Source organism: Dendrobates tinctorius, unplaced genomic scaffold, assembly GCF_039654945.1.
Source record: "Dendrobates tinctorius isolate UK_male_01 unplaced genomic scaffold, ASM3965494v1 ptg000028l, whole genome shotgun sequence".
Lineage (NCBI taxonomy): Eukaryota > Metazoa > Chordata > Amphibia > Anura > Dendrobatidae > Dendrobates > Dendrobates tinctorius.
The window spans coordinates 78,175,810-78,319,988 of NW_027361696.1; the positions used below are offsets into that span (position 1 = coordinate 78,175,810).

Sequence of the window (144,179 nt, forward strand, 5' to 3'; positions counted from 1 at the left end):
TGATCTATTCTCCAGAGTTAAAGATGCTTGCTGGTTTACCAAGCTTGACCTCAGGGGGGCGTATAATCTTATTCGCATTAAGCATGGGGATGAATGGAAGACGGCGTTTAATACTCCGGAGGGACATTTTGAGTACCTGTAGATGCCTTTTGGGCTCACTAATGCCCCTTCTGTCTTCCAGTGCTTCATGAACAATATTTTCCGAGATTTTGTCGATAAATTTTTGATTATCTATCTGGATGATATTTTGATCTTCTCCAAGGATTGGGATTCTCATGTGGAACATATTCGAACTGTGTTCCGGATCTTGAGGGAGAATTCCCTGTATGTCAAAGGATCTAAATGCCTTTTTGGAGTACAGAGGATTTCTTTTTTGGGATTTATTTTGTCCCCGTCAACTATTGAAATGGACCCGGCCAAGGTACAGGCCATTTACGATTGGGTTCAGCCCACTTCTTTGAAGGCCCTCCAGAAGTTTTTGGGTTTTGCTAATTTTTATCGGAAATTTATAGCAAAATTTTCTAGTATTGCCAAGCCATTGACTGATTTGACTAAGAAGGGTGCTGATGTGTTAAATTGGTCTCCAGAGGCTGTTTCTTCCTTTCAGGAGCTGAAGCGAAGATTCACCTCCGCCCCGGTTTTGCGGCAACCTGATGTCTCACTTCCGTTCCAGGTAGAGGTGGATGCTTCTGAAATTGGTGCAGGAGCTGTTTTGTCCCAAAAGGATCCTGTAACATCTAAAATGAATCCCTATGCTTTCTTTTCCCGAAAGTTCTCTCCATCTGAACGTAACTATGATGTGGGGAATCGGGAACTGTTGGCCATGAAATGGGCATTTGAGGAGTGGAGACATTGGTTGGAGGGAGCTAAGCATCAAGTCGTGGTCCTCACTGACCACAAGAATTTGATTTACCTAGAGTCGGCTAAGCGCTTGAACCCTAGACAGGCTAGGTGGGCCTTGTTTTTTACACGTTTTGATTTTGTGGTTTCTTTTCTTCCTGGAACTAAGAATGTCAAGGCAGACGCCCTCTCTAGGAGCTTCTTTGCTGATTCTCCTGTGGTGACCAAGCCTGCTACCATCTTAGGCGAAGGGGTAGTTGTTTCTGCCATCTCGCCCAATTTGAGACGTGCTCTGGAAGAGTTCCAGGAGGACAAACCTGAGCATTGTCCCAGTGGAAAGTTGTATGTTCCTGACCAGTGGAAGAAGAGTGTGATGTCTGAAGTTCATTGCTCTGCTTTGGCTGGTCATCCAGGTATTTTTGGTACTAGAGATCTGGTGAGTCGGTCTTTTTGGTGGCCCTCCTTGTCTCGTGATGTCAGGAATTTTGTGCAGTCCTGTGGGACGTGCTCCCGGTCTAAATCGTGTTCTCACTCTAGTGGGTTGTTGATGCCTTTGCCTGTTCCCAAGAGGCCATGGACCCATATTTCAATGGATTTCATCTCTGATATGCCTGTCTCTCAAAGGATGACTGTTATTTGGGTGATTTGTGTTAGGTTCTCTAAGATGGTTCATCTTGTACCACTCCCTAAGTTGCCGTCTTCCTCTGAGTTGGTGCCCCTGTTTTTACAACAGGTGGTTCGCTTGCACGGGATTCCTGAGAACATTGTATCTGACAGAGGAGTCCAGTTTGTGTCTAGATTTTGGAGAACTTTCTGTTCCAAGCTGGGAATTCAGTTGTCCTTCTCCTCTGCTTTTCACCCTCAGACCAATGGGCAGACAGAGAGAACAAACCAGACCTTGGAGTCATATTTGAGATGTTTTATTTCTGCTGATCAGGATGATTGGGTTTCATTTTTGCCCTTGGCCGAATTTGCTTTAAATAATAGAGCTAGTTCTGCCACTTTGATGTCACCTTTTTTTTGTAACTTTGGGTTTCATCCTCGATTTTCTTCAGGGCAAGTGGAGCCCTCTGCCTGCCCAGGTGTTGACACTGTGGTGGAGAGAATGCACCAGATCTGGGACCAAGTGGTGGATAAGTTATCTCTCTCCCAGGAAAAGGCCCAGCGGTTTTCCAACCGACATAGGAACATTGGTCCCCAATTTAAGGTTGGTGATATGGTGTGGTTATCATCAAAAAATATTGCTATGAAGGTGGCTTCTCCTAAGTTTAAGCCTAGATTTATTGGACCTTACAAGATTTTGGAGATTATTAATCCGGTCTCTTTTCGTTTGGCTCTTCCTGTCACATTTAAAATCCATAATGTGTTCCATAAATCTTTGTTGAAGAGGTTTCTTGAACCTGTTGTTCCGGGGGTGGCACCTCCAGACCCTGTATTGGTTGAAGGTAACATGGAATATGAGGTAGAGAAAGTACTGGATTCCCGTCTGGCTAGACGGAGACTCCAGTATTTGGTTAAGTGGAAGGGTTATGGTCAGGAGGATAATTCCTGGGTCTCTGCCTCTGATATTCATGCCAAAAGATTGGTGCGTGCCATTCATCGGGCTCACCCTGATCGCCCTGGTGGCGTGGTTGAGGGTTCGGTGACCCCTCCTCAAGGGGGAGGTACTGTTGTGAGTTCATTTTCCCCTTCACTACTGAGGCCCGAGGAACTCCCTCTTCTGGTAAAGAAAGGTAGTGAGCCTGATTATCAAACACCTGAGTCTGATGATGATGACTGGCTGAGTGGAGTCACTGACTGGATATAAGGCTGCCGACGCCCTTCTGCCCTGTGGGTGATTTCTCTGTGGGATCCTTGGAGACCAGTCTGAATTCCTGCTCCTCTAAAGCTAAGTTTTCTGCTCGGCTTTTTGCATTTGAGCTTAGACTTTGTTTTGCTTTGTTTTTCTGGATTTCTGCCATTCCCTGCTGGGGTGTGCTGAATTCCTTTAGCTCTGTCTTCTGAAAATACCTGAGTGCTGATTTAGTTTTTGAAGCCTAGCTGCTTCAGGGTCTTTTTCTTATCAGCTTGTTGGCTTATGTCTTTGATAGGGTTTTGGCAGATTGCAGACAGCAACCTTCCTTTCCTGTTTTGTTTAGCTAGCTTGGGCCCCATCGTTTGCTCAGCCTATCTTTCTATCTGTGTGAGTGTTTCTTCATCTTGCTTCACCGTCATTATATGTTGGGGGCTGTCTTTTACTTTGGGGTCTGCTCTGGGGCAGTTTAGATTTCCTTTTCTGTCTTTAGGCTATTTAGCACTCCGGCTGTGATCGAGGGGTCTAGGGCATCGTAGGAACCCTCCACGGCTACTGGTAGTTGTGTTTATAGCTTTCCCAGTTCCCTGTATCCCCGCTCCCCATAACCAACGGTTTCTTAGCCCTAAGCTGATGTCAAGTCCTATGCTCACACTCCTCCCTGCCCTCTAATGGTCAGCTCAAGGTACTGCACGTCACCTACACTTTCCTAGCTGTTTTCCCTTCTGAAATCTAACCAGTCAGCCCATCCATCAGGTCACCTTCCCTACACTCCCCCTTCCTTTGTCTATTGTCTTCCTCGACAATTGTCGGGGCTTAGTGTGCTTATTCCTGAACAGCAGCTAACAGGTATAAGAAACACTAATTTTATTAAGTGTGTGGACTACACCTTAATATGAACTAATGTGGCCTACACAACTGTCAAGTGGAGTGTTTGGTGAACTTTATTTACGTGTTTTTTTTTAAAAAAAACAAAAAGGATGTGACCAAAGATGTGAAAGCGATAGTATCACAAACTTTTTGGAGCTATTACAATGCAGGAAGGTAACCGACAATGCAATGGATGAGGCTCCAAAAAATAGGCTAATACTAATCTGGCTGCGGCTGAAGGGCACAAGCCAGCAAAAAGGCTCCTCTCTCTACTCCTATATAGTGTTTGCAACCAACCAATGTAGATGGATACGGATGGAAGCACACTAATAGGAGAAAAAAATCTGGAAAAATGAGCTGCAATAAAACAAAAAAAGGACTATGTATGAGGCAGTGACGAACGCTGAGCGGACTACATCCAGAGGTGGCTGCAGAACACACTACAACGTGAGCTGCACTCACACACAGAGACCTCTCAGACAGCTGTGAACAGTGCAAAGAACTGTGCACTAGCACTGAAAGGATGCCGAAAGGCTCCGCTGTCTACTCCTATAGTGTTTGCAACCAATGTATATGGATACGGATGGATGCACACTAATAGGAGAATTAATGAAAAATGAGCAGCAATAAAAGAAAAATATGTATGAGGTAGTGACGCACGCTGAGCGGCCTACAACCAGAGGTGGCTGCAGGACACACTACACAGCGTGAGCTGCACTCACACAGACCTTGCAGACAGCTGTGAACAGCGCTGCAAGGCAAAAGAAAGCTACAGTGATTGATAATGTAGCCTGGGTAAAGCACAATATTATTTTGAAAATCGCTATCTCTAACTGTCCCTCAGAGTCTTGAACAGCAGCCTGTCCCTAACTGAATTCACAGCAGAGTGAACCCTAAATGGCGGCGGCGGCTTTTATAGTTCATCATGACATCATTTCAGCAGCCAATCACAGCCATGCCATTAGTTAGCATGCCTACATGCCTAACAGGATGTGCCCACACTTCTGAGGATTCCTCATTGGCTGAATCAAATCAAACTGGCTCATAGCATTATGGGAACTTCCGATTCCGGTATTCGATATGCTAAAAGTATCGGAACGCAGTATCGATATTCCAATACCGCGAATATCGGCCGATACCCGATATTTGCGGTATCGGAATGCTCAACACTAGTTTCTAGGCATTATATTAATGCAGATTGTAAGGTTGCTGAATTTTTCTAGATTCATGTATCTTCCTGGCCATGTAACACCTTTGGAGTTCATGGGCTTGGGATCCTCAATCTGGACAAACTATCCAAAGGTATCCTTCAATGTCAACTAACGCTATCCCCCGAGAATCTGGGAACATTTCTGTATTTGTTGTATTTTCATATGCTAGAACAGGGGTCTCAAACTTGGCAGAGTAAATGGGCCGCACATAAAAAAAATTTAAGCTGGTGGGCCGCATTCCTTTCAAACTTAATACAGTACAAAATTATTGTTAAACAATTGTTGATTTGAACTACTATAACAATTCTATATTACTGTACTATAATACAGCTAGGTTTAAACTTAACGGAAATTTGCAGGCTTACTCCACATGCTTATTTCAACAATCCATTCTGCCCCCTCCTGTGTCTTACTGTCACATTCTGCCCCCTCCTGTGTCTTACTGTCACATTCTGCCCCATGTCCATTCTGCAACCTCCTGTCTTACGGTCACATTCTGCCCCCTCCTGTGTCTTACTGTCACATTCTGCCCCATGTCCATTCGGCCCCGTGTCTCACATTCTGCCCCATGTCTCTCACATTCTGCCCCCATATCTTGCATTCTGCCCCCATGTCTCTCATTCTGCCCCCATGTCTCGCATTCTGCCCCCATCTTGTCTCGCAGTCTGCCCCCATCATGTCTCGCATTCTGCCCCCATCATGTCTCGCAGTCTGCCCCCATCATGTCTCGCAGTCTGCCCCCATCATGTCTCGCAGTCTGCCCCCATCATGTCTCGCAGTCTGCCCCCATCATGTCTCGCAGTCTGCCCCCATCATGTCTCGCAGTCTGCCCCCATCATGTCTCGCAGTCTGCCCCCATCATGTCTCGCAGTCTGCCCCCATCATGTCTCGCAGTCTGCCCCCATCATGTCTCGCAGTCTGCCCCCATCATGTCTCGCAGTCTGCCCCCATCATGTCTCGCAGTCTGCCCCCATCATGTCTCGCAGTCTACCCCATCATGTCTCACAGTCTTCCCAGGCCTCAGCGATGCTACCGGCAAGTACCGTTCCCAGGGATGCCTTCGACAATTACCTGTGATGACTTAGCGGTCTCGCGTGATGCTACATCATCTGGGGTCATTGTCGCAAGGCATCGCTGGGAACGGGACTTGCCGGGAGCATCGCGAGGATCGGGAAGGCTCCGGCGGCCGCCGGAAGGCGAGAATGTCATGATTTTTTTTTTTATTATTTTTAACATTATATCTATTTACTATTGATGCCGCATAGGCAGCATCAGTAGTAAAAAGTTGGTCACACTTGTCAAACACTATGTTTGACAAGTGTGTACAACCTGTCAATCAGTTTGCCAAGCGATGCTACAGATCGCTTGGAAAACGGTAGCATTCTGCAAGCTAAGCTAATTCCGCATGTGTGCACATAGCCTAAATAACTTTCATAATATTTGGACATAGTACTTGAAATAAACCTATATCAGAAAAAAAATGTACGAATGCATTATGAATAACCCTGCCACGCCATTGTTGATTGTTTTAATGCACTTGATTACTTTCTCTGTTAATCACTCTAACTGGGTCAAAATCATCGGGGAAAACATCTTGCTTGATTACTTCACCCTTAGGGGTACTTCACACTAAGCGAGATCGCTAGCGAGATCACTGATGAATCACCGATTTTGTGACGCATCAGCGATCTCGCCAGCGATCTCGCTGTGTGTGGCACGCATCAGTGACCCACCCCCCTGCTGGGTATCGCTGATCATGCAGGAATGTCCTGGGCCATTGCTTGATCGTTGGTCTCCCGCTGGCCAGCATCGCTGCGTGTGGCAGCGGGAGACCAACGATCAGCGATCTCCCAGCGCTGTAAGCAGACGCTAGGAGCTGGTATCCAAGGTAAACAGCGGGTAACTAAGCGCCGCGCTTAGTTACCTGCTGTGTACCTTGGATACCAGCGTGCTTGTGCTGGAAGCTGGTATCCAAGGTAAACAGTGGGTAACTAAGCACCGCGCGCGCTTAGTTACCCACTGTTTACCCTGGATACCAGCTCCCAGCACGAGCACGCTGGTATCCAAGGTACACAGCGGGTAACTAAGCACGTGCGGCGCTTAGTTACCCGCTGTTTACCTTGGATACCAGCATTCTCGCTTGTCCTGATCGCTGGTGAGATCTGCCTGTTTGACGGCTCACCAGCGATAATGTAACGACGCACCAGCGATCCTGACCAGGTCGTATCGTTTTCGGGATCGCTAGTGCGTCATTTAGTGTAACGAGACCCTTAGTCACTCCCCACTGACTCAAGGGCACACAGATTAAGTATACTGTTCTTCAGTTTAATGCACTGCTTTTGTCCAGAAGACAACCAACGAAACAAACAAGAGTTGGTCAATATAAACAGTCAAAATTCGTGCCTCAGCATTCTCAAGTCACATGAACAAAAGAGAGGGTCCTTGAAGCGACAGATTGTATTGAATGGTATGCTTTTTTTTTTCCTCCTCCCCTCCAGTCACTGTTCCTAGCTTGGAGGAGCCATTTGCAATTTATTAGCCAATTGCAATTTATGTATTTATTTATTTTTTAAGCATGCAAAATATGATTGCCATGACCCCAGGGACTTTACCCTAACTGGGTCTTATAGGCCATAAATGCTTCTGGAGGCCAGAGGGCCATACCGTAATGGTCACTCTGGATAAATAGGCCACAGAAGCCCTGTTTTTTAACATATTTACATTACAAAATGAACATATCAGTATAACATTGACAAAAAGGAACGGGGTCTATGGAAGCCGTGCACCAGGTTTTTTGCTTCAACAGCCGCACCTTAGGCCCTCAACCGCACCACACCAGATTGAGGACCCTACTGAATGGCGCTACCAATTAAATTGTCCTGCTGAGACCTCAGCCCAGTAGAGACCCCTTTTATTTAAATTATACTTTGATGACCAAATGAAGCAAAAAGAGGGGAGAGGTAGGTAACCGCCCCACCAAATAGGCCCCCTACTCCCCCCTTCTGCTACCAGCACCTGGCTCTCCACAGATCCATTCCCCACCCAAGATGGTTGCCCCTTCACAGAACAACATTAAACAACATTAGCAGTCCTGTTTATTAACATATTTACATTACAAAATGAACATATCAATATAACATTGACAAATAAGGAAGCGGGTCTATGGAAGCCGTGCACCAGCTTTTTTTGTGCCAACAGCCGCTCCTTAGGCCCTCAACCGCACCACACTGGTTCGAGGACCCACCTGTTTATGACCACAACCGTAACACACCAGATCGAGGACCCTACTGAATGGCGCTACCAACTAAATAGTCCCGCTGAGACCTCAGCCCAGTAGGGACCCCTTTTATTTAAGTTATACTCTGACCACTAAATGAAGCAAAAAGAGGGGATGGGTAGGTAACTGCCCCACCAAATGGGCCCCCTACTCCTCCCTTCTGCTACCATCACCTGGCTCTCCACAGACCCGAACCCCACCCAAGATGATTGCCCCTCCACAGAACAATATTAAACAACATTAACTTGACTCTGAAAAAGGAGGCGGAGAATTGAAGGTTCAACCATTTTGAAACTGCAACAAAGAGCTCCACCATGCCACCCCTAGCCGCACCACAAAAGGCCCAGGGGGACCCAGCAGACTGTTGCACATACCAACAATTGTCACGTTGAGACCTCTCTCAGTACTGACAGGTTTTCAATTTTAAGAACTAACAGCTCCACCATGCCACCCCCAGTTGCCAAAAACAAATAACTGCTTTTGATTCAGTTCCTGAAATGTATATAAGTGAGAATGAAACACCATGTATGCACATATAAGTTATAGTTTACAACCAAGGTATACAACAGGTTGATACTGGAAAATCTTCTATCATAGGTCAGACATAATCACTGATGGGCAATATTATGTTATATGCTGCAGCAATAAATGAGGAGAAGCCACCTGCTCCTCTACTAAATCACCAACTGCACAAAAATAATAAGAAATATAATATGTAAGTGTAGTATAAGCTGCCTGCAGCCATATGTGTATGTGTAGCAGACTGCAAGTCCTGTATCCCAATCAGTCATGCAACGTACATACAGTACAATAGACGAAAGACACGGCTGAAAACTGGGACTATGATATGTCCTCCAGAGCAAGGTGCAGCATCACACTAGGAGTGCCCACTCAATGCTCTGCCATGTGCCGAGTTATTATTTCCCACTCAATGCCCCGTCATGTGCTGAGATATTAGTGCCCACTCTCCGCCCCGCTATGTGCTGCGTTATTAGTGCCCTACTCACTACCCTGCCCTGTGATGAGTTACTCCCCAAATATTTATTTTATATATGATAAAACATATATATTAAAGGGAATCTGTCACCTATTTTGTGGTTTATAAAATGTGGCCACCACCATCAGGGGCTTATCTACAGCATTACAGAATTCTGTAGATAAGCCCCCGATGTAACCTGAAAGAGAAGAAAAGCAAGTTATATTATACTCACCCAGGGGCGGTCTGTGTCCGGTTCGGGTCTGCAGGGTGTCACGGTCCGGTCCGGCCCTTCCATCTTCTAGCGATGATGTCCTCTCCTTTGCCTCCCGTCGTGGCTCCGGCGCAGGCGCTCTGCTCTGTTGAGGGCAGAGCAGAGTACTGCAGTGTGCAGGCACTGGACCTCTTCCGGCACCTGCGCACTGCAGTACTCTGCTCTGCCCTCAACAGGGCAGAGCAGTGCGCCTGCGCCATGACGGGAAGCAAAGAAGAGGACATCATCGCTAGAAAATAGGAGACGCCAGACTACACCGCGACACCCTCCGGACCGACCTGGACTCGGACTGCCCCTGGGTGAGTATAATATAACTCCTTTTTCTTCTCTTTCAGATTACATTGAGGGCTTATCTACAGCATTCTGTAATGCTGTAGATAAGCCCCTGATGGCGGTGGCCACATCTTATATACCAAAAAATAGGTGACAGATTCCCTTTAAAGCTCCAGGTAATCCACTCAGGCATGTGCTATCCACCAACTTAGGTAATGTAAAATAAAAACTTGGTGGGTATACACTGATCCTGTTTAATATGAGCGGGACAATATACAGAAACAGGAGGCATATATCAGGCAGGACAGCGTGCCACATAAGAGGGCTAAAAGCTGCCATAACTACAGAAAGAACTAAGCTGGAAGTCAGGTCTAGATTATATGTACAGCAAGGAAAACCTGTATACACAGTATCTTTATACAGCATGATCCATATATAGCAGAGAGAGAAGTAAAAACATGTACCTCAGGTATGTATCCATGATAAGTATACAGCACATTTGTACGGAGCCTTTACTCAGATACCACATACAGTATATAGTGAAAGCAACCTGGTTGCACTGAATCTGTACAGACAAGATGATCAGCGTATGGCAAAGATGAGGTCACATACAGGTCACAAGACTCCATAAATGGGAAGGGGAAAGAAAAAAAATCAGCACAGCAAGGCCAGTATCCTCATCAAACACACACCATCCGCCAACTCTCCTCTCTCACCCTTATCTCAAGCACATGTGCCCACAGAACTAATGGCAGACAATGTATGTGTCCATGCTCTGTACTCTCATACATATACCATGCTCCAACTGCTCTCCTCTCACCAAGGTCCAGTAAACCCAGCTCCACCATGTTAATGGCAGACCCTGTAAACCTGTAGCAGCCACCCGAGTGAACATGGTGGCCACATGAATCTCTGAGGTAATATTAATCCCATATATGATGTAGGAGCTAATACTACACCAATACATGATGTCTGAGATGAATGTGCTCCTAAAATCATCTGTAATGTGAAGTGATGACCCCAGTATTACTCTCCCTAACACTGCAGACATGAGGGAACTCTGAGGTAATATTGATCCCATATGTAGGAGGGTGGACTGATATATGGACCTGTCTGATGAAGGAAAATGTAAAATATGCAGTGTACAATGCTAGAGTTGAGCGACTTTTGGCTTTTTAGGGTCGAGTTTCGTTTTGTGAAACCCGACTTTTCCAAGTCGGGTCGAGCAAGATCGGCCGATTATGGGGAAAAGTCGGGGTCGTCCCGAAACACGAAACCCAATGTAAGTCAATGGGGAATAAAAGTCGGCAGTGAGAGGAGGACAGGAAACACACCTACAGTGCCCATTTGAATGCCAAAAGCATCAATTCTTCTTACTTAAGCTTGTCAACCTTAATTAACTTCATAACACAAGTTACGCACTGAAAAATGGGGGTTATTTAGCTAAAGTTGTGGGGGGGTAGGGCTGGCTCCAGGTTTTCATGTGCCCTGGGCGAAAGAGCGCCCCTTTAACACATACCACAACTCATCATGCTCCGATATGGCAGAGAAATAGCGGTATAGTACAATGAAAAATACTTCACTTTTTACATCTCATGACGAGGCCCATCTATTTCTCCATACAGAATCATTGGTCCCATATAATGTTTGAAACAGTATATGATGAGCTTCACATAATGCTACAGTATATGTTGGGCCCCATGGATGAAGCTCCACTGTCTTATGGGCCCAAATAATGCTCCAAACATAATGGGCCCCATTTCTAATGCTCTAGTGTATAATGGGCCCTGTAAATGCTGCTCCAGTGTCTGATGTCCACCTTTGGAATGTTCCAGTGTATGGTGGGCCCCATCTATCATTCTCCAGAGTATAGTGCTCCCCAAAAATTGCTGTCCCAACATTGAAAACAATCAAATAAGTCTTCTCGCTAGGGAATCCCTGTACTAGTCTGGACTCCTCATCATCCCCATCTTCCATCTCACTGCACAGTATTTCAACCTTGCAAGTGCTGTGATCCTGAGCAAGCAGGGGGGGCCCACTCATTGGCGACGGCCCTGGCACAGGGCCCCTGATAGTACGGTGGTGTGTCTGATGGCGGGTGGGCCGAACCTGCACTTTCATCTGCAGCTTCCTCTTTGTCACCGTGTAAGATGGAACTGTATATGGGAAGGGTAACCTGAGTTTCATCAGGGTCAGATTCAGGCCGTGTAGCGTGCGAGGGGAATGTAGTGGTCTGGGTCAATGTACCAGCAGATTCATCGAGCAGTGGCTGGGCATCAGTGCACTTGTGTCGCCCCCAGGAGTACGGTCGCCACAGTGGCATTACCTTCCTCCTAGGGAGTGTGATGTCATGCTTGGGAGCAACGAAGGATCTCTCTAGCAGGTTAACTGATTGGGCGGCGTTATTCCCACGAGTCATGACCCTCCAAACAGCGTTCATGAAGGCAAAGTGTTTGTTTTACGTGGGCAGTATGGTTGCAAAGCGGAACCTTAAAGGAATGTCCAGAAGGGCACCACCAGGAGTGGAGCCTACGGTTAAATTCGACTCCACCTGGGAAACCTCAACCATGCCAGCTACAGAAAAGATGCACACATTGCAAGCTTAATTCCGTTAACGAACGAGACTCCGTCATGCCCCGCGGTCCGAGTCTGGCTTACTAGAGGGACACGTGAGGCTCTGGCACATGAGATTGGCCAATAACTGGTGTGTCATGCCCTTACATGTCTGTGGCTGCATGTGCGCTACACTGAAAAGGCCAGCGTTTGTCGCTTACAGGTGCCGTTCTCACGCCCAGTATGGATTACACGTGATTGCACAAAGGTGAGAAAGGGTACCGTATCCCCGGATAACATGTATGGATAGCGTACACATTCAAAATATATGTCTATACATCAGGAGGCAGGCTCAGACGGTGTTAGGCCCAGTATGGATTGCACGTGATTGCACAAAGGTGAGAAAGGGTACCGTATCCCCGGATAACATGTATGGATAGCGTACACATTCAAAATATATGTCTATACATCAGGAGGCAGGCTCAGACGGTGTCAGGCACAGTATGGATTTGACGGCCCAGACTACACAGCGGAGGAGCAGGGAGAGGTAAAGATTACAAATGCTGGGGCCCTGCCCAAGCAAGGGGGGCCCACTCGTGGGCGTCGGTACTGGCACTGGGCCCCTCATAGTATGGCGGTGTGTCTGACGGCGGGTGTGCACCACCACCGTCAGAGACACTTGATTGCACTATGAGGGACCCTTTTTTCTGTCAGGATTGATCCAGCTGCACTGAAGACTCTTTCCGATAGCACACTTGCAGCTGGGCAAGCGAGCTCCTGTAAGGCATATTGTGCCAATTCAGGCCAGGTGTCCAGTTTAGCGGCCCAATAGTCAAAGGGGAATGACCTGTGTGGGAGAACATCGATATGGGAGGAAAAGTAGTTTGTAACCATAGTTGACAACTGCTGTCTCCTGTCACGTTCCATCGATGCAGTTACCAGTTGTGTGAGCGGTACTTGAAAAATCAGTCCACAACATTGTCATGAAACCCCTGTCTCCAACGCCACTTCTGCTGTGTGCACCATGAACACCTCTGCCAAGCTGCCCCCGGCCCGTACGGCTCGTGTGAGAACCATCACCGCTGCTGTGTGCTGGGAATGCCTCAAGCAACCGATTTACCAGAGTTGCTTGTTTATTAGCCAATATTAGGTCAAGGTTCTCCTGTGGCATGTTTTGTAATTTGCCTTTATAGCGTGGATCCAGGATGCTGGCCAACCAGTAGTCGTCATCGTTCATCATTTTGGCAATGCGGGGGTCCCTTTTTAGGATCTGCAAGGCATAATCTGACATGTGGGCCAATGTTCCCGGTGTCAATGATGCACTGCGAGTGCTGGTTGGAGGAGCACTTTCTGGCAAATCCACATCCCTCCAGTCACGCACAAACCCTGTACCAGACCTTGCCACGCCAACATTTTCACTTGCCCCATGAGATGCATCCTCCTCCCCTAAGTAATCATCCCCATCATCATCCTCCTCCTCCTCCTCTTCTTCCTCCACCTTGTCCAGGAGAGGTCCCTGAGCAGACAATGGCTGAATGTCATCAAGGATTCCCTCCTCGTCAACATTGGCTGCAGACGCCTGCTCCTTAAGGTGCGTCAAAGTTTGCATGAGCAGACGCATAAGTGGGATGCTCATGCTTAGGATGGCGTCATCTGCGCTTACCAGCTGTGTGCATTCCTCAAAACACTGAAGGACTTTACAGAGGTCTTTCAGCTTCGACCACTGCACACCTGTCAACTCATGTCTGCTCTCAAAGTGCCTGGCCGTGTATCCTCCCACAAATGCATTATGGCCTGCCTCTGCTCGCACAGCCGCTCCACCATGTGCAGGGTGGAGTTCCACCTTGTTGCAATGTCGATAATGAGGCGGTGGTTGGGAAGGTGGAGCAATCGCTGCAGCTTCTGCATACGAACGGAGTGTACAGGCGACCGGCGGATGTGCGCGCACAGTGTTCGCACCTTATGGAGCAGGGCTGTTAACTCCGGATAATTTTTGAGGAAGCACTGCACCACCAGGTTCAAGGTGTGAGCCAAGCAAGGTATGTGGCTGAGTTTTGAAAGGGCTATGGCTGCCACAAAATTACGGCCGTTATCACTAACTACCTTGACTGCCTCAAGATGTACACTGCCCAGCCATGACTCAGTTTGTCGCTTCAAGTACTCGGCCAGCACCTCGGCGGTGTGTCTGTCGCCCAAACACATCATCTGCAACACAGCCTGCTGACGCTTTCCACTAGCTGCTCGATAGGGGGACACCTCGTGTGCAACAGTGGCAGCTGCAGATGGAGTGCTCGTATGACTGCGCTCTGTGGACGAGCTTTCGCTTCTGGAGGAGGAGGATCGAACGCCTACAGCCAACTGTTTCCTATACCGTGGGCTAGGCAGCACTGTCCCACCACCGCTGTCCCCTGTGGACCCTGCATCCACCACATTAACCCAGTGCGCAGTGATGGACACGTAACGGCCCTGGCCATGCCGACTGGACCATGCATCAGTTGTGAGGTGCACCTTTCCACTCACTGACTGCTTGAGTGCATGGACAATGCTGTCTTTTACATGATGGTGGAGGGCTGGGATGGCTTTGCGAGAGAAGTGGCGACTGGGTAGGTCATAGCATGGTACTGCATAGGCCATGAGTTCGCGGAAAGCTGCGCTTTCCACCAACCGATAGGGCATCATCTCAAACGAGATTAGTTTGGCAATGTGGGCGTTCAAACCCAGTGTACGCGGATGAGAGACTGAGTACTTTCTTGACCTACTCATAGTGTCTGGGAGGGTGAGCTGGACTTGAGAGCTGCATATGGTGGAAGTAGCGGTGGACAGGGCGGACTGAGAGAGGGTTGATGATGGTGATGGAGTTGGTGTTTGCTGCTGTGCTAACCGGTGGGCTTACAGTGGGGGAAACAATGTAGCGTTGCTGACTACCTTCTTTGTGATCAGTTGCACATGTGGCACTTGAGGTTTGGTGTTGTGTCCACGCTTGCAAGTGCATGCTGGTTAAATGTCTAAGCATGCAACTGGTATTCAAATTTTTCAGATTTTTCCCTCGGCTAAAGGTCTTTGCGCACTTCTTACAGATAACCTTGGCCTGATCATGAGGATTTTGTTCAAAAAAGTGCCACACTGCACTCTTCCTACTTTGGCAGACATTTTGCGGCCTAGCACGCTGTGATCTTTTGACCCTCTGGACAAGCTGTCCAGCAACTCTTTTGATTTTTGGAACCTGTCTTTGGAGTGCTCCGGGCCTGCCAGATAACAGCTGTTGCGATGTCGATGTCTGCTGTGGATGCTCCTCATCTGAGCTATTGGAAGCAGCACCCTCTTCCCCCAATGGATGCCAATCTGGGTCAACAACTAGGTCATCCATCACCTCCTCTTCAATGTCATGTGCACCTTACTCTGTGTCACCGTGTATGGTGGTATAGTGTGCGGGAAGGGGCACCTGAGTCTCATCAGGGTCAGAATCTGGCTCTGTACACTGCGAGGACAATGTAGTGCTCTGAGTGAATGTACCAGCAGAATCATCTATCAGCGGCTGTGCATCAGTGCACTCCATGTCAGATTCATCTTGGCCTGGGTAATTCACCATTTCACTTGATAATCCAGGCATGGTATGTGAAAACAGGTCCATGGAGTAATCAGTAGTATGGCCTGCGTCATCCTTCAATCTTGGTTGGGGTGAAGGACACAAGGAAAGGTGTGGTTCATGAACATGAGCCTCCAATGACGACTCAGTGCTTTTACTTTTTACAACTTCAGAAGAGGAGGCGATAGAGCTGGAGGCTGAGTCAGCAATGTAAGACAAAACTTTTTCCTGATGCTCTGGCTTTAAAAGCGGTTTGCCAACTCCTAGAAAACTAAGCCTTCGAAGCCTTATGGAGCCAGACGATGACTCAGGCTCAACACCTCCTGCATTCGGTCCTATTTTGCTCTTGCCACTACCATCAGATCCACCACCAACACCATCATTACCAGCTGCCAACCCCCGCCCAATTCCACGGCCTCTTCCACCAGCCTTCCTCATTTTTTGTAGAAATGTAGACAAAATCCAACAAACTATATAGTAATGTAAAACAAGGTACAAGGTGTCTATAGGACAGGGGAGATTTTGAATTTCTGCACACACTTGTGGACACTGGACACTTATGGATTGTGTGAGACCCACTGAATATCACAGCGCTATGTCACAGGCTCGATGGCACAGGTGTGAAAAAAGTGACTACAGGATCACAGAGATTTTGAATTTCTGCACACACTTGTGGACACTGGACACTTATGGATTGTGTGAGGCCCACTGAATATCAGAGCGCTATGTCACAGGCTCGATGGCACAGGTGTGAAAAAAGTGACTACAGGATCACAGAGATTTTGAATTTCTGCACACACTTGTGGACACTGGACACTTATGGATTGTGTGAGGCCCACTGAATATCACAGCGCTATGTCACAGGCTCGATGGCACAGGTGTGAAAAAAGTGACTACAGGATAAGGGAGATTTTGAATTTCTGCACACACTGGTGGACACTGGACACTTTTGGATTGTGTGAGGCCCACTGTATATCAGAGCGCTATGTCACAGGCTCGATGGCACAGGTGTGAAAAAAGTGACTTCAGGATCACAGAGATTTTGAATTTTTGCACACACTTGTGGACACTGGACACTTTTGGATTGTGTGAGGCCCACTGAATATCACAGCGCTATGTCACAGGCTCGATGGCACAGGTGTGAAAAAAGTGACTACAGGATAAGGGAGATTTTGAATTTCTGCACACACTAGTGGACACTGGACACTTTTGGATTGTGTGAGGCCCACTGAATATCAGAGCGCTATGTCACAGGCAGAAATTGGCTAGTGTATCACAAACTACAAGGTGTATGTAGAATTGGGCAGAATAGGAATCTCCCTAGAGTGTAGGTCTGTAAGAACGGAACAAGTCCTCCACTTATCCTTCCACAGTGACACACAGATAGCTTCACTGTGGCCGTGATAACAGCCGTTACACGGTACTGAGAGGAGCTTGCACGTACACGGCTGTCCGGTGTACGTAAAATTGTCAAGCTCCGTGTTTTTTAAGTATACGGACTGACACACGCTGTCTCTCTATAGTTTTGAATGTGATCAAACAGCAAATATATTTAACTGTTTGAAAGCTAGACAAAACTATTAGGTGCAGGTCTGTAAGAAGTGGGCTGTGGAGTCGGAGTCGGAGTCGTGGAGTCGGAGTTAGTTTTGGTTGGAGTCGGAGTCGGAGTCGGTAGAAATGTACCGACTCCAGCTTTAAAAAAAATTTATTAATATTTCATAATTGAACTTTCATATGAATTTTGTAAATGTTACTCAAATATATATGTTCTATCAAACTATGAACAACAGTGATAAGCAGTTCTGCTGGAGATAGAGACATTTCTTACTTCTTGTGTGTCACTGTTCTCCACTGCCCTTATCTAATCTTATACTTGGTTAACCTCATGCTGCCCCAACCCCCCTACTTACAATGTATGAAACTGAAAGTGAAAATGTGTTGCAAATTCTTAGTAGTAAAGCTCCTCCTCTAGACTAGATCATACTAGGTGTGCGTCTTCCAAGCATCTCACAGCTGCCTGCTACTCAGAAGAGGAAGACTGTAAGAAGTATTATCCTTTCAACAAACTTTGCATCAGTTAACTGTGAGTACATGAGGAATAATAACAGTATTACTGACCACTATATCAGTTGTACGACCTGGCAATAATTTTGTACAATTGTTTTTAGGAAAAACAATTGTCATTTGGATTGTGAATGCAGAATTAAAAACCTGAGAATGTCAAAGAAGCATCACATTAAATCAGCTGTATTTGAACATTTCACCATCACTCAAGATAGAAAACATTATGTCTGTCAGTGTATGACAAATGATCCAGACGAAAACAAATGCTGTGAAGCCAAGATGAGTGCATATTCAGGCAAAGATAAAAATGCTCCTACCAGAGCTTCTAATCTAAAGAGACATTTACAGCGCTTTCATCCAGAAGTACTGAAAGCAGTGGATGAGAAAGACTGCATCCAAACCAATGAACCAGTGCCCAGCTCTTCCAGCCAAACAAAGGAGCAGAGAACATTGCAGCCATTAGTTGCAAGATATTTTGTCAGTGACAAAGTTACTGTGACAATGACAGTAGATACATTTAAAAAACAGATCATAGAGCTTGTTGTAAAGGATAGTGTGCCTATTTCATTATTTTCACGACCAGCTTTTATGTGTCTGAATGGGGAAATGGCCCGCAAGCTTGGTGTTTCTCTGGAGAGAGAGAGTATTAGAAAATTAGTAATCGAAGAAGCTTTTAAACAAAAGGAAGAACTTAAAAAAACTCTCAAGGGACGCTTTCTGTTTCTTAAAATGGATGCCTGCACACGTCACAGAGTGAACTATTTTGCCATCAATGTCCGATTTGTTTGTGACAAAAATGAAATAGTTACCAAGACATTGGCAGTAAAAGACACCAAAGCTCATCACACCAGTGAGTTTCTCCAGGTCTTGGTGGAAAAGGTTCTGCAAGACTATGAACTTAAAAAAGAGCAAGTTCTTTCTGTCGTAACTGACAATGCTTCAAATATGATAAGTACTATTAAGCTAATGAATGAGAGTAATGATGGTGACCAGCAGCTAGAAGAACATTCTGGGTCCACAGACACAGAAATGTTTGAAATAGAGGAACACAGTATTGTAACTGAGGAGCAAACTGAAGTTGCTTCAGATGAACAGCAACATGATAGTTTAGATGATCTTGTTGAAACTGTGTCAATATGTTCTTTCATTCATCACATGCGCTGTGTTGTGCATACGCTACAGCTGGCTATAAGAGACAGTCTGCAAGAAGGACATGCTGCTGCACTGATTGGCAAGGTGAGAAAATTGGCTACTGTTGCCAGAACCCCTAAAGTTGACTCAATTTTGAAGAGACGTGCTGGAAAAGGGGCAATTATTGATCAAGCCACACGATGGGGCAGTACTTACTTAATGATTCAGCGCTTGGTTGAACTGAAAACCTTTCTTGTAGACATGGCTAACCCTCAACTGATGCTAAATGAAAGTCAGTGGAATCAGGTGACTGAGCTGGAAAAATTGCTAGAGCACCCATTTACAGTGACTAAAAAATTACAAGCAGAGGACTTAACTCCAGGTATTTTCTTAAAGGAGTGGAAGAACCTGATGTTTCGCCTGTCCCAAAGAGGAGGGTTAATTGCAAGTGGCATTGCTACATCAATGAAACGGAGAGAGGAGCTACTATTACAAAATAACATTCTTTTGGCAGCTGTTTATGTAGACCCAATGCATCGGATTCTTCTAGATGATCAACAGCTAAGTAAAGGAAAAGAAGCTCTGTTTGAAATAGCAGTAAGGATGAAAGGGTTGCAGAACAGTCAGGAGGAACAAGAAGAATTTGGTCGTCCTGCCACATCTTCACCCTCATCATCAACTGATGAAGAATTTAATTTCGAAAAATATTTGGATCACAAGGACCATGCAAAGCGTTCCCGCATAGAAGAAGAGTCATCCCCATCAAGGAACACAGCCAGTACATTTCAGCAGAATTTTTCATGTGCACTAAAAGAAATTGAGAAATTTGACCGTTCATCAAAAATAACAGTGCAACAAGTGATTCCTCTGTATCCTGACATTGTCAGAGATGTTGCCCGAGTGGTTACTGCTTTGCCACCAACACAAGTTAGTGTAGAGAGGTTGTTCTCTGCTCTCAAAATAATTAGATCAGATTTGAGGGCATCCATGAAGGAGGATCTGACAGAGGCAATACTTTTTCTGAGGACAAATTTATAGATTTCTTCTTATTAACTGCATAAAAGTGTTTATTGCATATTTACTTACAGTTTAGAAAAGTTTATAAAAGTTATTTGCTATATTCTAATTATATTCTAATAAATGTAGTTTTTGCTCTAAGTGGTCTGATTACTTATATGATGGTGAGAAACTGAATAAGCACGATGTTTAATATTTTACAACAGTAAATTTGTTGTTATGAATTGGCCATTTATGAAGGAGTCGGAGTCGGAGCCGGAGTCGGAGTCGGAGCCTGATAAAATCCAGGAGTCGGAGTCGGAGTCGCAACTGTGGCTTACCGACTCCACAGCACTAAGAACGGAACATGTCCTCGACTTATTCTCACAGAGTGACACACAGATAGCTTCACTGTGGCCGTAATAACAGCCGTTACACGGTACTGAGAGGAGCGTGCACATACACGGCTGTCCGGTGTACGTAAAATTGTCAAGCTCCGTGTTTTTTAAGTATACGGACTGACACGCTGTCTCTCTATAGTTTTGAATGTGATCAAACAGCAAATATATTTAACTGTTTGAAAGCTAGACAAAACTAGTAGGTGCAGGTCTGTAAGAACGGAACATGTCCTCGACTTATTCTCACAGAGTGACACACAGATAGCTTCACTGTGGCTGTGATAACAGCCGTTACACGGTACTGTGTGAGGAGCGTACACCGCTGTATGGTGTGAAAAAAATGCACGCTCAGTACCTCAGCAGGACAGAAAAAAAAATTGGGATTGCTTTTAAAAAAGCAGTTTGCAGAGCAGTGGGTAAACAGCAATGCAGCTGTCAGGAAGCCTTAGAAGGCAGCCTAACAACCAACACCGCTGATCCACCACAATATAGCCTCCCCTTGCACTGCACACACAGTGACTGGTGTGTTGTACAGGCAAAATCGCTAGCAGCAGAAGCAGTTTTTTTTTCTTCTTCCCTGCCTAACGCTCTCCCTACAGAATCAGCAGCAGCAACCTCTCCCTATGCTAAGATCGGCAGAAGTAAGATGGCGGTCGGCGTGCACGCCCTTTTATAACCCCTGTGACGCCCACCAAAGCAAGCCAATCACTTGCATGCCGTTCTGAAAGATGGTGGTGACCCCTGCCTATGTCATCACGTTGCCCACAGTGTCCGTGGATCCTGATTGGCTGAAAAAGAGCGCAAAACAAACTTTTGAAACGCGACTTTGGCGCGTAAGTCGCCGACCTCGTGGCCGACCTCATCCTAGGGTCGGGTTTCGTTTCATGAAACCCGACTTTGCCAAAAGTCAGCGACTTTTGAAATTTTTCGACCCGTTTCGCTCAACTCTATACAATGCTTTATTGTAATTTGTATGAAGATGTGGGGAAAACAGCAGGAATTAGTTAGAGACGGTGTGGTACTGAGTTTTGGCCACTAGATGTAGATATAGGATAGTGAGTGAAGCACATAACAGCAACTGAAACTAGGAAACACAGAGTCATGGTGGGTGGAGTTACAGGACTGAGAAGGAGAATTCCCATTAAAGGAGATAAAAGGAAACAGAGTCCCAGGGTTAGAGAGATCTCAGGAGGTGACAGAGAAGAGCTCAGGAGAAGACAGAAGAAAGCAGAGCTCAGGAAAAGACAGAGGAGAGAGACGGATAGTCGGGGAGTGGCCCTGACAGGACAGCTGCAGAACACAGGACAAAGGATGCCTAGGGTTCCGGACGGCTGGACACTGAGAGGGTAGTAAGTGTTGCAGAGGACGGACTCGATCGGGGGAAGCGCTGTGGCCATGGGCCTAACGGCAGCCACAGTGAAAGAACCCAGAGGGCTGTTGGAAACAGGAGAAGGAGGAGGTGATAGGTCACATTGCTGTGGATGTCAAAGAAGACACCCAATAAAGTAGACCTGATTGAACGTTTACCTGCGTCTGTCTCCTGTCTGTCTCGCAGTCGAAAGTGACCACCCCCCAGTTGGCACACGTACTACACATACATAATGTAGGAGCTGAAACTACACGATGTCTGAGGTGAATGTGCTCCTATCATCTGTTATGTGAAGTGATGACCCCAGTATTACTCTCCTTGGCAAGTGCAGCCGTGCGAAAACATGGTGGCTACTTTAATTTCTGAGGTAATATTAATCCCATACATGATGTAGGAGCCAGCTATAATATGAAGTGATAAACCCCCAGTATTATCCCCTTAATGACCGGAGCTTTTTTCGGTTTTGCATTTTCGCTTTTCACTCACATTCTTCCCAGAGCCATAACTTTTTTATTTTTCCGTCCATATGGCCATGTGAGGGCTTATTTTTTGCGGGACCAGTTTTTGAACTACATCATTGTATTTAGTATGTCGTGTACTTGAAAACAGGAAAAAAAAATTCCAAGTGCGGTGAAATTGCAAAAAAAAGTCCAATCCATTATGATTCTCCAGATCATTATGAGTTCATAGACACCAAAGTTCTTTTTATCTAAGTGGTGAAAAAAAATTCCAAACTTTGCTTAAAAAAAGGAAAAAAATTGCGCCATTTTCCGATACCTGTAGCGTCTCCATTTTTAGTGATCTGGAGTTGGTTGAGGGCTTACTTTTTGTGCGCCACTGACGTTTTTAAGGATACCATTTATGTGCAGATACGATCTTTTGATCGCCCGTTATTGCATTTTAATGCAATGTCGCGGCGACCAAAAAAACATAATTCTGGCATTTCAATTTTTATTCCTGCTTCGCCGTTTAGCAATCGGGTTAATCCTTTTTTTATTGATAGAACGCGGCAATACCTAATATGTGTATGTGTGATTTTTTTTTTTATTGTTTTATTTTGAATGGGGCGAAAGGGGGGTGATTTAAACTTTTATATTTTTTTTAATTTTTTCATATTTTTTAAAACTTTTTTTTTTTTTTTAATTTTGGCATGCTTCAATAGCCTCCATGGGAGGCTAGAAGCATCCACAACTTGATCGGTTCTGCTACATATAGGCGATGAGCAGATCGCCTATATGTAGCAGAATTACAGCATTCCTATGAGCACCGACCACCGGGTGGCGCTCATAGCAATGCCACATCAACAACCATAGTAGTCTCTAGGAGACCTCAGGTTGTTATGGCAAGGTATTGCTGACCCCCGATCATGTGACGGGGGTCAGCGATGCGCGTATTTCCAACTGTTCGCCAGAAGCTCTAATTAAATGCCCACTGTCAGCATTTGAAACTTAATAATAGAGTTAAAAAAAAGAAGCGGTCTCTTTTTTGCAGTACAAGATTCATAAAAATGACATCTTTATACTAAATATTGACAAATGCAGGTGACAAAAAATAATTTATAAATCATAGATTATACATCTGATTATAAGCCCTGATGGTCAGGGCTGTACAAAATAATTAAAGAGACTGCCCACTACTTTTACATTGATGTCCTATCTTTCGTATAGGTCATCAATGTCTGATTGGCCAGGGTCCAGTACTGGGCACCCCCGACAATCAATTATCATCGGCGGTGGCAGCCGCCGACCGGAGGTACTTCTTGCGGAGCTCAACTTGTAGCGGCTGCTGCAGAGTACCACACATCTACCTCCCATTCAAATCAACAGTAGTTTTTCTCCACATATTGGTAATCTCAATGTGAAGCGAAAAAAGAATAAATATGCAGCACTCACCAATATAGCTGAAAAACTGTGCGTCTTTATTTCACATGAATTCCATCAAAAGATATGTGGACATGCAGGACGTTAGAGGAATGCTAGGGGAGGGAGGTGCCAGACAACTGCCGTTTTGCGATTACTCGCTTCTACGGGTCCAGGTGAGTAGAAGCGAGTAATCGCGAAATGGCCATTGTCCAGCACCTCCCTCCCCTTGCATTCCTCTAACGTCCTGCATGTCCACATATCTATTGATGGAATTCATGTGAAATAAAGACGCACAGTTTTTCAGCTATATTGGTGAGTGCTGCATATTTATTCTTTTTTCGCTTCACATTGAAATATTCATGTTTTTTCATGCAAGCACCTCCGTTTTTTGACTGAAATATATACTGCAATACTTCAGATAAATAGCTCCGTCTGTTAATGTGGTGATTTGTGTGCCCTAGTTTGCCGTTCACCTGTTTGTTCTTTGCTGGGAACATATTGGTAATCTGCCTACTCAAGAGAAATTGCACAACAAATTGTATGGTGCAATTTTTCCTGTTAGCCTTGTGAAAATGCAAAATTTGGTGCTAAAAAACATTTTGGTGTGAAAAATGTGATTTTTTTTACTTTCACGTCACAAAGTCATAAACTTCTGTGAAGCACCCAGGGGTTCATGGTGCTCACCACACATCTAGATAAGTTCCCTGAGGGGTCTAGTTTCTAAAATAGTGTCACATGTGAGGGTTTCCACTGTTTAGGCACATCAGGGATCCCCAAATGCGACAGAGCATCCACTAATAATTAAAGCAAATTTTACATTCAAAAAGTCTAATAACGGTCCTTCCCTTCCAAGCTCTGCTGTGCACCAAAACAGTTGTTTTCCCCCACGTATGGGGTACCATACTCAGGAGAAATTGCAGAACAAAATTTGGAGTCCATTTTCTCCTGTTAGGGATTGTTTCAGGAAATACTGCGGGATTGACGCTGCATACATCCGCAGCGTCAAACCTGCAGCGCCCATATGTTACAGCATAGTGGAGGGGATTTCATGAAATCCCATCTCCACTATGCGTTCAAAGACATGCTGCGTGTCTTTCCAGAATGCAGCATGTCTATTTACGATGCGGGAACGCTCCGTCCCCGCAGCGTAAATTTCCCATAGACAATCATTAGATGCGGTAAAAGTGCATCAAATGATTAGTCACATGTGTAATAACTGCGTAAATGCAGCTTACTACGTATATGTACTAATTTAGATAAGGTCTTACCTCTTCCCACCGCCGAAAGTCCCCATCCACTGCATTTCTCGCGATAACAGCTTACCGCGAGAACTGCCGTGTTACCACGAGAACTGCCAGGCACTTGACCGGGGGTTATCTCCGGTCACACTAGGCTAGTTCTCACGGTCAGCTGACCGTGAGAACTGCAGTGTAGGTGACCGCCGGAGATCTCCGGTGGTCATCTACAAGCTCTGCTATGTCTGGATGTCATGCATCCAGATGTAGCAGAGCTGGACTCGTTGTGGAACACTCGTTATTAAGGGCTACATCGGAACAGGAAGTATTTGTGTTTGTTTTATTTTTTTTCAGATCTATGGCTTCGGGGAATTAGGCATATAATAAAATAGCAAAACTGTGTGGTGTTTTATTTCATTATTTTATTTCTGGCTGTGTCTTTTTTGAACCCTTTACATACTATAGGATTAGTAATGGATAGGCGTCTTATTGATGCCTCTCCATTACTAACTGGGCTTGATGTCACCTTACAATGAAAGGTGACATTAACCCCTTATTACCCCATATGTCACCACTACAAGGCAGTTGGAAGAGAGAGGCTAAGTGCCGGAATTTGTGCATCTTACAGATGTGCCATTTCTAGGGCGACTGTGTGCTGGTGTTTGTAGCCGGGGGGGGGTCGATATCCATGGCCCCTTCCTAGGCTATGAATATCAGCCCGAGGTGCGAGACTCGGACGAGTTTCCCCCAAGTGTAACCCCAGTCTAAGGCAGGTCATGAATGGGATAAGAGCACATCAAAATTCAAAGTTTGAAATTTGCAAAATTTTCCACATTTTCGCCAAATTTTCAATATTTTCACAAATAAATGCAAGTCATATCAGTCAATTTTTTTCACTATCATGAAGTACAATATGTCTTGAGAAAACTCTCAGAATTGATATGATCCATTGAAACCTTCCATAGTTATTACCACATAAAGTGATACTGGTCAGAATTGTAAAATTTGACTGGTTAGGAAGGTGAAAACAGGCTTCAGGGTGAAGGGGTTAAAAAGAAGCTATAATCAGAAAATGATTGATTTATATAAGGTTTTGATGTTTCATGTTTTTTTTTTTTTTTAAGACTCAGAACCTTTATTAAAAAAAAATAGTAATCCTGGGATTTTCATATGGGCCACTGGAGCGTTTTTAGATGCAGCAGGCTTTTTATATTCTGGGAAGGATTAAAAAAGCAGGGAAAACCTCTATGCACATCTAGTAACAGAGAAAACACTAATCACATTTAGTGATGTCACAGCTGACCCTGCTCCTCCTTTCCCCTTAACCTTTGCATACGTTCATTAGATGCTTGAAAACAAAATATCGGGTCTGACAATTGTGGCTATGTACATGGGTTGTTAACTAAAATAACGGGATTTAAGGCCTAAAAATGCCCTAGTGGTATAAAAATTTAATTCCGACTGTGATATGTAAAAACAAATTTGAAAAATATTGGAAAAATACATCTAACACAATAACATGATTTAAACAATAGCTTATTTTCTGACGTTAGCTTCCTTTTAAAGTGAATCTGACAAATGATACATGCTGCCCAATCAAGAGGCACTGTATCAGGTACTGGCTGTATGATCTCAGCCAGGTATGTTTGAATCTGAAACGCTGCGGCATTTCATAGAAAATCATAGTTTAATACTATAATAGCCATTGCGGACTGAGATGCACGGGACACTAGTCAGGTAGGCGGATCCAAGGAGGCGTCTCCTCTCCCACGCCCCTCGATTGACAGTTCTATGCCTAAGTTAATGTATGCTGCAATGTTTCAGTCAAACATACATACAGCCAGTGTCTGATACATGCTGCCCGTGGATTGGCAGCATAGAACAGCTGTCAGGTTCTCTTTATATCACACAACACAAATACCATTACATTATCGCTCACATTAGCACATAAGTTCTATGGTTGCATCATGATAGTTGAGTACAGATTCAGTTTCCTTTTTAGTGTGTTAGTTCCTCTAAAACAAATTCGGCTACGGACTTATTCTAATATCAAACTTATTAAGAGTCGAGCAAGAAACTGGATGATGAATTCGGTGGTCTTCATTTTCACAACTACATGTAAGTAATGGAAGTTTTGCAATGTGACAACTGGCAAAATGCATCAACTAAGTTGTAAATCTAGGTGTCGATTTGCTTTTAATTTACCAGTTTGATAACAAGATTTTTAGAAATCAAGTCTTTATAACATGCATAAAACTTAACCCTTAGGGTTTGTCCTTTTCGGGTTTTGATGTGGTTGATTGCACTTTATCTAATATTTTTCTAGATACCAATGATAACACTCACTGGGTGAATTTTAGGAAGCATCATTCAGCAGACTTCTGTTACATCTTGAAACAAAACATTAAAACCTTGACGATTAGCCCCTTTACCCCCCCGAAGGTGGTTTGCATATTAATGACCTGGCCAATTTTTACAATTCTGACCACTTGTCCCTTTATGAGGTAATAACTCTGGAATGCTTCAACAGAGCTTGGTGCTAGTGGTAAAATTTCTTCAACATAACTTGCATTTATTTGTGTAAAAATGGAAATTTGGCAAAAATTTGGAAAATTTTGCAATTTTCAAAATTTTAATTTTTATGCCCTTAAAACAGAGAAATATGCCACACAAAATAGTTAATGAATAACATTTCCCACATGTCTACTTTACATCAGCACAATTTTGGAAACTTTTTTTTTGTTAGCAAGTTATAAGGGTTAAAAATTGACCAGCAATTTCTCATTTTTACAACAAAATTTACAAAACCATTTTTTTGGGACCACCTCACATTTGAAGTCACTTTAAGGGGTCTATATGGCAGAAGAAAAACAAAAGTGACACCATTCTAAAAATTGCACCCCTCAAACAGATCAAAACCATGTTCAAGAAGTTTATTAATCCTTCAGGTGCTTCACAGGAATTAATGGAATGTGAAAAGTTAAAAAATTAAAATTTAACTTTTTTTCACTAAAATGTAAGTTTAGACTAACTTTTTTTTAATTTCACAAGGGTAACAATTAACCGCAAATATAATGCAATTTCTCCTGAACATGCCAATACCCAATATATGGGGAAAAACCACTGTTTAGGCGCATGGCAGAGCTCAGAAGAGAAGGCGCGCCGTTTGACTTTTTTAATGCAAAATTGGCTGGAATTGAGATTGGACGCCATGTCGTGTTTGGAGAGTCCCTCATGTACCTTAACAGTGAAAGCCCCCCACAAGTGACCCCATTTTGGAAATTAGACCCCAAGGAACTTATCTAGATGTGTGGTGAGCATTTTGAGCCCCTAAAAAATCCACAAAAATGATCTTTTAGTCCCCAATTTTTTATTTTCCCAAGGGTAGCAGGAGAAATTGGACCCAAAAAGTTGTTTTGCAATTTGTCCTGCGTACGCTGATACCCCATAAGTGGGAGGAGCCACTGTTTGGGTGAATGGCAGAGCTTGGAAGGGAAGCAGTGCCATTTGACGTTTTCAAACCAAAATTGGTTGGAATTGAGATTGGACGCCATGTCGCGTTTGGAGAGCATCTGATGTGCCTAAACAGTGGAGACTCCCCACAAGTGACCCCATTTTGGAAAGTAGACCCCCCCAGGGAACTTATCTAGATATGTGGTGGGCACTTTGAACCCCCAAGTGCTTCACTAAAGTTTATAACGCACGTGTCACGTCGCCATCAGACACTGGGACTGCTTTTCCTGCCTCGGCCACTGGGAGGCGCCGGACTGTCACGTCGCCGTCAGATACAGGGACTGCTGTTCCTGCCTCGGCCACTGGGAGGTGCCGGACTGTCACGTCGCTGTCAGATACAGGGACGGCTGTTCTGGTCTCAAACACTGGGAGATGCCGGGCGATCACGTCACCGTCAGACTCAGGGACGGCTGTTCCTGCCTCGGCCACTAGGAGGCGCCATGGTTTCCCTGTGGGTGGTGGTGACAGAGAAGGGGCTCCTGCGCAGGCATCTGGCGGGCGCAGGCTCCGCTCCTCTGTCAGTCATGAAAGGGTTGGTGCATCACCATCTGGCCTGGTCCTGGGGGCGGTCCAAATGACATCATCAGACTGTGAACCTGTGAGGGATAGCCTGATCCTTCAAATACCTTGGGCCTGTCTTGCAGGCCGCCAGATATAGTCTTGGTTTCCCCAGTGTGCTAGTTTGTTATTTGCTATCTTTGATTCTGACCTTTGCCTGGATTTCTGACTCTGCTCCTGCCTGATGATTTTGTACCTCTGCCGCCCTCCTGGTTTACGACACTGACCTTGGCCTGGTTTTTGACGCTGCGACTGCCTAACTATTTTGTACCTCTGCCTCCCTCCCGGTTTATGACTCTGACCTTGGCCTGGATTTGACTCTGCTACTGTCTGCCATTTTTGTACCTCTGCTGCCCGCCTGGTTTAAACTTGGATTACTGACTACGCTTTTGGTCCCGTTTTTTAACCACTTTCTGGCGACCGTCCTGCTCTGGTCCGCTGCTCTTATTCAGACAGCTACCTCCTGGGCTCTGCTGTAAATCAAGATCCCTGTATAGGGGTAAAGGGTATCGGGCTTGCTCGGGGTGCTGTCTTACTGCAGCCCAGACTCGCAGACGGACGTCACAGCATGGCTGTGAAAGTAAAAAATTATATTTTTTCCACAAAAATAATCTTTTAGTCCCAAATTTTTTATTTTCTCAATGGTAACAGGAGAAATTGGACCCCAAAAGTTTTTGTCCAATTTGTCCTGAGTACGCTGATATCCCATATGTGGGAGAAAACTATTGTTTGGGCACACGTCGGAGATCGGAAGGGAAGTAGTGACGTTTTGGAATGCAGACTTTTTTGAAATTCATTATTTAAGTACTCGTATATCAGGGAAAATAGTACAAACAGGAAATAGTTAACTATTACAATTCAGCATTAAGTTGAACCAACGATAGGGGAAGGGGGGTTGGTAAGCAAGGTGAGGGGGTCATGGGGAAATGAAGAAAATAGGGGAGGGGTGAGGGGAGATCAAACAGTGGTTAGGTTGGGTTATCTCTATCAAACAAGGTATCATAGGGGGGAATTACCAACTATAAACAACAAAAAGGGGGTAGTACACAGAACTGAATACTACAGCATATAGCCAAACTAACAAATTCGCCAGTGGGTAAGCATATGAGGGCCAGAGACATATGGTCAATTGTGGTGAGCAGAAGTAGTGATAGTGCAAAGGTGACAATAAGGAGGCTTATTCTCACAGAGAATACGGACATACAGTAAATAAGCTATGTCTTTACATTTGAATTATAACTATGTAATTGCTTTCAAGGAACCCAAGTTTTGCAATATATTTCGTGGGTGCGTGTTTCCCTGCTGGTGAGTTCTTCCAGGTGGGAAACTTGATTCACCTTAGAGATCTATTCCTGGAAAGTGGGAGTGGACTTGCCCCCTCAGTGCAGAGCGTTATGTGTTTTGCTGCACTGATTAGTAAAGGGAGAAGGCCATGTTTCAATGGTTTAAAGCTTTTGGATGGGCACAACAAAAGAGCTTCTGCAGCTTGTATGTCAGAAGTAATTTTTTAAGTTCACAGTTAATATCTGACCAAAAGTCACTGAGCACCTAACAGTCCCAAAAGATGTGGGTGTGGTGACCCATATGTGTATGACATCTCCAGCAAGCGCTAGTTTCTGATAGGCCCATATGGTAAAGTTTGGCTGGTGTCTTATGCCATGTAGTTTGGATTTTATGCGTTCTCCTGGAGAAACTGATATTGAGTTCCAACTCCCAGGAGTAAATAAAGGAAGGTTTAAGTGTGGAGGAAGGGGTGATAAGACAGGAATATAGATGGAGATAATTTTTAGTCTTGGAGATGGCAATTTAGTCAGCATATCCAACCAGGACCAGCTAGTTTTAGAAGGATATTGTTGTCTAAACTGACAAAGTGTTCGTCTAATGTGTAGTTGCTGGAGAAAGTTTTGGGGTTGAGCAAGGGCATTTCGAGGCCAATTGTTATCCTTCAGAATCTTATTATCTATAAATGATTTAAGTTTTCCTTAGGTATTGTAGACCAAAGAATATAGGGTTGTAATGCAGACTGTGATGGAATGGCCAGCGGGCATCATGTCGCATTTGCAGAGCCCCTGATGTGCCTAAACAGTGGAAATGCCCCACAAGTGTCCCCATTTTGCAAACTAGACACCCCAAGGAACTTATCTACAGTAGATGTGCCTAAACAGTGGCAATGCCCAAGAAGTGCCCCCTTTTTGGAGCTAATCTTCTGTTTCCTGGTATGTGAATTTTATAATGTAGTGGCATACATAAGTTGTGTAGTGTTTGTCAAGTTATCATACATCAGTTGTGTACTGTTCGTCAGGTTTTCATACATCAGATTTGCAAGTTAGAAATTTAGTAATGCATGGAGGTGTGGTACAGCCAGTGTCGGACTGGAGCACCTTGGGCCCACCAGAGAAAATCATTCTTGGGGCCCACTATCTAGCTACATAGAAATAAATACAAGACCACCAATTGTGTGGTAAAACGCGCTAATATCAGGGTATAATATAAGGTAGTACACGTCTTAATTATGTAGCAGGGGTTGGGGTAGAATCATAGAGGGGTAGCCCCCTCATAGAATATAATGTAGCCCCCTCACAGAATATAATGTAGCCTCCCTCGTAGAATATAATGTAGCACCCCTCATAAAATAATGTAGCCCCCTCTCATAGAATATAATGCAGCACCCCACAAAATATAATGCAACGCCCTCATAAGGTATAATGCAGTCCCCACCATAGACTATAATGTAGCACCCTAATATAGTATAATGCAGTCCCACCACAGAATATAATGCAGCCCCCCCAAAGAGTATACTGTAGCCCCCTCATAGGGTATAATGCTGCCCCCCATATAGTATGATGTAGCCCCCAGAATATAATGTAGTCCCCTGAGAGAATAATGCAGCGCCATCACAGAATATAATGCACCCCCACCATAGAGTATACTGTAGTCCCCTCATGTAGTAAAATGTAGCCCCCCAGAATATATTGTAGTCCCCTGAGAGAATAATGCAGCCCCACCACAGAATATAATGCAGCCCCCCATAGAGTATACTACAGCCCCCTCATATAGTAAGTTGCAATCCCCCAGAATATGTGGTCCCCTGAGAATAATTCAGTCCCCCCACAGAATATAATGTAGCCCCCTCATAAAGTATAATGCAGCCCCTCTCCACCCCCATCATTGTCCTCATCACCACCTCCATCATTTCCTTCTCCCCCACCACCCCCATCGCTGCCCATTTCACCACCTCAATCATTGCCTCCTCCCCCATCACCATCATTGCCCATCACCTCCATCATTGCCTCCCCCACTGTCATAATTGCCCATCACCTCCATTATTGCCTTCCCCACCACCATCAATGCCCATCACCTCCATCATTGCCTCCCCCACCATCATTGCCTCTCACCTCCATCATTGCCTCCCCCCACCATCACATAACCTCCATTGCTCATCATCTCCATCATTACCTCCCCCACCATCGTTGCCCATCACCTCCATCATTGCCTCCCCCCACCAATATCATTGTCCTTCCCCACCACCCCTCTCTCACACACACACATCACCGAATCACTCCCTCATACTCACACACAAAGCACCGCACCACATACAAACACGCAGGCACACAGACAGACACACAGCACAGCTCACCTCCCCGCAGCAGCAGCACATCCCAGGAAGCCTCTTCCTCACTGGCAGCTTTCTGACTGAGTCAGCGCTCTGGGCTGTCTTAGACAGGAAGCGCCGGGCAGGAAGCAGGATGCCAGGATGCGCTGCGCTGTGTCTGTGTGCCTGTGTGTGTGTATGTGGTGCGGTGCTTTGTGTGTGTGTGTGGGGGGGTGCAGTGGTGGGGCTTTACATGCAGGCAGTGTTAGCTGCAGCCTATGGCTAATGCTGTTCGCTATTAAAGAGAAATAGTATTCATTTTGCTTTAGCAGCGGGGACAGGATCCTGTCTCCAGCTGCTGCTACGCTGGCATAGGGCGGGCCCCCTTGACTTAGGGGCCCCATAGCCACTGGCTTGGGGTCTCTGGAGCAGTGGTGGCCCTAGGCAGCTGCTGGCCAGTATGCCAGCAGGTGTCAGTGCCTGAGCCCACCGGAGAATCCTTGGGTTCTCCGGTGGGCCAGTCCAAGCCTGGGTACAGGTTAAAGCAATATCTCATACACAGGCCAGGTTTGTTGGGGCAGGTGTCACATTGATAAAGGGAGTCCTTGCATATTCCCCTTTTTGTAACACACTCGGCACCTCTTTTGCGACTTTCATTTATTTCCACTTGGAGGGACTTCCACTGGGAAATGCTGACCAGGTACTATACAAGCACCTTCAGTTCTGGAAGTACAGGGGCACACTCCTTTCTGATTTTCAAAGATTAAGGCCTTGATCACTACCTCCTGGAACTGAAGGTATGACATAGCAGTCTGGCCTACACATTGTGACAGCAGGAAAGCGTTGAGCATGGTCATTTGTACGATGTGCACTGCCAGCTTTTTGTATCACACCTTGGCCTTTCTCAAAGCACTGTACGGCTGGAGGATTTGATCAGTGAGATCAACGTCCCCCATGTTTTCGTTGTACCCCAGTACACAGTCCGGTTTGCAAATCTGTGCAGAGATACCACGTACAGTGCTGAGGGTTCTGCCATTGCCATGTATGGTAGTCAAGAAAAAGACATACCTCTTGTCCTTGTACTTGACCACCAGCATGTTGTCGCTACATTGGGCTCTGCTGTCACCCTTTCTGAGGATCTGTCCAATTAGCGTTTTTGGAGGCCTCTCTGATTTTTGCGGACAGTACCGCATGCTGTGGCACCTCACGCAGAGAGGGACTTGAAGAGTGGGATGCTGGTATAAAAGTTATCCACATAGAGGTGATAACCTTTATCCAGCAGTAGGTGCACCAAATCACACAATTTTCCCACTCACTCCCAGGACAGGGGGCATTCAGAGGGTTCAATCCGGGTGTCCTTCCTTTTATAAACTCTAAACCTGTGGGTGTACCCTAAGGTACTCTCACACAACTTAGTTTAATTCCATACCTGGCCCTCTTACTGGGCAGGTACTGATGGAATTTGAGCCTGTCCTTGATTTCAAATTGGGTTATATCCAACCAAGGACAACATCTGCAAGGAGTTTGTATGTTCTCCTCGTGTTTGCGTGAGTTTCCTCTGGGTACTCCAATTTCCTCCCTCACATGAAATACATACTGATAAAGAATTTAGATTCTGAGCCCCTATGGGGACAGTGATGATAATGTCTGTAAAATGCTGAGGAATTAATGGCGCCATATAAGTGAATAAAATAAATGAAAATGGAAAAACCCAGTCTGGATCATGACAGGTGGTCTTAGCTCTATGCAGGTCATTCACTAGGTCCCCCTGTGTGGTTCTAGGATTTTTGCTCACCGTTCTTGAGATCATTTTGACCCCACGGGGTGAGATCTTGCGTAGAGCCCCAGATCAAGGGAGATTATCAGTGGTCTTGTATGTCTTCCATTTTGCTATTACTGCTCCCACAGTTGATTTAAACACACCAAGCTGCTTGCCATTTGCAGATTCAGTATTCCCAGCCTGGTGCAGGGCTGCAATTTTGTTTCAGGTGTAAGTCGACAGCTCTTTGGTCTTCACCATAGTGGAGTTTGGAGTGTGACTGGTTGAGGTTGTGGACAGGTGTCTTTTATACTGATAACAAGTTCAAACAGGTGCCATTACTACAGGTAATGAGTGGAGGACAGAAAAGCCTCTTAAAGAAGAAGTTACAGGTCTGAGAGAGCCAGAAATCTTGTATGTTTTTAGGTGACCAAATACTTTGTTTACTCATTTTGACTCTCATAGTTGTGGTCTACCTATGACGTCAAATACAGGCCTCTCTCATTTTTTTAAGTGGGAGAACTTGCACAGTTGGTGGCTGACAAAAAACTTTTTTCCCTACTGTAGAAGATTATGTTATTTTGACTGTCTTGTGGTTTCAATGACAATTACATTATGACCAATTTCAGGCACAATTTCACACTTACATTTCACATTAACCACTTCAAGAACCAGTTTATAAGAAATATATAGTTTTTCTGTTAACTATAGCTACATGTGGTATGAGTGACAAGGGAGGTGATGAGGATGGTCGGAACAGTATCACATATCTGACATGCACAGTCCAAGCATAAACCACAGTTGCCATGCTTTTTTATGTTGTTTGTTTGTTTTTTTAAATTACATCATGCTGTTAACCCCTTCATGATATTGCTATATTCCGTTTTTGCGCTTTAATTTTTTTCATCCCTCCTTCCCAGAGCTATAACTTTTGAACGTTTCCATCAATACAGCCATATTAAGGATTGTTTTTTGTGGGACGAGTTGTACTTTTGAATGTCACCATTGATTGTACCATATCATGTACTGGAAAACGGGAAATTTGATGTAAGGTGAAATTGCAAAGAAAGTGCAAATCCACAATCCACAATTATCTTTTAGGTTTTATATTTGCCAATGCTAAAACTGGCCTGCAGTATGATTCCCCATTACGAGTAGGCAGATACCAAACCTGTATAGGTTCATTTTTTATTTAAGTGGTAAAAAAAAAAATCTGAAGTTTGTAATAAACATTTTTTGCTTTTTTGCGATTTTCCGAGACCCATAGATTCTATATTTTTTGGGATCTGAGGCTGCAAAATGGCTTATTTTTTGCGCCCTGAGCTGATGTTTTTATTAGGGATGGGCAAATGTACTTGGTGATACTCGGATATCACTCAAGTATCTGGGTGCTCGAATGTGCTTGTTACTCAGCGAGCATTAGCCAGTGCTCGTTTTTAAACTCGAATCCGAGCCCCGAGTGTTTGGTGCCTGTTACACAGCCAATAATCTTTTGGGGATTGCCTGTGTATCACTGTAATGCCGTAGCCATCTTTGTAGTGTCATAATGTGATTGGCTGGCCTTGTGACATCATCAGGGGTTTTAAAAGGCCAGATGCCACCAGACTTGGCACACTGACATCATTGCACAGCTCTGTGACAGTTGTTATTGGAGGGAGAGAGTGCTTGTCCATTCTTGTGTGCACAATATAACAAAATAGAGTCCTGTAGTGTTGATACTTGTGCTGAAGCTGAACCACCATACTAACAGCCCTTCTAAGGGCTAATTTTGTGCTTTGCTGTTTGTATCAGATGCAATCTGCATTTAGTCTAGGGAGGGAGAGAGAGTTGCAGGAGCAGTGAGAGTGGCTGAATACAGTCATACAGTCTCTAGTCAGGCATTAGGGCTTTGCAGTCTGTTGCTAAATATATAGCTGCAGCAGATACCACATTTTTATATTTTGGGTGAAAAAATAGACCATAATGTCATCTATAGCAGGGTTCCCCAACTCCAGTCCTCAAGGCCCACCAACAGATCATGTTTTCAGGATTTCCTTAGTATTACTCAAGTGATAATTGCTTCACCTGTGCAATACAAAGAAAATCCTGAAAACATGACCTGTTGGTGGGCCTTGAGGACTGGAGTTGGGGAACCCTGATCTATAGAATATTATGTGCTTTATGGTCCATTTCTGTGTTATTTAACACTCCAAAAAAGCATTGAAACATTTTTCTGTATTCAACTACTCATCCAAACACTATTACATGGTCTGTGCTACATTTTGGTGTTAGATAACAGCCCAAAACAGAGTTGATACATTATTACGTTCTGTTACATTTCGTTGGTATATAACACGCCAAAAAAGTGTTTAAAATTTTTTCTGTATTCACTTACTCATCCATTTAATATTCCATACTCTGGAGTACATTTCTTTGGCAATAACACTCCAAAAAAGCATCAAAATTTTTTTCTGAATTCAATTACTCATCCATAGAGTATTACATGCTTTCTGTTACACTTCGTTGGTATGTAACCCTCAAAAAAAGTATTCAAAAATGTTTCTGTATTCAATTACTCAATTATAGATTATTCGGTGCTCTGAGGTACATTTTTGTGGCATATAACATGCCAAAATAGCATTTAAAAATGTTTACATATTCAATTATTTGTCCATATACTACAAGCTCTGGGGTACATTATGGTGATATGTAAAACTGGAATGAATTAGCAATCCACACAGTGCAACATGCTTACTGGTTGATAAGGCAACAAAGATGGCAGAACCCCCGAGACTCCAGAGGGAGTGAGTGGAGGAATATCGGAGCCAGGCCAAGCCGGCACAACAGAGGAGGAAGCAGTAGCCAATGGTCCAGAACCAGCCGCTTTACCAAAACCACCAAGGCCCGAACCCAGGCCACAGCCTTCACCTCTAGAGTTTTTGCGGACAGCAGATAGGAGAGCCAGGATACAGCTACTAGTGAGCGGATTGCGGGGCCTAGGCTGGTCGCTAGAGAGAAGGAAGCGAACCAGGACCAGTGATAAAGAAATGCTAGCGGGCCTGCTAGCCGCAAGGTACCAAAAGTTGGAATCCTGTGGAGAGGCAGTGGAGATGGGGGTCATAGAAGAGTTTGGGACTGGTCATCACATCCAGTTCAACCAGCGGGCAGTAGAGATGGAACACTTGCTTTAAAAGCTGCAAGAGCTGACGGCTGGAACCAAGGTCACATTCTTCAAATTGAAGGTCAACATTGCTGGTGTGCAGTGGGTGAAACAAAGGAGACTGTCTCACATTTCTACATGTCAGGGGCTCCAGCACTACTCGGGTCACTTACAGCCCAGGCACCTGCGTATCGGGCTCTAGGGAAGCAGGTGGAGGTAGTCCCCCAGCCCCCTGAAGACGTAGAAGATTAAGTGGATATCTGAAGAGGATTATTGTCTTACCCTCCTTATAATTATTTCCTGGCTTTGTACTTTCTACAAAGCGTTTATAAATGTAGGAGTACAATAACTACACTTTCAAAATATTTACATTCAACATTTTCTTCTGGATTTAATTAGTTGGTCATACAGTTTAACCCCTTTCTGACATCAGATGTACTATCCCATCCACGGTACCCGGGCCCGTATGACCGGGGACGGGATAGTACGTCTAAGCGATCAGCAGTGCCCCCGGGGGGGAGCGCCGCTGATCACCGGCTGGGTGTCAGCTGATTATCACAGCTGACACCCGGCACTATGTATCAGGGGCAGTCACGGACCGCCCCCGCTAGCACATTAACCCCTGGCGCACTGCGATCAAACATGATCGCAGTTTACCGGCGGATTATAGAAGCAACGGGCAGGGAGGGGGCTCTCTGTGTGCTTCCCTGGACCCTTGGAACAACGCGATGTGATCGCGCTGTTCCGAGGGATTCCCTCCCTGTAGGCTCCCGGATCAAATATGGCCGCGGGGGCCTGCAGGGAGGTGGCTTCCTCAGTGCCTGCTGCGAGCAGGCACTGAGAAAGCCTGCTGCAGTGCCTGTGTCAGATCGCTGATCTGACACTGCACTGCAAAGTGTCAGATCAGCGATCTGCCACTTCACAATGATGTCCCCACCTGGGACAAAATAATAAAGTAAAAAAAAAACACATGTAAAAATAATTTAAAAAAAATTCCTAAACAAATGTTAAAAAAAATTCCCTAATAAATTCTTTTTTTGTAAATAAAAAAAGCAATAAAGATACATATATTTATTATCGCCGTGTCCGTAACGACCCGCCCTATAAAACTGTCCCACTAGTTAACCTCTGTAGTGCACCCTTTAAAAAAAAAAAACTAGGTAAAAAACAATGCTTTATTATCTTCCCGCCGAACAAAAAGCGCAATAACGCGCGATCACAAAGACACATATGAATAAACATGGTAATGCTGAAAACGTTATCTTGTCCCGCAAACAACGAGCCACCACACAGCGTCATCAGCAAAAAAGTTATAGCTCGCAGAATAAAGCGATGCAAAAAGAATTATTTTTTATATAAAATTGTTTTTATTGTATAAAAGCGACAAAACATAAAAAAACGATATAAATGAGGTATCGCTGTAATCGTACTAACCCGAAGAATAAAACCACTTGATCAATTTTACCACACGCAGAATGGTGTAAACGCCCCCCCCCCCCAAAAAAGAAATTCATGAAATGCTGGTCTTTGTTCATTCTGCATCCCAAAAATCGGAATAAAAAGCAATCAAAAAATGTCACGTGCCCTAAAATGGTACCAATAAAAACGTCAACTCGTCATGCAAAAAATAAGACCTCACATGACTCTGTGGGTCAAAATATGGAAAGATTGTAGCTCTCAAAATGTGGTGATGCAAAAATTATTTTTGCAATAAAAAGCATCTGTTAGCGTATTGCAGCTGCCAAACATAAAAACCCGCCATAAATGGTAAATAAAATCCCCCTTTATCACCCCCTTAGTTAGGGAAAAATAATATAATAAAAAAAATGTATTGATTTCCATTTTCCCATTAGAGTTAGGGTTAGGGCTAGGGCTAGGGCTAGGGGTGCGTTGGGGTTAGGATTGGAGTTAGAATTGGGGGGTTTCCACTGTTTGGCACATCAGAGGCTCTCCAAACACAACATGGCGACTGATCTCAATTTCAGCAAATTCTGCATTGAAAAAGTCAAACGGTACTCCTTCCCTTCCAAGCTCTGCCATGCGCCCAAACAGTGGTTTACCCCCACATTTTGGGTATCAGCCTACTCAGGACAAATTGCATAATAACTTTTGAGGTCCAATATCTCCTCTTACCCTTGGAAAAATAAAATATTAGGGGTAAAATTATCATTTTTGTGGAAAAAAATATAATTATTTTTATTTTTATGGCTCTACGTTATAAACTTCTGTGAAGCACTTGGGGGTTCAAAGTGTTCACCACACAGATAAGTTTCTTGGGGGGGTCTAGTTTCCAAAATGGGGTCACTTGTGGGGGGGTTTCCACAATTTAGGCACATCAGGGGCTCTACAAATGCGACATGACACCCACAGACCATTCAATCAAAGTCTGCATTCCAAAACGTCACTACTTCCCTTACGAGCCCCAACGTGTGCCCATACAGTAGTTTTCTCCCACATATGGGGTATCAGCATACTCAGGACAAATTGTACAACAACTTTTGGAGTCCAATTTCTCCTTTTACCCTTGGGAAACTAAAAGAAATGAGGAAAAAAAGGTCATGTTTGTGGAAAAAATATATTTTTATTTTCACGCCCGGGCGTTATAAACTTCTGTGAAGCATTTGGGGGTTCAAAGTGCTCACCACACATCTAGATAAGTTCCCTGGGGGGTCTAGTTTCCAAAATGGGGTGACTTGTGGGGGTTTCCACAGTTTATGCACATCTGAGGCTCTCCAAATGCGACATGACACCCGCAGACCATTCCATCAAAGTCTGCATTCCAAAACGTCACTACTTCCCTTATGAGCCCTGATGTGTGCCCATACAGTAGTTTTCTCCCACATATGGGGTATCCGCGTACTCAAGACAAATTATACAACAACTTTTGGAGTCCAATTTCTCTTTTTACCCTTGGGAAAATTAAAAAATGGGGACTAAAAGATCATGTTTGTGGAAAAAATATGATTTTTTTTATTTTCACGCCCAGGCGTTATAAACTTCTGTGAAGCCCTTGGGGGTTCAAAGTGCTCACTACACTTCTAGATAAGTTCCTTGAGGGGTCTAGTTTCCAAAATAGGGTCACTTGTGGGGGTTTCCACTGCTTAGGCACATCAGGGGCTTTCCAAGCGTGACATGGCGCCCGATCTCAATTCCAGCCAATTTTTCGTTGAAAAAGTCAAACGGCGATCGTTCCCTTCCGAGCTCTGCCACTTTTGCAGTCCAATTTCTCCTGTTACCCTTGGTAAAATAAAAAAAATTGGACCTAAAGTAATTTTTTGTGAAAAAAGTTAAATGTTCATTTTTTTAAACATTCAAAAAATTCCTATGACGCACCTGAAGGGTTAATAAACTTCTTGAATGTGGTTTTGAGCACCTTGAGGGGTGTAGTTTTAAGAATGGTGCCCCTTTTGGGTATTTTATATCATATAGACCCCTCAAAGTGACTTCAAATGTGATGTGGTCCCTAAAAATAAAATGGTGTTGTGAAAATGAGAAATCATTGGTCAACTTTTAACCCTTATAACTTCCAAACAAAAAAAAATTTTGGTTCCAAAATTGTGCTGTTGTAAAGTAAACATGTGGGAAATGTTATGTCATTTTTTTTTTGTGTGCCATATCTCTGTGATTTAAGGGCTGTGAGAATCATGTGGGAATAGTGGATGAGGGCAGGTATATCTCGCCCAGATTCCTTTCCTATGTAGCCTAGTCTGGTCAGTATCGCACCTGCTTGCTAATGATTAATGGGAGGTGGATATAAAAGCATGCCAGGTGGTTGTGTGAGTGTCTCAGCCTGGGAACACAGAGAGCCTGTCTGTGTGAGAGACACATGTGAGTGGAAGCAGTGCCCACTGCAACTGTGGTTTGGCTGGACGGTAGAAGCCCGCCAGTTGGTAGTTAGGTTGTCCATTGTTTAGTTAATGCCGGACAGGCAAGGATTTGTTTTATGTTTTATTTCCTTTTGCATTGCTTTCACCGTTAATAAACCTGACCCAGGGTCAGTTACACCCGAACCCCAGCTCTGCGTCTGAGTTTCATGCTGAATGCACGTGACCTTTGACCCCAGCAAAGGCGATCCCGGAGTGTTTTATCACATTGTGGTGGAAAACGCGGGCAACACGTTGCAAGCATGAGCATGGAGGATGTGGTGAAAGCGCTGGTACAGTCCACCGCCGTCCAGCAAGAAGCTAATCCGGTGATGATGGCCCAGCTGAAGGAGTTGGTGGACATGACAGCTACCGATCGTTCGCTTCTCCAGCAGGTGGCGAAGCGCCTGGCAAGCCTACATGAGGTTAACCTGGAAGCCGAGTCGAGAGTGATTCACGTGAGTCGGTACTGGCAGAAGATGACGACCGAAGATGACGTCGAGGCATACCTGACCACGTTTGAACGGACGGCGGTACGAGAAAAATGGCCGAAGGCACGATGGGCCGGCCTGATTGCCCCGTTTCTTTCCGGTGAGGCCCAAAAGGCTTATTATGACTTAGAGCCTGAAGCTGCGCAGGACTTTGACAAACTGAAAGCCGAGATCTTGGCCCGGCTGGGAGTGACGACCGCTGTCCGTGCACAGAGAGTGCATCAATGGACTTATCAGCCGGATAAACCACCCCGGTCACAGATGTTCGACCTGATCCATGTGACAAAGAAGTGGCTACAACCCGACGTGCTGACAGCGCCAGAGATAATCCAGAGAGTCGTCATGGACAAGTACCTGAGAGCTCTACCGCCAGCCCTGAGGAAGTGGGTAAGCCATGGAAATCCTACGACGGCAGATCAACTGGTGGATCTGGTTGAACGTTACTCCGTGGCGGAAGGACTCCGAGACGACGCTACCCCACCTCGTTCTTCATCATCTCCACATGGAACCGGTAAGACTGTTCCAGGGAGTAGGGGAGATGGAAAAATCCCTAAGACAGTGGGGGAGGAAAACGGGACTGCCCGCACTGCGAGGCCGAGAGTAACGAACTATGGTCTAAGCAAGGGGCCCGTTAGGTGTTTCCGCTGCCAAGAGATGGGACATATTGCTGCGAACTGTCCGGTCACTACTGAACCCATGCAGTGCGACGTCACAGACTCTAAAAACCGCATGTCTATGGTTGCACGGGTAGTGAGTGTGAATGCCGCCGGTCAAAAGGATGCGGAAAAACACTTGTGTGATTTAACTGTTGATGGCAAAAATGTGGTGGCATTGTTAGACTCGGGAAGTGTGGTGACTCTGGTGAAGGCCAGTCTGGTGTCAGCCCCGACTGGACCATCAGACAAATTTTCTGTAACGTGTGTGCATGGAGACACCTGTTCGTACCTCACCACGGTCATATGCATTAAAACTTCCTATGGGTCTGTGCAACATAAAGTGGGACTCGTCCCGGCGTTATTGCATGATGTTATCCTGGGCCGGGATTTTCCCCACTTCTGGCAATTGTGGGAGAATCAGTTGATGCCCTTGGGTAATCGTGTACATGATTCTTCTATCAGGGTGCGTGGGGGTCCCGAACCCCTGGAAGAGGTCTCCCCGGAAGACTCGGGGGAAGAGTCTGCGGGAAATGACCTGCAGTTCCCGTTTTCAGTCATGGCGGGTGATACGGAGGAGACCGGGGAAGAGGAGGAGGCCGACAGCCGTCCACCTCCCCGTTTGCCGGATTTAGAAGTTCAGAAAGATGACTTCCAAAGCGAGCAAATAAAGGATCCTACCCTTTCTCAGGCTAGGACAAATGTAAAAGTGATAAATGGGGTACCCGTAGAACCTGGCTCTAGGCTGGCATATCCTTACATGGTTCTGGAGAATGATTTACTCTATCAGATAGAGAAAAAGGGGGAAGATACGGTGCAACTATTAGTCGTGCCAAAACCCTACCGGCGGCAGGTGCTGGACCTGGCCCACGGACATGTGATGGGAGGTCACCTGGGAGTCCAGAAAACCACCGAAAGGATATTACACTGTTTTGTTTGGCCAGGCATGCATCACGATATTCGTGTATATTGTGAGTCTTGTCCTGACTGCCAAGCCTCTGCACCTAAGCCCCGGTTCTGTAGCCCTTTGGTACCCCTACCTATTATTGAAGTCCCGTTTGAGAGGATTGGGATGGATTTAGTTGGACCCCTTCCACGGTCTGCACGTGGACACCAACATATCCTGTTCATCTTGGATTATGCCACTCGTTACCCGGAGGCCATCCCTTTGCGTAACACGGCCACCAAGACGATTGCCAAGGAACTGGTGCATGTGTTTAGTCGGGTCGGTATACCAAAACAGATACTCACCGACCAGGGGACCCCCTTTATGTCCAGGGTAATGAAGGAGCTCTGCCGATTGTTACAAATCAAACCGTTACGCACATCCGTGTATCATCCTCAAACAGACGGGTTGGTCGAACGGTTCAATAAAACTCTGAAGCAGATGCTGAGAAAGGTGATAGACAAGGATGCGAAGAACTGGGACTATTTACTTCCGTATTTGCTTTTTGCCATCAGGGAAGTACCCCAGTCTTCCACGGGATTCTCGCCTTTCGAGTTATTGTACGCCCGACGTCCTCGTGGACTGTTAGACGTTGCAAAAGAAACCTGGGAGGGTCAGGTCACTCCGTTTAAAACGGTGATAGATCACGTCACACAAATGCAGGACCGTATTGCGGCTGTTATGCCTATAGTCAAAGAACACATGATTCAGGCTCAAGGAGCCCAAAAAAGAATCTATGATAGGGGCGCCAAGATCCGTACGTTTGCACCCGGAGATAGGGTGTTGATCCTGGTCCCCACGGTGGACAGTAAGTTCCTGGCAAAGTGGCAGGGCCCCTTTGAGATTAAGGAAAGAGTTGGTGAAGTAAACTACAAAGTATACCAGGCAGGTAAGCGGAAACCTGAACAGATTTATCATGTAAATCTGATAAAACCCTGGAAAGATCGGTCTGCCTTGTCAGCGGAGCTGGCCCGTCCCGTCTGCTCGCATACCGTACCGGAGGTATGGATTGCAGAGACTCTCTCGGAGCGGCAAAAGACTGAGGTCAGGCAGTTTCTACTTCACAACCAAAAGTTTTTCTCAGAAAAACCCGGGCAGACTACGCTAATGAAACATGACATCGTAACAGAACCTGGTGTCACAGTTCACGTAAAGCCCTACCGAATCCCGGAAGCGCGCCGTGAAGCCGTTTCCCGAGAAGTGAAGGCAATGTTAGAGTTAGGAGTCATTGAGGAATCGCACAGTGCTTGGTCCAACCCGATTGTGCTAATTCCTAAACCGGACGGCACCATCCGGTTCTGCAATGACTTCAGGAAACTGAATGCGGTCTCAAAATTTGATGCCTACCCTATGCCCCGGGTCGACGAGTTAATAGATCGGTTAGGAAAAGCCCGGTATATTACGACCCTAGTCCTAACAAAGGGGTATTGGCAGATCCCTCTGGCGGAGGCTGCCAGAGAAAAGACGGCATTTGCTACCCCAGAAGGTCTATTTCAGTATGTGTATATGCTGTTTGGACTGCACGGAGCACCAGCGACCTTCCAGAGACTGATGGATCGAGTCCTGAGGCCACATAGGCAGTACGCTTCGGCCTATTTGGACGACATTGTCATTTACAGCTTGGACTGGGAGACTCATCTCCAGAAAGTACAAGCTGTGATTGACGACCTGTGGGAGGCAGGTCTAACCGCGAACCCCAAGAAATGTCACATCGGGCTAGAAGAAGCCCGGTATTTGGGGTATGTAATTGGGAGGGGTGTTGTTAAACCCCAGGTTGATAAGATTCAGGCGGTTCAGGACTGGCCACAACCTGTCAACAAGAAGCAGGTGCAAGCCTTCCTGGGGATCGCCGGCTATTATCGCCGGTTCATACCCAATTTTGCAGCCATCGCTACCCCCCTGACAGATCTTACAAAAGGGAAAGACTCCGTCATGATTAAATGGAGTTTAGCGGCTGAAGAAGCCTTCCATAGCCTAAAGCGGGCACTTTGCTCTCAGCCCGTACTGGTGACTCCGGACTTCCGCAGCGAGTTTGTGGTACAAACGGATGCCTCTGATACCGGTATCGGGGCAGTACTCTCACAAGTGAGGGACGGAGTGGAACACCCAGTCCTCTATCTCAGCAGGAAGCTGAATAAACACGAGCAAAGGTATGCAGTCGTAGAAAAAGAGTGCCTCGCCATTAAGTGGGCTCTAGAGGCCCTCAAATATTACCTGGTGGGCCGAAAGTTCAGGCTGATCACTGACCATGCCCCTCTCAAGTGGATGCACTTGAACAAGGAACGGAATAGCCGGGTGACCCGGTGGTTCCTTGCCCTGCAGGCCTACACTTTTACGGTGGAGCACCGCCCAGGGGTACAGATGGGAAATGCAGATGCCCTGTCCCGAGTGCACTGTTTGGCGGGTGTCATTGCTCGACCGGAGTGGTCTGAGCAGAAGGGGGGATATGTGAGAATCATGTGGGAATAGTGGATGAGGGCAGGTATATCTCGCCCAGATTCCTTTCCTATGTGGCCTAGTCTGGTCAGTATCGCACCTGCTTGCTAATGAATAATGGGAGGTGGATATAAAAGCATGCCAGGTGGTTGTGTGAGTGTCTCAGCCTGGGAACACAGAGAGCCTGTCTGTGTGAGAGACACACGTGAGTGGAAGCAGTGCCCACTGCAACTGTGGTTTGGCTGGACAGGAGAAGCCCGCCAGTTGGTAGTTAGGTTGTCCATTGTTTAGTTAGTGCCGGACAGGCAAGGATTTGTTTTATGTTTTATTTCCTTTTGCATTGCTTTCACCGTTAATAAACCTGACCCAGGGTCAGTTACACCCGAACCCCAGCTCTGCGCCTGAGTTTCATGCTGAATGCATGTGACCTTTGACCCCAGCAAAGGCGATCCCGGAGTGTTTTATCACAGGGCATAAAAATTCAAAGTTGGAAAATTGCAAAATGTTCAAAATTTTCGCCAAATTTCCGTGTTTTTCACAAATAAACACAAGTTATATGAATAAAATTTTACCACTACGTACAATATTTCACGAGAAAGCAGTGTCAGAATCACCAGGATCCATGGAAGCATTCCAGAGTTATTACCTCATAAAGGGACAATGGTCAGATTTGTAAAAATTGGCCCGGTCATTAACGTGCAAACCACACTTGGGGGTAAAGGGGTTAAGGCAGTTATTGCTACATTACCATGCTATCTAAAAATTAAAAATAAGTTCAATTTTTTCCTGGATTCAATTACTCATCTGTACAATGTAATGTGCTTTGTGTAAAATTACAGTGGGTTAAAAGTTTAAAAAACACTTGGCCTGGTACAGTTTCAAAAATGTAATATTGTCATATAAATTGTAGAACCTGCTTCGAATGACATTTCATTGGTTTGAAATATAATCCAAAATTGGCCTGCTATAGGTTTAGAAATTTTGTTGTTCAAAAATTGACTATTGTCATATATACTGTATAACATGGCTTGTGTGAAATTTTGTTGGTTTGAAATCAAACGCCTGCTTTGATTAAAAACACCTGTTAGCTGCAGGCGGTTTTAATCAAAGCAGGGCCACTTCCCCTCCACACAGATATAGACTTCAGTCTAAACAGAGGATTTTTCATAGGTTCCCATTCAGATGGAGACTTTAGTCTTAGTAAGGAATGGCATAGACAGGGACCTGGAAAACGAGAAATGCCTTAACGTGGCTTCCAGGTACACATAACTTGGCCATTTAATGCTCTAAACTTTCTCAATTTTTCATATTCCTAATGCAGTAATGCAATTCATTTTTCATTTTTCATATTTGTGTGTTATGGCGCTACAGTGTGCTTCCTTTTTTGCTTCAATGTATATGAGTTGGTGACTCTAGGTTAAGCACCTGTTCACACAATGTTTATGCTTGGATGTGCTGATCAGTTTTTGAAATTTGTATTCATTTACCTTCTGACTGAGCACTCCACCTGTTAGCCACAGGCGTTTTTAATCAAAGCAGGGTCACTTCCCCTCCACAGAGATATAGACTTCAGTCTAAACAGAGGATTTTTCATAGGTTTCCATTCAGATGGAGACTTCAGTCTTAGTCAGGATTGGCATAGACAGGGACCTGGAAAACAAAAAATGCCTTAACGTGGCTTCCAGGTACACATAACTTGGCCATTTTATGCTCTAAACTTTCTCAATTTTTCATATTCCTAATGCAGTAATGCAATTCATTTTTCATATTTGCATGTTATGGCGCTACAGTGTGCTTCCTTTTTTTCTTCAATATATGAATGAGGCCCACCAGTTGTTGGCTTCTAGTTTCTATGGATGACAGTAATTATAATTTTGTTCCAGGCATTGCACTTTGTGCAAAGTCTTCATGAGTGTAAAAGTACCAAAACTACACTTTCTTAACTGTTTTGGGGGGCACTCCAGTTGGTGCCTTCAAGGGTGTATGTATGGATGACTTGCTTGTAATTATTGGCAAGCTTTGCACTGAGTGCAGAGATTTAATAAGTGTAGGAGTACCACAATTACATTTTGCTCACAATATTTAAATGAGGCACTACAGTTGGTGCCTTGAAAGTCATATGAATAACCTTGCTTGTAATTTTTGGCAGACTCTGCACTTAGTGCATAGCCTTTATGAGTTTAGGAGTTCCACTATATGACAATTTGAACAGAATGCGTATGAGGCACTGCTTTATGTTTAATACAGGATGTAACCGAGTCCCTCTGAGTCCCTAAATTTTAGTACTTCTTGCTTCCTTTATAAATTACACTGAAATTTCCAAATTTTTTATGGAAAATTAAATTTTGGTTTACTTAAATTATAATTTTGTTAATCTTTTTTAAAATTTTGCCTTATATACAAATTATCATACAGGAATAAAATGTTTTTTTAACATTTTTAAAAAATTTTCCCTGTAAACTCAAATTTCTCATCAATTTTGAATGTTTTATTATAAGTCCTTAAAGTGGAGTAAAAGTGTAACACCATTGTTCTCAGCAGCGATTTGGGAGTCAGAGATGTTTCCAGGGGTTTTCACCATGCTCATTTCCTTCCATTGAGTACTTTTTCCATACATTTCAACATTTTCACTGCCCCCAGACCTCTTTATGGGGTCTGCTGGAAAAATGCTCGGATTTCCCTTTGAAAAACAGTCTATTATGAAAATCAAACTTTGATCATATTCTGATCAGAGTTGAATTTGTTTTTCTCAGATATCTCGAGATTTTTTTTTTTTAAAGTTTCTCCATCTTCACCATTCAGTAAATCCAATGTCATCCGACAGCCGTCCGATGTTTTCCATGGACCCATAGGCGAGTGTGATCCGATAAACAGACAAATCATGCATGCTGCGATTGTTTCCCTCGGACCACCCATAGGGAGAGATATGTTAACCCCTTTACGACATATAAAATATAGGTACGTCAAACGTTGTGTCCCAGCCATTGATGGCTCCAATACTGAGCACGCATCTTTCCCCACACTTGATGGCTGGTGCATTGAAACACCTAAGGAAGGCTATTTTAGAGCAGAAACGTGTTGTGTTTTTAATTAGGATAAAAGAGGGGGAGAAGCCAGCGCTGCTTGTGGTCAGAACGTAATGCATGAAGTGTGAAAACACACATAGGTTTCTATCTGTATTAAAAAATGAGACATTTAGCAAAAAATTGATCAATTGTTTGAGCTACCCCGCCACGTCAAGGCTGTCTCGTATGGGGAGTCCTACTCTACGTTTTTTATGTTCGCTGTGCCATTGCGGCCTCCTAAATGTATAAAAGCAAGACCTCATTACATGCACACTGTACCTCAAGCATTTCAGAATCGCTCCTATGGCACCAGAGAGGACAAGCGCAGGTAAAGATTAGCCAGGTCCATGCAGACATTTCAGGTCCAACCTCCACACTGCCTGACCAGCACCACAGATAAAGGACGATCCAGGCCCAGATACAGGTGCGTAATCAAATAAAGCCTAGGGCAGGGCAGGGCTGCCGTTTAATGTGAACAGCAGCCTAGATCAATCACTAAGAAAACAGAAAGAATAGCGTACATGACCCAGCGCGCACGGCTACAGTGGTGGTCAGCCACAAAACCAATATCAAGATAAAAGAGGGGGAGAAGCCAGCGCTGCTTGTGGTCAGAACGTAATACATGAAGTGTGAAAACACACATAGGTTTCTATCTGTATTAAAAAATGAGACATTTAGCAAAAAATTGATCAATTGTTTGAGCTACCCCGCCACGTCAAGGCAGTCTCGTATGGGGAGTCCTACTCTACGTTTTTTATGTTCGCTGTGCCATTGCGGCCTCCTAAATGTATAAAAGCAAGACCTCATTACATGCACACTGTACCTCAAGCATTTCAGAATCACTCCTATGGCACCAGAGAGGACAAGCGCAGGTAAAGATTAGCCAGGTCCATGCAGACATTTCAGGTCCAACCTCCACACTGCCTGACCAGCACCACAGATAAAGGACGATCCAGGCCCAGATACAGGTGCGTAATCAAATAAAGCCTAGGGCAGGGCAGGGCTGCCGTTTAATGTGAACAGCAGCCTAGATCAATCACTAAGAAAACAGAAAGAATAGCGTACATGACCCAGCGCGCACGGCTACAGTGGTGGTCAGCCACAAAACCAATATCAAGATAAAAGAGGGGGAGAAGCCAGCGCTGCTTGTGGTCAGAACGTAATACATGAAGTGTGAAAACACACATATTTTTTAATACAGATAGAAACCTGAGACATTTAGCAAAAAATTGATCAATTGTTTGAGCTACCCCGCCACGTCAAGGCAGTCTCGTGTGGGGAGTCCTACTCTACGTTTTTTATGTTCGCTGTGCCATTGCGGCCTCCTAAATGTATAAAAGCAAGACCTCATTACATGCACACTGTACCTCAAGCATTTCAGAATCGCTCCTATGGCACCAGAGAGGACAAGCGCAGGTAAAGATTAGCCAGGTCCATGCAGACATTTCAGGTCCAACCTCCACACTGCCTGACCAGCACCACAGATAAAGGACGATCCAGGCCCAGATACAGGTGCGTAATCAAATAAAGCCTAGGGCAGGGCAGGGCTGCCGTTTAATGTGAACAGCAGCCTAGATCAATCACTAAGAAAACAGAAAGAATAGCGTACATGATTGCATTTGATATGGTCTTGCTTTTAAAACATTTAGGAGGCCGCAATGGCACAGTGAATAAATAAAAATGTAGAGTAGGACCCCCCATATGAGATTGCCTTGGCGTGGCGGGGTGGCTCAATATATTGATCAATATTTTGCTAAATGTCTCATTTTGAATGCAGTAAGATATGTGCATATGCACCTCATGTTGTGCGTTCTGACCACTGGCAGTGCTGGCTCTTTTCTTTTTTTATTGCAAATTGGTTTTGTGGCTGACCACCACTGTTGCCGTGCACGCTGGGTCATGTTCGCCATCTTTTCTGTTTATTGTGATTGATCTAGGCTGCTGTGCACACTCACGACAGCCCCGCCCTGCCCCAGGCTTTATTTATTTTTGCATCCATGTCTGAGCCTGCATTGCCCTTCATCTGTGTTTGCTGGTTGGGCAGTGTGTGGAGGTCAAACCTGAGATGTCTGTGTTCAGACCTGGTTGGCCTTCATCTGCACCTGCTCCATCTGGCTGCACGGGAGTGATGCAGATATGCTTCAGGTATGGATTGCATTTGATATGGTCTTGCTTTTAAAACATTTAGGAGGCCGCAATGGCACAGTGAATAAATAAAAATGTAGAGTAGGACCCCCCATATGAGATTGCCTTGGCGTGGCAGGGTGGCTCAATATATTGATCAATATTTTGCTAAATGTCTCATTTTGAATGCAGTAAGATATGTGCATATTCACCTCATGTTATGCGTTCTGACCACTGGCAGTGCTGGCTCTTTTCTTTTTTTATTGTGTTTTTAATTACTCTTTAAGGTTATTCATGCTATTTCAATCTGTAACCAGCATGAAAAAAACAGCTCTGTATATGGATTTTTAAATAAATTCAATTCCATAAGCAAAAGAGTGTCATCATCACTAATCTGAACATTACCCGGAGGTATGTTCTACATCTGACGTTTGTTTGGGATCCCCACCGAAAGAGGGTAGCATCTCCGAATTTTATGTTCTCACATTTCACTTTGGAGTCATGAATAGAACAGGACTAACTCAACTCCACATGAATCTGAAGGGCAGCATGCCAGGAGGTTGGATCCCTACTTGTAATGAAGATCCAACATAGCATTGTGCCTATCCTGCACAACCTCTACAGGTGAGCACAAATATATGTATCACCCCTACCATTTATATGCCATTTATTGCGCTTAGGTAGCACTCTTATGCTTTCTCTCCTCTCACTTCAGCCTCCTGCCCTATAAGCGGATTCTTTTTGCGAGGTAAAGCATTTCCTTGCCTGTATTTTAAAAATGTTTTACTTCACAGAAAGAATTATGTGCTGTAAAGTTAGTATACTATTTTGCTTCCTTCCCTGCCCAGGAGCTGTGGTATTATCAGACCATGTTCCAGCATGGTCAGAAACATCCATTACACAGTACACAGTAAGAGCACATTTATAACATATTCTCATCAAAGGAACATTTATTTTTTAAATACATCAAAATGTGAATTTTCATATCATTCCAAGATCTATTGATTACAATTAACTTTAAAACTAATTTTGTTAGTGAGAAAATCCTTTTAACCCCTGTAGGAGCTGTACTCACTTGGGTGCGACAGCAGGAAAACAGGAGGCACGATCCTTTAAAAGTTAATGTGGGTTTATTGCTTCCTAAACCCAGAAGCACAAGCAAAAGGTAAACAGCCTTTAGATCAGGCAAAAACAAAGCATAAATTTCCATAGCAGGGCTCTGCTCCGCCAGGCCTGTGGGCACACAGGCTGGGGTAATGTCCAGCACTCGGGCTCGGTCTCGAACCACACACACAGGAAGCCTTCTTCTTCTCAACACACAGACCATATGCCAAAAAAGCCTCCATTATATAGGATGTAACCACACCCAGAAGTGAGGTATGTGGGTAGCCAGACCGCCCATATCTCATAGGTACCCACAACCCGGGCCCAGGTGCATCTTAGTACTTAAGTGCACTATAGAAAATATTCCGAGTTACATCACATAGAGCAGCCATCTTTATGACACATACCTCCCATTGATTACACATCCATTAGCCTCCTTACTTACCTTCCCCTCTGATTAAAGTCGTGGAGCTTGGCACTTTCTATTACCAGAGAAGGGATTCTTGAGAGGGCATTACCATGTAGCTTCCCTGCTCTATGTTCCACATGGAAGTTGAAGTCTTGCAGGGCTAAGAACTAGCGGGTAACCCTAGCATTTTTACCCTTTGTTTCTCTCATCCATCTGATCATGGTCAAATATCAATCTAAATTTACATCCTACCAAATAGTACCGTAATGTGTCCACAGCCCACTTTATGGCCAATCACTCTTTCTCTATGACTGAATAATTCCTCTCACATAAGGACAGCTTCCTAAACAAGTAGAGAACAGGCTGCTCCTCCCTATCTCATGGGAAAGAACTGCTCCTAATCCAACATCTGAAGTGTCTGCTTGGAGTATATACGCTATCCTAAAGTCAGGGGCCACCAGAGCCTGTTGCTTACATAGAGACCATTTCATTTTGTGAAAGGCCGTCTCTGCCTCTTCAGACCATTTAACCATTACTGATTTCATCCCCTTAAGTCAGGGGTGTGGCCATCAAGGCGAAGTTCGGGATGAACCTCCTGTAGTATCCCACGATTCCGAGGAAGGCTCTAACTTGCTTCTTGGACAGTGTTCTTGACCATGCTTGAATTGCCTCTACTTTACTGATTTGGGGTTTGATCTTGCCTTGACCCTCTACGTAACCCAGGTACTTGCTTCTTCTTTCCCCAAGGCACACTTCTTTGGGTCTATTGAAAACCCTGCCTTCCTTAGAGCATCAAACACCACTTAGACCTTTTCTAGATGACTCTCCCAGTCCAGGCTGAAGATAACAATATCGTCCAGGTATGCAGTGGCGTATTGCTTATGGGGTGCAAGGATTCTATCCATAGCTCTCTGGAAGGTCATTGGAGCCCCCTGCAGTCCAAACAGCATCCGGACATACTGGAAGCATCTGTCGTGTGCAGAAAACGCAGTCTTCTCCTTGACTTCCTGTGCCATGGGGATCTGCCAATATTCCTTTGGCAGATCCAAGGTGGTTTTGTACCTTGCGGGCACAAGTCTCTCGATTAGCTCATCGACGCGTGACATGGCATATGTTTTGAACTTGGAGACCTCATTCAACTTCCAATAATCATTGCAGAACCTGCATTCCCCATCGGGCTTGGAACCAGCACAACTAGGCTCGACCAACTGCTCCTGGACTCCTCAATGACCCCAAGTTTTAACATGCGCTCCACCTCCTTGGAGATCAGATCACTTCTCAACGGGCCTCCGGAATCCGATAATGTTTCACTTTTACAAGCACATGTGGCTCCATCAAAACTTCATGTTTTCCAACCTTTGTGAACCCCGGCAATTCTGAGAACATGTCCCTGTTTTCCGGAGTAACTTCCGGCCCTGCTGTTTCCAGGCCTGTGACAGCATCTCCACTAAGGCAACACCTCCAACCTCCAACCTGGGTTGCCCAGCAAGCATGGAGTTTCAACCGGCTCTCTGTCTTTCCATGTCTTGATGAGTTTGACATGGTAAACCTGATACGGTTTCCATCTTCCTGATTGATGAATCTTATAATTTACCTCACCAAGCTTCTCCGCCACCTCATACGGCCCTTGACATTTAGCCAAGAATTTGCTCTCCACCATAGGAATTAGCACAAGACCTCGGTCTCCCGGATGGAATTGCCTCACTCTGGCTGACCGATTGTAGACCCAGGCCTAAGCTTCTTATGCATGGAGGTGTCCTTTTTACGATGGGCATCACCTTCGCAATCCTCTGCTGCATCAGCGAAACGTGCTCAATGACGCTTCTGTGGGGCGAGACTTTGGCTTCACAGGTCTCCTTGGCTATATTCAGGAGACATCACGGATGTTGGCCATACAAAAGTTCTAAGGGTGAGAACCCCAAAGAGGCCTGTGGAACTTCACGGATGGAGAACAGCAGATACGGTAAAAGACAGTCCCAGTCTCTACCGCCTTTCTCTATGGCTTTCCGCAGCATGCTCTTCAGCGTTTTATTAAATCTCTCGACAAGGACATCTGTCTGAGGATGGTACACTGAAGTCCTCAACTGGGAGATTTGCAGGACCTTGCAAAACTCCCTCATCACCTTACTCATAAAAGGTGTTCCCTGGTCAATCAGGATCTCCTTCGGTAAACCTGTCCGAGAAACACATGGACCAATTCACGGGCTATAGTCTTTGCGGAGGAGTTCCTCAGGGGAATTTCTTCAGGATAGTGTGTGGCATAGTCCAGGATGACCAATATATAATGATGCTCACAAGCTGATTTAACAAAGGCCATAGCAATTCTCTCGAATGGCACTTCAATAATAGGCACTGGCACGAGGGGACTCCGAAAACCAGAGAACAAGGATCCTTAAAATTTAACTTTTAATGAAAACAAGCTTAAAAATGTCCAAATTTATATAGGTAGGACATAAATAATAAGGAATAAGACAGTGTGTCCTACTGAGCCCTACAGGGTCACTATACTGAGCCCTGCCTAGCAGTGGAAGTTGGCACCCTAAGCTTCTGCGGTAGGCGCCCCTACTCCTCGACGGCTCACCCTGATATTCCTAGAAATCCCTACAATGGAGAAAAAGTGTCCCAATACACCACAATAACTGTGTGAAAAACCCAAAAAGAAGTAAATAGAAAAAACATAGAAAAAAAATAAAAAGATGCAGAAATGATATTAACTAAATGTCAATTAATCAACGGTTATCGTCTCAATAGACTAATTAGATGAATAATTTTTAGTGCGTTGTAATCAATGACATAAAAAAAGCATCCCTTCAAGGCAGATTACCCTTAATGAAGAAATATTTAAACAAATGACTCAAAAATAAATATGGGTAAACAGAATGCAATAATCATGTATCATTGTTCCAATGGTATTAGCAATGTAGGGATCCCCAGACAATCTGAATTTCAATCAAACATAATCCATAATGGGAAAAGTATGGCAAAAAAGTGCACAGTACAAAGACACAATCATCTATTTTCAAGAGACAAAAATAATAAAATGCACAGTGCAATAGATCAAATAATCATGTCCTCATCTATTTGCCGTAGTACATCATCATAGTAGCCAGGAATCCCATAACAAAATTGAGGCCTCAGTCAGGCTCTATTCAAAAATACTGACATCACAAAGCAATGCCCGACGCGTTTACCCCCCCATGGGAATAGCGGGGGTTCATCAGGGGGTATGATGGCCACACATATAATGAAAATGCTGCGGAAAAGCCACTCACCACCTTGCCTTTATAGCGGCATCATCAAAAGACACCTGCGAATCATGAGGCAGGAATGTAAGCGGCACGCATATGGTGTTTCCGGAAATGATGCAATGTTACATGACGATGTGGAGCGCAGATGCGTTCCAGCTAGAAGACTAACTGGAAATAACAACAAAGTGAGACGCAATGCGTTCCACCATGGGGTAGAAAACGGAAATGACATATCCAAGCCAAAATGAGGTATGGAATAACTAAATAACAGCAGTGTGGAACATAAATCGGTGCGTGTACCATAAATTGATACTCCAAAGAATGTGTCAAATTGCAAATAAAGCTGCATACAGTAATTGACCCCTATCTGTTTGTGTTCATTCACATTCTGTTGTACACAACAGCATTGTAAGATTCAACACAAAGTCACAAAGTATTCTTAAGATGAGTGAGGTAACCACAGCCAGAATTACTATACAATTACAGACAACATAAAATAAGAACATACATAATTAAAAAAAATTCTCAAACGTCAATTAATATGACGAACAATAAATCAGTATAAATATACATGGGAGAAAGAGTTTCCAGACAGCGCACCAAGTGACCCTAAATGAAGCTTGAAAAAGACAACTGCTGATTTAGGCCTAAAGGACTCATGGATCTCAATAGATAGATCCACTTTGTTTCCCGTTGTACAATCTTATCGCAATCCCCTAGTCTCACTGAAGGAGGAATCACCTCTATCACCGCAAAGGATAATGAACCCAAATCACCCCCATGTACTTTATTAATATGGCGTGCGAGTGGTGTATCTCTGCCGTGCCTAATGTCTCCAAGATGTTCCCCAATACGAACACGTAATTCCTGTTTGGCTTTTCCAACACAGTCCTTGGGGCAATAGCACATGCAGATATACACCACTCCCGCTATCTTACAGTTAGCAAAATGTCTCAGCAAACAATATCACTCATAGGGACCCTGGGCACCACCTCCCCCGCCACTTTGGACCTTGGAAGTCCCACCCCTTTTTTGAGTCTCTACCCCTGTTGGGACCACCCAGTAAGGAGTGGGCTGCTTTCCCACGGAACCTTCCATTCCCTGGTATCTCTCAACCAGTTCATCGGCATTCCGAGGATTACCCTGAACAACCCAAGTCTGTAAGGGCCTCAGGAGGGAGTGTACAAACCGGTCCATCATCACCCGTTCAACCATCTGCGCAGGCATAAAGGACTCTAGCTGTAGCCACTTTTGTACCAGGTGCAACAGGTTAAAAATTTGGGAGCGCTGTGGGTGTCTCGGTGATACGCCCAACGGTGAACCCGCTGTGCCCTGAGAGTCATTGTTACCCTCAATTATGCAAGAATCTCAGCTTTTAGCATGCCATACTCTTTGGCATCCTGTAAAGCTAAGTCATAGTGCGCCTTCGGGCGTTCTCCTGTCAATACCTCTGCCCACTGCTCTGGCGGGAGTTTCTCCCTCTCAGCGACCCTTTCACTGTCAGGAAGGCCTCAACATCATCCCCCGGTGTCATTTTCTGCAAAGCCCGTCTTACCGCCTTGACGGGGTGTCATCAGCCGGGCCTGGGGTTGGGGCACTCGTCCTGCCCTGGATAGCGGTTGCCAAAAGCTGTATCTGCTGCCGTTGCTCCTGCTGGCTCTGCAGGATCTGCTGTAGCAACAGCCTGTTGGTCTCTAGCTGTTGCTGCTGCGACTGTGGGTCACCCTCCCAGGGCTGTGGGGTACTCGGTACTGGGCCAGTCTCTCAGAGGTGATTGTCACAGCAGCGGTGACCCGGTCCGCGGCCCTGGGCGCCCATGTAAAAGGGCTGAGTTGTGAATAAAGTTTATAAGTGATTCGTGACGCCACCAGTGGTGTTCGGCAAGGGAGGTGTTAAGCCGATGCTGCAGACAGATCCTCTGTGACAGATGGTGTAGTGCAGCAATGATGTTGCAGCCCTCCACAGGTAGGGCTGTTGGTCCCAGGGCAGTGTAGAGGAATGTTTAGGAAGAGGGTGCAGTGTTTGGCACAGAGATGTAGCAGTGCTGAGGATGTTGCAGGAAGGAGGCAAGGACACAACAGGGTGCAGTTTCTTTACCTTTATTTGGCAAACGCAGTCCAGGGTCCTGGTTACAGATGGCACAGGAGCAGGCTAACCTGGAAGCAGCTCAGGGATCTCTCTATCAGATGGGTTGTGTAGTCTCCTTCCTAGCGCTGGCTTGAGGTACATCTAGTACTGTCTTACACTGAAGTTCCTCCTTCTTATCTTCTCTTAGAACTACCTCGTATGGCAGACAGCTGTAGACCTCTATCTCTCTTGGCTCACCCGTCGCTGTTGTGCCTCCGAGTCTTAGGTGGGAATAGAGCATTTACAGCTTCCTATTCCTCTGGTTTCTGTTGCAGGACCTTCAGTATCCTTACAACAGGGGAGACCAGGCTCCAGATCATGCGCTATCACTGGGAGGGAGCTCTCTATCCTCAGCTCAACCTCCAGCTTCTCTCCACACGTCTACACTCTTTGCCCTCCTCACACTAACTCATCATTTCCCTTCCTGGTTCTCAGAGAGCATTCCTCCCCCAATTCTGGTTCAGAGCTCCCTCTGCTGGCCTGGAGTGGGAACTGTGTTGCATGACATGGTTAACTGTTAGAGAGACCCTTCATTGCCTCCAAGCCTGACATCACCCTCCCTGGAGGAAGGCAATGTCACTGTGGCGACCAAACTCCTGGGGGCGCCACATTCCCCCTAGTGCAAGTCAGTTCTCCTGGACTGATAAAAGAAAAACATGAAAAACATACAAACAATATGAAGGTTACAAGATTTAAGAAAAATGAAAAATTTACAAAAACCAAAAGCTGCAAAAATAGTCCTGTGATAAGTCCAAGCATCAATATCCATGGTCCATTCCTGGGCAAATGGTGAGCTATGTACAAAGTTGGTTACCACACACAGTCCTGTGGGCAGAATGTCCATAAAACAAAACGGGAAAATTCAAAAAACGATTTCTTACAGATTATCTGTAGGCACAAACTTGAACAGCTACATATATACATTTTTAACAGTTACATTGCTTTAATTTGATTATATGCGGAATCTAATGGGTGGTATACCTTGTGTAGTATGGGTAGACCTGCGTAACTCTGGTGTGGGTAAACTGGGTAGTATTCTCCTACGGACTCTTAGTCTCACCAGAGGTCTGGCAGATTCACCACTAGCAGGGCGAGGGTTCTCTGGCTCCACTGCTGGTACGGCATCTGCTACCTGAACTTCCTGATTTTCAGAGTTCTCATGAGTCACTTCTTCTTGTACTACCAGTTGGGGAAATGTCAACACTGGCACCACTATGGCATCATTCACTTTAGTCCAACTTGCAGGGAATTCTCCAAGTATAGTGTTGACCTTTTCTTCTTCTATGGGTTGGATGTTATTTTGTTCTTCCATTCTTTCCTTTAGCTGGTCAGGGCATAATTTCAAATGATCCCTTGATATTGCTGCTGAGGTTTTTCCTCCATCTTTACTAATAAGGCACACCTTGGCATTGTCAAAATTTGAGGGTAGAATGGTGTAAGGTTCAGCTTCCCATTGGTCATCCAATTTATGCAGTCTCCTTTTCCTCTTGAGGACTTGTTCTCCTGGTGACAAGGGGACTGCAGGTGCATGCTGATTGTAGTGCCTTTCTTGTTTTTGTCTTGCCTGAGCTAGTCTCTTCTCCACACACTCTTGTACTCTACGGTACTGTTGTTGTCTTTCTGTATCCCAGTCAGCATCTGGTGATGATACTTCAGGTGTCAGGACTCCCATATCCAAATCAATAGGTAGTTTACCAGGCCTTGCTCTCATTAGGTAGGCTGGAGTGCAGTTGGTGGAATTCACAGGAATGTGGTTGTAGAGGTCTACCAGATCTGGCAACTTTTCTGGCCACAGATTCCTCTCTTCCAAAGGCAAAGTCTTCAGTAGATCAATCACCACCTGGTTCATCTTTTAACACATGCCATAGGTCTGTGGATGGTATGGTGTTGTCCGGATTTTCTTACAACCGTACAAGTTACAGAATTCCTGGAACACTTCTGCCTCAAAAGCTGGACCTTGATCTGTAAGCACTCGCTCAGGATACCCATGCGGTCTACAGAAGTGCTGTTGGAATGCTCTGGCTGCTGTCCTGGCTGTTTGATCTTTGACAGGCACAACTACCAGGAATCACGAGTAGTGGTCCACGATGGTAAGAGCATAGATGTAGCCTGAACGGCTTGGGACCAGCTTCACATGGTCCAGGGCGACCAACTCAAGTGGCTGTTTGGTTATTATTGGCTGTAGAGGAGCTCTCTGGCTGTTTCGATCCTTTCGGCACAGGTTACATTGTCCACACTCTCGGCACCACTTTTCAATGGCTTTCCTCATACCAGCCCAGAGGAATCTCTCCCGGAGCAATGCTTCCAACTTCTTCCATCCGAAGTGGCCAGCTCCATTGTGGTATGCTTCCAAAACCATTGATGCCTCTCTCTTTGGGACTACCACCTGCCAGACCAGCTCATGAGTGCGAGCATTAATACTCCTCCAACACAGCTTTCCTTCATAAATGAACAGCCGACCTCTTTCCTTCCACAACTGCTAGGTTTCTTCAGGAGCATCCGACTCTGGGCGTGAGTCAGCTTGTGACAATAGCTCCTTCACCAGGCGGACTGCAGGGTCATTATCCTGAGTTTCTGCCCTGTCATGATGGGGCAATGGATTTAAGGTGACCTCTTTCAAGCCAGACCGTCTGTTTCTCACTCCTTGATCACGTTGGGCCGCAAGTGGCCGGTGGAAGGGAGGTAACTCTATTTCCTCAAGAGCCTCAGGATCTTCTGCATCTGGCAGATTAGGCATTCTGGACAGCGCATCAGCATTGGCATTCTTGTGCCCCGCTCGGTACTTGATGGTAAATTCATAGTTAGACAGCCGAGCCATCCATCGCTGCTCCAGTGCACCTAGTTTTGCAGTTTCCAAGTGAGTCAACGGGTTGTTGTCCGTGAAGATGGTAAACTTGGCTGAAGCTAGGTAATGTTTGAATCTTTCAGTCACAGCCTAGACTATGGTGAGGAACTCCAGCTTGAAGAAACTGTAGTTGTCAGGGTTCCTTTCTGTGGGACGAAGCTTCCTGCTGGCGTAGATCACTCTTTCTTTGCCATTCTGTACCTGTGACAGTACTGCTCCCAGTCCCACGTTGTTGGCATCAGTATACAACACAAAGTGCTGGTCATAATCTGGATAGGCCAGAACTTCATCTCCTGTGAGAGCCATCTTCAGTCGGGTGAAGGACCTCTCCAGTTCCTCATTCCATTCAAATGTGGAATTCTTCTGTTTGGCTTTCTTGGATTGCCCCACCAGAAGATTTTACATAGGGGTGGCTATTTCAGTGAAGCCTTTGATGAATCTTCGGTAGTAACCTACTAGTCCGAGGAACTGGCGTACTTCATGGAGGTTGCTGGGCTTCGGCCACTCCCGGATGACTGTGACTTTGTCAGGATCTGGTGCCACACCTTCTGCACTCACTACATGACTGAGGTACTGTATTTTGGGCTTCAGGGGGTGACATTTGGAAGGCTTCACCTTCAGGCCAAAGTTGGACAAGGCTTCAAACGCCTCAGCCAGGTGTTCCAGATGGTCTTCATAAGTCTTGGAGAAAACAATGACATCATCAAGGTACAACAGGACTGTCTCAAAGTTCATGTGTCCCAGGCAGCACTCCATCAGCCGTTGAAATGTCCTGGGGGCATTGCAGAGCCCGAATGGCATATAGTTGAACTCACAGAGACCCATTGGGGTGGTAAATGCTGTGTTCTCCTTGTCTGCCTCCGCCACGGGAACTTGCCAATACCCACTAGTGAGATCCAAGGTGGAAAAGTATTTAGCAGTTTTAAGTGCAGCTAATGATTCCTCAATCCTAGGTAATGGGTTGGCATCTTTATGTGTAATGCTGTTAATTTTCCTGTAATCAACACACATTCTCATGGTACCATCCTTTTTCTTTACAAAAACTATGGGAGCGGCCCAGGGGCTACAACTGTCTCTGTTAACCCCAGCTTCCTTCATCTCTCTCAACATACCTTTAGCACATTGCTATTGTGTTGGGGGTATAGGCCAGTACCTTTCTTTTATGGGTGGATGATCTCCAGTGGGGATATGATGTTGAACCCCTTTTGCCTTCCCAAAATCTAGAGGGTGTTTACTGAATACCCGCTCATACTCCTGGGTCACTCTATAAACCCCATTCTTTCGGTGTGAAGGGGTGGAGTCAGTCCCCAACTGCAGTTGCTGGCACCACTCCTCCAGCTGCTTTACAGAGCCATTGTCCTCCACCTGGTCGGATGAGACCAAGGGCTCTGCTGCCTGCATTGCATTATTACTGACAGTGAGCAGCTTAGCAACAGTGGCATACCGAGGTATTGTGGCCTCCTCCTCCCCACAATTCAAAAGGCGTACAGGTACTCTCCCTTTTCATACATCAACTACCCCTCGGGCTGTTAGGACAGTGGGCCTGCTATCAGAGTATACTGGCTCTACCAATGCCTGATAATCCTTCCCTCTGAGGCCTATAGCTGCCCGACACCAAATCAACAATTTACATCTGGGGGGGTATTGCAATGGGGAAAGCATCACTCACTCTGACACTGCCAATTTCTCCGCCAGAGAGTTCTACCTGCTGTCTTTGCATCAGGGTCTTGATCTCCTTCTGCAGGACTCGTTGTCCACTGGAACCAGCAGTCTCAGCCACCTGTTGCAACAAGACAATAACCTCGGAAAGACAATTTTCAATTACATTTGTACCAAGAGTCATCATGGGATTACATTCTCGTCGATCAATATCCACAACTATCAGACCTTGAGATTTTAGCTCTACCCGACCCACTTTAACACTAATCTCTTTACATCCAATCTGCGGCAAAGACTGACCATTACTGGCAACTACTGTTAGTTCATCAGTTGGGCCACGGGTAAGTTCAGAATCAGCCCAATACCGCTTGTAAAGGATATAGGGCACAGTGGTCACCTGGGAGCCAGTGTCCAGCAAGGCGTTCATGGGGATGCCGTAAATCACCACTGGAAGGATCGGTCTCCCTCCAACATACTTGGCTCGCCAGTTCCTTGGGCCTTGTGATCCTACTCCAGGGAGTTGGCCCTCTGCCCCAGGGGTGACTCGTTTAAAGGACAGAATCTTGCAAGATGACCTGACTTGTGGCAGCGACGACAGATGGGACGTCCGTCCTGATCATAGCGGTCGTTGTTCCTCCCTCGGAGTGGCGGGGTTCTCCTCTTCCGGAGCCACAGGACATCCTTTGGACTGGAAGCAAGCTGGATCTTCTCCTTGGAGGACACCTCTGCAGGGACTGCACGGTTTTAGTAAGTGCAGCCATACCTTTGGTCAACTCCTGGACCTGAAGACGCAGTTCTTCAGTTGGATCTTTATCCAGAGTCTGTGCATCAGCTTCCACAGGGATGGAAGGGAAAGATGTTGCTTCCTGGTGGTAGGTGATCGCTGGGCGCCTAGGGGGCGCTGGACGGTTGACAGTTGGTTCCTGCAGTACCCGAATAGCCCTATCCTTGAAATCAGCAAAGTCCAGGTCAGGGTTTTGTAGGGTTATGATGCGCAGCTGTGCTCTGTGGGTACTGGATAGGAGTCCTTCAATGAACTGCTCCTTTAACAGTTTGTCTTCCTCTTTCATACTGTCAGGATCAATTTGCCTGACGGCTCGCAGCGCCTCCTGCAGGTTAAGAGCATAGTCCCTTATATTGTCCTGCGCTTTCTGTTTACATCCAAAGAACCTCATTTTGATTTCAGCTGCGGTGCGCGTGTCAAACGTGCTTTTCAGCTTAGCCAAAAGCTTTTTGACAGTCTCTTTATCAGTGTCCTGCCAGGCTTTTACTTCTCTCTGTGCTGCACCTGTTAGCTGCCCAATAAGGATGTTCACCTTCTGGCTTTCAGATAGAGGATACACCTCAAACAAACTGCACAGTCTCTCTTTAAATTCACTCAGGGTATGTGACTCACCCGTGTGCTGCGGTAGCCAGGCCGCTCCCGGTATGTAGGGCATTATGGGGACCGCTGCGGTGGGTGTTACTTCTCGGCGCTGAGGGGTTTGCGGGAGTGCCCGCCGCTGCATTGGCGTTGTCCTCAGACATTTTCTCTCCCCCCTAGTTAACGTGAGCCAGGCCGCGGGGTTGCGCTGGCTTACCGGATGCTGCTCCTCGGCTGGATCAGGGGACGCCGGAACTGCAGGCCTCAGCTTTTCACTTCCCGCGCGCTCTTCTCCTTTCGCGCTTCTCGGCTGGCTCTGCCCACGAAGGCCTGCCCCCTTTAATCCCGCGCGCCAATCAGCGGGATAATGGCGGCAATGGCTCCAATTTCGCACACAGTCTATAGCACCACAGTCTCTGGCACACAGGACCCGGGGAAACTGGGCTCCGTAATCCTGTTCGTGACGCCAAAATGGGTCACCCTCCCAGGGCTGTGGGGTACTTGGTACCGGGCCGGTCTCTCAGAGGTGATTGTCACAGCAGCGGTGACCCGGTCCAAGGCCCTGGGCGCCCATGTAAAAGGGGTTAAGTTGGGAATAAAGTTTATAAGTGATTCGTGACGCCACCTGTGGTGTTCGGCAAGGGAGGTGTTAAGTCGACTCTGCAGACAGATCCTCTGGGACAGATGGTGTAATGCAGCAATGATGTTGTAGCCCTCCACAGGTAGGGCTGTTGGTCCCAGGACAGTGTAGCGGAAAGTTTAGGAAGAGGGTGCAGTGTTTGGCACAAAGATGTAGCAGGAAGTTGGGGATGTTGCTGAGGATGTTGCAGGAAGGAGGCAAGGACACAAGGTGCAGTTTCTTTACCTTTACTTGGCAAACACAGTCCAGGGTCCTGGTTACAGATGGCACAGGAGCAGGCTAACCTGGAAGCAACTCAGGGATCTCTCTATCAGAAGGGTTGTGTAGTTTCCTTCCTATCACTGGCTTGATGTACATCCAGTACTGTGTTACACTGAAGTTCCTCCTTCTTATCTTCTTATTCCTCTGGTTTCCGTTGCAGGACCTTCAGTATCCATACAACCGGGGGGACCAGGCTCCAGATCATGCGCTATCACTGGGAGGGAGCTCTCTATCCTCAGCTCAACCTCCAGCTTCTCTCCACACGCCTACACTCTTTGCCCTCCTCATACTAACTCCTCATTTCCCTTCCTGGCTCTCAGAGAGCACTCCTCCCCCAATTCTGGTTCAGAGCTCCCTCTGGTGGCCTGGAGTGGGAACTGTGTTGCATGACATGGTTAACTGTTAGAGAGACCCTTCATTGCCTCCAAGCCTGACATCACCCTCCATGGAGGAAGGCAATGTCACTATGGCGACCATACTCCTGGGGGCGCCACAACTGGACCAGGTGTTTCAGCAGGTTCTCTATTTTGTCTGGCGATGCTTGCTGGCTTGCGACAGACTTAACCAAGACATGCAGTCCTTCCTGTAGCAGTCTCATGTCTCTGCTGGGAACGCTGACCGCACATTTAGCACCAATTGTAGGGATTGTACTCACTCAGGTACAACAGGAGGAAAACAGGAGGCATGTTCCTTTAAAAGTTCATGTGGGTTTATTGCTTCACAAACCCAGAAGTACAAAGAAAAGGTAAACAACTTTTAGATCAGGCAAAACAAGGCATAAATGTCAATAGCAGGGCTCTGCTCCGCCAGGCCTGTGGGTACACAGGCTGGGGTAATGTCCAGCACACAGGCTCGGTCTGGAGCCACACATACAGGAAGCCTTCTCCCTCCCAACACACAGACCATGTGCCAGAAAAAACACCCTCCATTATATAGGCTGTAACCACACCCAGAGGTGAGGCATGTGGGTTAGGAAGTTATAAAGGTTAAAAGTTAACCAGCGATTTTTCATTTTTCCAACAAAATTTACAAAACCATTTCTTTAGGTACCAAATCACTTTTGAAGTCACTTTGAGGGGTCTATATGATAGAAAATGCCACAAAGTGAAACCATTCTAAAAACTGCACCCCTCAAGGTGCTCAAAACCACAATCAAGAAGGTTATTTAACCCTTCAGGTGCTTCACAGGAATTTTTGGGAAAAAAAATAACATTTTAACTTTTTTCACAAAAAATTGACTAGATCCAATTTTTTTATTTTGACAAGGGTAACATGAAAAAAAAAATTTGTTGTGTGATTTCTCCTGAGTATGCTAACCCCATATGAGGGAGAAAACCACTGTTTGGGCGCATGGCAGGGCTCAGAAGGGAAGGAGCGTCATTTGACTTTTTGAATGTAAAATTTCCTAGAATCATTAGGAAGCGTCATGTCCCATTTGAAGAGCCCCTGATGTGCCTAAACAGTGGAAACCCCCCACAAGTGACCATATTTTGGAAACTAGACCCCTTAAGGAAGGTATTTAGATGCGTGGATAGCACCTTGAACCCCCAGATGCTTCACAGAAGTTTATAATGTTGAGCTGTGAAAATAATAAAATCACATTTTCCGCACAAAAATGTTGTTTTATCCCCAAATTTTGCATTTTCATAAGGGTAATAGGAGAAATTTCACCATACAATTTGTAGGGCAATTCCTCCTGGGCACGCCAATACCCCATATGAGGGAGAAAACTACTGTTTGGGAGCACGGCAGGGCTTGGAAGAGAAGGAGCGTCATTTGACTTTTTGAATGTAAAATTTCCTGGAATCATTAGCAGACGTCATGTCCCATTTAGAGAGCCCCTGATGTGCCAAAACAGTGCACAACACCCACAAGTAACCCCATTTTGGAAACTAGATCACAGAATTTTATACCAATGAGCAGAGAAGAAAAAATGACTACATTTTTACCATCAAAATTTAGTTTTAGCCACAGATTTTACATTTTCACTCAAGAAGTGGGTAAAAATGGCACCAAAATTTGTCCCACAATTTCTACTACTTCTACTGAATGTGGCAATAGCCTATATGTGGATGTACAGTACTGCTTAGCCATACGAAGTGACTCAGGAGGAATGGAGTGCTATTTGCCTCCTGGAGCCAAGATTTTCCTTGAAGAGTTTGCAGACTTCATATACAGAGCTCCTAATTGTTAGAAGAGCAGAATCTCCACCTCAAATGACCACATTTTAGAAATTATACCCCATTGGGAATTTATCTACAGGGGTAGTGCTGATTTTGACTCCATGGGTATTTTCCAGAAACAAGCAGCAATGAATGTTGCCGAGTGAAAATTGCAAACTGCCATTGTATTGACCAGTACGCTGTAGTGACCAGTACGTTGCAGTCACCAATATGTTATGCTATATGTGGTTTAGGTACACTGTGGGTCTCAGAAGGAAGGGGGCATTTGGATTTGAGAGCACAGAATTTTCTGAATTTCTTTTGGAGGTTATGGAGCCATTTCGCTTTTCCAGAGCCTTTGTACTACTAGTAACATGGAAGCCCCCTATACTCCTGTTAACAGATGACAGACCTCAGTGAGGGCTTGATTTTTTGTCAGGGTGGATAAAAATCAATGTTTTTTTTTAAAAAATCAAAAAAAAAAAAAAAAAAAAAAAAAAATCGGATTTTTTTCATTGAAATCGGATTTTTTTCAATAAACTGCTCTTTGAGGAAAATATTTTACCATCCAAAGGTTCTTCCATCATGAGATAAAGCTGAGTTGTTTAACTCAGTAGAATAAAGGCTGTATATGTGTAACATTCACAATGCCATGCTCTTCCAGAGGTTTCTGTAGGATTAGTGGGCAGTTTCTCTCCTATATTATCACAGACGCTCGCTTTACTTACGCAGTTCTCAAAACTGAATTTGACTCCGCAGAGGTCCCAGCCTCTTCTTCACGGCAAAAATGTTACAACATGAACAGAGTTGAGAAAAAGACCTTAATCCTATTGTTCTACAAACCTATGAATACAGAATCAACCCCTTCAGTGCCAAGTCCAAGAAGTTAGACAATATGTTTCTGATTGCTTGGAGTGGAATAGATCTGCACAACACAAGAAGAATGTGAATCTAAGTGTGAGGAGGAGGAAGGGCAAGCAGACAAGAAAATGAAAGTGAAACTTTGAGCACAATACTGCAGCATAGCCACAGACAGACAAGTCTGGATCTGTTTGTGTGTACGATCTGAGGTTTATTACATTCTTTCCTTATAATGGCAGCAGGCCGTAAAAGAGACCCAGTTTGGGAATATTTTAATGAAGCTCCTTCGCCTATCGGTAAGGCAGGCATGCGTGCAAAATGCAAACGATGCAACAAAGAGATGCAAGGCCTGGTGGCGCGAATGAGGCAACATCATGAGAAGTGCGGTGATGAAGATGACCAAAGAAACACTTCTGAACAGGCAGGATCTTCAGGTTGGTAAACATTTTTATTGAATCCCATTTCTAAAGACTGAACTGTCATGTGTGAGAAAAATTATATTTCTTATTATTACTGCATGTTACTGTCATTTGGTACAGTTATGAAGAAAAACAAATATTCCTTTTGGGGCAGGGGCAGTGATGTGTTGTGTACAATAAGCAGAAATTGTATAAACAATAAAATAACAGCATTGACTTTTTTTGTTTAGGGGAATTCATGGATTCTGGAAACTATCCACCTCCAAGATCACCATCATCCTGTTCTACAGTTTCAGAGTTATCCATCCAGGATAGTGCTTCATTAGCAGCAGCAGCATCATCATCAGACACCCACAGCCACATATCACCATCACCCAAAAGGAAGAAAAAACCTTTACCTCCTGGAACCACCATAGATAGGTTTGTGATAAGAACTAGCAGATTAGAAAAAGAGTTGATTGATGAAAAAATTGCCCAGTTTATTTATGCAACAAACTCTTCTTTCCGTCTGACTGAGAACCCACATTTCATTAATATGGTTCAGTCACTGAGACCAGGATACAGTCCACCCAGCAGAGCTGATGTTGCAGGGAAACTGCTGGATCAAGTGTATGACAGAGAAATGGAGCAATGTGCAACAGCTCTGGAGGGTAATATTGTTAACCTAAGTATTGATGGGTGGAGTAATGTCCACAATGATCCTATTGTATGTGCTTGTATAACAACAGAAGAAGGTAAAGTCTTCCTTGCACAAACAACTGATACGTCAGGAAATGCACACACAGCAGAATACTTACAAGAAGTGGCAGTAAAAGCTATAACGACATGTGAACAAAAATTCAAATGTCTAGTACGCAGTTTGGTAACTGACAATGCTGCAAACGTATCCAAGATGAGAAGAGATTTAGAAGAGCAGGGAGGGAATACAAAGCTGCTAATAACATATGGTTGCAGTGCTCATTTGCTGCACCTCTTAGCCAAAGACTTAAGTGTTCCAGAAATAAAGGCTAATGTTGCTGAAATTGCTAAATACTTCCGTAATAATCATTTTGCTGCAGCAGCTCTGAAAAGGATGGGTGGAACCAAGCTAACGCTCCCACAAGATGTTAGATGGAACTCTGTGGTGGACTGTTTTGAGCAGTATATCAAAAACTGGCCTATTCTGATGACACTTTGTGAAGAAAATCGAGATAAAATAGATGGCACTGTCACGGCCAAAATCCTCAACATTGGGCTTAAGAGAAATGTTGAACATATGCTGAGCTTCCTGAAACCCATCTCTCAAGCTTTAAACAAAATACAGAAAAGTAGCTGTTTTATTGCGGATGCTGTTGAAATTTGGAAGGAACTGAGTGAACACTTAAAAACAGAACTACACATGGACAGAATTAAAATTACAAGCAGTAAACAAACGAATGGGACAAGCACTGACTCCAGCTCATTTTTTGGCAAATATTGTCAATATCCAATATCAGGGTCAAAACCTAAGTGCTGAGGAAGAGGAGTTAGCTATGACATGGGTATCCAGCAATCATCCATCTTTAATGCCAACTATAATAAACTTCAGAGCTAAGGGGGAACCATTCAAGAAATATATGTTTGCTGAAGATATTTTAAGGAAGGTCACACCAGTAAACTGGTGGAAGTCACTTAAGCGCTTGGATTTAGAGACTGTTCAAGTAATGATTTCACTTTTAACAGCAGTAGCTTCTTCTGCAGGCGTTGAGAAATCGGTTGGGACCCAATAAAGCAGGAAAGCTTGTTTTTCTTTTCCAGATTATGAATAGGAACAAAGAAGATGATGATGATGAAGATGACAACAAGTGAGCTACAGAGGACAGCAGGGACAGTAGTATTTAAGTTTTTCATGTGTCGGCTGGGCTGACAGTCTAATTTTCTTAAAATATATATATATTTTGTTTAGCCAAATTAGTTAACAAACATGGATGTTTGTTTAAGCAAATAACTTATGCTGTAATGTTGTTATTGTTTCAGTTGAATAAATCTATTTAAATTGTTATTAAGGTCAGGATTATTTTTCTCCTTCCTAAGTAAACAGAACAGTGGTGTCCAAATATGAATGATTAACCCATTAAACTGGGGAGAAAAAAGTAATATAAAAAGTGATTCTAAAAATCTTCATCTACTTGCATGTTAAAGTAGCAAGAACTATTTTAGGTAGAAACTTTGATTTAAATCACTGATTTAAATCAAGCCTTACTGACTAGTGATTTAAATCGTGATTTAAATCAGTTAGATTTAAATCAAATCCACCCTGTTTTTTGTTGATTGAGTTGAAGCTTTTATTGGGAACATTTTACATATAATTTGGGATCACATTTATCCAGCACATACTTTGGGATTTCCATCAAAATCTTTGAGTGACATGATTAAGATGAAATGCCCGAGAGAACTATTCACTATAATGAGGTAGCAGAGTTACTCTGGACTCCACCTGGCCTCTGTTAAGCAGTGTCCTTCTTTTCAGAAGTGCACAAAACTGTGGTTGATGGCACTTTTATGCAATCCTAAAAAGACGAACACCGCCGGATCACAGGTCAGACGGCGCCCACAGTGCATCCATCTGCCTCATTATAGGGAATCTTCCGCCAGAGGTTCTGTCTGAATCATGTATTTCAAAGATTTACACTGAAACCCCGATGTTAGCGCTCAACGCAATGCACAGGATAAATGTGTGCCGAGCTTTACTATGATCTTTGGGAGGCAGAATGAAAAAATGAACAGATAGTGAACAATTGGTTTTATTTATTTTTTACGCCATTCCTTGTGCGGTATAAATGATTAGGTGACTTTATTCTTTGAGTCGGTGAGATTACAGAGATACCAGATTTTTCAGGTTTTTACGTTTGGTTGCAGTCACACACTAAAAGATGCTTTTTATTGCAAAAAATAGTTTTTGCATCACCATATTTTGAGAGCTATAATTTTTCCATACTTTGGCCCATGTGAGTTTTTTGCGGGACGAGTTGATGCTTTTATTGGTACCATTTTCAGGCACATCACATTTTTTGATCGCTTTCCATTCTGATTTTTGGGAGGCAGAATGAACAAAAACCAGCAATTCAGGATTTTTTTTTGGGGGGGGGGGTTTACTTTCTTTACTTTGTCCCACCATGGGACTATCATTTTTGCATGCCGATCGCTTTTACAACTTGGGGATGCAGCTCTGGTGACCCGGATGTTGTCATGACGACATCCGGTCACCGTGGCAACGATCGGGATCCCGCAGCGCGCCGCGGGGTCTATGATCCAAAGGCAGAATTCTGCAAGTGTTTGAGCGTAGCATTTAGGGGGTTAAAGTGCCGGGAGCGGTCTGTGATTGCTCCTGGCACTTAGTGCAAGGTGTCAGCTGTCAGAATCAGCTGATACTCGGTGACGATCGCCTACACACCACCTGTGTGCATGGGCGATTGGATGGATGTAATAATCTGTCCGTGCTCAAATAGGCTCAAGTCACATGGACGGATTATTAAGTCCGATGTTAGAAAGGGGTTAAGAATCTGGCATCTCTGATTTCGAACTGCCAAATAAGATTATCTTGGTACATTTTTTAAACACATCCACTTGTGGAAATTGTTATTATTCCAAGATCTATTGATTAAAATGAACTTTGTTCATGGAACAACCACTTTAACTTCCCCGACATCTTCTGTCGTTGGCTCCATACATGTAAGACTCTTGGACAAACTGGTCCATGTTGAGAGTTTTGCCTACATTAGACTATCATGATATGCATGGTTATTCCACCCTCCAACCACTGATTTATAAATGTCTCCCTATGTTCAAACCAAAATTGGTCAATCAGCAACTGGAGGTTAGAGGGAGTCTACATATGAAACATCCAAATTCATTGCTGGGTACTACTGCATATTAATGCATGTGGCACAGTTTGCCAAAATCATCAGGTTCCCTTTGACGCTTATGGACAATGGTTATAACTGTTCCCCCAATGTATAACTCTTTTGTATAACACGTTAGCCTTGCTTCCGCTAGGTACTAACACAACAGAAGTAGTTATCTTCCTTGAGTCTAATCCATTATTATTACTTTCAGGCTGGCTCCTGATGATGAACGCACAATGGTTTTCAGCCAGTGAGTATAACATAAGAGTGAAAAACATGAGACTTGTTATTTTATTGAAGCCAAAGAGGAAAATTCCACCCAAAAATTTTTTGATCATATTGCTGATGGTCCGAAGTGAACAAGGAACTGGAGGGCACCACTGCACGGGATCACCCGTGCATGCAAATGACAAACCACATAAAAAAAAAGAAGAAAAGAGCATGCACAAAACAGGGATCACCAAACTGGAATAAAGAGAAAAAATATATATCTTTTACTATAACAACACTGCACAACACACTGAAAGCATTAAAAACATTAAAAAATGCCCAAAGGGCAGTAAGAAATATACACAGAACCCGCAATAGGGTTAAAGAGACCCCGCCAAAACCCACCACTGAATAAAACAAAAGAGGATTCAAACAAATACTCCTTCAGTCATAAAATAGTGGCTGAGTTGATAGAAACAAAATCCCTCAAATGCCGATAAATATATATGAGCCAAAGCTGCTGAAGTAACCAGACTAGAGAGTAGCAATAAAGAATCCTATTATTTGATGCAAAGTCTAAACTAAAAGTCAAGAGAGCAAAGGAAATAGCGCCCAATACAACCTGAACCCAGGTGATGAGAACATGCCCCTAGACCCAGTAGCACATCCAGCTGAAGCAGCATAAGAGCCCAATAATGAGGGAAGCAGTGAGGGAGGCGGGGGCTCACGGATGCCCGACGCGTTGCGCCAGGGAACCACCTGGCTTCATCAGGGGCAGTATCCAGTGTGTGTCCAAGCGTCATATAAATACCGTTAGATGATGCAGTTTGTCAGGGCTCAGCTGGAGGAAGTAGGCGTATTGATCCCCACAGACCAAGGCCGGCGTGTGATGCGGGAAGAAGTGACGTCAGACCTGCGTCTATGCAGGCCTGAGGTCAGCGATGAAGGCATCGCCAAGGAGCACAAAGATGGCCGATGGCAAGTCTATAGCGCATGCGCCGGTTTGAGCACGCGCACATCCTGGTAGTCCAAGCTTTAGAAAGATCAGATGGTTCGCTTATGCTCAGTAGAAATGCGCACAAACTTAGAAAAATAAGAAAGGAAGGGCGCATGAAAGAGATAACAGAAGACACAATGTACCAGACGTGCCTAATGCCCTCAATAATAGAGCGACCATAACTGCAAACTTAGAAAAAATCAGAAAAAATCAGAGAAAATCACACCCTCATTTTGGACATATCAATTATAGCCCATATAAATACTAGAGGCACACTAAACTACCCAAAGTTGAAAAAAAACATGTTTTTTTAGGACAGATAGAAGCTAGTTCACCTATCATAAAGTCAGGGTATACCCCAAATACTTAAAGGATCAAGAGGGCAAGTCAATATATATACGAGAAAATGTATGGAAAAAAGAGAATTTTTTATATATATGAACACACAATACATCTGTATCAATACTATTGTGCCATAACAATCAGTAGCTGAAATTACACACACCGGTTATGAAGAAATACCACAAAAATCATACAAAAAATAAACTGGTAAACAAAAAATCAATGTGAGGAGGTTCTCTTCATATTAGAGATGTGGCGATCTGAAAGACACCTAATTTCTTCATAGAGGCTGGAACGCGATGTAGATTTTCAAAATGCCTGTATACGGGATGTGGCCTAAAACAACATCTAAACAAAAGAAGAAAAAGAGGAGATGTAAAAAAAAATGGAACTATACACAAAAATATGCTGGTAGTCAACCCATATAGAAGGAACACAAATGGTGCTGGTCAAAGAAGGTGGGAAAATTAAAGCGGTTTGTAAAATCCAGTAAAAAGGAGCTCTTCATTCAGCCCATGGGGGGGTGAGGCTTTTAAGATTACAACAATGTAAGTGCTCAGCGTGGAGCATTGCATACATTTTAATTGAGTCTTAAATTTGATCCAAAATGTTATGTACCCCACAATGCTACCAACAAAAAATGTAAAATCATCTCACAAAAATAAGGATATTTAATGGGTTTTCATTTTCATATAACTGGAAGCTCAGAGTGTTCTGGCACCCTCAACTTTGTGCTTAAGAAAAGCGAGTTGACAGACAGCTAAACTCTTTCCTATCGATGCATTGAGACAGATGCAGGGGGTCCTTTACAACTTTTATTGATAGGATCAGTGTAAAACTATAAGAAAAAATGAAAGTACTCAGTACAAGGCATATAACATCTAAATACATAGCATTATGTATCGTACAAGACATTCACAGTGTAATTGCACAACATTGCGGTAGTATAAACATCTGTAATATCAAAAGACTACTTTGATATAAAACATATAGAACAGAGTAGCTATATAATGCAATATGGTGAGCTCTAACTAGGGGGAAATAACTCACCGACTGTGCTATGTGGAGGTAAACAACCAGATGGACTGAAAATCAGGGAGAGATAATCAGCATGTCAGTATCCATGAGGCCAAAATGGCTGCTGGAGAAGAAGGGGACAAGGCTAATGCAGAGGCTAATGGGGAACTACGAAAGCCTTGATGAACTTTAAATATTAAATTGCACAGTAGGCAATGAAACACAAAGTAAACTGTAATTAGAACATTGTCAACAGATGACGCTGTTGGATAAGTTATCACAATACACCACAGTTCTAGACAAGCATAGCAAAACTGATTACATGCATTTGTATAAAGACATGACACAGAGGCTCTGGAAATCAATGTATATTCATCAAAAAAAATCCTCAAAGTACACGCTCTGAAAGTCAAATGTCCCCCTTTTTTTCTGATCCCTACAGTGTGCCCAAATTGCAGTTAGCATCCACATGTTTGGTACTGCAGTAGTGGGGAGACCCGAGTTAACAATTTTTGGGGTGCATGTCTACAAAAGCACAAGCTAGCCACAATACTTTTAAGTAGTCACATTTGTAATTTTCCCATTGCAACATTTTCTGCATGCTTATTTCTATAAAACAGCCTTGACATTAAAATAGTCACTACTCCCGCAGAATCCCAGAGGTGTGCAATTTCCAAAATTGGGTCTCTTTTATGTTTGTTTCTGATCTTCTGTCACCTCAGATGCTCTGCAAATGGAAACTATTGTAGAAAAATGGGCATTCAAGAAGTCAAATAGGGCTCTTACCCTCAGCTCAGAATCTTGTCATGTGCCCAAATAGTAGTTTCTGACTACACACGGGGTACTGACACATTTCAGAGAAAGTATAAAACTGATTGTCAGTTCAATTTTACCTAATACCCTGTGTAAAAAATAAAAAAATATGGGGCTCAAACAACATTTTTGGGGACAAAAATGTAAGTTTTCGTTTACATGTCCCAGCATCAGATAATGTTGGTGAAGCAAATGTAGAATCAAAATGCTCACCATACCCCTAGATCAGGGATGTCAAACTCAAATACACAGAGGGACAAAATTAAAAGCTTGGACAAAGGCAAGGGAAAACTTTGATACCGTATTTATTTTAAACAACAATCTACAATTAAGAAGGTTTTTCCTTTTCATCAAATATATCGATGACATTTTTCATATGGAAACAAACTTAGAGGAGTTGCCCCATGAACAAAGTACATTTTCATTAATATATCTTAGAATATTGAAATAATATAATACGTTATGTAAGAGCAGTAAAAGCAAATGGCCCAATGGCCTAATTTAAATATATAATAACAAAGAAAAAACCTTGAATAATACAGATAATAAAGTATGATGCAACCAAAAGTGCCCCAAAACAAAATAGAATCCCCCACAGTGAATTCCTCCACAGTACCCTCCACACGCATGGTATGATGACCCTACTGTACTCACCCTCCCTCAATCCCCCCGACAAAGAATAGTGACCCCATCACAGTTGTATTCTCCATTTTTAATCCCCAACAAAGGATATAATGGGCCCCAGACAGCCATTCATACAGTATATAATGCCTCCAACACAGCCCTCCATACAGTATATAATGGAGCCCCACATAGCGCTCCATACAGTATATAAAGGCCCCAAACAGCGCTCCTTACAGTAAAAAATGGACCCCACACAGCACTCCATAGAGTATATAATTGACCCCACACAGCCCTACTTACAATATAAAATGGGCCCCACATAGCACTCCATAGAGTATATAATTGGCCCCACACAGCCTTCCTTACAGAATAATGGACCCCACATAGTGATCCATAAAATCTAATAGTCCTCACATAGTGATCCATAGAGTATAATAGGCCCCACAAAGCACTGCATATAGTATAATGTATAATGGGCCCCACACAGAGCTGCATACAGTATATAATGGGCCCCATACAGCGCTCCATACAGTATATAATGGGCCCCACATAGAGCATCAAACAGTATATAATGGGCCCCACATAGTGCTCCATAAAATATAATAGTCCTCACATAGCGCTCCATACAGTATAAAGTCCTCATATAATGCTCAATACAGTATAATGGCCTCACAAGGTGCTCAATACAGTATAATGGCCTTACATAGTGCTCAATACAGTATAATGGCCTCATAGAGTGCTTCATACAGTATAATAGCACCTCATGCTGTTCCATACAGTACAGTGGCCTCACATAGTACTATATACAGTATAATGGCAACACATAGAGCTCGATAAAATATGATAGGCCTCACATAATGCTCCATACAGTATAATGCCACTGCACTAAGCTGGTAAAATGGTGTCTTCCCCAACAGACCACTCCTCCGTCTCCCAAAATGCTTAGCCAATCACAAGCGCCTCACACGGGCCTGTCCAGAGCTAATAGTAAGGGACTTCCTATTGGGTTAAGTAAGGGGTATGGGAGTGGGAAGGGGGATGAGCGCCACCGACAAACCACCGCTTGGGAGAAAACATGAGCGATTACCTGGGGAGGTTTAATGGAGACAATATCCATAAGCATAACTATCATTGGTCAGAGCTATGATGGGGATAACTCTCATGGGACACAGCTATGATAGGGGTAACTCATGGGACACAGCTATGATGGGGGTAAATCTCATGGGACACAGTTATGATGGGGATAACATGAGTGTTATCCCCATCAACTTGAAATTTACATTTGATCAAGCTCAATCCCTAATAAACTCACCTGCAATGTGATGGCTAGAGCTGTTTCTTTTTGGTGCAGCTGTGATGTTAGATGGCAATGATTATGTTGCTACTTGTAACTGCTTTCTCAGGTTTGTGTCAGTCTGGAGCACAGACAACTTTCTAAAATTATAAGTTTTGTAAAGAACTTGCAGAAGTAAGTTGTTCTGTATATATTACACTACATTCATCACAGATTAATGACTGCTCATGTTACATTTATAGAAGTCAAGCAGTCGGGGGTCTGAAAAATATAAATCACATCGGAGACACCGAGACCGCTGTATATACAGTGGGTTCGGAATACTTTTCTTTTTTCTAAAATTTGCAAAAATTTCTACATTTGATTTTTTTTCAGTCACATTAATAAGAAAAAAAATGAACTCTTTTGAATTTACCAAATGGCTGCAATGAAACAAGAGTGAAAAATTTAAAGGGGTCTGAAAAACTTTCCATACCCACTGTACATGACATAGGAGACACAGACTGCTGTATATACATCACATAGGAGACACTGAGACTCTTGTATATACATCACAGAGGGGACACCGATACTGCTGTGTATGCATCTCATAGGAGACACCAAGATTTTTGCATGTACATCCCATGGGGACACCAAAACTGCTTTGTATACATCGCATAGCAGACACTGAGACTGATGTATATACATCACATATGGCATAGACATCAAAAGGAGATATGGAGTGGCGGCATAGACATCACAGGAGACACTTTGAGGCTGCGGCATAGACATCACGGGAGACACTTTGGAGCTGCAGTATATACATCACAGGAGACATGGGGCTGCAGTATAGACATCATAGGAAGGGTTGCTGCCGCTATCTTCTCCTGTGGGACAGCAGCATATTACAAGCTAACTCTGCCCACAAAGTAGGTCCTGATGCTGGTATTGGCCAGCGTGAAGATGTAATCTACCAGCCATCAAAAAGTAGCTGCCGGAGAAATGGTCATTGCAGTTCATAAATGTATATATAGACCCTGCTATATATAAAGAAAGTAATATATATCTATGTACTCTCCTCAACATATTAATTGTAATACAAGGAATCACAGGTTTGGCAGACATGATATGCAAATAATAAAAAAAATGAACAATGATCTAGAGAGAATGTTGGCAACATCATGAAGAGGCCTGCACAAGAAAAGTGTCTCAGGAGCTGTAAATGAGCAGAACAATGCCAGGCGGCATATTGCTCATGCTTCTGTGAACAGCCATTTTGTCCTAAAAGTACTACCATGCCTTCAGGATCTCCGGACTTGCCTCTCAGTGAGCACATCTGGGATGTTATTGGTCGGTGATTACACAGAAGCTGCCAGCAGTGGATCTTGATGATTTGCCCAGGTTCATTCAGCGAGGCAGAGCATCCCTCAAATGACCAATTACAACCTCACTGATAGCAGCTGAGGCTGTAAGTGCACGAATTTCTACATGTGGCCCTCATACTCCAGACTAAATAAATTGAGATGTTTTCAAAATTTTGTTTCCATTTTGTAATCATTTGCAGATCAGTAACCTGTCTCCTTCCTGTGAATTCCCTAATTTCTCTACATTTTCTTCTTGGTGTTGCAGTTTTGCGTGACCTTTGGACATGGTTTCACTAATCACCACCCTATTTGTGGTCCAGTTTCCAAAACTGTCCCTGCAAAGTGGGCACTGTTATTAAGTATGAAGTTTATGTTACCAAAATGAAAAGTAGAATTTGACATGTATCTTTTATTCTTTGCATAGGGCGCCCAAAGAGTTTACACAGGGAGCCAGCAAATACCAAGACTGCGGTATATATGAAGTTACATGGTTCCGAAATTTCAGTAGTCACCTCAAGAATCTACCGTATCTAGTTGAAACCTATAGGTTGGAGGGTGCAGTAATCTGGAGAAAATATCTAACTAATAGATGAAGGAGTGGTGCTGCATTCTAACACAAGAAGATTAGATGTAACATTGCTGTTGCTAATAAATAGATGTGCTCTCAGTGAGAGAAACAAAATAGGAATCTTGTGGGTATGATACCTTTTAATGGCTAACAAATAATAGTAAATGATATTACAAAGCAAGCTTTCGGGACTGCTTACGTCCCTTCATCAGGCTGATATAACAAAATATTTGAAGAAACCTTATTTATATAGTTTAAAGCACATGCTGGTGTGATACATGGACATTTCAATAAACAAATACTGAGCTTGAAGAGAGAATCCTTAAGGGCCCGTTACATTAAGCGAGATCGCTAGCAATATCGCTATAACGTCACTGGTTTTGTGACGCAGCAGTGATATTGCTAGCAATATCGCTATGTGTGATACTTACCTCCGACCGGCTTCCCCGCTGGTTATCGCTGATCGCGCGAGAACGTCCTGGGCTGTTTCTCGTCGTCAGCTTCCTGCTGTGGCGACGAACGACGTGTGGACCCGGGCGGGAGGACGTATTCATAGTCACGTCTGACAGGTAAGTAGCGACTGCCGACCTCTGCTATGTCGCTGGTGAGAGCTGCCTGTTTGGCAGCTCACTAGCGACCACTTAGCGATGCACAAGCGATCCTGATCGGGTCATATCGCTGGTCGGGATCGCTGGTGCATTGCTAAGTGTGATGGTACCCTTAATTAGGTAAGATTACATCAGTGGTGTGAAAGTTCTGTGAAAGCTTGCTTTGTAACAACATTCACTATTATTTGTTAGCCATTAAAAGGTATCATACCCACAAGATTCCTATTTTGTTTCTCTCACTGAGAGCACTTTATATATATTTTTTCTACTGGCTACCACGGTACCAAACCACTTTTTTCGTTTTAATAAATATGATGCACATTGAGATTTATAAGAAAGTATCCTGACTAGAGTTGAGCGATACCGTCCGATACTTCAAAGTATCGGATCGGAATGGATCGGCCGATCTTAAAAAAAAGTATCGGTATCGCCGATTCCGATACCGGAAGTCCCATTCAAGTCTATGGGACTTCCGGTATCGGAATAAGAAAAACCCTGTTTTTCCCTTGTACAGCCTCTCTGGGGTCTGTACGGGCCTTTCGGGGGGCTGTGCCGGCCTGCCAGGGGGTCTGTGCAGGCTCCGGTGGTCTGTACCGGCCTGCCGGGGGGCTGTGCCGGCCTGCCGGGGGGCTGTGCAGGCTCCGGTGGGCTGTGCCGGCCTGCCGGGGGGCTGTGCCGGCCTGCCGGGGGGCTGTGCAGGCATCGTCCAATGGGACTACAAGTCCCATCGGGCGATGCCTGCTACCATGACAGTGATTGACACATTAGCCAATGATGGGACAGTAGTAGTCCCATCATCCGGCTAATGTGTTGAATGTAAAAAAAAAAAAATTACATGCTACATACATGCTACATTCATACTACATTCATACTACATATATACTACATGCAACATACATACTACATATATACTACATGCATGCAACATGCATACTACATATATACTACATGCTACATATATACTACATGCATGCTACATACATACTGCATGCTACATACATACTACATATATACTACATGCATGCTACATACATACTACATATATACTACATGCATGCTACATACATACTACATATATACTACATACATACTACATGCATGCTACATACATACCACATACATACCACATACATACTACATACATACTACATATATACTACATGCATGCTACATACATACTACATGCTACATACATACTACATACATACTACATGCTACATATATACTACATACATACTACATGCATGCTACATACATACTACATACATACTACATGCATGCTACATGCTACATACATACCACATACATACTACATATATACTACATGCATGCTACATACATACTGCATGCTACATGCATGCTACATACATACTACATAGATACTACATGCTACATACATACCACATATATACTACATACATACTACATACAATACATTCATACAATACATACATAGACATACAGTACATATAACATAGAGTAACATACTTACCAATACTTGTCACATTGTTCCCCGAAGCCATTGTCTTTTAAAGGAATAAATATTAACATAACAAACCACAAAAATACTCACCCACGATCCGAAGCAGTCCACGAGTGTGTCCCACGACGATCTTGGGTAGAGAACTGCAGCATCAGCTGATGCCGCCGTTCTCTACGGGCTGCAGGAATCCAATGACGGAAGGTAGGTATCCTTCCGCACTGTATTCCTCCGCCACTTAAAAAAAAAAAAAGTCCCTAGTCTCACTTTATGCCATTGCTGCGTGGGAAATTCACACACAGCAATGGCATAAAGTGAGACTAGGGACTTTTTTTTTTTTTTAAGTGGCGGAGAAATACAGTGCGGAAGGATACCTACCTTCCGTCATTGGATTCCTGCAGCCCGTAGAGAACGGCGGCATAAGCTGATGTTGCAGTTCTCTACCCAAGATCGTCGTGGGACACACTCGTGGACTGCTTCGGATCGTGGGTGAGTATTTTTGTGGTTTGTTATGTTAGTATTTATTCCTTTAAAAGACAATGGCTTCGGGGAACAATGTGACAAGTATTGGTAAGTATGTTACTCTATGTTATATGTACTGTATGTCTATGTATGTATTGTATGAATGTATTGTATGTAGTATGTATGTAGTATATATGTGGTATGTATGTAGCATGTAGTATGTATGTAGTATGTATGTAGCATGCATGTAGCATGCATGTAGTATATATGTAGTATGTATGTGGTATGTATGTAGCATGCATGTAGTATGTATGTAGTATGTATGTAGCATGCATGTAGTATGTATGTAGCATGCATGTAGTATGTATGTAGCATGTAGTATATGTAGCATGTAGCATGCATGTAGTATGTATGTAGCATGTAGTATGTATGTAGTATGTATGTAGCATGCATGTAGTATGTATGTAGTATGTATGTAGCATGTAGTATGTATGTAGCATGCATGTAGTATATATGTAGTATGTATGTAGCATGTAGTATGTATGTAGTATGTAGTATGTATGTAGCATGCATGTAGTATATGTGTTATGTATGTAGCATGCATGTAGTATGTATGTAGTATGCATGTAGTATGTATGTAGTATGTATGTAGCATGCATTATGTATGTAGCATGCATGTAGTATATATGTAGTATGTATGTAGCATGCATGTAGTATGTATGTAGCATGCATGTAGCATGTAGTATGTATGTAGCATGCATGTAGTATATATGTTATGTATGTAGCATGCATGTAGTATGTCTGTAGCATGCATGTAGTATGTATGTAGCATGCATGTAGTATGTATGTAGTATATATGTGGTATGTATGTAGTATGTATGTAGCATGCAGTATGTATGTAGCATGCATGTAGTATATATGTAGTATGTATGTAGCATGTAGTATGTATGTAGCATGCATGTAGTATGTATGTAGTATGTATGTAGTATTTTTTTTTTTTTTTTAACATTTAACACATTAGCCGGATGATGGGACTACTACTGTCCCATCATTGGCTAATGTGTCAATCACTGTCATGGTAGCAGGCATCGCCAGATGGGACTTATAGTCCCATCGGACGATGCTTGCACAGACCCCCAGACATCGGCACAGCCCCCCGGCAGGCCGGTACAGACCCCCACAGGGTGCACAGACCACCGGCAGGCCGGCACAGCCCCCCGGCAGGCCGGTACAGACCCCCACAGGGTGCACAGACCACCGACAGGCCGGCACAGCCCCCCGGCAGGCCGGTACAGACCCCGGGCAGTCCACACAGCCCCCCGGCAGGCCGGCAGAGACCCCCGGAAGGCCCGAAATGACAGCGCATCATGATGCGCACACACCGCGCATCATGATGACGTCAGGCTGTCAATCAACTTTGAACTTCCGATTCCGATGCCGACTTCCGATATTGAAAAAATATCGGAAGTCTGTATCGGAATTCCGATACAGCAAGTATCGGCCGATACCCGATACTTGCGGTATCGGAATGCTCAACACTAATCCTGACATTTTTTTTTGCAATTATAGGTTTTCTTTAATGATTTACTTACTATGTAAAGTTCACCTCTTTTGTAATCTAGGCGCTCTTCCAAAGCCAATTCTCAAAATAATTACAAAAGATCCTACAAACAACATTATGAAAGGTGACAGCTTAACATTGAAATGTACAAATGCATCAGTGAAGGCGAACTTGTTTTACTTTGTACATGAAAAACCAAATGAAAAGAACAAGACCCTAAATGGCAGCAGCAGCGGCGAATTACTTTTTGTGAATATTAAGAGTGAAAACAATGGGGACTACTTCTGCAAATACTATCAGGGATCCTATTCAGCGCTAAGCTCACCTTTAAATATTTTTGTCCAAGGTAAGTTGTGCAATGGTGAACGTTTTCTATTTTTTTTTCCAGTGTAGGTTACACAGAGGTCCAAACCTGACCTTACAGTGTATCGGCAATCACTCAACGCTGTGTGTACAATTGTGGAAGAAAGAAATGGTAAAAATCTGAATTCTGGGGACAGGGGAATAACTGTTAGTGTTGGATCTTTAGTTTAGGGGGTGTAGGGTAGGTCCAAACAATGTCCCTAAAATGAGCAGTTTGATATTTTCCATTGGTTTCATACACATGTTATCTTTATGTTTAAGTCTTAAGCCGTGCCTATGCTTTGTTCATTTGCAGCCACTTAGGGAACTGTTTTGGTGTTCATCAGGTCTGATGATAATAATGTGGCACCTGTATTTTTCATTAGGAGATGTTCAGTGCTGAACGTTGCACCATGGCATGACTGGATAGGAATTGTTGGTATAAATAGAGCTGTTAGTGCCAAACGTGGTTGTGGTGTGGCACATTCTACTGAGACATTGGAAATTGCTTGTGTAAAGCTACATGTAGACAGGCATATTTCTGCCAATAAACAATTGCTGATTGAATATAGGTAAGTGGATGGCCAATTCACACATGTCAATACAAACAGGCAATGTGGAAGTTGCTGGGGTAATACTGGAGATGGCCACTAACCGCATAGATCTGGTCTACAGTACAGTACAGTACTGCCTCCTAGAATTGTAACCATCATGCATGAAATCCTGCATCTCACTGTCAAGTAGTGATGAGCGAGCACTAAAATGCTCGGGTGCTCGTTGCTCGGGTTGAGCAAATTGGAATGCTCGGGTACTCGGACAGAACAACGAGCCCAATGTAAGTCTATGGGAGACCCGAGCATTTTTACAGCAATCCCCCCTGGGGTCCTTTCAAGGTCTAAAAAGGTCAGAAAATGATGGAAACACTGCTCAAATGATATGATAACATCCTGGCAACTGCCCCTGGAAGCATTTCTCACTCCTAGGTCACAGCTCTAAACAATGTTGTCTGTTATGAGCTCATTTTCTCCTTCACCTTTGATGTCCGATGAACTCCCTCTGCTGGTGAAAGGAGGTAGTGAAATTGATTTGGATGGGAAAAACCTGTCATCTGAACAGGTGGAGTGTGATTGGACATCCGGAATCTCTGAGTGGATATAAGGCCGCCGACGCCCTACTGGGTTGCTGGTGATCCTCTCTGCTCTGAGTTCTGGCCTCCAGTTTAGTCCTGTCTATTAAAGCTAAGTTTTTGCTCTGCTATTGTTCCATGAGATTTTGTCTGGTTTACTTAGTGTTTGTGTTCAGCCAGCCCTGGTTAGGATTGGCTGAACTCCATTTTTGTCTCTGATCAGTTGATCTCTTTGCTCTGTTTTCAGAATATACCTGAGTGCTGATATAGTGATTTTGAAGTCTAGTGACTTCAGGGCCTTTTCTATCAGACGTGTTGGACATTATTTTTGGCAGGGTTTTTGCGTGATTGCAGACAGTTGCTTTTCTTTTCTGTCCTATCTAATTATTGAGGGCCCCATCGTTTGCTCAGCCTGTCTTTCTGTCTGTGTTTTCATCTGTTTTCACCGTCAACACATGTTGGGGGTTGTCTATTGCTTTGGGGTCTGCTCTGGGGCAGTTTAGATTTCCCCTTTCTTTCTTTAGGTTTATTTAGTTCTCTGGCTGTGAACGAGGTGTCTAGGACCACCGTAGGAACACCCCACGGCTACTGTTAGTTGTTGTGAATAGGATCAGGGGTCTGCAATCCGCTAGCTACCAACCTCTCCAGTTTTCTGGCCTTAGCTTGTATTTTTGTTTTTTCCTCCTCCGGTGACTCATTCATAACAGTTGTCAGAGTTTCACACCCTTTTTACAAGTGCCCCAAAAAACCTACAATAACGAAACCAAAATGGATTTTGCTGGGAAATATGTTAAGGAACATCCTTTCCAGGTTAATGACTTTTATCTAAGCCAAAATAATTAACCCAAAACAAAAATGTTCCTCCATCACTTGGGCTATGTTCACACACAGCATTTTTGAGTTTTGCAACTTTAGCATTGCTTTCAACCAATACATAATGCATTCACTTTGAAATGTCATTGTAACATTTAACAAAACTAGCTGGCCATGTGGTGTGTGACACATAAGCAGACACATCTTGTTTCATTTACGAAGGAGGGACTCAAAGCCACAGAGCCTATTTTTACAGCGGCATCAGGCAGCATTAATCTTCTTAAAGGGCCATTATTAAACAGTGGGTCTCCTATGCTGTTATTGCCTATGCAGTGTGTGGATGGGCTGCCAAGAATTACAACACACCCCAATACCCCTTTCACGAGAGGTATAGGAAAGCTTCCTGAAAACATTTTGCATTGAATGCAAGGCCTGGCCTGCCACAAAGTTACATGCACCCCAATAAACTTTTGAAGCCACGTACTGGAAGGGCACAGGAGAATCCACTTCAAATTATTCATTTTGTACTCCCATACTGTTTTCTTACACATTGACTGCAAGGCCTGCCCTGCTACCAAGTCATATGCACCCCAATAAGCCTTTGAACACACATACTGGATGGGCACAGGAAAATCCACTTCACATTCATTTTGCACTCCTATTCTGTTTTCTTATGCATTGACTGCAAGGCCTGCCCTGCTGCCAAGTCATCTGCACCCCAATAAGCCTCTGAACCCAGGTACTGGAGGGGCACAGGAAAATCCACTTCACATTCATTTCGTACTCCCATACTGTTTTATTATACATTGACAGCAAGGCCTGCCCTGCTGTCAAGTCATATGCACCCCAATAAGCCTTTGAACCCACATACTGCATGGGCAAAGGAAAATCCACTTCACATTATTTTGTACTCCCATTCTGTTTTCTTATGCATTGACAGCAAAGCCTGCCCTGCTACCAAGTCATATGCACCCCAATAAGCCTTTGAACCCACGTACTGGAAGGGCACAGGAAAATACACTTCATATTCTTCTGTTGGTCTTGCCATACTATTTCCTTATGCATTGAATGCAAGGGCCGCCTTGACCCAAATTTGCACGCATCCCAATCCCTCCTTGGAAGAAACATGGAAGATGGCCATATTTTTTCCACAAACATGATCTTTTAGTCCCCAATTTTTTTATTTTGCCAAGGGTAAAAGGAGAAACTGGACCGCAAAAGTTCTTGTCCAATTTGTCCTGAGTACACTGACACCCCATATGTGGGAGAAAACTACTGTATGGGCACACGTCAGGGCTCGGAAGGGAAGTAGTGACGTTTTGGAATGCAGACTTTGATGGAATGGTCTACGGGTGTCATGTGGCGTTTGTAGAGCCTCTGATGTGCCTAAACTGTTGAAACTCCCCACAAGTGACCCCATTTTGGAAACTAGACCCCCCAAGGAACTTATCTAGATGTGTGGTGAGCACTTTGAACCCCCAAGTGCTTCACAGAAGTTTATAACGCACGGGCGTGAAAATAAAAAAAATCATTTTTTTCCCACAAAAATTATATTTTTGCCCCCAATTTTTTATTTTCCTAAGGGTAACAGGAGAAATTGGACCCCAAAAGTTGTTTTCAATTTGTCCAGAGTAGGCTGATACCCCATAAGGAGCGCTGTTTGACTTTTTTCAATGCAGAATTGGCTGGAATTGAGATCAGACGCCATGTTGCGTTTGGAGAGCACCTTATGTGCCTAAACAGTGTTAACCCCCCAATTATATCTCCAACCCTAACCCCAACACACCCCTAACCCTAATCTCAGCCCCAACCCTAACCCTAGCCCTTACCCTAATTGGAAAATGGAAATAAATACATTTTTTTTTTATTTTATTATTTTTCCCTAACTAATGGGGTGGTAAAGGGGGGTTTGATTAACTATTTATGGTGGGTTTATAATTTTTGGCATCTGTCATACGCTAAAAGACGCTTTTTATTGTAAAAATAGCTTTTGCATCACCACATTTTGAGAGCTATAATTTTTCCATATTTTGACCCACCGAGTCATGTGAGGTTTTATTTTTTGCGGGACGAGTTGAGGTTTTATTGGTGCCATTTTTGGGCACGTGACATTTTTTGATCGCTTCTTATTCCGATTTTTGGGACTCAGAATGAACAAAAACCAGCATTTCATGAATTTCTTTTGGGCGGTGTGTTTACACTGTTCCGCGTGTGGTAAAATTGATAAAGCGGTTTTATTCTTTGGGTCAGTACGATAACAGTGATACCTCATTTATATCTTTTTTTATGTTTTGGTGGTTTTATGCAAGAAAACAATTTTATAGAAAAAATAATTATTTTTGCATCGCTTTATTCTGCAAGCTATACCTTTTTTATTTTTTCACTGATGACGCTGTATCGGTTTGTTTTTTGCAGGACAAGATGATGTTTTCAGTGGTACCATGGTTATTTATATCCGTCTTTTTGATCGCACATTATTGCACTTTTTGTTCGGCGGTATGATAAAGGGGTTCACTAATGGGACTGGGATAGTTTTATAGGGCAGGTCGTTACGGACGTGGCGATACTAAATATGTGTAGTTTTATTGTTTTTTATTATTTACAAAAAATAAATTAGGGAATATTTTTTTTTTAATATAGCGATTTTTTATAAACTACTTTTACATTTTTTTTACTTTATTACATTGTCCCAGGGGGGGCAGCACTGTCATGTGTCAGATCGTTGATCTGACATGTCACACAGCACTGTGTCAGATCAGTGATCTGACAGGCGCTGCACAAAGCTTCCTCATGGTTGCGCTCTGCAGGCACTGAGGAAGCCGCCTCCCTGCAGGCCCCCCAAAGGCCCTGCAGCCATATTGGATCCGGGGACCTGTAGGGAAGAAAGCCCCCAGAGCAGCGCAGCACATCGCGCTGCACTGGGGGTCTCAGGGAAGCATGGAGGGAGCCCCCTCCCTGCCGATGCTTCCCTAATCCCCCGGTACACTGCGATCATGTTTGATCGCAGTGTGCCAGGGGTTAACGTCCCGGGGGCAGTCCGTAACCACCCCTGACACATAGTGCCGGGTGTCAGCTGTGATAATCAGCTGACACCCGGCCGCGATCAGTGGCGCTTCCCCTGTGAACGCCGCTGATCGCTATGACGTACTATCCCGTCCATGGGCATAGGGGCCCAGGTCCCGTGAACGGGATAGTAAGTCAGATGTCAGGAAGGGGTTAAGCTCAGCACACCCACGCATGTTAAGAAATCAACACTGTCTGTAGCAGCACAGAACATGTTAACCCGGTGATCTAGCGGTGGTGGATAATGAGACATGGAGGAAGGCCTCATTAAAAAATATGCCCAATTTAAAGGAGCGGCTTTCCTAGACTTTTAATGCCCACACAATTAGGCTGGCAAACATTTTCCCTTGTGGGGTACACCTAAACCTTTTTCAGAACAAGTATTTTATGCCCAGCATAACCACCCACACTTGCTAAGAAATCAACATTGGCTGTAGCAGCACGGAACACGTTAACCCTGGTGATCTAGTGGCAGTGGATGATGAGACGTGGAGGAAGGCCTCATTAAAAATAGGCCCAATTTAAAGGAGCGTCTCTCCGATGCATTACAGGCATTACACCTGTATGGGGCCCGGTGATTAGGGGGCCGTGGCGGCACCTGAGCAAGCTGGGCGCTGCAGCCTGGTCCGCGCTCGCCGCTCAGGTCCCGGCCGGGCCCCCCCTACAATTTTTTCAGTGGTTCGGGGCCCCCTGTCCTCCCCCTCAGCCTGCTCTGCCTGTGTTACTTTCACTCACTGTCTGTGACAGCAGGGAGGGTCCGGCCAGCGCTTGGCTCCTCCTCCCCTCTCCCTCCCCCCCCAGTGCACCATGGTCTGATGGTCCACACTCCAGCACCGCCCCCGGCTCATGTGACGTCACACGCTGCCTCTTCACTTCCTCATTCCTGAGAAAGCAGAAGAGCGGTGTGCACGTGGTGTCAGCGTGGGACTGGGAGCGGCTGCAGGCCTGCAGCAGAGCAGAAGACTTCGGTCCCTGGACCCTGGGTGACGGTGCGGTTGACGGCCAGCGAGCAGGTAAGTGAATGTTTTTTTATGTCTGTATGTCCGGCTGCAGCCTGCTGATCATGGCCCATGGGGATGGGGACATTGGGGGCTGGGGGCCTGTTGTCTCAGTCTGATCATGGGGGGGGGGGGGAAGTCTGGGGGCCCCGGCGCTGGGGGCCGGTTGTCTGATCACGGGGGGGGGGGGGATTTTGGGGGCCCTGGGGCGATCATGGGGGGACATTGCGGGTCCTGTGGGGACCCAGGGGTCCGGCTGATGGTGGGGGACCCAGGGGCCTGCCTGGCTGTCCGTGGGGGGGGTCACCCAGGGGCCCGCCCTGCTGTCCGTGGGGGTGGCCTGGGGGACCCAAGGGCCCAACTGATGATGGGGGGACCCAGGGGCCCGGCTGTCCATGGGGGTTTACCCAGGGGCCCACCCGGCTTTCCGTGGGAGGTCACCCAGGGGCCTGCCCGGCTGTTCGTGGGAGGTCTCCCAGGGGCCCGCCCAGCTGTACGTGGGAGGTCTCCCAGGGGCCCGCCCGGCTGTCCTTGGGCGTTCTCCCAGAGGCCCGCCCGGCTGTCCGTGGGGGGGTCACCCAGGGGCCTGCCCGGCTGTCCGTGGGGGGGGGGGTCACCCAGGGGCCTGCCCGGCCTGCTGTCTGTGGGGGGGTCTGGGGTACCCAGGGGCCCATCTGATGATGGGGGGACCGAGGGGCTTGGCTGTCCATGGGGAGTCACCCAGGGGCCCACCCAGCTGTCCGTGGGAGGTCACCCAGGGGCCTACCCGGCTGTACGTGGGGGTCACCCATGGGCCCGGCTGTCCTTGGGCGTTCTCCCAGGGGCCGCCTGGCTGTCCGTGGGGGGTCACCCAGGGGCCCGCCCGGCTGTCCGTGGGGGTCACCCAGGGGCCCGCTCGGCTGTCCGTGGGGGTCACCCAGGGGCCCGCTCGGCTGTCCGTGGGGGTCACCCAGGGGCCCGCTCGGCTGTCCGTGGGGGTCACCCAGGGGCCCGCTCGGCTGTCCGTGGGGGTCACCCAGGGGCCCGCTCGGCTGTCCGTGGGGGGGTCTGGGGGACCCAGGGGCCCAGCTGATGATGGGGGGGACCCAGGGACCTGGCTGTTCATGGGGGGGGGTCTGAGGGGCCCCGCTGATGATGGGGGGGACCCAGGAGGCCCGGCTGATGATGGGGGGGAGCCAGGGGGCTGATGGGGTGAGCCAGGGCCCAGGGGGACACATCTCCAGCGCCAAGATTAGTAGGCACATTGTCTCCACCTGCAGCTCAGCCCGTAGTCCTATCCTTTTAGTTATCACCGACTGTGCTGACTAGTACCAGCATGTTGACTGTCTCCACCTGCAGCTCAGCCTGTAGTCCTATATGGGGTATCAGCCTACTCAGGACAAATTGTACAACTACTGTTAGGGTCCAATTTCTCAAGTTACACTTGGGGAAAAACAAACATTGGGGGTGAAAAGATCATTTTAGTGAAAATAAAATTAGATTTTAGATTGGCACCTAATAAAAACCAAATACAAGCGGTTAGTATGTTAATCAAAAGCCCAAGACAATAGAAAAGGCTGCTTTGTAAACAGGGTTACATTTAGAGTAGAAAAAAAGGGGTTACTAGAAATACTAGGGTCAATGATAATACCCTTTTCTTATGAAAAGTGACTTCTTCCACTCCTGATGAAGTCACGTTAGTGACTATACGCGTCGGGTAACAAGAGTGGCATTCATTATGGCTGGTCAAGTTCAGTGAGCATGTCTTTGTTCTGCTAGTAGCAAGTGTGGCTTATCATAAGAAAAGGGTATTACAAAGCGGCCTTTTCTATTGTCTTGGGCTTTTGATTAACATACTAACCGCTTGTATTTGGTTTTTATTAGGTGCCAATCCTATTACTAACATGGCTGTTTGTTATTTATAAGGTGGCTTGATGTAATATCATCAATATTTCTTGTTTAATCATAAGACTCTTTTGATTGTAGAGTTATTTGAAATTCTGAGGATTTCATTGGCCATAACGAATACACTGAATATATGTGTTTATTATATACTTGTTGCTCTGGCATACTACATAGAATACTGAACTTTTATTGAATATTGTTGTACATTTATATATTGGCCAGGACTGTCAATATATACCGTCAAAACAAAAACTGATGACTAGGTATGTGATATGGTGTTAATGTGTGATTGAGGGCATGGTGAAGTTTTTCGATGAAAGCACAGAGGGATTTTGGAAGGTTCGCATGGTGAAGGAGGAGCTAGGGTGGAGGCGGAACTGGGGGTGGAGCCTGGGCGGAGGCTCAAGGGGGGGCCCCATAAATTTTGCCAGTATGGGGCCCCAAAATTCCTAGTGGCAGCCCTGGATTGGGCACCATAGCAAACTTTTAAACGGGGCACCCTCAAAGAAACACCCCCTCAAAGACACACCCCCTTCAAGACATTCCCAGAGGTCCATGCGGCAGGCAGCTCTGCAGAGAGCTAATAGACAGCGAGGGCTCAGGGAAGGGGCGGGACTGAACTAGTCTGAAGCAATACACTCTGTGACTGGCTGCAGGCAGGGAGGCAGGCCCAATATGTGCTTCACTCCGCACAGCAGGCACAGAAATGCAGCGTAGGCTGCAAAATCATAGTGTACATTTTTTTCCGCCGGGGCCCCGGATCCTCTACACTACACGCACGGGGCCGGCGGGCCCCCAAGACAGCGTTGGCCACCCACAGCACCCGCTGGAGCGCCGCAGTAATGTACTTAAATAAATTGCACTACCGGGTAGCACAGGGGTGGACACTTACAGCTTGGGGCCCCTGTGCAAGAAATGTGTCTGGGCCCCCCCCTTTTATGGCGTCAAAGCTATATATTATATATATATATATATATATATATATATATATATATATATTGATATTATATAGCCACACACATACATGTATATATATATTACATAGTCTCCTTTATTATGTATATTGCTGTCCCTTACACAGTGCCCTCTCTTATGTACAGTACTGTCCCTTACATATTGAATTATATAGAGCCCTGTATTTTATTACATACTGTCCTGTCTTGTTAGCTGTATAATGCAATGATGGCTGATGGAGCATGGGAAAGCTTCCTTTCTAATGGAGGAGCTGATGGACTGGTAGTTTGGTCGCCGGCTGCTCCATCAACAGTCATTTTATATCTAACAAGAGAGGGGACTATGTAATAAAAGAGGGCACTGTAAATAACAAAATTAACAAGAATACACTATGTAAGAGACAGCACTATACATAACAGCAGAGGAAGCTATATAATAAGGGACGGCACCATATATAACTAGAGAGGATGGTACGTAATAAGGGACGTATTATAAATAATAATAGAGGAAACTATGTAACTAAGGGTGGCGTTATACAGAATTAGTGAGTCCACTATATCCTAAGGGACTGTGTTAGACATAGTGAGTACACTATATACTAAGGGACTGTGTTAGACATAATAAGCGATAACATCTTCCTCCACCTCCCCCTGTTCCTAAGGCCATTATAAGTCCCCATTCCTAACATCCCAATCCCCCACACCCCTCATTGTCCTTCTGCCCTCGCATCCCATTATTGTCATCTCCCCATCCCATCTTTGCCCTCTTCACCACCTCCATCATTTTCATCTCCCCACCACTATCTTTGCTTTCTCCCCCACCACTCCCATCATTGCCCATTCCACCACCTTCATCATTTCCTCCTCCTCCACCACCCCCATTATTGCCCTTTCCACCACCAACAGGGCATTCTCCCCCACCACCCCATCATTATTTCTTTTTCCCCCACCACCCCATCATTGCCCTCTCCATCACCCCATCATTGCCTTCTCCCAATCACTCCCATCATTGCCTTCTCCATCATCCCATCACTGCCTTCTCCATCATCCCATCACTGCCTTCTCCCCATCACTCCCATCATTGCCTTCTCCCCATCACTCCCATCATTGCCTGCTCCATCACCCCATCACTCCCATCATTGCCTTCCCCCATCACTCCAATCATTGCCTTCTCCATCACCCCATCACTCCCATCATTGCCTACTCCCATCATTGCCTGCTCCATCACTCCTATCTTTGCCTTCTCCCCATCACTTCCATCATTGCCTGCTCCATCACCCCCATCATTGCCTGCTCCATCACCCCATCACTCCCATCATTGCCTTCTCCCCATCATTGCCTGCTCCATCACCCCATCACTGCCTTCTCCCCATCACTCCATCACTCCCATCATTGCCTTCTCCCCATCAATGCTTTCTTTCTATCACCCCCCATGGCCTTCTCCCATTACCCCTCATGGCCTTCTCCCATCACCCCGGGCATCATGGCCTTCTCTCCTCATCACAGTCTTCTCATGTACGCATCTCCTCCAGGGCCAGGCTAACCGACACACACACATACACACACAGACATACATACACACACACAGACATACACACATACATACACACACATACAAAGACATACACATACATAGACATACACACACACAGACATACACACACACAGACATACACACACATACAAAAACATACACACACATACACAAGTGACTGACTGACCTGCAGCTGCAGCCACCGGCCGGCCGGCGCCACAGGCACAGTGAGTGAGACAGTCTGTCTCCTCCTCTCCTCCCCAAAGAAGCAGGGCAGCACAGCATGACTGACACTGATATCATCTCACCTCAGGGCTGGCTCCTCTCCTCCTTGCGCTCCACATGGCTAATTTGAATAATTAGCCATGCGGTGCTGGAGGGGCCCCCTCTCCCCTGGGACCCCCATGCAATGCATGGGCTGCACAGGCGGTTGGTCCACCCCTGGGGTAGAGCCGATCAGAGCCGGGGACCCGGGCCCCTATATGGGCCGGGCCCCAAAGCAACCGCTTCGGCTGCTACCCCGGTAGTTACGCCAGTGTCGGTGCGTTACTAACTCACTTCTCTGCTAGGCTACATAACCTATAAGCCTACCACTTCGATTGACTTGCCATAAAGACACCAACAAGCCATTCTGCCTTGACCAAGGTATGTAGACAAGAGTTTAGACAGTAATCTTAATCCTTACAATTTTGCAGTGACAGGTCAATATTCAAATTTCCCCTGCCCAATGTGGCAATTTAAAGATCTGTACTTACTACCTGCTTTAAATCTTATTGTCAAAAAGTATGTCTTGTTTTCTGGTAATAATAAAAGTGTCATATTTTGCTTTATCCACAGATACATTCCCAAGGCCAGTTATTAATGTCAGTCCGCGTAGAGTTGTGCAACCAGGAGCAACAATCACAATCACTTGCCAAACTCCCTATTCCAATGTTGAATTTTACCTTCTAAAAAATGATGTGATCATCACAAATGGATCAAGTGGTAGAAATCAGTTTTCACATATGATAAGCAATGCCAACAAAGACAACATGGGTTACTATTCATGCAGGTTCAAAAGCAGAAGCAGAGGCATGCAATCTGGGAGAAGCAATGCTATGAAGATATCAGTGCTGGGTAAAAAAAAAAACTGTTATAATTGCTGAGTGATTCATCATTGATATATAGCACTTTCATAAAATAGATTATAGAGTGGCTCAGACTGACCCACTGGAGAGCAGGGGAATCCCCTGATGAGCCCCTGAGCCTAGGGTGGGCTCAATGTTTACAACTCATTCGCTATATACAGACAAAGGCAGCATACAGCATGAATCAGCTTTTGTGTCTATTTAATACAGTGGGTAAGTACACAGTGTATTATTATATAGTTGCATAGTTTGGAGAAGATAACATAAAGGAGCAGCAGTCGAAGAATATGTCCTCCAAACTTAGCCTGGAACTAGAAAGACTATCAATAATGTTGTAACGCTGGTGGGTGTTGACCCACTGTGCCACAGGCCTGGCTTGCCCTGGAGTGACGTAACTTAGTGACTACCTGGTATTCACTAGAGCCTCTGATAGTGAGGATTAGCTTGGCCACAAGTAATAAAGACTGTTTTCCCATTTGTCACCCTTGCGGACACGAATCAGGTTGTAAGCCCCTCGCAGATCCAATTTGGAGAAGATCCTTGCTCCACAGATTCTGTCAAACAGTTTGGAAATAAAAGTATGGAGATGCTTGTTTTTAATGGTGATTTTGTTAAGCCCTCGAGAGTCAAAGCAGGTACATAGGGACCCATCCTTCTTAGACACGAAGAAGATGCTGGCACCAGCCAGAAGAGAAGAGTGTTTATGGATGAATCCCTTGTCCAAGTTTTCTTGAATGTATTGAGATGTGGCTCAAGACTCAAGCAGAGATAGGGGATACACCCGACCCCAGGGTGGTGTAGTACCAGGCAGAAGGTCAACAGGACAGGCTTAAGGTCTGTGGAGTGGCAGGACCTCTGGCTTCTTTTCACAAAAGACATACAGTATGCAAAGGCATGAAAATGGAGAAGCAAGGTTCAAAAGGCACAGAAGGCGGAATCTTGGGATTGACCTTGGCAAGGCAGTTGGAAGCACAATACTGTCCCCAATGAAGCACCTGACCAGTGGACCAGTCAACAATCTGCATGTTAGACGCAGTCATGGAAGATCAAGGAGCACAGAATTAGCAGATCTAGGTAGCAAGTAAAGGGAATTTTTTGCAGAATGCAGGACTCCAATCCACAGCATGATGGATCGAATAGGCTCTTCCAGGAGTTGTCCATCAATGGAGACCATAGTCAGGGCATGATCCAGCTGTTGCTTAGGGAACCAAATTCGACGGACAAGATTCTGACAAATGAAATTGTTCGATGATCTGGAATCCATATGGGCAGCCACAGAGAGAGACCTCTTCTGCTAGGACAGGGTAACTTTAGTCAGTAGTTTTGGAGAGCTTTTACTGTCATCTAGGGTCATCTCTCCAGCCAACCAAAGGTGCTGAGGTTTCCTGGTCTCACAGGGCACTGATGACCAAAATATCCCTTTCCTCCACAGTATATGCATATATTCTCTCTCTACCTCCACTGTCTTTCCTACACAGAAAGTTTGTCCCTCTCAACCTGCATCAGCTCAGTGGTTGGAGGTGCAACTTCCAGTAGCAAGGGGAACTGGAAGCTTACAGCCAGTCCTGGTGGTCTTCTAGCATGAGGAGACACTGAAGCTTGTTCCAGTGCTTGCTCATGGAAGCGGAGATCAAGCTGAGTGGCCAGGTGTATAAGGGCATCCAGCAAAGATGGTAGATCTGCCAACTCATCCTTTATACGACCGGTAATGTCCTGCCAGAAGTTTGTCTCCAGGGCTTCTTCATTCCAAGCCAACTCTGCCACCAAGATATGGAAGAAAAAGGCATACTGGGCCACCGTGTCCATGCCCTGCCTCAGAGACAAAAGGCATGAACCAGCTGAGGAGGTGCGGTCTGGTACCTTGATTAAGGTTTGAAGCATCTCCAGGAACTTCCCATCATTGCAAATCTCCAGACCACCACAGCCCCAAATGGGATTTGCCAAGGCCAAGGCTTATCCAAACAGCTGAGACCATAAATGGTATCTTGGACTGGTCTGAAGGGAAAAGATGAGCATTCAGGGTGAAGTAGATGACACTGATTAATGAAGTTGAGGCTTTTCTTGTGGTGTCCATCATAGCAGGACAGTAGTGGAAATTTGAGCTTAACAGTTCCACCAGAAAATGGGCTGACAGTCCTGGAGAGAGTTGGTCAGACATGACAGAGTCAGAAGGCAAGATGGATATTGCGGCTGACAGAACCTGCATCTGGGATGCCACCACATTGATAGCCGGCATCATCTGGTCCTCATTGAGAGCACACCTACTTGTACAGTACTTGAACATTTTACTTGGGATCTCTGGGTCCTGGTTTGTTAGCGAGCTCCATGGCATAATCTAATGGCAATGCTGGTGGGTGTGGGTGTGGCGCCCGAGGGTTCAGTCGCCACAGAGGTACTGCACCTCCTCTGAGGTGTGGTACCCCACTATCCAGGTAAGGTGGAGACACCTGACCACACTCCAACACCTGCATCCCACACAACATAGTAGTGTAGCAAAGCACCTTTGGTGGCTCCCTGCTGGGACCACGAAGAGTGCTGGGAGGTGGGTGGAGCTTAGATTGCACAAGAGAGCGGGAGAATATTAGGAAAAGGTGAGTCTGTGAGAGATCCCCTGAGAGGGATGGACTGAAGGAAGTGCTACAGTAGACTCCTGTGACCTGGAGCTGCTGGCACAGGAAAGAGCCATAGAAAGCCTGAATCTTCAGAAGGAAGATAGCTTAGTACGGAACATAAGGAGAAGAAGAGAACTAAGGACTAGGGTCAGAGCAGAGCCCTTCCTCAAGTTTGAAGTGCATGGCCGGGGTCCGGTCCCCGAGGTTGTATGGATACTGATGTTCCTGCAGCAGACACCGGAGGAATAGAAGTTGTCACCACTTTATTCCCACCTAAGACTTGGGGGCACAACAGCAACATGAGTGAGCCGGGACTTGATAGCACGGAGTCCCCGAAGCATGCTACAGCTGTCTGCCGTACAAGTAGAGTTCTAAGTAACATCAAGAAGGAGGAACTTGAGTTTAATACGCAACTACAAGTACTTCAGATCAGGCGCTAGTGAGGAGACGTTCAGAGAGGGCACATGTTGGCGAAGTGCTGGAAAGGTGTACTTTACCTTGCCTGGGAGTTGGCTGAGCCCCTGACCTGGAGGACACAGCACCGAAGTGGGCACCTGTATGCGCAGCAGACTGTGAGTAAAGCTTTCGAACTACATGCCCTTGTGTCCTCCACTTATTCTTGCGCCTTACACCCGGCTCTGCTACATCTGCTTCTTTACACCATCTCCCCACTTGCCAACCTCATCTACACTGGTCTGGGACTACAGCTCCACCTGTGGGGACCTTCAACATCATTGCTGCACCACACCATGTGTCCCAGAGAAGCAACCCTGCAGCGCTGGTCAAACTGACCAGAAACCAAAGGTGGCATCACGAATCATCTCAATAACTTTATCCCCATCACTCTACCACTTTTACATTGACCGCCTGAGGCCACGGACCGGGTCATTGCCACTGTGATATCTCCCATTGTAATCAACGGGCCCGACACCGAGTACCCCACGGCCTCTGGGGGCGAGTCATGGGCACACAACACCAAGGGCCAGGCTTACCCTGGAGGGGAATAACTAAGTGACTACTTGGTATTCACTACAGTCTCTGATGGTGAGGACAGGATTGGCCGCAGTAACTCACCATTCACCACTACAGCAGACCAGTCCCCTGGTAGAGCAAAGTTTGGTGACATCAGCAAATTCAAATTTCAAAAGATCAGCTCATCTCTATTTTCTATGGTACTGCCAGAGATAGCTGAATACAGTGCTCTGTTATCTCTGGAAGACTCAGAGAATTAATGTAGCTTGCATGCACGGCCACTGCTCCATTCTATTTTGGAGCCCCGTTTTTAGGAACAATGAGGGTTATAGCAGTTGGAGCCCTACCAATCCACAAGTTATCACTTATGTTTTGGATAGATAATAACTGTAAATGTTAAATAAGCATATAGGGTAAGAGGGAGATGGAAATAGTCAGCTCACCAGTCTTAATTGTATTCCAAAGTCCATCCAGGCACAGAGCCACCCTGATGAAAGGCGTTGTTCATTGCAAAGAGAAGGAGGGAGTAGTCTCCAGCGCAGAACTTCATGCAGTTAAAATTTTATTTTTATCACTCTCAATCAATTTTTGGAAAATATCTGGGACTGAAGGTCTAGATTGTACAGGGTTAAAAAGAGGATTTGAGATGTTAAAATTGTCATTCATCATACAATCTTTGACTAACGAATGTGATTGAAGATCCCTAACAGAGGTACTGTATAATGCAACAATTCCTGAAAGGAAAAATTTCCATAGGGTACAACCATCCCTGTAGAGAAGTCATCGTTATCAGAGTTCTGCAAAAAATTAAAGGGGTCATCAGGGTAATCAAAATAACATTTCATCCAGAAAGAAGAGTTCTGAAAATGTCAATTTTTTTTAACTGGGCAAAACCCCACACCTTTCCCCAAAAGTTTTAACTGAGCATCAGATAGAATATAGCTCAAGAGGCTCCAGACTGGAACTTTATATCTCCTTCTGTTCCTGAGATATCCTCTTGTGTTTATGTTTCCTCCTCGCTCTCCTCCGTTATTTCTTGTCTGGTTGCCATTGCTTCTTCCAGATCTTTCATTTTGTGATTCGCTGTGTCTATTCGAGCCAAAGGAAGTGTCTGAAAACTCCTCTGATGTATTGAAGTTGGAATTAGAGGTACCCGTGAACTCATGAGACATGGAGAAACTGATTCTCTGCTCTTTTTGATAATTAGTGGAGTACCTATGCTGATTGTGTCTTTTACCAGTATTCCAAATATGGAAATTTTTCCAAGTATAAATCTGGTTTAGTTCAAAGTCACGTTTATCTCTCCCAAATTTGACACATTTAATATCAGAAATATTTTGCTCCAATTTTTGTCCTAATTAATTTTTGTATTTCTAGCAGGTCTTCTAATTGTTTTTATTACCATAACTTTTGTTGCAACAAGTTTCATCATTGTGATTTGTAAGGTTTTATTGGACTAGCATTGAATTTGTTATAAATTCTGTAATCTAACGTTAAGCTATGGATTTGCTAACAGGGTTAATTAATTAGGGGGTATCTACCTGATCACCTAATGTTTTTAGTGTTTGCATCTGTTATCTGTATACCTTCTTGTATATAACACTCATGATGAGGGACTGTATTCACACCATGATTAAGACCTGAAAGGTCGAAAAGCGTCGGTTTATTACCATGGACCCCATTTCTCTCATGTACAAGTTTAAGACTATTTTTTAAAAATGTCCTGAATAAAGATGAAATTTTAATTGCATGAACTTCCATGCTAGAGACTACTCCCTCTTTCTCTTTGCAACTGTAAATGTTGGGACAAAGCCGTCAATGTGAAAGTTTTGCAAGTTTCTTCTGTTAGGATTTGATTTCATAGATATAAATTAATTCTGTTTGTTGATGCTCTTGTAGAACTTCCAGCTCCTTCAATGACCTTGGAAGAAAATCCTATTGACAGCTCAATGGTGAGAATCAACTGCACAGTTCCTGAAAACCAAAAGTACAATCAGTTCTTCTTCACACTCCTAGATGGCAGTAAAGTCATTGAAGACGACATCACGGCAGCAGGAAAAAGTGTGATATTTTCAATTACCAAACCTAAGTACATCACGAGGAGATATCAGTGTCTGTATCGAGTAAAATATGACTATGATTATGCAGATTCACTTCACTGCATTGTGCAAATTGAAGGTAAGCAGTACAAGAAATTGTCTTTTAGCTTCCGTTCACATCACATTTATAGTTTCTGTTTAACATAGACACTGGAGCATATACTGTATATTAAACTGAACCCTATAACAGGTGCCATACAGTGTAGGTGGGCTCCCATTGGATACTGTTTCATGAAATATCATAGTCTATCATTCACAATTTTGTACTAATTTCATTATATACTGGCATATTTATTAAATGTGACCAATAAAAGCCAAAAAGGTGTCCTTTTGACTTCCATCTGGATGGTATTCCATCCAGGTGGAAACCAACAGGATGGTAATAATAATGCAACGTTTTAAAAGATTTTGGACTTTTTACCATATTCTAAGACCCCCCCATTAGTATTTTTATAACATGAATGCTGTTCTTGGACATATGTAATGTTTTTTTTCTGACATAGCTGTGAATTTCATTTTTTTAAGTTAATAAATATATAGGTAATAAAGTATATTTGCATGCAATACTTCTGCTCACAATTCATTTAATATTGCTTTTACTTGTTTCAGGATCTTACATATTAATGTCTATCCGACATATTGTTTCGGCGTTGATCCTTATATTGATCAGTATCATTCTTTTACTGCACTTCAAAGACTTTGGAAGCAAACATGAGAAACGACCTGACCTGCCACCCACTCGGGTCAGATATAGAAAAGGAATTAAGATATCGAAAAGGACAAGTTACGAGGAAAAAGTGCAAGAAGCATGAGATCCCATATAATTGTTATAAAATATACTGTAGATTGTCATTAAGAGAAATGCCATGAAATTAGCATTTGATATAGGGAATGGGATGAAAGCAGTTAGACCATTAGGTAGATCTGTTCCATGAGCTTAAAAATGTGATTATTTAATGCAAGTCCACTTTAGGTTGCTTTGTCTTAGCTACAGCTAAAAAACTTTTCTGTGCATAAGCTATGTGCGGTGCTTTTTTGTAATTTCAAGAAGGGAGGTGGCTTGGGCTGCATCAATCTTGGCATTTGCCCCTGATATTCGGGGTCAGAGATGCACCAACAATCCTCTTGGCCTGGGCTGAAGTATTAAGATACAGGGTGAGGGCAGTACATTAAAGCTTTCACCTTTGGTAAAGTAAAGCTTAGGTTCAGTGCTGGGTGTGATAAGGGGCATCAACCAGTCACTTGGCCTGGATAAGGATACAGGGTAAGGTAATACATTGAATCTCTTGTCCTGGGTTAAGGAAAGCCTAGTTGCAGCTCTTGTTAAGTTAATTGGTTCTACTGTAGAGCCTTCATCTTCATTCAGTTTCTGGCAAAGGACGTAGCTTTCCAACTGCTACTGTTGTCAACCAGATTAATTGAACGAAGATGACTACTATGCCACCCAATTTTGAAGAGTCCATTCCTTCTTCAGATGTTCCAGGCAGAGTCACATTTGGAGAGAAGACACCATTATTACATCTCACATTTTAGAAACAAACATTATTACCTGTACAGCTGGCACGAACAGCGGTCATGTGATGGCAAGTATGTGACTTACATGTTACCGGCAATATTCCAACTAGACATGCCTGGCTTCTCTCATTAAAAGTGACCATGTCTAGTCGGCATGTGTCTGGATGTATGTAACTCACATTCTTGTGGTCATAGACTGCCTGCTCTCACCAAAAATATGTGTGAGTCCTGACAACGTGTGCACTGGTGCGTGAACAATGTGTGAACGCAGCCTAAAGGAGACACATAAATTAAGAACCTAGTGTTCAGTAGATTACTCATCTTAGCTCCATTACTATCTGATACTGCTGAAAACTTGTTAACACCTCACTTGTGTTGGCAATCAGCATTCGTTATAGCAATATAGCTTTAACAGCAAAGATCATTTTAAATAAAGCATTTAGTGGTGCTTGAAAGTTTATGAACCCTTCAGAATTTTCCATATTTCTGCAAAAATGTGACTAAAGCTATATCAGATGTTCATTAAAGTCTTAAAAGGAGCCAGAAAACAGGCGTAAAACACTTTGAAAAGTTGCACATTTTGTAACATTTGGCGTTTTCACTCTAGCTTGAAGCAGCCCTGTCCAAGTAAGCGACTCTGGGTAAGAACTGGGGTGAGAAAGAAATTCAGGACCATTATTACCCTCACCAGGAGTGGTCAACCAACAAAGATTACTCCAAAAGGTCACAAAGTAACACAAGGTATCCTGTAAGCAACTAAAGACCTCTCTCACATGAGGTAATGTTAATGTTCTTGAGTCCATGATCAGGACGACACTCAACAATAACACTATGCATGTCAGTATTACGAGGAGAACGCAGATCCCCTCACCATATGGATCAATAAAACTCAACACCTGTTTAGACTAGGAGAGCTTTCCAGTTGTGAAAATTTTTCACAGTACACTTTTTCAAAATTATGGCAATATTGGAAATCGTATTATACTTCATACTTCTCAGATTAATGTACTGTACCTCCTCCGTTCAAATTTTAGGATCTTTGAGAGATCATTATATATGTCTAGTTTTTAAGCTCTATTGAACCCCATTACCCTTCAAACCATTCCCTCCCCATATTCCCTACCATCATGGCCATGGCTTGCTGTTTGTTTGAATATATTAGTAAGCTTTATATTGGATTTGTTAAACTGATATGTACTTTGAAATAATTGCCTTTTTAATATTATTATTTTATCAACATTTTTGTTGTAATTCAGCATGGATCTCTATTTTCAGGGTTTCAAAACAATCTTCAAGCACCACTGTAGTTTTGTACATACTTTTTTGTCTTTGCCCATTTTTATGATCTTTTATTTGGCAGATTATATACTGGACTATACGTTTTGTATACATTTTTATTTGATTATTTTAGCACTCTATTAATCACTTATGGTATAACAGTTGTGTTTCTCCATGATTATCACTTTACATTTTAACTTTTAGCATTTTTTTCAATTATATATAGAGTTTACATATTCATATACACATTTCTCTACACCATTAATTGCTTCATAAATATTTTAACTCTCGACATGGAATTTTTATTGGTTTTATTTGTGCAAGTGTTTTTCTCTATAAGATACAAATATTTTCTTGATGAACTTTTAGCATGTTGGATCATAAATGGTCAACATTTAAGGGACAAAACTGGCCGATGATTGTTTTATTGACCCTAACCACCGTATACAGGGGTCCCCGAGTGTGTGCACACATGATTAGTTGAATTACAGACACTTTAAGACTGATGGCTTCCGTTATCTTGGAGCAAGGTGGGATCTTTTGATGTACGGTAATTATAAATGAGCCCAATGTTGTTAATAAAATAAACTCTTGTTTACTTGGAACTATATACAACAGGTAGTAGGTAGAATACATAAACTCTTCATCTGGATTACATGACAGAGGAATAAACATTTGGATTGTGCATGGTGACACATAACTATGCCACATGGGTCAATGTGTTTCACTGTGACCACTGCACCCAGTACTATACTCTGTTGACTATACGAGGGAGCTTTTCAAGCTGATATACCTTACGGATGTGTCCCAGCATGGCAGATCCCATATGCATTCAATAAGACCACCAGACCTGGCAAAGACTAAGACTCGTGCTCAAAAATCTCTTCCACTAGGTGCCCCAACTTGCCTTCTACGAGGAGAATTGTCGTCACTGTTACTTGAAACTTCTGTATGCCTGCTTTTCTACACACAACCAATATGGCTGGCACTACTTAGAGTTCTTCTTTTTCTTTTCCAATATTTTTTTTATTATTTGAAATTTATAACAAGGACATGGAGGGGGAGGGGAGGGGATTAGAAAGGGGGAAGGGGAGGGGAACAACAAACAAACAAGCAAAAAGGAGGACTACAAGGTCCCAGCAGGTTCTTGCATTAATGTATATACAAAGAGTAAATATACACTCCATTGTTACATAACAAAAAAAAAAAAAACAAACTGCCTAGAAACAGGAACAAAAGCCCCCTTCACACATAGTGAAATCGCTAGCGGTATCGCTAAAGCGTCATTGATTTTGTGACGCAACAGCAATATCGCTAGCAATGTGTTATGAATGAGTCACCGAAGGAGGAAAAAACAAAAATACAAGCTAAGTCCAGAAAACCGGAGAGGTTGGTAGCTATCGGATTGCAGACCCCTGATCCTATCACAACAACTAACAGTAGCCGTGGGGGGTTCCTACGATGCCCTAGACCCCTCAAACACAGCTGGAGAACTAAATAGGCCTAAAGAAAGAAAGGGGAAATCTAAACTGCCCCACAGCAGACCCCAAAGCAATAGGCAGCCCCCAACATATAATGACGGTGAAGCAAGATGAAAACACTAACACAGATAGAAAGATAGGTTGAGCAAACGATGGGGCCCAAGCTAACTAAAAAGGACAGGATAGAAAAGCTGCTGTCTGCAATCCGTAAAAAACCCTACCAAAAAATGTCCCAACCGTCTGATAGGAAAAACAGGCCCTGAAGTCGCTAGGACTTCAAAAAGACTATATCAGCACTCAGGTAAATTCTGAAGACAGAGCAAAGAGACAAACTGATCAGAGACAAAAATGGAACTCAGCACACCCCCAACCGGGGATGGCTGAACTCCAAAAAACAAGGTAAACAAAACTAATAAGTTCACTAGCAGAGTAAAAACTTATCTTTGGGAAGCAGGAATCAGACTGAAATCACCAGCAACTCAGAAGGGCGTCGGCTGCCTTATATCCAGTCAGAATTTCCTGTTACCCAGTCATCATCTACCAGATCAGGTGTTTGGTAATCAGCCTCACTACCTTCCTTCACCAGAAGAGGGAGTTCACCAGACATCAACGGTGAAGGGAAAATGAACTCACAACAGTACCTCCCCCTTGAGGAGGGGTCACCGAACCCTCATCCATGCCACCAGGGCGATCAGGATGGGCCCGATGAAAGGCACGAACCAATCTTTCGGCATGAATATTGGATGCAGGGACCCAAGAATTATCCTCCTGGCCATAACCCTTCCATTTAACCAAATACTGGATTCTCCGTCTAGCCAGGCGAGAATCCAGTATCTTCTCAACCTCATATTCCACATTACCTTCAACCAATACCGGGTCAGGAGGTGCCACCACAGGAACTACTGGCTCAACAAACCTCTTTAACAGAGACTTATGAAACACGTTATGGATCTTAAATGTAACAGGAAGAGCTAATCGAAAAGAGACTGGATTAAGAATCTCCAAAATCTTGTAAGGTCCAATAAATCTAGGTTTAAACTTTGGAGAAGCCACCTTCATAGCGATATTCTTTGATGACAACCAAACCATATCACCCACCTGAAACTGGGGACCAATGGTCCTATGCTGGTTGGAAAACCGCTGAGCCTTTTCCTGGGAGAGAGACAACTTATCCACCACTTGGTCCCAGATCTGGTGCATTGTCTCCACCACAGTGTCAACACCTGGGCAGGCAGAAGGCTCCACCTGCCCTGAAGAGAATCGAGGATGAAACCCAAAGTTACCAAAAAAAGGTGACATCAAAGTGGCAGAACTAGCTCTATTATTTAAAGCAAATTCGGCCAAGGGCAAAAATGAAACCCAATCATCCTGATCAGCAGAAATAAAACATCTCAAATACGACTCCAAAGTCTGGTTTGTTCTCTCCGTCTGCCCATTGGTCTGAGCGTGAAACGCAGAGGAGAAGGACAACTGAATTCCCAGCTTGGAACAGAAAGTCCTCCAAAATCTAGACACAAACTGAACTCCTCTGTCAGATACAATGTTCTCAGGAATCCCGTGCAAGCGAACCACCTGTTGCAAAAACAAGGGCACCAACTCAGAGGAAGATGGCAACTTAGGGAGTGGTACAAGATGGACCATTTTAGAGAATCTATCACAAATCACCCAAATAACAGTCATTCTCTGAGAGACAGGCATATCAGAGATAAAATCCATTGAAATATGGGTCCATGGCCTCCTGGGCACCGGCAAAGGCATCAACAACCCACTAGAGCGAGAACAAGGTTTAGACCGAGAGCAAGTCCCACAGGACTGCACAAAATTCCTGACATCACGAGACAAGGCGGGCCACCAAAAAGACCGACTCACCAAATCTCTAGTACCAAAAATACCTGGATGACCAGCCAATGCAGAGCAATGAACTTCAGACATCACTCTCTTCCTCCACTGGTCAGGAACATACAATTTTCCAATGGGACAACGTTCAGGTTTGTCCTCCTGAAACTCTTCCAGAGCACGTCTCAAATCGGGCGAGATGGCAGAAAGAACTACCCCCTCACCTAAGATGGTAGCAGGCATGGTCACAACAGGAGAATCAGCAAAGAAACTCCTAGAGAGGGCATTTGCCTTGACATTCTCAGTGCCCGGAAGAAAAGAGACCACAAAATCAAAACGTGTGAAAAACAAGGCCCACCTAGCCTGTCTAGGATTCAAGCGTTTGGCCGACTCCAGGTAAATCAAATTCTTGTGGTCAGTAAGGACCACGACTTGATGTTTAGCTCCATCCAACCAATGTCTCCACTCCTCAAATGCCCATTTCATGGCTAACAGTTCCCGATTCCCCACATCATAGTTACGTTCGGATGGGGAGAACTTTTGGGAAAAGAAAGCACAGGGATTCATTTTAGATGTTACAGGATCTTTTTGGGACAAAACAGCTCCTGCACCAATCTCAGAAGCGTCCACCTCTACCTGAAACGGGAGTGATAATATAGAGTCACTGCACACGCTGATTATGCTTAATGTGAAATAAATTTATTGCTTGACGGTGAGGAAGCGACATCTATCGACGTTTCGGCCACATCGGCCTTTATCATAATAGTCGCTGTAATAAAAATAAAATACATACATAAAAATATATAAATATGTCAAAAAATGTACACTTTATACAACATTTATACATGTAGTATCCCGGGAGAATAGAATACATGCATTAGAATCATTTGGGAGAATATAGAGACATTCGAGACGTAAGAATGAGAGATAATGCGGTAGATAAGACAATGTAAGAAACAATATGGAGGAACGCGGTCATACCCCTTTAAATTGAATGTAGGATTCGCTTTCACCAAATCGATAATGTCACTGCTAGGCATAAATGAATTGCTAGCATATTCTGTTAGGAAGGATAAATGGACATATCGTTAGGGTGACATAGTAAATAAAGTACTTAACTGGGTGTCTGTAGGCACAATAGTATTAAGTTACTTACCGGTAACGGTATTTTTCGGAAGCCCATGACAGCACCACGAGAGAGGGGATCCGCCCTTTAGGAACAGGAAACCTACAGATACAAAAAGGGCGGCACCTCTCCCACGCATCAGTTGGTTTACAGAGCTTGAGAGGCTACCATGGTTAGTACACAACACATAATATATACAACCTATCTACCCTATATAGCAGAAATATATATATATATATATATATATATACACACAGTGGGGGAAAAAAGTATTTAGTCAGTCAGCAATAGTGCAAGTTCCACCACTTAAAAAGATGAGAGGCGTCTGTAATTTATATCATAGGTAGACCTCAACTATGGGAGACAAACTGAGAAAAAAAAATCCAGAAAATCACATTGTCTGTTTTTTTTTCATTTTATTTGCATATTATGGTGGAAAATAAGTATTTGGTCAGAAACAAGCAATCAAGATTTCTGGCTCTCACAGACCTGTAACAACTTCTTTAAGAGTCTCCTCTTTCCTCCACTCATTACCTGTAGTAATGGCACCTGTTTAAACTTGTTATCAGTATAAAAAGACACCTGTGCACACCCTCAAACAGTCTGACTCCAAACTCCACTATGGTGAAGACCAAAGAGCTGTCAAAGGACACCAGAAACAAAATTGTAGCCCTGCACCAGGCTGGGAAGACTGAATCTGCAATAGCCAACCAGCTTGGAGTGAAGAAATCAACTGTGGGAGCAATAATTAGAAAATGGAAGACATACAAGACCACTGATAACCTCCCTCGATCTGGTGCTCCACGCAAAATCCCACCCCGTGGGGTCAGAATGATCACAAGAACGGTGAGCAAAAATCCCAGAACCACGCGGGGGGACCTAGTGAATGAACTGCAGAGAGCTGGGACCAATGTAACAAGGCCTACCATAAGTAACACACTACGCCACCATGGACTCAGATCCTGCAGTGCCAGACGTGTCCCACTGCTTAAGCCTGTACATGTCCGGGCCCGTCTGAAGTTTGCTAGAGAGCATTTGGATGATCCAGAGGAGTTTTGGGAGAATGTCCTATGGTCTGATGAAACCAAACTGGAACTGTTTGGTAGAAACACAACTTGTCGTGTTTGGAGGAAAAAGAATACTGAGTTGCATCCATCAAACACTATACCTACTGTAAAGCATGGTGGTGGAAACATCATGCTTTGGGGCTGTTTCTCTGCAAAGGGGCCAGGACGACTGATCCGGGTACATGAAAGAATGAATGGGGCCATGTATCGTGAGATTTTGAGTGCAAACCTCCTTCCATCAGCAAGGGCATTGAAGATGAAACGTGGCTGGGTCTTTCAACATGACAATGATCCAAAGCACACCGCCAGGGCAACGAAGGAGTGGCTTCGTAAGAAGCATTTCAAGGTCCTGGAGTGGCCTAGCCAGTCTCCAGATCTCAACCCTATAGAAAACCTTTGGAGGGAGTTGAAAGTCCGTGTTGCCAAGCGAAAAGCCAAAAACATCACTGCTCTAGAGGAGATCTGCATGGAGAAATGGGCCAACATACCAACAACAGTGTGTGGCAACCTTGTGAAGACTTACAGAAAACGTTTGACCTCTGTCATTGCCAACAAAGGATATATCACAAAGTATTGAGATGAAATTTTGTTTCTGACCAAATACTTATTTTCCACCATAATATGCAAATAAAATGAAACAAAAACAGACAATGTGATTTTCTGGATTTTTTTTTCTCAGTTTGTCTCCCATAGTTGAGGTCTACCTATGATGTAAATTACAGACGCCTCTCATCTTTTTAAGTGGTGGAACTTGCACTATTGCTGACTGACTAAATACTTTTTTTCCCCACTGTGTATGTATATTTTTTTTTTTTTTTTACACCATCTCCCACATACCGTAAATTGTGGACAATCTTCTAAAGGAGTGCACCCCTATATGTGAACAAGGGAGGGAACTAAGGGTGCTGTCATGGGCTTCCGAAAAATACCGTTACCGGTACGTAACTTAATACTTTATTCGGACTCCCATGACAGCACCACGAGAGAATTACAGAGATGTAAACTAATTTAGGGCGGGACTACAGCCTGCAGCACCCTTAGCCCGAAGGTGAGATCTGAAGAGGCACCCATATCTAATCGATAGTGGTTAAAAAAGGTGGAAGGAGATGACCAGGTGGCCGCCTTACATATCTGATCAATTGACACTCCAGATCTTTCTGCCCAAGATGATGCCATGGCACGAGTGGAATGCGCCCTCAGGTTCTGCGGAGCCGGACCTCCACCTGCTGTGTAGGCAAGAGAGATAGCCTCCCTAATCCACCTCGCTAATGTGCGTTTTGATACCCTACAACCTTTCCTGGGACCTTGGAAGGATAGGAATAATGCATTCTCCTTCTTCCAAGGATCCGTGGCTGCTAAATATTTAAGTAAGCATCTCCTAATATCTAATGCCTGAAGTTTTTGCTCCTTAGGGTTGGTCGGATTAGGGAGGAAGGAAGGCAGAACTATCTCTTGTGTCCTGTGAAATTGTGATGCTACCTTGGGAAGGTATGCTGGATCTGGCCTTAGGATTACTCTATCCTGTAAGAACTCTGTGTAAGGGGGCAATCTGGAAAGTGCCTGTATGTCGCTCACCCTACGTGCGGATGTTATCGCCACTAGAAAAGCTGCCTTAAGAGATATAATCTTTAATGAGGCCGAATCCAGAGGTTCAAATGGTCTTTCTGTCAAGGCCGTAAGGACTAAATTTAAGTCCCAAGGTACACATCTGTCTTTGTGTATGGGTCTCGATCTAGCCGCTGCTTTGATGAACCTTGCTACCCAATAGTTATTGGCAATATCACATGCAAACAAGGCCCCTAAGGCTGAAACTTGTACTTTTAATGTACTTGTGGAGAGACCCAATTCGAGACCCTTCTGGAGAAATTCCAGAATATGTTTCGTGGGAATTCCGTCTCTGGCGTCAAACTGAAAGGTGGACAGGAATCGCTTCCAGGTCCTAGCATAAATGTTAGTGGTAGTCAATTTCCTGCTTTTTAGGAGGGTATCAATTAACTTCTTGGAGAACCCTCTATCCTCTAACAGTGACCTTTCAAAGACCACGCCGTCAAATGGAGTCTCGCTACTTGTGGGTGGCTGACTGGCCCCTGGTAGAGGAGATCCGGAAGGTTCGGCAGCACCCAGGGATCGCATACAGACATGGTCCTCAACCATGCAAACCAGGTCCTCCTGGGCCAAAAGGGGGCAATTAATATGACTCTTGCCCGATCTTCCTTACTACCAGAGGTAGAAGATTTAATGGCGGGAAGGCGTATGCCAGAGAAAAGTTCCATCTTATCAGGAGGGCGTCCACTGCTAGTGGATTTTCCCTGGGATTCAGAGAGCAGAACGATTTTTCTTTTCTGTTTTCTCTGGTGGCAAAGAGGTCTACCTCTGGCCGACCCCATCTGCGGACAATCTGGTGGTAAATATCCCTGTTCAAAGCCCATTCTCTTTGCTTTAGAGCCTTGCGGCTTAGAAAGTCTGCCTTTACGTTGTCCTTTCCTCTGATGTGGAGCGCCGTCAAAGATAGAAAACTTCCCTCTGCTATTTGAAGGAGACGTTCTGTTGTCCGCATCAGGGCATCGGAGCGGGTTCCACCTTGGTGGTTGATATATGCTACCGCTACCTGGTTGTCCGAGAGTATCCTCACGTGATGGCCCTGTAGGTACATAATGAGTTTTTTGACTGCCTGCTCTATCGCCAATAGCTCTCTTTGGTTGGATGAGATCTCCGTATCCGAATCCCACTATCCCTGTACCACTATGTCCCCCATATGGGCCCCCCAACCGAAGGGACTAGCGTCTGTGGTTATAATACGGGTTATCTACGTTATCCAGGGCACCCCTGAGGCTAGGTTCTCATCATCGAGCCACCATCTAAGCGATGTGACAGTCGAGGGGCTTAGCAACAGTTGACCTTGTAAGGAGTGTCTTAAGGCCCTGCTATTAAATAGGACATCCTTCTGAAGGGCTCTAGTATGGAATTGTGCCCACCTAACTGCTGGGATGCATGAGGTTAGAGATCCCAACAGGGACATGGCCTGTCTGAGGGTCATAGAAGGATTATCAACTGCCCGAAGAACCTGCTGCTGTATCTTTTGCATTTTATCCAATGGCAACAGACACTGCTGAGTTTCTGAATTTAATAGTAAGCCTAGAAACTTTTGTATTTTTGAGGGCTGGAGTCGGGATTTCTCGTAGTTTAATATCCATCCGAGGTTTTCTAACCTGGACTTAGCTCTTTCTATCTGGGATGTACAATGGCCCCCTGATTTTCCCACAATTAAAAAATCATCCAAATATGGAACAATCAGGATGTCCACCTCCCGTAAATGCGCCATCACTTCGGCCACTATCTTTGTAAATACCCGGGGCGCTGCAGAGGGACCAAAGGGAAGGGCTCTATATTGATAATGACGGACTGTGCCGTCTATTGAAACCGCCACCCTCAGGAACTGCTGGAAGTCTGCATGGATAGGTACATGATAGTACGCATCTTTCAAATCTATGACTGCCATAAAACACCCTTTAAACAATATTTTTATTGTCGTATTGATGGGCTCCATCTTAAAAGTACGATTCACCAAAAACTTATTAAGGAAACGTAAGTTAATGATCGTTCTAAATGTCTTATCAGGTTTTTGGATCAGGAATAAGGGAGAGTAGAAACCTCTTCCTCTCTCAGCTTCCGGAACCTCTATCAGGACGTTTTTCTGGCATAGGCTCAAGACCTCCGCTTCTAAAGCTGCCTGTTCAAGGGGTGAAGATCTTAAAGGAGTGGATTTAAAGGTATCCCGCGGGACCTGGGTAAACTCCAATCTAAGCCCGGTGGATATTACATTGCGCACCCAGTCACTATTTGTAATCTGTGACTATGCCGGAAGGAAGGATGATAGTCTACCTCCCACGGGAATTGCTAGTCATTGATTTTGTCTCTTTTGATCTCTAGACGAGCGTCTAAACATGTAGCCCGTACCTCTTCTCCTTCTATCTTCCCATCTGGGACGGTCTCTAGTAGGCGAAGAATTGGGCCTTCTCCCCAGACGGAATCTTCTTCTACCAAATGGGCGTCGGTAGGATGTAGGCCAGAGATTTGGGAATTTTTTCTTGTCGTCCCCAGCCTTCTCAAGCAGTTCGTCCAGGACTGCGCCGAACAAATATTCCCCCTCACACGGAATAGTACAAAGCTTCGCCCTGGTCTGAATGTCTCCCTGCCAGCACTTTAGCCACAGGGCTCTACGAGCCGCATTAGAGAGACCTGCTGCTCTGGCTGCCATTCTTACTGCATCCGCCGAGGCATCTGCTAGGAAGGCTGCTCCCTCTTGGATTGTTGGTAGGGCCCCAAGAATTGTTTGTCTTGACGTACCCTGTTTTACTTGTGACTCCAACTGGTCCAACCAGACCATCATGGACCTGGCTGTGCATGTTGACGCCACTGCTGGTCTTAAGGAACCGGCTGCCATCTCCCAAGTATTCTTAAGGAAGGTGTCTGCCTTCCTGTCTAGGGGATCTTTAAGGGATCCCATGTCCTCAAAGTGCAGCGAGGATCTTTTCGATGCCTTGGCAATGGCCGCATCTAATTTGGGGGCCTTGTCCCAAGTATTTACTGCCGGATCGTCAAAGGGATATCTGCGTTTGAGGGCTGGTGGTAGCGACCCTCTTTTATCCGTTTTTTTCCACTCTCTGTGGATTAGATCCTGGATCTTCTGATTTAACGGGAAGACTCTGTGCTTCCTCTGCTCCAGACCCCTGAACATGACATCCTGCATGGATAATTGGGGCTTAGGCTCCTCTACTTCCATTGTCCCTCTGACTGCTTTGACCAGCTTGTCTACCCGGTCAAGAGGCAGACAAAACCGCCCAGAGTCCTCTTCTCCTGAGGAGGACGAGGGAGATGAAGCCTGGGAGTCTCTACTTCTCCTCCATTCTGCCGAGGAATCGGACTCCACCGGGACCCCGCCCTTTATAGTTTCCGGCTGGGACAGTGACTTTAGGGTTTCCTTCATTTCTGCCCTAACAATGTCCCTCAAACTCGCTGCTACCGCGGGCGACTCTTCCGCCACTGTCTGCTGAATACAGGGGGGGCACAATCTTTTGGGGCATGAGTCCGGTAATGGGCATGCACAGAGTGCGCATTCCCTGTGTTTAGTTTTACTTGAAGCTTTCTTCCCCTAGAATAAAGCACAGAAGGGGGGCCCCGTCACTGAGTGAACTTTCACGAAGATCACTTACCAGTGCCACTCTCAAGTACCGGAGGATGAGGGGGATTCTTCTCAGACGATGCTCCTGTCTGCTTAGAGGAGCTTTTATGGCTGGACTGGTCATTTCGTCCCGCACGTTCACTGTCACGTGACTCTTTCTTTTTCTGCTTGACCTGCCGAAGGTCATCCAGGGGCGGCAGAGATGTTTGTCGCTGCTGCCGTCGTTGCTGCTGCTGCTGCCGCCGCTGCCGCTGCTGCTGCTCCTGCTCGCTCTCCATTACTGCTCGCAATAATGTGGCCAAGGCAAGGCACCCTGCCTGGGTCCTGCCTATATACCCCTCCTCCGGACAGCAGTATGCGTGCCGCGCCCCTCCCCCCTAATAGGGCTCCCTTCCCCAGCTGGCGCCGCACCCAGCCGGAGAGCCGACGCTCATCGGCGTTTGCGATGGGCGCCGCCATCTTGTTTTTCTCGCGCATGCGCAGTGGCGCCGCCGACCCGGAAGCACCTCCTCCGGCCGCCCCCTGACGTCACCGCGACCCCGCCCGACCGGAAGTCACGCGGGACGCCCGGGAGCTCCGGGATACCGCGCTCCCCGGCCGCAGCGTCCCCCGCAGCGTGCCGGCCACCGCACCAGCGCCGCCGGATCCGGGGGCCCCCGGGGGGAAACATACTCACCGGCGGCGGCCTTTATTCTGGAGTCGGACATCCTCCGGACGCCGCTCCCTGCTGACTACGCCACCGCCGTGCTACCCATCCTGGGCCACCGTGACGTCTTCCAGGGATCCGCACAAGGCCGAGGTAGGAGACCCCCCCGCTACCTGTATCGGCCGGCCGGCCTGGGATCCTGGTCTTCTGTAGGATCCCGTCCCTTCAGGAACAGGAAACCAACTGATGCGTGGGAGAGGTGCCGCCCTTTTTGTATCTGTAGGTTTCCTGTTCCTAAAGGGCGGATCCCCTCTCTCGTGGTGCTGTCATGGGAGTCCGAATAAAAATAGATCAGATTAACCAGCGTAAATAATATAGCTAGTAATGTGCACAAGAGACTTTCAAGGACTATAAAGGTTTGCCTATGCGTATAGCTGGTGTATATTAAGGAAAAAGGTACAGTGTATTTTGGGAAAAAATACCAAAATTGTCGATAATCCTGTTCCATGAGGAGGTGATGGACTGGTAAATATACCAGGGCTGAATGGAGAAAAAGGGGTACGTTAGGTATAAAATAGGATTGATGGTCCTGATTTGCTACCATATTCAAGTTGGTGGTATAGCGGTGGTCCCTGTATGGGACGGTACTTACAGTTATTGGCGGCGCAGTGGGTGAAATATGCACAGTGGTGCCAAGGCAGTGAGTGGATGCTGAGTGGCAGAATGCGCTTTTTATACTGTCCGGTCCGGTCATGTGACCGGAAGTGAGGTCAGACGCCGGCGCATGCGCATTGGAGCGCGGCTGTGTCGTCTCACAGTGTTACCCACCAAAAAGATGGCGCTGGCTGCCCACACATGCGCAATAAAGCGCGGTCAGGAAATATTTAATGACGGCATGCAGAGGCTGCTGAGGCTTTAAGTGGGACACACGCCTCTAAGGGGGAGGTGCAGTATGTTACACATGAAAAGGCTGGGCAGTTGAGATATAAAACAATTATATACAGACAGGTTTATTGCAAATAAGATAAATACAATATAAATAGTATTTAAGCTGCGTAGGAGTCCAAACTTAAATAGGATGAAATAAACTAAAAGAAATAAAAGGAATAATATGTGGCTTGGGGGTGAGAGGGTAATGAGGCTGGAAACGGATGTAAACAATGAGATGAACTGTAATCAAATGAAGACTAGGAAAAATAAAAAAATAGATTAAAAAATAAAAAGAAAAAAAGGGGAAAAATTTTTTAGGGAAATAAATAAACAAAAACAAAAAACAAATTGGCAAAATGAAGAGTAAATGGCGTGAAAAAAAGAAAATAAAAAAACCTTTAGAAAAAGGAAAACTGAAAAAACAGGGAAAAAGGGGAGGGAAATAAAATGAAAACTTGAAAAGGGAGTGAGACATCAGGTTGCTGCAAAACCGGAGCAGATGTGAACCTTCGCTTCAGCTCCTGAAAGGAAGAAGCAGCCTCCGGAGACCAATTCAGCACATCAGCACCCTTCTTAGTCAAATCAGTCAATGGTTTGGCAATACCAGAAAAATTAGCTATAAATTAACGATAAAAATTAGCAAAACCCAAAAACTTCTGGAGGGCCTTCAAAGAAGTGGGCTGAACCCAATCATAAATGGCCTGTACCTTGGCCGGGTCCATTTCAATAGTTGACAGAGACAAAATAAATCCCAAAAATGAAATCCTCTGTACACCAAAAAGGCATTTCGATCTCTTGACATACAGGGAATTCTCCCTCAAAATCCGGAACACAGTCCGAACATGTTCCACATGAGAGTCCCAATCCTTGGAAAAGATCAAAATATCATCTAGATAGATGATCAAAAATGTATCCACCAATTCTCGGAAAATATCATTCATGAAGCACTGGAAGACAGAAGGGGCATTAGTGAGCCCAAAAGGCATCACCAGGTACTCAAAATGTCCCTCTGGAGTATTAAACGCCATCTTCCATTCATCCCCATGCTTAATGCGAATAAGATTATACGCCCCCCTACGGCCTCAGAGACATAGAGGAAAAAATATACACAAAAAAAAAAAATTTGACAAACTCTTTTTTTTTTTTTTTTTTACAATTCTTTCCTGCTATTGAGTACCCTAGGATCTGCGGTATGGCTGGTGATTCTGTTATGAATGAGTCACTAAAGGAGGAAAAAACAAAAATACAAGCTAGGTCCAGAAAACCGGAGAGGTTGGTAGCTATCGGATTGCAGACCCCTGATCCTATCACAACAACTAACAGTAGCCGTGGGGGGTTCCTACGATGCCCTAGACCCCTCGAACACAGCCGGAGAACTAAATAGGCCTAAAGAAAGGGGAAATCTAAACTGCCCCACAGCAGACCCCAAAGCAATAGGCAGCCCCCAAAGCAATAGGCAGCCCCCAACATATAATGACGGTGAAGCAAGATGAAAACACTAACACAGATAGAAAGATAGGTTGAGCAAACGATGGGGCCTAAGCTAACTAAAAAGGACAGGATAGAAAAGCTGCTGTCTGCAATCCGTAAAAAACCCTACCAAAAAATGTCCCAACCGTCGGATAGGAAAAACAGGCCCTGAAGTCGCTAGGACTTCAAAAAGACTATATCAGCACTCAGGTAAATTCTGAAGACAGAGCAAAGAGACAAACTGATCAGAGACAAAAATGGAACTCAGCACCCCCCCGACCGGGGATGGCTGAACTCCAAAAAACAAGGTAAACAAAACTAATAAGTTCACTAGCTGAGCAAAAACTTATCTTTGGGAAGCAGGAATCAGACTGGTCTCCAAGAATCCAGCAGAGAAATCACCAGCGACTCAGAAGAGCGTCGGCTGCCTTATATCCAGTCAGAATTTCCTGTTACCCAGTCATCATCTACCAGATCAGGTGTTTGGTAATCAGCCTCACTACCTTCCTTCACCAGAAGAGGGAGTTCATCAGACATCGACGGTGAAGGGGAAAATGAACTCACAACAGCAATGCATGGATGCGGGTGGAAGACGTAATCAGAGCTGCATGTGACAGGTAAGTAACGACCGCCGATCGCTGCTGCATCGCTGGTGAGATGTGCCTGTTCGGCAGCTCACTAGCGACCATTTAGCGATGCAACAGCGATACTGACCGGGTCGTATCGTTGTCGGGATCGCTGGTGCATCGCTAAATGTAACGGGACCTTAACTCCTAGTGTCCACTTACTCCTCCCCAAACTATGAGCTGGACTTACAGTCAACCCTGAACACAGGAACACTGCAGTCTTTATAAGGATAACATACACAATAATACACAGGTCCCACAAGACAATACATAAGAAGTCATCAGAGAGGGTGCTCGACATCTTCTCCACCTTTACACACATGTGCTGTCAGGAAAACCTATGATTGACTTGTGAAAATAAAGATTGCATTGTATAAGGGACAGCAATACACATAATAAAAGGAAACTATGATATAGATATATATATATATATATACACACACACACACACATACATACATGTATGTGTGTGTGGCTATATATACATGTAGCTTTGTCGCCATAAAAAGAAGGGTGCCCAGACACATTTCTTGCACATGGGCCCCAAGCTGTCCGCCCCTGCATACATAAATAAATATACACCGCAACTATAAATATATACTGTATATAGTCAATGAATTGACCGCATATAATGTATGTATAAATGTTATACACATAGCATTAGTCAATATATCATGATTGCATATATTTTAAAGGTATTTTTCCTAGAATATTTTTTTAATAAACTCCATTTTTTAGCAATGCCTCTCCACCTCTGCTCCACGCTTTATTGATAGGGTATAGAGGTGAGATCATAACCACTGAACTCAGTGATTAGCTGCAGCGGTCACATGCACTGTTATCATGACATCACCAATATAGCATGTCAAGAAAAACCACAGCGGTGGTAAAGAGGAGCAGGCACGGGTACGTTACAGCTTTATTATTTTACCTAGACCAAGCCAATAGGTAATAAAAAATATATTTAAACAAAACACCATTGAAAATCAGTATTTGTACAAGCCAAAACCAGGAGTGGGTGAAAAACGCAAAAGTGGAGACATATTTTAACTCCTTCACCCCCAAGGGTGGTTTGCACGTTCATGACCGGCCAATTTTTACAATTCTGACCACTGTCCCTTTATGAGGTAATAACTCTGAAACATTTCCATGGATCCCGGTGATTCTGACATTGTTTTCTCGTGACATATTGTACTTCATGTTAGTTGTAAAATTTCATTCAAATAACTTGCGTTTATTTGTGAAAAAAATGGAAATTTGGCAAAAAATTTTAAAATTTCGCAATTTTCCAACTTTGAATTTTTATGCCCTTAAATCAGAGAGATATGGCACACAAAAAATTTAAGTAACATTTCCCACATGTTTACTTTACATCAGCACAATTTTGGAACCAAAATTTTTTTTTGTTAGGAAGTTATAAGGGTTAAAAGTTGACCAGCGATTTCTCATTTTTGCAACACCATTTTATTTTTACGGGCCACATCACATTTGAAGCCCACTTTGAGGGGTCAATATGATAGAAAATACCCAAAAGTGACACCATTCTAAAAACTGCACCGCTTAAGGTACTCAAAAACAACATTCAAGAAGTTTATTAACCCTTCAGGTGCGTCACAGGAATTTTTTAAATATTTAAAAAAAAAAAAATGAACATTTAACTTTTTTTCACAAAAAAAATACTTCAGGTTCAATTTTTTTTATTTAACCAAGGGTAACAGGAGAAATTGAACTGCAAAAGTTATTGTGCAATTTGTCCTGAGTACGCTGATACCTGATATGTGGGGGGGAAACCACTGTTTCGGTGCATGGCAGAGCTCAGAAGGGAAGGAGCGCCGTTTGACTTTTTCAATGCAAAATTGGCTGGAATTCAGGTCGGACGCCATGTCATGTTTGGAGAGCCCCTGATGTACCTAAACAGTGGAAACTCCCCACAAGTGACCCCATTTTGGAAACTAGACCCCACAAGGAACTTATCTAGTTATGTGGTGAGAACTTTGAACTCACAAGGGCTTCACAGAAGTTTATAACGTACAGCGGTACAATTTAAAAAAATCATATTTTTTCCAAAAAAAGTTTTTTTCACCCCAAATTTTTATTTTCCCAAGGTTAACAGGACCCTAAAAGTTATTGTACAATTTGTCCTGAGTACACTGATACCCCATATGTGGGTGTAAACGACTATTTGGGCTCATGGCAGAGCTCAGAAGGGAAGCAGCGCCATTTGACTTTTTTGGCTGGAATTGAGATCGGACACCATGTCGCGATTGGAAAACCCCTGATGTACCAAAACAGTGAAAACCCCCCCACAAATGACACCATTTTGGAAACTAGACCCCCCAAGGAACTTATCAAGAGGTGTGGTGAGCACTTTGAACCCCCAAGTGCTTCACAGAAGTTTATAAACGCAGAGCCGTGAAAATAAAAAATCATTTTTTTTCCTCAAAAATGATTTTTTTAGCCGGCTATTTTTTTATTTTCCTAAGGGTAACAGGAGAAATTGGACCACAAAAGTTGTTGTGCAATTTGTCCTGAGTTCGCTGATACCCCATATGTGGGGGTAAACCACTGTTTGGGCGCATGGGAGAGCTCGGAAGGGAAGGAGTGCCATTTTGGAATGCAGACTTTGATGGAATGGCGTCATGTTGCGTTTGCAGAGCCCCTGGTGTACCTAAATAGTGGAAACCCCCCACAAGTGACCCCATTTTGGAAACTAGACCCCCCAAGGAGCTTATCTAGATGTGTGGTGAGCACTTTGAACCCCCAAGTGCTTCACAGAAGTTTATAACGCAGAGCCATGAAAACAAAAAGTATTTTTTATTTCCACAAAAGTGATTTTTAGCCCCCAATTTTTAGACCCCCAAAGTTGGTAAATAGTGGAAACCCCTCAATTCTTGCTCCAGCCCTAACCCCAACACACCCCTAACCCTAATCCCTACCCTAACCCTAATCTCAGCCCTAATCCCTAATCCTAATTCTAACCCTAACCCTAATGGAAAAATGAAAAAAAAAATATTTTCTTTATTTCATTATGTTTGCCTAACTAAGGGGGTGATAAACGGGGGGGGGGGGGGTGATTTACTATTTTTTTTTATTTTGATCACTATGATACTGTAGTTTATCATAGTGATCAAAATGAATTAATGGAATCTGCCAGCTGGAGCCTGCAGATTCCCGGCGGGCGCACTGCGCATGCGCCCGCCATTTTCTCCGGATCCAAGATGGCGGTGCCCACCGGAGGATGCCGGCGGGACACAGGACCACCGGGACCCTCTTTCTCTCTCCTCTGATGAGCAATCACATCAGAGGAAAGAGAAATTAAATGCAAAATTGCGTTGTTTTTTTTTGGCGGTTGCCATTATTGTGTTTATAACGGCGATCGCAAGAGCGGGGGTCGGCAAAAACTGACGCGATTCATGTTCTCTGGGGTCTCGGCTACCCCCTGCAGCCGAGACCCCGGAGAAAATCCAACACTGGGGGGCGCTATTTACTTACTCCACAGCGCTGTGAATTCACGGCGCTGTGGTTTAAGTACCCTTAATTACCGCCGTTAAATGGCGTATAGGCAGTCGTTAAGGGGTTAAATAAAGTGGCTTTGTTTTTTATGCTACCTAGTATATGGCTTTGACAAAACTTTATTGACATACTTAGGAGAGGATTACATGCATTTCTGATGTGTTTCTGCTGGTAAAACACGCTAAAAAAATGCATGTGCTTTTTTTCAATTTTTACCTGTGGATTTTCTGCATCCAATCCAAGTCTATGGGGAGATTTTGCACAGGAATCTCAGCGTACCCGCAAGAGAGACTGACATGTTGCGGATTTGATACACACACCGCTGGTCAGTTTACACTGCATAAAAAAGAAGCGCAGTGGGCAGGAGATTTCTATAATTCCCATCCACTTTGCTGGAACTTGAAGATGCTGCATTTTTGAAGTGGCAAAAATACGCACCAAAAGCTCATGGTGGAAGCACAGCCTAAGGCTACGTGCACACGTTCAGTATTTGGTCAGTATTTATAAGCCAAAACCTGGAGTGAGTAAATAAAATGCAGACGTGGTGACGTGTTTCTATTATACTTTTCCTCTCATTGTTCCTCTCTAGGTTATGGCTTACAAATCTCATAAATAAAGCTCAATGTCGGCGTGCATGTATGTCCGGGATTGGGATCCGCACCGTCGCAGCTACAGCTATGTAAATTGGCAAGTCACACGTCTGGACCCTGAGAGCGTCATAGGCTATGTTGTGAGGCAAAATTTTAACCCCGCGCGTTCCAATTTACCAAATAATTTTGCCCCTATCTACATAATGGGGCAAAAGTGTATGTATGTATTGGCATCTGCACCGTCGTAGCTACAGCCACAAAATTATACAAATATGTTGTGAGGTGAAATTTTAACCCTGCGCTTTCCAATTCACCAAACAATTTTTCCCCTATCTCAGAGGCGTAGCTAGGAGTTTAGCTCAGAGGGGGCGAAACATCTGAGTGGGCCCCTATCCAGGTAACCCTGATTACAACTATAGTGGCGCACCCTAATTGTCAGCATAGGGGAACTTGCTGATGACCATGGTATTACTGAAAATAAATCTCTATACAAAACACTGTTATTACCGCCATATGGTGCTAGATATCTCTACTGCAGAACATACAGGAGTTTACACTACAGGTATAAATAGTGACTTACAGGTGACGTTCTTTCTGATGTAAACATTCACTTTTCCTGTCTTTTCCATCTGGCTCAGACCATCATGACAACTTCTCGAGCCAGGTCTCAGCTGCAGAGATTAAAACAAAGACACATATGATTTTTCTCTTTTCAAGCACCGTTCCCATCTATTCCCTGCCTGCTCAAACTCCTCATCCTACTGATACTGCCACCTTTGACAGTCACAAAACTCTGAGTGCCCCTATAACAATAATGTTTCTTAAGTGTCCACTTAACATTTAATATTGTCCTGAGTCCCAAAACGTACAGCTCCCCTATACACGGTATAAGGGACTCACAGATCCACTATACACATATACACAGTATATTTCCCCTACAGCTCCCCTAAATAAAGTATGGGTGGCCCACAGCTTCCATATATACAGTATTATGGGCCCACATGTTCCCTATACACAGTATGGTGGGTCCACAGCTCCTCTATGCACAGTATGAAGAGCCTACAGCTTCCCTCGACATAGCAGGGTGGGTCCACAGCTCTCCTATACAAGGTATGAGGGGCCCACAGCTGCCCTATAAACAATATGATGGGCCCACTACTCTCTCAAACACAGTATAATGAACTCCACAGTAGTCATCACAGTGTATAAAGGCTCCCACAGTAACACCACACTATATAATGGCCTCCACACTGTCTAATGGCTCCCACAGTAACCCCAATACTATATATTGGCCCTCACACTTTATATTAGCCTCTACAGTAGTCTCCACACTATATGATGGCCCATTAAGGCTGAGTTCACACGTGGCTTTTTTTTGCGTTTCCGCAGCGGTTTTAACCGCGCGATTTTGCCGCGAAAACGCGAAAAATAAGCATCCCATGCATTCCTATGGGATTCCGCAATGCTGTGCTAATGCTGCGGTTTTTACCGCGGCGGAATCACTTCGCGGTAAAAGCCGCAGCATGCTCATTAATTTGCGGAATCGCGGCGATCCCGCACCCATAGGAATGCATTGTTCCGCTTACATCCCGCATGTGGCTGTGCACACCATGCGATAAGTAAGCAGAACATTTGCGGATGGTACCCACGGTCCGGAGGAGAGGAGACTGTTCTCCGGGCTTTGGGTACCATATCCCTGTAAAAAATAGAATTTAAAATAAAAAATATTGCTATTCTTACCTTCCGACGTCCCACGCAGCCTTCCCGCTTCTCTCCATGCTCCCGGTCCCAGTAATCCTTTGCGAAAATGCCCGCGATGACGTCCGTTCTCGCGGGATCTCGAAGTCTAGCGGTCATTCGCGCGACGTCATCGCAAATTACCGTGAGACATCGCGATCCCGCGAGAACGGACGTCATCGCGGGCATTTTCGCAAAGGATTACTGGGAACGCCTGCGCGGGACGTCGGAAGGTAAGAATAACACCATTTTTTTTTTTTTTTTACATTTTATCTTTTACTACTGATGCTGCATAGGCGGCCTCAGTAGTAAAAAGTTGGTCACACTTGTCAAACACTATGTTTGACGAGTGTGACCAACCTGTCAATCAGTTCTCCAAGTGATGCTACAGATCGCTTGGAGAACGCTAGCATTCTGCAAGCTAATTACGCTTGCAAAATGCTAGTTTTTCCGCGGGAAAATCACGGGAATTTAAAATGCGATTTTCCCGCTGAATGGAATTCCGGAATTCTCGCGGTAATTTCCGCGAGAGTTCCGGTACGTGTGCACTTAGCCTAACTGTAAAATAGCACCCATATTAGCTCTCACATTGTACAATGGCCTTACAGTAGTCCCCATACTTTATATTGACTCCCACACTGTATGAGGGCCTCTCACAGTAGTTCCCATATTAGCCCCCAAGCTGTATGATGGACCTCTCATTAGCACCCAAACTGTATAATGGCCCCAATAGTAGTCCTCACACTCTATAATGGCCCCCACACCATATGAGGGCCCCCTGAAATTGTGTTCACATTGGACTAAATGGATTGTGAATACAATGTAATGTCTTGTTACATACCTCTATGGAGTGCTGAGTTCTACTTATATTAACATTTAATAAAGTCCCCTGAGTCCCCCATGTATAGTGGTAATGGCCCCATTATCGGTGATGTGAGCAGGCGGCCATGTGATCGTGGGTATACAACTTGCAGTAATGTGTTGACTACACTTTTGGCTTCTCGCAATTCTTTTTTATTGAAAGACTCCCAACGTGCCTAGTCAGCATGTGCAAATAGCACACATGAGCTTGCATGACCACCTGATCGGACTCATGGCAGCAGGCACAATGCACCTTGTCATAAGGCAGTCTGTAGTCATATAGATTGACTGCAAACTTTTATCCCAAGCCTGGACTGCCCCTTTACAGGGAGCCTGACAGGTGATACAGGCTGCTCAAACTATATGCAGCGTGTATCAGCCCCAGCTGTAGTCTCTCACCAGGTATGAATGTCTCTGAAAGGGTATGTTTTGCGGATTCGTTTGGAATTTTCTGCGCAGAATCTGCTATTTTCGGCAGAATCCGCAGGTAATAATCAGCGCGTTTTACCTGCAGATTTCCTGCGGATTTATTGCTGATTTAGTGCGGATTTCTCCTTCGTTTTTACGCCTGCGGATTCCTATAATGGAATGGGTGTAAAAATGCTGCGGAATGCGCACAAAGAATTGACATGCTGCGGAAAATAAACCGCTGTGTTTCCACGCGGAATTTTCTGAAGTATGTGCACTTGTGCAGCGCTTTTGACGTAGCACATGTCTGTCTCTGCAGGTGAGCTGTGGATGTCGGTGCACGCATAGTGGACATGGGATTTCTAGAAATCCTATCGACTATGCTGTAACATCTGGACACTGCGGGTTGGGCACTGTGGATGTACACACCGTCCAACCCGCAGCGTTTACTGATCGTGGGAACATACCTGGCTGCACATCCCATGAGCGTCCTGTATCACTGGTCAGGAGAGCTTTAATAACTTTATTATTATAATAAGTCATTTACTATAACAGTATTACATATAATGCAGCTCATGCCGCGGTTACTGTATGGGGGCTTGTTATACTCACAGGCTGGGCGTATAAGACCCCTGGCTGTAAGAATAATAAGCCCCCTACCTCCCTTTCAGCCCCCCAAACAGCACATCTGCTGTGGTGTAGTGCATGTAGTTTAAAACAGTAAGTAAACACTAATAATAAGCCCCCCACCCTGTCCTCCCTCCACCACCCCTTCAGCTCCCACCCTACCCCCATCTTATCACATTCACCCCACAGTGATCATTACATACCTGAATTTACTTAGCATAATACATTCTGGCCGCCTTCAGATGAAGTTTGCAAGGGGCCCTGGCAATTTCTCATCCAGTGCTGCAGCAGGTGAAGAGCAAGCCATGAGGTCAGGCCCAGGAAGTGTCAGGGGACACTCAAGGGTGAGCACTAGGACCCAGGGGAGCCCCAGCCTGCATGAGCCAGAGCAAGGAGCAGAGCTGATCCCAGCCTGTCAGAAAGTTATCAGGTCAGCTGTGTAAGGCTAGTTTCACACTAGCGTTTATGAGCGCAGCGACGGCCTGCGCACGGCCTCCGCTAAGCCCCGCCCCCGCCGGTAGCTCCGCCCACTGGCGCATGACGCTGCATGCGCCCTGCGTCCCCTATCTTTATCACAGGGGGCGCCGGCCGTGCGCAGTATGCGTTTGGCGGCGCATGCGCCTTTTTGACGGTGCGCCGACGCAACCAAACTGCAGCAGGTTGCGTTTGGCGCAGGTCGGCGCACCGTCAAAAGGACGCATGCGCCGCCAAACGCATACTGCGCACGGCCTGCGCCCCCTGTGATAAAGATAGGGGACGCAGGGCGCATGCAGCGTCATGCGCCGGTGGGCGGAGCTACCGGTGGGGCGCTGCAGGGGGCGGGGCTTAGCGGCGGCCGTGCGCAGGCCGTCGCTGCGCACATAAACGCTAGTGTGAAACTAGCCTTACCGCTGCACTGAGGACTCGGCCAGGCTGCGAGCCTGTGTGCAGATTCTCAGGAAGGCAGCCTTATGACAGGAGCGATCATGGATTGGGGGGCCCCTTCATGGGACGGGGCGCGGGGCGACTGCCCCCTCTGCCCCCCCAGTAGCTACACTACTGCCCTATCTACATAATGGGGAAAAAGTGAAAGGAAAAGTGTTGGAGGCAAATTGACAGCTGCCAGATGTGAACAAGGGGCACTTAAAGAATGAGAGCGATGGCGCCAAAGAGTATATACCGTACAGTTGCTAAGGTGGGGCCCTGACATGGGATACTCACCACACATGAGGATATGAACACACACACAAAATGCGCCGCACACTACCACGTGCTTCCACACATATACCGCCCTCAGCACACATTTCACCACACATACACCAACCTCACCACATAAAAGTCGAAACACAAAAGTCGCCACTCAAAACTCGCCACGCTGTCCCAGAGCTGTTTAAAAGATGGAAAATGAGCTGTGATTGGTTGCTATCAGCAACAGTTTTCTTTGTAGACAGTTGTGGTAACTGAGGCCTATTATTATTCTTATCATTTCTATGGTGTTATCGTCCTTCTGTAAAGCTGGAAATAACACAATTTATTACCGTGCCAACACAGACCACCCTCTGACACAGACTGCAGGGGGGCCCAGTATCACACAGGATAGGATTAGATACACGGCTCAGCAGTCAGTATTACACAGGAGAGGATTATAGGATTAGATACACAGCTCAGCACACAGTATCACACAGGATAGGATTAGATACACGGCTCAGCAGTCAGTATCACACAGAAAAGGATTAGATACACAGCTCAGCACACAGTATCAGACAGGATAGGAATAGATACATGGCTCAGCAGTCAGTATCACACAGGAGAGGATTAGATACACGGCTCAGCAGACAGTATCACACAGGATAGGATTAGATACACGGCTCAGCAGTCAGTATCACACAGGAGAGGATTAGATACATGGCTCATCAGTCAGTATCACACAGGAGAGGATTATAGGATTAGATACACAGCTCAACACACAGTATCACACAGGATAGGATTAGACACATGGCTCAGCAGTCAGTATCACACAGGAGAGGATTAGACACATGGCTCAGCAGTCAGTATCACACAGGAGAGGATTATAGGATTAGATACACAGCTCAGCAGTCAGTACCACACAGGACAGGATTAGATACACAGCTCAGCAGTCACTATCACACAGATAGGATTAGGTACACGGCTCAGCAGTCAGTATCACACAGGATAGGATAAGATACACAGATCAGCAGTCAGTATCACACAGGATAGGATTAGATACACGGCTCAGCAGTCAGTATCACATAGGATAGGATTAGACACATGGCTCAGCAGTCAGTATCACACAGGAGAGGATTAGACACATGGCTCAGCAGTCAGTATCACACAGGAGAGGAATATAGGATTAGATACACAGCTCAGCAGTCAGTATCACACAGGACAGGAGTAGATACACAGCTCAGCAGTCAGTATCACACAGGATAGGATTAGATACACAGCTCAGCAGTCAGTATCACACAGGATAGGATTAGATACATGGCTCAGCAGTCAGTATCACACAGGATAGGATTAGATACACAGCTCAGCAGTCAGTATCACACAGGAGAGGATTAGACACATGGCTCAGCAGGCACTATCACACAGGATAGGATTAGATACACAGCTCAGCAGTCAGTATCACACAGGATAGGATTAGATACAAAGCGCAGCAGTCAGTATCACACAGGATAGGAATAGATACACAGCTCAGCAGTCAGTATCACACAGGATAGGAATAGATACACGGCTCAGCAAACAGTATCACACAGGATAGGATTAGATACGCAGCTCAGCACACAGTTTCACACACAGCTCGGCAGACAGTATCACACAGAATAGGATTAGATACATGGCTCAGCAGACAGTATCACACAGAATAGGATTAGATACACGGCTCAGCAGTCAGTATCACACAGGATAGGATTAGATGCACATTTTTTATGTGCAATATAATCATTATAACTTGTTATAACTAACCACAGTTGGTTACTATGCTCAGGCAACGCTGGGCTTTTCAGCTAGTAATGAGATAAAAAACTCACCAAATAGTCAACGTGTGCACTAGGCCTAAGGGTTAGTTCCCACTACATCTTTATTCACCATTTAAAAACATCCTTTTTTTATCAGAAGACGCTTCGGGAAGCTCTCTTTTTCTGTGCAGTTTTGTAAACCTGAAAATTATTTGGTTGTTTCTTGAGCAATTTTTTTTCCAGTGGTTTTTCCCTCTGGTGTTTTTTTTTGCTAGTTTTTTCTGTGTTTTTTTTCAAGCATTTTCCTGATGATTTTTGAACTCCAAGAAATACTAAATAAAAAGCTAGTGTTTTTTTTGTATTCAGTGCAAACACATACGTAAAGTGAGTGTAGGGACATATTCCGACCATATTTATGTCCATGTGTGCCAAGGGGAGCACAAAGACACATTATACCTAGTGCACATGGCTGATTGGAAAAAATGCATTGTTGTGTTATGCTTTAAGTCCTGTAATAATGTGTGCAGTGTAAAGGCGTTTCCATCTCCTGTCTTGATGCGACTGGCAATTGCAGATGTGACTGACCCTTTTTCAATACGGCCGTCCGACCCTGGCAAAAAAAAGCACAACAATATTATTCTCACAAACTATGGCCCAAATTCATAAAAGAGTTCTTAACAGTTTTTTGATATAACACTTCTTGAAATGCAAGAAATAAAATCCGACTTTGGTTTTTAGGTCCCTCCCAGCCAAAACGGTGGGACAGGGTTTGAAGACTCTCCTCCCAAATTCATCAAATTTTTCACCACAAAAGTGACAAATTATGCCAGGAATATATGTCAGCTCCTGCCTGGACTATTATACCTGTCAGAGGACGCTGGCCCAAAAAAGGCTACCATGGACAGACTTGGTGCACGCCACTCCGTCTGGCAGATTCCAGAAGAACCACAGCCTTCACACTATAAGGCTAAGTTCACACGTAGTAGAATTCCCGCAGAACGTACCGCGAGAATTCCGGAATTCCATTCCGCGGGAAAATCGCATTTTAAATTCCCGCAATTTTCCCACCGAAAAACTAGCGATTTACAAGCGTAATTAGCTTGCAGAATGCTAGCGTTTTCCAAGCAATCTGTACCATCGCTTGGAAAACTGATTGACAGGTTGGTCACACTCGTCAAACATAGTGTATGACGAGTGTGACCAACTTTTTACTATTGAGGCTGCCTATGCAGTATCAGTAGTAAAAAGATCTAATGTTAAAAATAATAAAAAAAGTAAAAAATCGTGTTATATTCACCTTCCGACGTCATGTGCAGCGTCCCCAGGCCTTCACGATGCTACGGCAGGTCCCATTCCCAGTGATGCATTGCGGCAATGACCTTTGATGGCATTGCGGTCTCACGAGACCGCTACAGCATCGCGAGATGCGACGTCAGCAAAGGTCATCACAATGCATTACTAGGAACGGGAGCTGCCGCGTGTATCGCTGAGGCCTGGGGACACTGAGCGGGACGTCGGAAGTTGAATTTAACCCGATTTTTTTAATTTAATTCTATTTTTTACAGGGATATGGTGCCCGAAGGACAGTCTCCTCTCCTCCGGGCCGTGGGTACCATCCGCAAATGTTCTGCTTACTTTTCGCATGGTGGGCACAGCCACATGCGGAAAGTAAGCAGAACAATGCATTCCTATGTGGGCGGAATTGCCACGATACCGCAAGTTAATGAGCATGCTGCGGATTTTTCCGCCGCAAGAAAATCCGCAGCAGTAGCACAGCATTGCGGAATCCCATAGGATTGCATGGGATGCTGTTTTTTTGCGTTTTCGTGGCAAAATCACACAGTAAAAACCGCCACGAAAACGCAAAAAAACCTGAACGTGTGAACGCAGCCTAACCCCTTACAGAATTTGGTCATAAAACGCGGCCCACTGGATTGCCCCCACAGAAGAGCTGCTATCTGGAGGAGCGAACCAGAAGCAAGAGAATAATAGGGTAGTCGGGTAATAACCAAGGAGTCAGTGTAGGGGCAAAGTAATAAAGAAGAATAGTAAAAAATGAGCCAAAGTAAAAAATCAGGAACAATATGCACAAAGACCAAAGAAGAAATGCTTGGCACTACCATCATACCCAGTTGCAAGGAAAAAAAAGTTATCAAACAAGAAATATCCAGATTTTAATAGCCATGTTTTGTAGTGCTTAGCTTGATACATGGAAAAAATCGTAAAAATTCAGGGGAGAGCAACAGAAGCTGCACTCACCACAAATAAATTGCTGGTGTTGAGTGCCACTTCTCTTGCTCTACTCTGAATTTTTGCAAAAATCAGAAATGTCAAAGGGGAAAATAGCAAGACACAAGTTGCACAGAAGCAAGTCAGATTATAAGTGGCAGTTGACAGCAAGATTGCAGGAGCTTAAATAGCTTGCAGCCGCACCCAGACCACACAAAAGAGAGCAAACACTGACAGAAGTTAATTGTATATATCCCAGTCTAGATGGAGGTACAATCCCAGAGGACTCAAAACTAGAACTGTTTTCCCACATCACCAGTAACAAGAGGAAAGGCAGACACTGATACAAATGTCATAAGAAGGCTTTGTTAACCATGTAAATTAAATGGCTTGTCCTCTACTGGCAACTACCGTTTAATCAATTCTGGAACCCATACAAAATAAAAACATTGCAAACTCACCTGCTGGGTCAGTGCCAGTTGTTATGAATGGGTCACCGAGGAGGAGGGCAAGCCCAGGCTAAGCCACAGAAAACCTGAGAGGTTTGTAACTAAGCGGATTGCAGACCCCTGATCCTATCCACACAACTAGCAGTAGCCGTGGAGGGTACCTATGATGATCCTAGACGCCTCGGCACAGCCGGAGAGCTAACTAAGCCTAAAGCAAGAAATGGGAAATCTAAACTGCCCCAGAGCAGACCCCAAAGGAATAGATAGCCCCCAAACATATATTGTCGGTGAGACAAGATGAAAACACAAACGCAGGTAGGAAAATAGACTGAGCAAATGATGGGGCCCACACTGACTAGACAGGACAGAAAAGGAAAGGCACCGTCTGCAATCACGCAAAAAAACCTGCAAAAAGTCCAACACGTCTGATGCAAAAAACACTGAAGTCGCACGACTTCGCCCACTATATCCGCACTCTGGTATATTCTGAAAGCAGAGCAAAAAGAGACCAATCTAACAGGGGACAAAACAAACTGACACAAGCAGTAACATATGGGCGGTGATTCAGCACAGCCCCAGCTGGAGCTGGCTGACCCGCACAAAGCAGAAATAGACAAAACCAGATCAAATGCAAACAGAATAGCTAATGAACTACTTAGCTGAACATGCAGGGACAGAGCTGGAGACATCAGACCTCAGGAGGCACAGGAAGAAAATCACCAGCAGGGATAGAGGGAGTCGGCTGTCTTAAATCCCAATCTGAAACCCCAGATCTCCAATCGTCATCCTCATTATCAGGTGGAAAGCCTCTGTCAATCAGATCAGCTCCATTACCTCCAGTAACCACCAGAGGGAGCCCAGAAAGAGAACTCGCAACCCCTCTGTCAATCTGACCAGCTACACTACCTTCAGTAATAACCAGAGGGAGGCCAGAAAGCAAATTCACAACAGCCAGTCTAGCGATGTCAGTGCACTGCTCTTGAAGGGCAACAAGATGTTGCTTCCTCTGGGAACAGCGGCACTAACCTGGCGTCTCTGCAGTAGGTGAGTATACACAGTTTTTATTTTATATGGGGTCCAGAATTGATTAACCTCTTCACTTCCTTGGGTTTTTCCTTTTTTGAGTTTCTGTTTTTTGCCCCCTTCTTCCCAGAGCCATAACTTTATTTTTCCGTCAAAATGGCCATGTGAGGGCTTGTTTTTCTGCGGGACAAGTTGTACTTTTGAACAACACCATTGGTTTACCATATAGTGTACTATAAAACAGGAAAAAAAATCAAAGTGAGGTGAAACTGTAAAAAAGTGCAATTCCACAATTGTTTTTTTTTTTATTTTAACCATGTTCACTAAATGCTAAAACTGACCTTCAATTATGATTCCACAGTTCACTACAAGTTTGTAGGTACCAAACATGTATAAGATCATTTTAATTAATGGGTGAAAAAAATCCAAAGTTTGTAAAAAAAAAAGTCGCCATTTTGCAAGACTCGTAGCGTCACCATCTTTCGTGATCTGGGGTGGGTGAAGGCTTTTTTTTTGCGTGCTGAGCTGGCGTTTTAATTGATACCATTTTGGTGTAGATATGATGTTATGATCGCCCATTATTGCATTTTAATTAGTGATGGGCGAGCCCTAAAATGCTCTGGAGCATATTGGAATGCTCGGGTGCTCGACCCGAGCAACGAGCCCAATGTAAGTCTATGGGAAATTCGAGCATTTTTGCTGCACCCCCTCCCCGGCGGTCTGCAGATGGACTAAAAATTGCGGAAATCGATGGGAACAGTGCTCAAATGACAAGGAAACATCATGGGGAAGACCCCTGGAAGCATTTCTGACTCCCAGGTCACTGCTGTGAAGAATGTTGTCAGAGTCTTATGCCACTTTTACAGACTCACAATAAAACATACAAAAATGAAACCAAAATTGATTTTCCTGTGAAATATGTTAAGGAACATCCTTTCCAGGGTAATGACTTTTATATAAGGCAAAATAAATAACCAAAAATAAAAATGCTCCTCTGCCACTTGGGCTATGGTCACACGTAGCGTTTTTGTTACGTTTTTAACTTTAGCATTGCTTTCAACCAAGACATATGCATTCACTGAGTAACGTCATTTTAACATTTTACAACCTTATCTAGCCAGGTGGTGTGTGACACATCATCTGACACATCCTGTTTCATTTATGGAGGAGGGACTCTGAATGTCACAAAGCCTATTTTTATAGGGCCATCAGGCGGCCTTTACTATTCTTAGAGATCCATCAGCAGGCTATGCTTTGTTGTTCCATTATTAAACAATGGGTCTCCTATACTGTTATTGCCTATGCAGTGAGTGGCAGGGCTTCCAAAAATTAGGATGCACCCCAGAGGCGTAGCTAGGGTTTTGGTTCAGGGGGGTGAAACTTCTGAGTGGACCCCTAACCAGGTTACCTTGATTATAACTCGGTGATGCACCCTAATAGTGGATGTGGGAGAACCTCAGCAGATGACAGTGCTGTTGCTGAAAATAATCTCTATACAAAAACCAACATTGATATTACCGCCATATGGTCAGTGCTAGATGCCAGTACTACGGAACATATAAGTGATTACAGCACATGGTGACTTACAGAGGATGTTCTTTCTGATGGAATTGTTCACTTTTTGCATCTTTTGCATCTGGCCCAGACCGACATGAAAACTTCTCCAGGCATGACTCAACTGCAGAGAGTACAACAAAGACACATTCCAGCCCCATCACCAGCTATTCTCAATCTGCACTAACTCCTCTTCCTGCTGATACCCCAATTATGAGTCGCTGCTGCTGTATGTGTCCCTACTACTGAACCTACTGTGTGGTTCTGTGTGCCCTCTAAATTCTAAAGCAACCCTCTAGAATATAGTAATGCTGGGTGCAAGTGCCCTAGAAAACAGTGCCCACATTTTGCCCACTAGAAACCTAGAAAGTAATAATGCCCTGTGTGTCCCTTTGACAATTACAGTAACCTGAGTTCCCCTATAACAATAAGTGCCCACTTTACATTTAATAATGTCCTGAGTCTCCCCCCTGTACAGCTCCCTTATACACAGTATAATGACCCCTCGCTGTATAGTACCACCCACACAGTAAACTGACACCAAACTGTTTAATGGCTCCAACGCTGCATGATGGCCACCTCACTGTAATCTCCACACTGTATGATGGCCCCCTAGATAGCCTCCATATAGTATAATGCACCATATAGTTTTCTAGTATAATGCACTCCCCATTGGCCTCCATATAGTATAATGTATTTCCCATAGGCCTTTATAGTATAATGCATTCCCCATATTCATAGTCTATTTAGTATAATACACTCACCATAGGCAGACTCGATATCAGTCTTCCCCAGCTCTGGTCCTCAAGATCCACAAACAGGTCATGTTTTCAGGATTTCCTCAGTATTGCACAGGTGTTTGAATTCTTGCCTGTCCAGGTGATGCAATTGTCACCTGTGCAATACTAAGGAAATCCTGAAAACATGACATGTTGGTGGCTCTTGAGGACCGGAGTTGGGGAACACTGCTCTATATAGTACAGCTCTGGCAAAAAATAAGAGACCACCACATCAAAATCCTGTCATGGGCAGCCCATTCTCCAGACCTGAATCCCAATGAAAACCTCTGGAATGTAATCAAGAGGCTCATGGATAGTCACAAGCCATCAAACAAAGAAGAACTGCTTAATTTTTTGCGCCAGAAGCAGTGTAAAAGACTGGTGGCAAGCATGCCAAGATGCATGAAAGCTGTTTTTAAAAATCATGGTTATTCCACAAAATATTGATTTCTGAACTCTTCCGGAGTTAAAACATTAGTATTGTTGTTTCTAAATGATTATGAACTTGTTTTATTTGCATTATTTGAGGTCTGAAAGCACTGTTTGTTTGTTTTTTTAATTTTGACCATTTCTCCTTTTCACAAAAGAAAAACAAAATTTATTGCTTGGAAATTCAGAAACATGTTGTCAGAAGTTTATAGACTAAAAGAACAACTTACATTTTACTCAAAAATATACCTATAAAGAGAAAAATCAGACAAACTGAACATTTGGAAGTGGTCTCTTAATTTTTGCCAGAGCTGTACCTGAATGCGGAACTAAAAAGGCTGCATCCTCTGTTTCCAGGGGAAGCCTGAGAGAGGCGGACCTTCTGGCTACAGGAGGGAAGGAGGAGAGAGACGGAGCTTCCTGCTGACAGGAGGGGCGGGGAAAGCCTAGAAAGAGCGCACAGACACAGGGGTATAAGAAGGAAAAGCGCACGCTGCAGGAGTGGTTGGCACCAAGTAAGTGCAGTGCGCAGAGTGGTGAGCAGCGTGCTCTGCTTCCCCCACCTGAGAGTGCTTGGCCTGTGACAGGCCATGCTGCTGCTGTCCAGGATAGGAGCTGTAGTGCTGGGGAGGATTAGCTGTGCTAGCAGAGCCGTTCCAGCAGTGGAGCCGAACCAGCAGAGCCGTGCAGTGTCATGCCAGCAGACTGGAGCTGTGCAGAGCTAAGCCAGGTGCCATACACTATGAGACAGTGAGTATCGCACATGCGTTGCCCAAGAGTGACCACATACTTGACAGACCCCTTGCATATTGGTCCACTGGAGGTGGACAACAGACTGACAGCGTACCGCCACCCGTCACGCCAGGAGGTGGCTCAACGTAGAAGAGAGAAACTGTAATGCATGCACAACGCAGAGAGGAGCAGGTGACTAGGCCACAGCCCCGTAGCTGAGGACTTGTGTACACCACGGAGCGACGTCCCGTTCGGCTGTCCCTCACACTGGACTCAGTACCATGCTAGACACGTTTAAGCTCGAGAAATCTTCCTGACTCCCAGAGACTTCGCCGAGATGTCCTGCGCCGCTGTTGTCGGTGCCACATTGGGATCCCTGCCTGTTACATCCCTCACCAAGACATCACATGCCGCTGTTGTCAGTGCCACTGTTGGAACCCCGAGGAGCTACACCCAGGAAGACTACAGTCTGATTAGTTTCACCTCTTTATTACTGAACTTTCGTTCGTCCCTGACCTACCCTGCCACTTTCCCAGTTCAGCCCATTCCTTACCATCATCCTACAATTCCCTCACTCCCTGTGTGGAGTACATCCCCTGTTTAATAAATACTTTAACTCTTGATCTGTCTCCTGTCCATGGCGACATCCCACGTTCCTGCGATTTCTACACTATAGTGCACCCCCCCATAGGAAGACTCTATATAGTATAATGCACCCCCCATAGGCAGACTCTATATTGTATAATGCACCCCAATAGGCAGACTAGTATAATGCATTCCCATAGGCAGACTCTATATTGTATAATGCACTCTCCATAGGCAGACTCTATATTGTATAATGCACCCCCATAGGCAGACTCTGTGGTATAATGCTCCTCCCATAGGCAAACTCTATAGTATAATGCAACCCCCCACCGACTCACACACACAGGCAGACTCTATAGTATACTGCTCTCCCCATAGGCAGACTGTATAGTATACTTTACTCCCCCATAGGCAGATTTTATAGTATAATGCGCCTCCCCCATAGGTAGACTCTATAATGTAATATAGCCCCAATATGCAGATATAGTATCATGCAGCCCTCCATAGGCATACTCTATAGTATTATGCAGCCCCCCATAGGCAGACTCTATAGTTGTCAGGCTTCATAATGCACCTGCCGCAGGCAGATTCTATAGCAGGGGTCCTCAAACTACGGCCCGCGGGCCGCATGCGGCCCTCCAAAGACTTTTACCCGGCCCCCCGCCAGGCCGACTTTGAGCTTTTGAACTGCACTGCAGTTCAGTGCCGGCGGGCCGTGTAATTGCGGGCGGGACGAGGCGCCGAGGAAAGGCGTTGCGGAGCCCTCCCGCAGCACAGTGCACAGAGACGACGTGATTGTCATCACGCCACCTGCGCCGTCTGATGATGTCACGCTGCCTGGGCCTGTGCCGGAAGAAGACGGAGACGAGCAGGCGCCTCTTCAGAGCAGCGCGGGGACATAGGTGAGTACTTTTTTTTTTTTTTTTTAATGCCGGGTCCTATTGGGGACATTTTTCTGCCTAGTGGGGACATTTTCCTGCCTAGTGGGGACCTGTGCTACCTATTGGGGATATTTTCCTGCCTAGTGGGGACATTTACCTGCCTATTGAGGACATTTACCTTCCTATTGGGGACCTGTGCTGCCTATTGGGGACATTTACCTGCCTATTGGGGACCTGTGCTGCATATTGGGGACCTGTGCTGCCTAATGGGGACCTGTTCTGCCTATTGGGGACATTTACCTGCCTATTGGGGACATTTACCTGCCTTTTGGGGACCTGTGCTGCCCATTGGGGACATTTACCTGCCTTTTCGGGACCTGTGCTGCCTATTGGGGACATTTACCTGCCTTTTGGGGACCTGTGCTGCCTATTGGGGACATTTACCTGCCTATTGGGGATGTACGCTGCCTATTGGGTACATTTACCTGCCTTTTAGGGACCAATGCTGCCTATTGGGGATTCTTGCACCACACCAGTCTGAGCCTGAGGTAAAAGTGGAGTTCCACCAATATGGGCACTGGTGAGGCTGCATTGATGGGCACTGATCAGGCTGCATTGATGGGCACTGATCAGGCTGCATTGATGGGCACTAGGGTGACCGCAAAAAATCAATGTCGGAATTTTGTCCGTTTGGACCCCACAAAATGATTCCCCTTTCCAGATATTGAGATAGCCAAAATTTGAGCTCGATCAAACGACGTTAACCCGTGCCGCTCGTCGCTCAAAGTTTGAAAAAATCCAAATTGAGGCATTTTAAGATTTAGGTATTTTGCATAGTCTGTTAGACTATAAAGAATGTGACAACAACATTGCAGAAATAGCCCTGACCAAATTTTCGAACCATTTGTGGTATTTGAATGCAGAGTTGGTGGGATTATCGTTTTTTGATCCCACCATTACAGACAATGAAAAGTTGTTAATGACTAATAAATTGCTCAGTAGCACAGATGAACCATCAGAGCACGCTAGGGTTGTAAATCCAAAAGTTAGGAAAGAAAAATTAAAAGAGGTAGGAAGTAACCGACTTTAACGACCTTCTGACAAAAGATGAAGAACAAAAGCAATATGTCCTGCAAGTTGTAAGCAAATGCCGAGCATTATATTCTGACGTTTCAAGAACTACTTTAACAAAAGCTCTAGAATAGATTAGATAACTATGTAGAATTATCAACTCATGTAGGTTAGCGTGCTCTGATGGTTCATCTGTGCTACTGAGCAATTTATTAGCCATTAACAACTTTTCATTGTCCGTAATGGTGGGATCAAAAAACGATAATCCCACCAACTCTGCATTCAAATACCAAAAATGGTTCGAAAATTTGGTCAGGGCTATTTCTGCAATGTTGTTGTCACATTCTTTATAGTCTAACAGACTATGCAAAATACCTAAATCTTAAAATACCTCAATTTGGATTTTTTCAAACTTTGAGCGACGAGCGGCACGGGTTAACGTCATTTGATCGAGCTCAAATTTTGGCTCTCTCAATATCTGGAAAGGGGAATCGTTTTGTGGGGTCCAGACGAACAAGATTCTGACATTTTTTCCCCCCCATATGAGATCCGGTCACCCTAATGGGCACTGATCAGGCTGCGCTGATGGGCACTGATCAGGCTGCATTGATGGGCACTGATCAGGCTGCATTGATGGGCACTGATCAAGCTGCATTGATGGGCACAGATCAGGCTACATTGATGGGCACTGATCAGGCTGCATTGATGGGAAGTGCAGTCTGTATGTCTCTGTGTGGGCAGTTTTATTGCTGGTATATTATTTTTGTAGCGCTGTATATATGTTGGTATTTTACTAATAGCAATTTTTAATCCCTAGGAAACAATGATATCAAGAAAGAGAAAAAATTGACTCGAAGTGTAGGATATTCGAAGAACCCAAAAAATCGGTAAGTTTGATGATTTAACTTCATTTTTAATATTGTATTTGTTCCTATTTTTGTTTTACTACTTCTAAATAAGATATGTGCAGTGTGCACAGGAATTTATTCATAATTTTTTTTAAACTATATTCCGGCCCTCCAACGGTCCGAGGGGCCGTAATCTAGCCCCCTGTTTAAAAAGTTTGAGGACCCCTGCTCTATAGTATAACACAACCTCTCTCTCCTCCTGTACCAGTCGTGACTTGTATTGCTTAAGATTACTGTACTTGTATTTATTATGTATACCCCTCCTCACATGCAAAGCGCCATGGAATAAATGGCGCTATAATAATAAATAATAATAATAACCCCCTGTAGGCAGACTCCATAATGCAGCCCCCACAGGCAGACTCTATAGTATAATACAGCCCCCCCATAGGCAGACTCTATAGTAGGAACACTCCATAATGCACTCCCCCACTGGCAGACTCTATAGTATAATGCAGCCCCATAAATGCAATAAATACTCACCTCTCTTCCTCCTGGTTTCTCCGCTACTCTAAGTGCCCGCACATCTGGGAGCTGGGTAGTGTTATCATAGCGACCCGTCAGTGTCGGTGATGTCAGATGCTGAGAGGGGGATGATGGGAGAGGGAGCGTAGTGCTCCCACTCTCATCAATGCGGTTAGCTGTTTTCGGCATCCAGCCTATACAGTTGAACTTGCAATGAAGGGTGGGGGAGCATTGCAGAAAAAAACCCAAGGGGGCACCACTGACAAATAGACAGGGATCCAGCCAGACCTATACAAAAATTGTAACAATTTGAAAAAAAGAGAAAAGGAATAGGCCATACAAAGGGGATCACCTGAGGCACGAATTAGCAAACCATGATAACAACTAGTAATAACATCATCCTTTATTTAGACACAAAAAACAAAACTTCCCACACAGTTAAAAAGATTAAAATACGTCACACATGTGACATACAAACATCAATGGCTCAAAATAGAACCAAACCCTCAGAGTACTCCACTACCCATAGGATACCTCTATAGAAAAACATACATGTATATAAATAGTATACTATAATATAATATAGAAGCCCACCTTATGAAGTGTAAAAAATCTGCGTGAGGATTTCTTCATTAATTCGAATACATGTGTACATCATAAATGCAGATGTTGCAAATATTACAAACCCCCACCTCTAGAACATATCACCAAGATAACATATGGTGTGCATGTAGGGAAGGTGAGCGGACGGACGGACTTGTCAGAATAGAGAAAGGAAGGTTTGCACAGTTTAGACAGGTGTCAGTTACTACAGTGGGGAAACAGCTGAGAAAGTGTAGTGGACGTGCAGTACCTTGGGTTGACCATTAGAGGGCAGGGAGGAGTGTGAGCAAAGGACTTGACATCAGCTTAGGGCTTAGGAAACCGTTGGTCATGGGGGGCGGAAATGATGTAAATTTGACAGGAGGGTTCCAGAAAATTCCAGTCCCCAGGGGGAGCTCCTGTGACAGGAGGACTTCGACAGTTTGTGCACTGTGAGGAAAACCAAACCAGGGGACTGAGGAGAGAGAACGTCAGGGGGGTGGTCCTGACAGGAAGAACCGCATTATAGACGAGGCACGGGGTGAAGGACACTGTATTTGGAACGACGAAACTGACCAGTAAAGTGCTGATGGTGTACGGGCCTTAGGCAGCCACAGTGACTGAGCTGACAGGATCGTCACAGAATGAAAAAGGGGCGGTACGTATAAATACGTCCCTGGGTGTAAATTACGGTGTGTGAAGCGGCCCTGGACACGGTGGGCCGTGAGAAAGATATTGCGGTGTGCTGTGAGGGCCGTCAGCCGGACTGTGGAAAATAAACTTGGACCTGTTGCACCCGAAACTTGCCTCTATCTTGTGTCTGTACGTCACTGTGCGGTATACAGAGGGACCACCCCCCAGCCCGGCCCACCGACCCTACACTTGGCGTAGTCGGCAGGATCAACGCCGCTAATACAATATCTTCTGCGGCAGGCCTGCACCAAGGGATGGAAAAAAACTCAGACTGCTCTGTGTGGTTTATAAAGACCTGTGATACAAATTACCCACCTGAGGATTACAAATTAGGAGCGCTGTGGCGTATCTGCGTTGCCAGCAGAAGATCCGGGGAGGTACCAGGACTGGTGCAAGATGGCGGTGCTGCTTCAGCGCAGAGGAGAGTTCCAGGTGTTTGCTGTTGTTCCCAATGGACTGGGGCCCCCTCCTTCGTACCCCTGGAGCCAGCGATATGTACCAGGAGGCCGGCGCTCCCACGTGCTGGACCCTGACAAGTGAGTGGAAAGGTCTGCCATCGCCCCACCCAGTAAAGGAAGTGGCACAGGGAAAAAGTTTGGCTGCGGCTGTCTGGCGCCATTCGAGTGCTGCCCATCGTACGATATGAGACGTCGTGGATGTCGGGGCATCGGGCGCCTAGAGTGGCGGTGGCGCTGGGAGATTGAGTCACGCCAGGAAACGTTCCCTTCAGTGCCACGGGCAGGCAGCTGGATGTTGAGTGAAGGAGCGGAGCCTGTGCGGAACCACCGAGAGCGGCCACCTAAGTTACCAGCGGAGAGCCTCCCTGCGGAACCCCTGATCCTGGAGGCTAGCCCCGCCGGAAGGCGGGATGAAGAGCGGAGACTGCGGGAGGAGCCGCGTGATGAGGAGACGGAGGCCATGGCGCCGGGGAAGGTGAGAGTTCCCCCGGCCCCGACAGTGGCTCTGCAAGCGGCCTCTACCATTCGGCCGCAGCGCGCGACATCCTGTGTCCCCGAGATCCCGGCCAAGGAGGGCCCTACCATATACGCAGAACTGAGCAGGGCCCCCGCTCCTGGTCCCGAACCACTCCACCCGGTGGCGCCACGCTCGGTGGCGCCAGTACGGAGTCTGACCGTAGAAGACATTGTTGTATCCCCTCTGCCGCTAGCGACCACATCTTCAAAGGCGGCCGCTGCCCCGGCTCCGGATGAAATTGCAGGTGCGGCCTACCCTGCGGCCGCGACTGCTGTGCCGGCGCTGGAACCGGCTGTGGCCTGTTTGACAGGCCTTGTGGCCCAATCTTCCGGGAACACTGCTGCTCCTCCTCACCACCCGGCCCCAGCGGCTGCTGGGCCGCTAACATTATTGGCCGCCTCTGTCCCGCTCCCTTCTTCGGCGGAGTCCCGCCCACCGGACTCCCGAGCCTGTAATGTACCCTCTGTTTGGGTCGCAGAGGTTATAAGGAAGAAGAAGGCCCAGGAGCGGGAGATATGGAACCTGCTCCACGCAGGGGGAGAGGCTGGGATGGCGGCTAAGAGATCTAAGGGACGGCTGGTGTATACCAACATCGCTCAAGGATACGGCTTTATTCGGGATGATACTGGACAGAAAGTTTACGTAAATGTGGCTTCCATTCCGTCACGGCCGGGCTTTGAAAGAAGGAGACTATGTGTCTTACTGCAAAGAGTACTGTCCCCGCGGTTATTATGCGGTGGCTGTGCTGGCGGAGCCTGAAGGATGTGAACCCCCGTAGAGAGGACTTGTGTGGACACCCTTGGTATTCTAGGAGCTCCACGGCTGTGGGGCCCCTTGCTGCCGGCCACTAGGAAGTGGTTTGAACTTTCGAAATTTCGTTGCACTGTTGTGCAAATCACAAGGACAGTTTGCGTCCAAGTTAAAAAAAAAAAAAGTTTAATATAGAAGTTTAGGTTTTTAGTTTTGGTATTAAGCCTGGCAAAGCAAAGAAGAGAGAGTGTCCACGTCCAAGGAAGGGGGGGAGGAGAACATGTGAAGTTTTTATTGTTATATGTTGGTTTTAAAAGCAAAGGAAAAGGAAAAAAAAAATATAAAAAATGGGGTATTTGTGATATTATAAAGTTGTTTTGTTGTATAATATGCACAAGAAAAATGCAACAGGTCCGGGTAAGGGAAGGTCTGTGTGACCAAAGGGAAGTGTGAGATCCTAAAGGGGTCTATGTGTGGAGAAGGTCTGGGAGGCCGAGATGCCGACCATGACATGTAACTGAAAGAAAGGTACAAGAGATGGAAGACGTGAGAAAGACAGCCATCTTAGGTCAGGTCCCCGACACCACGGACACCCCTGAAGGAGAAAAATGGACGCCAGCAATGATCTGGTAGGTGTGAGGCCTCGATCATGGCGTACCGGACAGTGGAAGGTGACAGAAGGGGAGAGTAGGGGAAGGTACACGCCATAGAGAGAATATGGGTGTACCTAGCCCAATTTGAAAGACGTTGTCATGTGGCATGCACGCTGGTGAGTAGCAATAGGCTGCTCAGAGCATGGTGCTCACAGTATGGTTCGGCCCCCACGGGTAGTGGGTTTGGCCCAACAACTGGTCCGACAGCAGAGTGTTGGTGAAGCTTCATAACGACGAAGGCAGGGATTACGATTGTCGAGGACGACAATAGACAAAGGAAGGGAAAGTATAGGGAAGGTGACCTGACGGACGGACGAACTTGTCAAAATAGAGAAAGGAAGGTTTGCACAGTTTAGACAGGTGTCAGTTACTACAGTGGGGAAACAGCTGAGAAAGTGAGAAAGTGTAGTGGACGTGCAGTACCTTGGGTTGACCATTAGAGGGCAGGGAGGAGTGTGAGCAAAGGACTTGACATCAGCTTAGGGCTTAGGAAACCGTTGGTCATGGGGGGCGGAGTTACAGGGAACCGGGAATGATATAAATTTGACAGGAGGGTTCCAGAAAGTTCCAGTCCCCAGGGGGAGCTCCAGTGACAGGAGGACTACGACAGTTTGTGCACTGTGAGGAAAACCAAACCAGGGGGCTGAGGAGAGAGAACGTCAGGGGGGTGGTCCTGACAGGAAGAACCGCAGTATAGACGAGGCACGGGGTGAAGGACTCCGTATTTGGAACGACGAAACTGACCAGTAAAGTGCTGATGGTGTACGGGCCTAAGGCGGCCACAGTGACTGAGCTGACAGGATCATCACAGAGTGAAAAAGGGGCGGTATGTATAAATACGTCCCTGGTGTAAAGTACGGTGTGTGAAGCGGCCCTGGACACGGTGGGCCGTGAGAAAGATATTGCGGTGTGCTGTGAGGGCCGT

At 45.0% G+C, this 144,179-nt stretch overlaps 1 protein-coding gene across 1 annotated transcript; it reads left to right on the plus strand.

Annotated features, from left to right (window-relative positions):
- The first annotated feature begins 26,769 nt into the window (after positions 1-26,769).
- Positions 26,770-104,001, plus strand: LOC141085568 (immunoglobulin superfamily member 1-like). The gene is made up of 7 exons (XM_073571028.1): positions 26,770-26,825; positions 72,019-72,057; positions 78,872-78,918; positions 83,188-83,472; positions 94,677-94,955; positions 100,450-100,728; positions 101,259-104,001. Coding segments are annotated over exons 1-7 (1,134 nt in total). The 5' UTR covers positions 26,770-26,823; the 3' UTR covers positions 101,462-104,001.
- Positions 104,002-144,179: the final 40,178 nt, after the last annotated feature.

Coding starts and splice junctions, on each gene's coding strand:
- LOC141085568 (XM_073571028.1), top strand. Junction 78,919..83,187: donor CAGCAAATACCAAGACTGCG/GTATATATGAAG, acceptor TTTGTAATCTAG/GCGCTCTTCCAAAGCCAATT. Junction 94,956..100,449: donor TATGAAGATATCAGTGCTGG/GTAAAAAAAAAA, acceptor ATGCTCTTGTAG/AACTTCCAGCTCCTTCAATG.